General features: G+C 44.7%; 4 protein-coding genes across 4 annotated transcripts in view; 3 read left to right on the top strand and 1 right to left on the bottom strand.

The window, feature by feature from the left end:
* kif1c (kinesin family member 1C) overlaps nucleotides 1–43,063 on the top strand; it is a 73,241-nt gene extending 30,178 nt beyond the window's left edge. The window contains exons 2-22 of the mRNA XM_062983778.1: nucleotides 2,256–2,386; nucleotides 10,531–10,607; nucleotides 11,890–12,069; nucleotides 13,980–14,045; nucleotides 14,336–14,514; nucleotides 17,479–17,590; nucleotides 17,831–17,908; nucleotides 18,699–18,764; nucleotides 19,529–19,607; nucleotides 20,897–20,975; nucleotides 22,205–22,350; nucleotides 22,737–22,912; nucleotides 23,950–24,029; nucleotides 24,475–24,550; nucleotides 29,142–29,221; nucleotides 30,956–31,050; nucleotides 33,456–33,539; nucleotides 35,021–35,201; nucleotides 35,289–35,361; nucleotides 37,495–38,160; nucleotides 39,668–43,063. Coding sequence (XP_062839848.1) covers nucleotides 2,281–2,386; nucleotides 10,531–10,607; nucleotides 11,890–12,069; nucleotides 13,980–14,045; nucleotides 14,336–14,514; nucleotides 17,479–17,590; nucleotides 17,831–17,908; nucleotides 18,699–18,764; nucleotides 19,529–19,607; nucleotides 20,897–20,975; nucleotides 22,205–22,350; nucleotides 22,737–22,912; nucleotides 23,950–24,029; nucleotides 24,475–24,550; nucleotides 29,142–29,221; nucleotides 30,956–31,050; nucleotides 33,456–33,539; nucleotides 35,021–35,201; nucleotides 35,289–35,361; nucleotides 37,495–38,160; nucleotides 39,668–40,504 — 3,516 coding nt within the window. The 5' untranslated portion in view covers nucleotides 2,256–2,280 and the 3' untranslated portion in view covers nucleotides 40,505–43,063. The remainder of the gene's footprint in view (nucleotides 1–2,255; nucleotides 2,387–10,530; nucleotides 10,608–11,889; nucleotides 12,070–13,979; nucleotides 14,046–14,335; nucleotides 14,515–17,478; nucleotides 17,591–17,830; nucleotides 17,909–18,698; nucleotides 18,765–19,528; nucleotides 19,608–20,896; nucleotides 20,976–22,204; nucleotides 22,351–22,736; nucleotides 22,913–23,949; nucleotides 24,030–24,474; nucleotides 24,551–29,141; nucleotides 29,222–30,955; nucleotides 31,051–33,455; nucleotides 33,540–35,020; nucleotides 35,202–35,288; nucleotides 35,362–37,494; nucleotides 38,161–39,667) is intronic.
* A 13,987-nt stretch (nucleotides 43,064–57,050) lies between these two features.
* Nucleotides 57,051–103,582, top strand: pcolce (procollagen C-endopeptidase enhancer). Its single transcript, XM_062957334.1, has 9 exons — nucleotides 57,051–57,208; nucleotides 60,156–60,264; nucleotides 62,633–62,894; nucleotides 85,018–85,142; nucleotides 85,220–85,356; nucleotides 88,314–88,597; nucleotides 90,971–91,042; nucleotides 91,991–92,155; nucleotides 103,330–103,582. Exons 1-9 carry the CDS (start codon nucleotides 57,123–57,125, stop codon nucleotides 103,491–103,493), a joined length of 1,404 nt encoding a protein of 467 aa, XP_062813404.1. The 5' UTR covers nucleotides 57,051–57,122; the 3' UTR covers nucleotides 103,494–103,582.
* Nucleotides 103,583–116,442: 12,860 nt separating this feature from the next.
* LOC134292420 (membrane progesterone receptor epsilon-like) lies at nucleotides 116,443–130,404 on the top strand. The gene is made up of 2 exons (XM_062957338.1): nucleotides 116,443–117,138; nucleotides 118,517–130,404. Exon 2 carries the CDS (start codon nucleotides 118,869–118,871, stop codon nucleotides 119,967–119,969), a length of 1,101 nt encoding a protein of 366 aa, XP_062813408.1. The 5' UTR covers nucleotides 116,443–117,138; nucleotides 118,517–118,868; the 3' UTR covers nucleotides 119,970–130,404.
* Nucleotides 125,939–139,340, bottom strand: fbxo24 (F-box protein 24). The gene is made up of 10 exons (XM_062957333.1): nucleotides 139,103–139,340; nucleotides 136,122–136,220; nucleotides 135,835–136,021; nucleotides 134,212–134,450; nucleotides 132,778–133,063; nucleotides 131,869–132,027; nucleotides 131,606–131,727; nucleotides 131,254–131,385; nucleotides 129,814–129,984; nucleotides 125,939–126,428 (listed from the first exon to the last, which is right to left on the bottom strand). The coding sequence occupies exons 1-10, from the start codon at nucleotides 139,199–139,201 to the stop codon at nucleotides 126,099–126,101; spliced, it is 1,824 nt and encodes a 607-aa protein (XP_062813403.1). The 5' UTR covers nucleotides 139,202–139,340; the 3' UTR covers nucleotides 125,939–126,098.
* Between the last annotated feature and the right edge of the window lie 4,839 nt (nucleotides 139,341–144,179).

Raw genomic sequence — 144,179 nt, 5'->3', positions numbered from 1 at the left:
GAAGGTTTGTATATCTGTGGAAGTTCCTGGGTGGGTTGGAAAAACCCTTGTCTGTTGGAAGCCAGTGTGAATATTGTAATTAATCACCTTGAATAGCATTAAATAGCCTTCCAAGCTTCACATTCTGGCCTGGGGGAATCCTTTTTTCAGAGTCGTTAGCTGCCCCTGATTGACTCATGTCTGGAATTCTTCTGTTTTCAGAGTGTTGCTCAGTATTTACTGTTCTGATTTTGGAGGGTTTTTTTTAATACTGGTAGCCAGATTTTGTTCATTTTCATGAACAAAGGATTCCCCCAGGCCAGGATGTGAAACTTGGAGGGCTATTTAATGCTAATCAAGGTGATTAATTACAACATTCACACTGGCCTCCAATGGACAAGAGTTCTCTCCCCACCTAGAATCTTCCACAGATATATAAACCTTCCTTGTTTAGTTTCTTCATATACCTCACAACCTCTGAGGATGCCTGCCATAGATGTGGGTGAAATGTCAGGAGAGAATGCTTCAGGAACATGGTCATTCAGCCTGAAAAAAAACACAACAATCCTGAATACCTTCTGTTTTGCCAGGCTGGAATGCCATTGCACATCTGCCTTGGATGCCACCCAACTCTTACGCCTTGTTTGAGGTTCCAGTTGTCAAAGCAGAACAGATCATTACTGCAGGAATATTTATTATCTCTAGCAGAGCAGAGTGCATGTAGCCCAAGCTGTATATGTGGTCATGGTAAGAAACAGAAGAGGAAATAGCCTGGACAAGTGGTTCTCAACCTGGGGTCCCCAGATGTTTCTGGCCTTCAACTCCCAGACATCCTAACAGCTGGTAAACTGGCTGGGATTTCTGGGAGTTGTAGGTCAAAAACATCTGGGGACCCCAGGTTGAAAACTACTGCCCTGGAGGCTTCGGAAAGGTTTAGAAAAAGGTAAAATGTTATTGTTGCAGGTGGTAGGTCTTGGATAAAAGATTGGATAGACAGAAGAAAGGGATCTGTCTTTGGTAGAAGAGTCCCCAAGGCTGGTTCTTGTGTTAGTTGTCTTGTGTCAGAGAGAAGCCCCGTGGTGCTCCCTCCTCAAAAAAGGATAATAAAGCATTTTGGGAAGAAGGAGGGGGAATGGAGGCAGAAACCAAAGCACCTTGACTTACTGGGATCTAGGAAACAGAAGTGGAGCAAAGGCAGGAGGCCTTGTCTCTCATTGCTCTCCAGATACTCAAGTGCCCATGCTCCTTCCCTTCCAACAACATCCACATCCAGTCATTGCCATGTGTTTCGCAGTCTGCTCTTTGGGAGCAGTGTCTCTCTGCCTGCAAATACAGTGAAACCTTGACTTACAAGTGAACCAACATACGGGCTTATGCGCTGTTGCTCGGTTGATTTTTTTTCTTTGACATGTGAACCGAGATTTTACCACCTGCCACTTTAAGCAGGGCTTTAAGGGAGCAGCCAGGAAAGCTCCTTGATCTTATCCTTATTGCTGTTCTTTCTGCAAAAAAAATAAATAAATCCCAAGGCTTTAGGAAAGACTAGGAAAGCTGTGGGGCCAGGAGTCTATCATCAGTAAACTTGGATTCGCACTAAAATAGGCAAGTTACACAGATACCTCTTGTTCTAATTGATCATTGCAGAATAATTTTACTAAAATTTCCCACTCATAGCAAGAAAAGGAAATTATGTTATTGGCTTATAACCTTCCAGTCCTGCCCCCTCCTCCAATCCCGAGAGAGCTTCCCTTCCGTTGTGGTGTGGTTTTTGCGGGGTGGAACGGATTAATAGCATTTCAGTTCATTTCAATGGGGAAACTTGATTTGACATAAGAGCAGTTTGAGTTATGAGCTCAGTCACAAAATGAATTAAACTTGTAAGTCAAGGTATCACTGTATTTGTGCCATGCTGAGGAGTGTGGGGTTTCAGGCTGTGTGTGTTTCCTGGTGAGAATGCCAGGCCTTCCCTGAGGCACATGGGATCCCTGCATGGGTTCTGGAGACGTGGTCAGTATACTCATCCCTGCTTTGGGTTTCTCACAAGAAAAATGAGATATCAGGGTGACTAATGGCATATTTTGAGAAGGAAGAAAAAGACATTCAGCATCTGCAGTTTACCGTATGTTTTCATTACAGGGAGTGGGCTGGACTGCTTTTCAGTGGGGTTCCGTCTAGAAGCCTCATGGCCAGAAGCGGGGTGACTTGCTTCCCAGGGGTCAAAGGGGGCTACCCGCATATCACACATCATTGATTCTCCCTTTTCTTCCTCCTTCCAGGTGAGCCGAAGCAGGAGCCCCCAAAATGGCCGGCGCCTCCGTCAAAGTGGCAGTGCGGGTGCGCCCCTTCAACGCCCGCGAGATCAGCCGGGAGGCCAAGTGCGTCATTCAGATGCAGGGAAAAACCACCTGTAAGTTCTTGTCTCTGTTCCTTCTGTGCCTCTGTCCTTTGAAGCCGAACTACACCCTTGGGATCCAGTTTATTTTCCAGGGTCCTTTGCAGGGGCATAATGACAACGTTAGCAGGAAAGTGTGATCTAGAAAGCCAGTGCCTTCTGCAATCAATCCGGAGTACGCTTTGGGGGACAGCCAACAAGAGACACGTTCTCCATGAGATCTTCAGCCGAGAAGCAGCAGGGGCTCAGGGCTCTCATTCAGCTGATACCAAATGAATTCCCCCATCCTTTTCTACCAGGGATGGGATGCAGTTGAGACTCAAAAACTATGTTCCAGGTGACATGATCCATCCTGCTGGAACATCCCTCCCCAACAACCCCCATCATCTTGCTGGGTTTAAAATGGCATCGTTGTTGTTGTTATGTTTATTTATACCCCACTTTTTCTCTCCACAAGGAGACTCAAAATGGCTTAGATTAGAAGCATTTCAGTACAATTAAAATCTACAAATATATAAACATTAAAACAGAATTAAATATACTGTATATACTTGAAGTAGATAAGCCGAGTTTTTCAGCCCTTTTTTTTTAGCTGAAAAAGCCTCCCTCAGCTTATAATGGGGTCAAGGTCAAGACCGGACAACAGAAGTTGGAGGCAATTTCTTGCAATTTAGGATATATTTCTCTCTTACCCTCCCTTATCAGTGTATTTTCCAAAGCCTCCCTCGCTCTTAACCAACAGAATGTTTTGAAAAGGGAAAGACGCCCTTGCAAGTCAGGATGAAGAAAAATATATATCCATTAATCTTATAAAACATTTTTCCCTGAAATATTTGTTAAACTCTCCTACAGATATATAGGCATTAACACCCTGCATGCATTTGCAATCTCTATGCACTTCTATCTATCTATCTATCCATCTATCTATATACATTAATTTTATATATGAATTTTCCCCTCATATGTTTGCAGGTCTTTGCAAATCCTACATACATATAGATCCATGTACCTGTAAATCTGTATCCACATATATACATTATTTAACCTATTGATGCCTCGATTAATGTAATTTTATTGGTATCTATTTTTATTTTGAAATTTACCAGTAGCTGCTTCATTTCCCTCCCTCGGCTTATACTCGGGTCAATAAGTTATCCCAGTTTTTTGTGGTAAAATTAGATGCCTCAGCTTATATTCAGGTCGGCTTATACTCGAGTATATATGGCAATTAGTATTTTAAAAAATCAGTTAAAATCCATAAAAAAACATATTCAAAACTAATAACCACAGCTGCTCCTGATTTAATCTTAAAATGCAGCAGGTGGATGCGATTTGCAGCAGAAAGCCTTGGTGCAATTTGGCCAATGTCCCTTTGCCCTCACATCCACTTTCCTCATAGCCTCGGGGACTCATTTTGAGAGAAACAAAACAGTAACATAAAAATACAGCAGTCTTTCAAAACCAGAGCAAGACTCCTGGCTACTTTGAGATTTTTCCTCCACACTTTTTGGTATTTTTAGCAAGAGACTGGTTCCCTGGACCCACAAGAGCCACAACAATGCCACCAACTTTCATTTGGAAAGCCTTGCTTTGAAGGAGAGTGGGCTTCTGGAGGGGCTTTTGTCCCTGGCCGGAAAGCCAGGCTCCGTTTGTCCCTCTCTCTCCTTCCATCCCGGTGGCGTCAGGATTAATTCAACTTAGATGAGCCCCAAAAGATGTTTTCCCAGCCTGTTTGGATAAGCCTTGGCGGCCCCCCGCTAGCCAGCCGGACCCCTCCCTCCCAGGCATTCTTTCCTCTGCCATGTTTACCTGCCGCTTTCCTCTCAAAAGCAGCCAGGAGAACCGTCAGCCAGTCCCACCACAGGGTCTTTGGGATGAGTTTTGTTAAAGCTTTAGCATGACTTTTGTTTGTAGGCTCCTGTCCTTGCCTGAGAAAACCTTCTGGAATGCATAGATCCCCAATAGGTCAACTTGAAGGGACAGAAACCCCACACCGGAGCTGACTTTGGTCCCTTTTGCCAAAACACTGCAAGGTAGACCTTCCAGAGAATGGGGAAGACTGCCTTTTTAGGATTTTAAACAGAGGCTGGATGGCCATCTGTCGGAGCCATCTTAAAGTCCCCTTTGGGTAGAAAAAGCAGGGTGTAGTAGTTGTAGTAGTAGTAGTAGTGGTAGTAGTAGTAGTAATAAATAATAATAATAATAATAATAATAATAATAATAATAGTTGTTATTTGAAACACAACAAGATGAGTCCACAGCAGACACTCTGCTGGCTGTTGTATTGGATCACACGTCGGACATTTCCCAAGTGTCTAGGACTGTGTGATGTATTGGCGAATAATGTGTGCCGATCCCAGTAAGGTGGCCTTCTGCAGTTGGCAGGTGGGGATTTTGTCAGCGCCGATTGTGTTCAAGTGCAGGCCAAGGTCTTTAGGTACTGCACCCAGTGTGCCCATCACCACTGAGACCACCATGACTGGCTTGTGCCAGAATCTTTGCAATTCGATCTTTAAATCCTCATATCATGTCAGCTTTTCCAGTTGTTTCTCCTCAATCCTGCTGTCAACTGGGATTGCTACATCGACAATCCATACTTTGTTTTTGTTTTGTAATTATTATTATTATTATTATTATTGTGTTTTTCCTTCATGGCAGAAGGGTTTTGCACTAGCTGGCCCATGCAGTCTCTATTATTATTATTATTATTATTATTATTATTCCACGATTCTAACTCTCCCTAGAAGCCAAAATGGCTAAACCGAGGCTGTTGTACTTTGGGCTTACCAGGAAGGATATCACTCATTGGAAAAGGCAGTGTTTCTTTGTTAGAGATGGATGTCAATTGGAAAAGGCCGGGGCTGTGGCGCAGGCTGGTGAGCAGCCAGCTGCAGCCAGCTGCAACAAATCACTCTGACCAAGACGTCATGAGTTTGAGGCCAGCTTGGAGCCTGCGTTTGTCTTTGTCTTTGTTCTATGTTAAGGCATTGAATGTTTGCCCTATATGTATATAATGAATCCCCTTCGGGGTGAGAAGGGCAGAATATAAATACTGCAAATAAATAAATAAATAAAAGAGAAAGACTAAATCGACTCCATCTAGGAAGCCACCGCCATTGAGAAAGGGATCTCTTGGAAGTCCCTCCTTCAGGGACTTTTACTAGTTGAAGGTGACTTGGCAGCACATGAAGGAAGCCAGTGTTTGCAGGAGTTGAGCTGGACTGTGACGGCCAAGGGGTCTGTTTGGGGTCTCCTTGGAGAGGGTGGCCGTAGGTCAGAGCCAACCTGATAGCTAGCACATGGCGACAAGCAGGGAAAGAGGAGGACAACCTTGGGTGCAAAAGCCATGGCCACCCACAGCCCATAAGACACTGTGGATGACCGGAGAGCCTTGGAGATCTCTCCTTCGCTGAGTTGCCCTGAGTCAAAATCAGCATGACGACAACAGATCAACTGGCATGGACAGCTGCAAATACAAGGTCTTTTTCACTGAGTCTTTCCAAATGTCTGTCATCAGAAGTGTTTTTGCTTTTGATCTGGGCTCAGTGTCTTCTCTTTGGGGTTGAGCTTCTTAGCGGCAAGAGATGGAGATGTGTCAAGGAAGGAGCAAAGCTTTGTGGAACTGGATGTCTCCCAGAAGAATGGGAGAAATGCTGCAGAAGAGCCCAGTCCTGTTGGTTGGGAATGATGTGGGCTGTGGTCCTACAACACTTTGGGGAAGGCTCTTCTACTGGAATGGGCAGATAGTTTGGTTGACTCCTTTAGAGCTGGCATGGGCCAACTTGGGCCCTCCCTCCAGGCGTTTTGGACTTCAACTCCCACAATTCCTAACAGCCTATCGGCTGTTAGGAATTGTGGGAGTTGAAGTCCAAAACGCCTGGAGGGAGGGCCCAAGTTGGCCCATGCCTGCTTCAGAGAGAAGTCCTTCCTGGACAGGATTTCCAGCCTCCTGGCATTTTTTTCTGCAGAAACTTGAATGGCATTTTTTTTCTGCAGAAACTTGGCTTTCGTTGGCTCAGGCCCAAAATCCCTCTAGCACAACACAGACACACTCAAAAAGAATTCCTTCTCTGCAATTTGAACAAAAATTGCAGGACCCGGTCCATGTAGAGCGGGCTCCACCCTGCAGCCTGGTTTCAAACTCCTGGGAATTCCCAAGAGAAAGCAATGCTTCCCTTGAAAAAATGCTCTAGGAAATTATGGGGTGATGCAGGACTGCAAGGCTCTTTGCACAACCCTCCTTCGCTGTTGTCATTTAGCTGTCTCCCAAATCAGTTCAACCTTATTTGGGGGAAGAATGAAATTTACATATGCCACAGACTTAAAAGAAAACTGTTTAAAAATGATTCACAGATGGGATTTAACCACGAAAAAGTTGAGTGTAATGTATCAACAATCTAATGATAAATGCTGGAAATGCAAAATCAAGGAGGGAACATTTTTTCACTGTTGGTGGACATGCAAAAAGGCAAAAGAATTCTGGAATATGATCTATAGTAAAGGTAAAGGTAAAGGTTTTCCCCTGACGTTAAGTCCAGTCGTGTCCAACTCTGGGGGTTGGTGCTCATCTCCATTTCTTTTCATTTGTTTTAATCATTTTAGTTTATTGTATGTCAGTGTAACAGCATCAATTGCCACTTGTAAGCCGCCCTGAGTCCCCTCGGGTGAGAAGGGCGGGGTATAAATAATTGAAATAAATAAATAATAAATAAATTTCTAAGCCGAAGAGCCGGCGTTGTCCGTAGACACCTCCAAAGTCATGTGGCCGGCATGACTGCATGGAACGCCGTTACCTTCCCGCCAGAGCGGTACCTATTGACCTATTCACATTTGCATGTTTTCGAACTGCTAGGTTGGCAGGAGCTGGGGCTAACAGCTGGCGTTCATTCCGCTCCCGGGATTTGAACCTGGGACCTTTTGATCTATAACGAATGTCAAAAAATACTAGGAATGAATTATCCAATTAAACCGGAAATTTATTTACTGGGTATCTTGGACAAAGAAATCTTCAAGGATATTAACAAAGTAAAGATAATTGTTTTCTTATCAACGGCAGTGAGAATGGTTTATGCAAAGAGGTGGAAGTCGGATAATTGTCCTGAGAAAGAGGACTGGCTAAACAAAGCATGGACCAACTAACGTTTTTATTGAAAAAGAACAAAGGCAAAGGGGTAAGAAAAACCGATTGGTCAACATTTGAAGAGTATATAAATGTGAACTACAATCCTTAAGGGAATAGAACAAGATCAAAGACAAAAGGGAGAGAACATTTAGGATAAACTTGTTGAAGAAAAACGAACAGATAAAAAAGTTGAACGGAAACCCAACAAACTTGTTTTTCTTTTTTTCTTTTTTCTCATTTTTTTCTCTTTTCTTTCTCTTTTCTACTGTTTTTCCAAACTTTCCTATAAAGTATGTTTCCACTCTTTCGCTGTATAAGTAGTATGAAACTCTTGGTAATAAATTAAAAAAAAAACAAACCTTATTTGGGGGAAGGAGAGGGAACCTTATTTGTGGTGGAGGCCCCTTCTTTGGAGGCTTTTAAGCAGAGGCTGGATGGCCATCTGTAAGGGATGCTTTGAATGAGATCTTCCTGCTTCTTGGAGGGGGTTGGACTGGATGGCCCATGAGGTCTCTTCCAACTCTACGATTCTATGATTCTAAGGGGGCATTTTTAAGGCCAGGTGCCCTCCCTGCTCTTCCCTTCTCTCTCAATTCCAGGACGAGAGCCCGGTCTTCCCACTGCCTCTCCCCCAGAGCGCTGGGTGCCCTAACTTGATCTCGGTGTCCCGGCCTTGCTCCTTTTTGTTGTGTGTATCTGTGTTTTGAAGCCGTCAGCTGTTGGTCCCTGTCTAAATTTAGCCCCGGAGCAGCTGAGAGGCCGTCGTAGGGGGTGCAGCAGCAAAGGAAGGAAAGGCTGCTGGGGAGGGGGCTCTGTGTGTTTGCAAAGAGACGAGCAGGAAGGCAGCCCACTCCCTGAGTCCCACAGGCCTGCTCTCTCCTTCCTCCCTTCCCTTTCCTCCCCAACGTTGCCTTGGGCCCGGCTGGAGGGGTTCCTTCTCGCCTCCCACCTTATTCCTGCCCAGTTGCAGGGGGCAAGGAGGAGGAGGAGGAGGAGGAGGAGGAGGAGGAGGAGGGCGGCTTCAAAGCCACAGCTATTTGAGTTATGCGTGGAATGCTTTCCTGACAGCCAGAGTGAAGTAATGACGGCCTATGCCTCCTGCCTCCCCGCCTTGCTTCCTTCCTTCTAGGAGGCCACAAAGTTCCTCGAAGTTTTCTTCTCTTTGAATCTGCTGCTGCTCAGTCGTGCAGTCGTCTAAACGACTTCATGACCTCATGGACCAGTCCAGGCCAGAGCTCCCTGTCGGCCGTCACCAGCCCCAGTTTCTTCAAGGTCGAGCCAGTCCCTTCAAGGATACCATCCATCCATCTCGCCCTTGGTCGGCCTCTCTTCCTTTTTCCTTCCATTTTCCCCAGCATCGTGATCTTCTCCAAGCTTTCCTGTCTCCTCATGATGTGACCAAAATACTTCAACTTTGCCTCTAGTATCCTTCCCTCCAGGGAGCAGCCATTGGGCATTATTTCCTGGAGGATGGATTGGGTGGATCTTCTTGCCAAGGTCCAAGGCACGCTCAGGATTTTCCTCCAGCACCAAAGTTCAAAAGCCTCTCTCTTCCTTTGCTCAGCCTTCCTTATGGTCCAGCTCTCGCATCCATAGGTCACTATGGGGAATACCATTGCTTTCACTATGCGGACCTTCGTTGCCAGTGTGATGTTTCTGCTCTTCACTATTTTGTCAAGGTTGGCCATTGCTCTCCTCCCAAGAAGGAAACGTCTTCTGATTTCCTGGCTGCAGTCTGCATCTGCAGTGATCTTCGCGCCTAGAAATATAAAGTGTGTCACTGCCTCCACGTTTTCTCCCTCTATTTGCCAGTTGTCAATCGGTCTGGTTGCCATGATCTTGGTTTTCTTGACGTTCAACTGCAACCCAGCTTTTGCCCTTTCTTCTTCCTTTCCCCTTGGTGAGAAGGCTCCTCAGCTCCTCCTCGCTTTCGGCCATCAGAGTGGTATCATCTGCATACCTAAGGTTGTTAATGTTTCTTCCAGCAATTTTAACTCCGGCCTTGGATTCCTCAAGCCCCGCATGTCGCATAGACTCCTAAAGTTGGAAGAGACCCCCTCCTGACAGATGGCCATCCAGCCTCTGCTGAAAAACCTTCAGGAAGGGAGACCAGTGGACTCAAGGCAGCATGTTTCCTTTTCAACGACTGAAAGAGATGGGACTCGCTATTTCTCCAGCCCCTTTTCTGTGCATTGTCGAAGGCTTTCACGGCCGGAATCACTGGGGTGTTGTGTGGTTTCCGGGCTGTATGGCTGTGTTCTGGCAGCATTTTCTCCTGATGCTTCGCCTGCAAAACGAAAATGATGAGAACATTCTCCTAGAACACATTGGAAACCACAGAAACCAGTGCAGGTGGTCCCTGTGGTGATCGGCACACTGTGTGCCATGCCAAAAGACCTCAGCCGGCATTTGGAAACAATAGACATTGACAAAATTACGATCTACCAACTGCAAAAGGCCACCCTGCTGGGATCTGCGCGCATCATTCGGAAATACATCACACAGTCCTAGACACTTGGGAAGTGTTCGACTTGTGATTTTGTGAAACGAAATCCAGCATATCTATCTTGTTTGCTGTGTCATAATAAAATAATAATTTTATTCTTATACTCCATCTCCCCACAGGGACTCGGGGTGGCTTACAAATACAAAACAAACATACATACAATAACCTCAAATACCGAAAACGCGCAAAGAAAAATTACAATCATTAATAAGATAAAGTTAAAATGCAGCAATAAAACATAAGGATGGGCTGGTCCAAAGTGCAGTAAGTGAGACTTGTAAACATGGAGGAAGTTGAAAGTGCTATAAGATCATGGGGGAGAACCCAACAATGTGAATTGAACCCTGAGGCTATATCAAGAAATTAACCATGCGGATGCAACCGATCAGAGATAACCGTTAGTACGAGAATTTAACATTCAAGTGGGCGGCACTTATTCAAAAGCCTGTGTGAAGAGCCAAGTTTTCAATATCAATGTCAATACCGCACCAGGAATAGTAACTGTTTTGCCCCCTTTCTCTCCTTGCACAGGCATCGCCAACCCCAAGCAGGCCAAAGACACCCTCAAGAGCTTCACTTTCGACTATTCCTACTGGTCTCACACCTCGGTGAGTTTTTGGCCCTGTGGAGGTTCAGGGAGGTTTATAATGGGTTAACATGGGCCCTAAACTGAGCCTGGAGGATCTGGTGGGGAGGTCATTGTCCCAGCCTGTTTTTGGCTTCTCTGGCCATTTGAGCTCCTTCGCAGGTGCCTCCACAGTGCCGTTTCGGGTGACCAGAAGCAATATCATGTCATTCCTGGTCAACCTTTGAGCTTTTGGAAGAGCAGCAGGGAAACCTCTAGAACGGCATTTGCAGGCATCCCCTTTGTTGAGGCTCCTGCAAACCCCTCGCTAATATCTCTATTCCAATCACACACTAGAGATGAGGAGATTTAAATTCAAGAGCTTTAATTTGCAAAGCAAAGCCACCACGTGACCAGCAAAGAAGTGCCACACAGTTGAGATGTGTAGTTTGGTTTTGTTGTCAGAATTTTCTGAGCATGTGCAAAGTTCAGTCCTCTTGTTCTCTCAGCAAAAGGTGGCCTGCAATTTGGGAATGAGGGTCACATGACATCCCTGCCACATAAAATACAAGTGAAACATACACAGTGGAGCTGGAGCTGGAGAGATTAGGCCCGGGCTGTGGCGCAGGCGGGAGAGCAAGCCAGCTGCAATTAACTGCAATGAATCACTCTGACCAGGAGGTCATGAGTTCGAGGCCCGCTCGGAGCCTATATTTGTCTTGTCTGTTCAGTGTTAAAAGGCATTGAATGTTTGCCTATATGTGTAATGTGATCCGCCCTGTGTCCCCTTCGGGGTGAGAAGGGCGGAATATAAATGCTGTAAATAAATAAATAAATAAATAAATAAATAAATAAATAAATAATACAATGAAGGGCCCGCAGTTGTGCAAACAGGAACTGGATGTGAGCCTTGCTCCAGGGGCTGGCATTATAATAATTTTATTCTTGTATCCTGCCACCATCTCCCCGAAGGGACTCGGGGTGGCTTACACAGGGACAAGTCCAGCACAACAACATAACTTTACATAAAAAACAGTGATTTAAGACAGTAGTTAATACAGTACAGCAATAAAAATATGCACATTTCATAAACATTTCTTTAAAAACTGAGCATAGGATGACCACCAAAAGCACAGGGGTGCACAGCAGTGTGTGTATCGCTCACAGTTTTCCAGGAAGGGTGCTTGCAAGCCTTCTTAAGCAAGGCTGAGATCTGATGTCTCTCTGACAGGGAATTCTGAATCCCCCAGGGGAAAAAAAAACAACGCAGAGGATGATGGCAATTCAGTTGGGGTTGAAAAGCACTGTCTTGCTTTCCCTTCCAGGAGGAGGACCCCAACTTTGCCTCCCAGAGGCAAGTCTACAAAGACATTGGCGAAGAGATGCTGCTCCACGCTTTCGAGGGCTACAACGTCTGCATCTTCGCCTATGGCCAGACCGGGGCCGGCAAGTCCTACACCATGATGGGCAAGCAGGAGGCAGACCAACAGGGCATCATCCCCCAGGTGGGGCGCAAAAGGGGGGCACAAATGGGGGCTTCTTGGGGAATTGTTGCTTCATCAGGGTGGAGTATCACCACATCTCCTAATGCTCAAAGGAGGCTCAGGATAGGGAAAAGGGAAGTGTTTCCACATGATGTGACAATTGATAACCCTAGATGACTAAAAATGTGGGTGCTTTGGGTTTCTTGTACCTACCTTGTGCTATGACCATCTCCTCATATGTTGCACTTTGTCTTGCCCTATTAGTTTGTTATAATCACAGGGTCTACCCCACCCCAAGTGTTCTCCCATTGACGGTAGCACTTACTCATCTACCTCATATTACAATTTTCACTCGTTGCACTTTGCCCAGTTCGTCCCCGCCCCCCCTCTACTTGGGGGCCAAATCCATGTTTTTACTATGATCATTATTTTATGTTTTTACTATGTTTAGAGTGTTAAATTTTAATGCCTGGGTTTGTGTTTCTCCCTTTGGGTATTATTTTATTATGACACAGCAAACAAGATAGATATGCTGGATTTCGTATCACAAAATCACAAGTCGAACACTTCCCAAGTGTCTAGGACTGTGTGATGTATTTTCGGATGATGCGCGCAGATCCCAGCAGGGTGGCCTTTTGCAGTTGGCAGATTGTAATTTTGTCAATGTCTATTGTTTCCAAATGCTAGCTAAGATCTTTTGGCACAGCACCCAATATGCCGATTACCACCGGGACCACCTGTACTGGTTTCTGCCAGAGTCTTACAAAAAACAAACATCTAAGAATTTTCACAAAATTTCACATTTGATGTACATGGATGACCTGAAGCTATATGGGAAAATGGAAACTGAAATCCAGTCTCTGACCAACACTGTCCGAATTTTTAGCAGTGGTATCAGCATGGAGTTTGGTTTGGACAAATGTTCGACAGTGGCATTGAAGAAGGGGAAAATTATTGAAAGTGAGGGCATAAATATGCCTAATGGCCAAACAATAAAGTGTCACCAACTAGAGGCCTATAAATATCTGGGCATATTACAGCTGGACAACATCAAGCATGAACATGTGAAAACTGTGGTCAGTAAAGAATACACACAAAGGGTCAGAAAAATTCTCAAAAGCAAGCTCAATGGAGGCAACACCATCAAGGCCATAAACACCTGGGCCATACCTGTCATAGCCGAGATTTGTTTTTTGTAAGATTGTTGACAGAGGGATCATGGCAATAATGAAAAGCAGAGGGGACAATGATTCTCCCTGGAAAATTCCTCTTCTGATGTTGACAAGTCCATAGCTTTCATTTCCAACAAACAGTTCAGTATAAAAATAAAGTATTATTATTATTATTCCCACTGCGGGCATTGGGCTTGTATGCTATAGAAAGAGAGTGCCAAGCTGGAGAGGCCTTGGTTCTGATCTTCTTTATTGATTTGTTTGGCATTGAATTTTGCCGGTTGTTGTAAGCTGCCCTGAATCCCCTTGGGTGAGAAGGGTGGGGTAGAAATGTTGTAAATAAATAAATAAAAATAAGGGAACAGTGCAGGCCAGAGGCTTCTGTTGCCCTGTCATTGTGGCTGGGCCTTGGGCTCATTTGGTTGAGTCCTGCATCTGGTTTTCAGAGGAGGAGGTTATTTTGGGGATTGCTTTTACAGTGCTTTATCCTTTACTTGGAACATGAAACCATTCCGTTCAGAATGGTAGTCCATGGATCGGTGCCGGTCCTTGAGCCATCAGCTGGTAGTCTGTAATGAGATTTTAGCAAAGATCGAAACAGCCGTGGCCAAGGGACACAGATATGGTGCTGGTCCAGGGCATCAGAGAGATGCTGATGTAAAGGCAGGGCATGAGAGCAAGGAGGAGAGGAGTGCCACCCCTTTGCCCTTTCATTTTCCCTCCTGACTGACCTGTTCTCTTCTGCTTTTCTCTGACCAGCTCTGCGAAGACCTCTTTGCCCGAGTGAACGAAAACAAGTCCCCCAACCTCTCCCACTCCGTGGAGGTAAGACCGCCATTCCCCATGGATGCATCCTATCCTAGGCATGGGCCAACTTTGGCCTTCTTCCAGGTGCTTTGGACTGCAACTCCCACCATTCCTAACAGCCTCAGGCCCCTTCCTTTTTCCCCTCCGCCGCTTAAGCGGCGGAGGGGAAAAAGGAAGGGGCCTGAGGCTGTTAGGAATGGTGGGAGTTGCAGTCCAAAACACCTGGAAGGATGACTCCCAGCTCCCTGTTCATGACAAGGAGGCATCCTTTCTGTCTGGCCTTACCTGCCTCCCAATCTCTCTCCCAGGTGAGCTACATGGAGATCTACTGTGAGCGCGTGCGTGACCTCCTGAACCCCAAGAGCCGGGGCAACCTGCGCGTGAGAGAGCACCCCATCATGGGTCCCTACGTGGAAGACCTCTCCAAACTGGCCGTCACTTCCTACGAAGACATCGCCGACCTCATGGACTGTGGCAACAAAGCCAGGTACGGCCCATACCAAGGGCACGCTTCTACCAAAGGACATAAATATGGTATACAAAATATATATAGTACTCACCAGCAAGGCATCTGGGAGTGAAAGGGAGGCAACATGCAACCGTTGAACTATGGAACTCACTGCCACAAGGTGCCGCGATGGTGGCACAGTCAGATGGCTCTGAAAAGGACTGGGGAGATGTATCAGGTTCATTAATGGCTATTGGTGTCGACACTGGCTTTGTTCCCGTCCTATACGGAAACAACAATTTGTACTAAACTGACCGGGCTGTGGCGCAGGCTGGTGAGCAGCCTGCTGCAGCCAGCTGCAACAAATCACTGACCAAGAGGTCATGAGTTCGAGGCCAGCTCGGAGCCTGCGTTTGTCTCTGTCTTTGTTGTTCTATGTTAAGGCATTGAATGTTTGCCTTATATGTGTAATGTGATCCGCCCTGAGTCCCCTTTGGGGTGAAAAGAAGGGCAGAATATAAATACAGTAGAATCTCACTTATCTAACACTCGCTTATCCAACGTTCTGGATTATCCAACACATTTTTGTAGTCAATGTTTTCAATACATCATGATATTTTGGTGCTAGATTCGTAAATAAAGTAATTACTACATAGCATTATTGCATACTGAACTACGTTTTCTGTCAAACACATGATGTTTTGGTGCTTAATTTGTAAAATCATAACCTAATTTGATGTGAAATAGGCTTTGCCTTAATCTCTCCTTATTATCCAACATATTCGTTTATCCAACGTTCTGCCGGCCCGTTTATGTTGGATAAGTGAGACTCTAATGTACTGCAAGTAAATAAATAAATAAATATACTCAAGTATAAGCCAACCCGAATATAAGCTGAGGCACCTAATTTTACCACTAAAACTGGGAAAACATTGATCCAAGTGTAAGCCGAGAGTGGTAAATTTCAGAAATAAAAACAGATGCAGTAGAGTTTCACTTATCCAAGCTAAACGGGCCAGCAGAAGCTTGGATAAGCGAATATCTTGGATAATAAAATGGGATTAAGGAAAAGCCTATTAAACATAAAATTAAATTATTATTATAACATAAATTAAGCACCAAAACATCATGTTTTACAACAAATTTGACAGAAAAAGTAGTTCAACACGCAGTAATGTTATGTTGTAATTACTGTATTTACGAATTTAGCACCAAAATATCACAATATATTGAAAACATTGACTACAAAAATGACTTGGATAATCCAGAAACTTGGATAAGCAAGGCTTGGATAAGTGAGACTGTACTGTACCAATAAAATTACATTAATTAATGCATCAGTAGGTCCAGTGTTTTTGAATATTTATATAAAACTGTAATTTAAGATAACAGTCCAACTCTGATTAAATCATTATTCTCATCTTCTTCAATGTAAACGTGCTTATGTATCCTTTTAATAATAGAGTAAAATAATAAATGTAATAATAATAATAAATACAGTAAAATAATAAATGGAGTAAAACAATCCATGTAATAACAATAATAATATCAGAGTTAAGTAATAAATATATTAATAATAATAAAACTAGAGTAAAATAAATGTAATAGTGACAATAACAATAGAGAAAAATAATAAATGTAATAATAATAGAGTAAAATAATACATGTCACAATACCAATAATCATAGAGAAAAATAATAAATGTACCATATATACTTGAGTATAAGCCGACCAGAATATAAACCAGCCAGGACTCTCACCCAAGTATAAGCCGAGGGGACTTTTTCATTCCTAAAAAAGAGCTGGAAAACTCGGCTTATGCTCGAGTATATAAGGTAATTGGAAACCAATTGATTCCTTCCATGTGTTCTTGGTGCACATGGTTTCCAATTGTTTCAGTCTTTGAGAATCCTTTTTACTTTGTGTTGTTTAACATGTTTTTAGCCTGTTCTGATTGTATTTCATGGTGGTTTTGGTTGATTTTGCTTATTTGCTGCCCTGAGATCCAGCCCTGGGTGCGGTGCCACAGAGACTGGGCCATAGAGAAGCCAGGGTCTATTTTGGGCATGTGTTCCACTGCTGTGGGGGGATTATTTATTTATTACTTATTTACAGTATTTATATTCCGCCCTTCTCATCCCAAAGGGGACTCAGGGCGGATCACATTATGTACATATAGGGCAAACATTCAATGCCCATAAACACATCAAACAGAGACAGACAGACACAGAGGCATATTAACCGTCTCCTGAGGAGATGTTCGATTCTGGCCACAGGGGGGAGCAGCTGCTTCATCATCCACTCTGACGGCACTTCCTCATTCCAACATTGTAAATTAGTTAAACTTGCCTCCCCACTTTTATAAGTGGTACCTTATTTCCTACTTGATAGATGCAACTATCTTTCGGGTTGCTAGGTCAGCAACGAGCAGGGGCTTTTTTTTTTTTTTTAATCGACAGGTGCTCACCTTGCCATGGGCTGGCCTCGAATTCATGACCTCATGATCAGAGTGATTTATTGCAGCAGGCTGCTCAACAGCCTGCGCCACAGCCCGGCAAAAAGAGTGGGGCGCTCATGTAGGTTCCATTTTTGGCTCTAGGATGGGGGGCTGAAGGAAGAGGGGCCCGGGCTGTGGCGCAGGCGGGAGAGCAAGCCAGCTGCAATTAACTGCAATGAATCACTCTGACCAGGAGGTCATGAGTTCGAGGCCTGCTCGGAGCCTATGTTTGTTTGTCTTTGTTCTATGTTAAAAGGCATTGAATGTTTGCCTATATGTGTAATGTGATCCGCCCTGAGTCCCCTTCGGGGTGAGAAGGGCGGAATATAAATGCTGTAAATAATAAATAATTAAACCAGGAGATTTTGGGTTCCTTGTGGCTTTGGTGGATCTGGAAAAGGAGAGAGAGCAAGAACCAAACTGAGCAGAGTTTGTGTCAGGAGAGCAGACCCCCTGCGCCTCCTTCTCTCCCGTTTTCTCATCCTCCTGCTTCCTCTTCTCTGCAGGACCGTCGCTGCCACCAACATGAATGAGACCAGCAGCCGCTCCCACGCCGTCTTCACCATTGTCTTCACACAGCGGCGCCACGACGAACTGACCGACCTGGACACTGAGAAGGTGAGAAGTGGACAGCCCCAAAGGTGGGCAGACACATGGCGCTCCTGGGCACGGAATGGATGGGCCGCCTCCTCCACACTCAGCATGTTGTTTCCCCCTCACTATCATGTCAGACCCCTCTACTCCGTGCCACTGGTCTTCTTTCGACCTTCTCTCAGGCACATTAACAAGGAGGAAGGGCCCTGCGGACCCCTCCCGGCACCCAAAAATTATTCTGTCCTGTCTCTCCTTCTGTCTCAGGTCAGCAAAATCAGCCTCGTGGACCTGGCGGGAAGCGAGCGGGCAGATTCCTCCGGAGCAAAGGGCATGAGGTTAAAGGTGAGAGACCCCTTCCTTTGTGGAAGTTAACACTTTACAAAAAGCTCTGCTTTTAATTTATTTATTTATTTACAGTATTTATATTCTACCCTTCTCACCCCGAAGGGGACTCAGGGCAGATTACAACAAACACATATATGGCAAACATTCAATGCCAAACAGACAAACAACATACAGTATAGACAGACACAGAGGCATTTAACATTTTTTTACAGCTTCACGATTTCGGCCACAGGGGGAGCTGTTGCTTCACCCTCCACTAGTGGCTGTACTTCCTCATTCCTTTCCTCGTGTTTTGCTGGCAGTTTTTATGATGTTGTAAATTAGTTAAATTAGCCTCCCGCATAAAGCGTACCTAAATTTCCCTACTTGACAGATGCAACTGTCTTTCGGGGCTGCATAGGTCAACAGCAAGCCGAGCTATTTAATGGTCGGGGGCTTAAACCGACCTGGGCTTCGAACTCATGACCTCTCGGTCAGTAGTGATTTATTGCAGCTGGTTACTAGCCAGCTGCGCCACAGCCCGGTCCTGTTTAAAGTTTTAAAGTTTAATGTTTAAAGTTTTACACACCTGTGACCATGATAATAAAATCCATTCATTTATTCATTCATTCACCCCCTCCTTTGGTCACTCAGATTTTGCCACGTTGAAGTATGGGGAAGGGGCAGGCAGGGGTCTGTACTGCCAAGACTTCTGTGGCTATCGCTATGAATGTTCCTTCTGTGTGTGTGTTTTACGCTAATTAGATCTCTTTCTCCCCTTCCTCTCTGATCCCAAAATTCTTTCCAGGAAGGAGCCAACATCAACAAGTCCCTGACCACGTTGGGCAAAGTGATCTCTGCCCTGGCCGAGATGGTGAGTGGGTGTTAGGGATTCCTCTTCTTCAGAAAAGGAAGGGGAGCAGGAAAGTGTTCATGAATCTGAGGGACAGTCTGAATCTGAGAAGATTTTACAAGTACCCACATTTCAGGAGAGGTGAAAGGAAACAGATCAGGGACGCAGTTCAGCTAGGATAACTGTCAGAAATGCAGCTGAGTATTTAGGAACTGCCCTAGCAGCTGTGAGGGGACTCAGGGCTATAAAGCAGAAGCAGGTGCAGCCAGTTCTTGCTGGTAACAAACTGACTCTAATGCCTAAGCCTTCGCTTCCCTTGTGCCTGCTTCAAGTCTGCATCTGGGAAACTGCTCCTAAGGATTTATTGCTGTTTCTTTGTCTGAAGTAAGACTGCTATTTGATTTGGGAATTTATCAGACTTATGAACTGTATTTGCCCTAAGACTTCCTTGCTTCCTTTTGCATTATTCCACTGAGTGTGCTGTTCTTTATGTTTTGCTGAAGTAAAGCAGTTTTCATTTACTTACCACAGTGTTTTAAGGCTGTTCTTGAAAGAGAAAACAGGACAGTGGGGCTCCTCAGGGCTTGTTTGCAGATTTGGGATCATGGATTGTGCTCCCGCCTCCCCAGTTTCATGTTTCTTGACACATTTGTGCAGTCCTGGGCAAACTTCAGCCCCCTCACCCCCCACAATTCCTAACACCCTGCACATCTGGAGGAGGGCTGAAGTTGGCCCATGCCAGCATTTGTGTGTGTCTTCCCTAATGCCTTGCCTCTCCTTCCCAGCAAAACAATAAGAAGAAGAAGTCTGAATTCATTCCCTACCGGGACTCGGTGCTCACCTGGCTCCTGAAAGAGAATTTGGGTGAGTCCAAAAGCAGGCTTTTTCCAGGGTTGAAAGGGAACCGGGAAGGAAGGGGCAAAGGGGGGAGGGGGGTTGGAAGTGGTGGGAGGGGGGTTTGAATAGATACGGAGTATGTCATCGAGGCAAAGGAAGCGCCGTGCCTGGATCAGGCTTCTTCTCTTCTGTGGGGAGCTTTTTGCATCAGCTGGTGTGTTACCCCATCCAGCCTACTACCCAGCCGGCACTGGCTGGGGATGATGAGAGATAATAATAATAATAATAATAATAATAATAATAATAATAATAATATTTTATTTATACCCCGCCACCATCTCCCCGTGGGGACTCGGGGCGGCTCACAATGTTACAAAAGTAACAGCACAAATACATTAACAATACACACAGTTTAAAACACAAGAAGATGATAAAACAAGTTAAAACTAAGATTTAAACAACAGTAATAATATCAATAGTAATAATATCAAACAACCACCAATGCGATTCAGTCAACTTCAAAGGTGGGGGGACTATAGCAGCAATATAAGATAAAATCATTAGATTAAAATATCCCAGTGAAAGGAACCTAATAACATTCAGAATAGAATTATAATTATAATGAGGCTGGTAAGATAAAGGTTTCTGCATCTTTTGACTTGAAAATACCCCTGCTTCCAAAGAAAGGCAGGGGCTGAAAAAGGTGGGGAGGGGGTGAGATTTACCATGATTTCCAGTAGCTTCCCACTCATTTCTCCTCCCATTTTCTTTTTTTGAGAAATTATTTAAGTATATATAAAGACATTTGCAGGCTGCCTTGAGCACCTCCTCCATAGGTGCTCAACCTCAAGGTGGCTTATAACAATAACACAAAATACAAGAAACAAAAATAAAACTGTAGAAGCAAACAAAAGATAGCACAATTCACAGACAAATAAAACCCACCGAAAACCTGGCAGAATATAATATTGTCTTCACTGCCCACATAAGAAAAAAAAAAACATTAGAAGGTATTAACTATGGTGAGCATGACAATTGCTGAAAGCACAGATGGTTACATTGCAAAACCTTAGGTGTAGTTATTCTGTTATGGATCCCTGCATAATTTCCATTGAAGGGAAAAATCTACCTTGCGAAGAGAATGAGAATTATGAAATTGAGAGCAAAAAAATATGGATGTTCAGAATGTTAATTTTTATGGTGGTGGATACCTGCTTCAACCTTTATATCTCACCAGAGAATTTACCTGTCTGCTTTTATCATGATAATAATGATAACAATCATTATGTCTTCCCCATTTTGTGCGTCTCTCCCAGGAGGCAATTCCCGCACGGCCATGATTGCAGCGCTCAGTCCAGCCGACATCAACTACGAGGAGACGCTGAGCACCCTCCGGTGAGGCATGCATAGTGTTATGGGGATGCATATATGTGTAAATGTGTATATGTGTGTGTATGTTGTGACTCAGCAACAGCATAGCCTGCAGAGCCAGAGTGAGGATGAAGGGGATTCTGGGTTTCAGATGCAAGAGTCAGATGATGGGATGCAGGATGAATTTCAGGATGGTGGCATGGGGATGGGAATTATACAGCCTGATTCAGAGGCTCAAGAAATGCAGCTTGTGGATGAACTCTTGAACCAGCCTGTCATAGATATCAGCCAGGATGACATTCCCATGGGAAATAATGAGCCGGAGATGTCTCAGGCCCCAGTTCAGGTGTGAGATAATGAGGTGGCTGGCCTTGAAGGAGCACCATCACTATCTAGAGCTGATCGCTTGCAATGGAAAGGAATGTCTCAGCCTCGCGGTAGTTTGAGATTGGCTGGAAAGCGGGAGGCCTCTGAAGGAAAGAGAAATGCATTTTTGGGTTGCTTTTAAAACTGTGTTGAGAGACAGATCTTTGTCAAAGCAAATTCTCGCTTCATCAGAGTGGATGCTTCATCAGAGTTCCTGCCTTGGAAATTCTCCTGTTCTTGGATCTTTGCAACCTGTGGACCTTTGTTTCTTTGGGAATTGGACTCTTGTTTTGCCTATGGATTATTTGATTTACTGACTCTTGTTTTGCCTATGAACTATTGGATTTTACTGACTCTTTTTACTACTATTTTGGGAACTATATATCTGCCTGCTTTGATATATATACAGTAGAGTCTCACTTATCCAACACTCACTTATCCAACGTTCTGGATTATCCAACACATTTTTGTAGTCAATGTTTTCAATACATCGTGATATTTTGGTGCTAAATTCGTAAATACAGTAATTACAACATAACCTTACTGTGTATTGAACTACTTTTTCTGTCAAATTTGTTGTACAACATGATGTTTTGGTGCTTAGTTTGTAAAATCATAACCTAACTTGATGTCTAATAGGCTTCTCCTTAATCTCTCCTTATTATCCAACATATTCGCTTATCCAATGTTCTGCCGGCCCGTTTACGTTGGATAAGTGAGACTCTACTGCATTTGCTTTTGCTCAATAAAATTACAAAAGACTATCTTCTGTGTGTGACTTGGTGTCAACAGCAAGGTGAACTATTCCGAGGTGCGACAGTGTATATACTGTGTGTGTATAGAGACAGGGACCCATACCTTGTGTTTCTCTCTTTGCTTCCCGGCAGCTATGCCGACCGCACCAAGCAGATCCGCTGCAACGCGGTCATCAACGAGGACCCCAACGCCCGCCTCATCCGGGAGCTCAAGGAGGAAGTGGCCCGGCTCCGGGACCTCCTCTCCGCACAGGGCCTCTCCACGGCTACCTTCCTGGGTACGATGCAAGGAGGGGGGAGTTCCCTGGCTGGGGAGGGTCTAGCGCAGGCATGGACCAACTTCAGCCCTCCGGGTGTTTTGCATTTCAACTCCCTACTGGCTGGGTTGTTGTATGTATTCTGGGCTGTATGGTCATGTTCCAGAAGTATTCTCTCCTGACGTTTCGCCCACCTCCTGACGTTTCGCCCACCTCTATGGCAGGCATCCTTAGAGGTTGTGAGGCATGGATAATTCCCTACTGGATGTTGGGAATTATGGGAAGTGGAGTCCAAAGCACCTGGAGGGAGGGCCAAAGTTGGCCCATGCCTGGTCTCGTGAATTCAGGGGGGCTTCTGTCGTGGGTGGGTTTCCCTGTGTTCCTGACCTCCCTCTGTGCGTTTCCAGGCCCCAAGGCGGATGACCCAGGAGGGGGGCCGGGGCTCCCCACCTCCCCCTTTGCCCCGAGTGAGGATTCCCCGCTTTCGCTGGAGCCCATGGCCCTCAATGGGGAGTCGGAGCAATACCTCCCCGACTCGGAGGAGCAGATCATCTGCACAGAGGAGGCCATGGAGCGCCTGCAGGTGAGGAGGAGGAGGACCACGGGGACTGTTTCTGGGCACAGACCCCACATTGTGAACAGGAGAGGCTCTGTAGGTTGAATATGTGTGTGAGTTGGAAGAGGGACATTTTGTAAGTGTTACTCCAGTCAAATATATATATGAGCTTTAGATAGCACAGGGAAGGGTGAACACCTCTGTGGCATTTCCTTTGCTGCCTGTGTCCCTGTTCAGAAGATTTCCCCTCCCTTTCTGTTCCTTTGATCATTGGATTTTGACAAATTTGGCTTGTTGTGGAAAAAAGGAGTGGTGATACAACTTCATTGGAGAACCCTTTTCCCCAGGATAATAACTTTTTCAGGAGCGAATTTCCCTTCAGTGAGGTAGATTCCTTTCACTTGGTTGTCTCACCTTATTTATTTATTATTATTATTTACAGTATTTATATTCTGCCCTTCTCACCCCGAAGGGGACTCAGGGCGAGTCACATTGTACACATACAAGGCAAACATTCAATGCCATATAAACATAGAATAGAGACAGAGACAGACGCAGAGGCAATTTAAACCTTCTCCAGCTTCCAGCTTCCCGAGGGTATGCTTGATTCCGGCCACAGGATGAGCAGCTGCTTCATCATCCACTGCGACGGCAACTTCCTCATTCCAATGGCGGCTGGGTGATTTTTATGGTGTCGTAAATTAGCCTCCCCACATATAAGTGGTACCTAAATTTCCTACTTGATAGATGCAACTATCTTTTGGATTGCTTAGGTCAACAACGAGCAGGGGCTATATTTTATTTTTTTAATTGTCAGGTGCTCACCCCATGGGCTGGCCTTGAACTCATGACCTCTTTGTCAGAGTGATTTATTGCAGCTGGCTGCTAACCAGGCTGCGCCACAGCCCGGTCCCTTCATTCTTAATTATGAGTTCTTTGTAAGTCAGACTGCATATATATACTTATATCTCAGTTCAACTCACCCTGAGTCCCATATATATATGTATGTGTGTATATATATGTATCAGTTCAGCTCACCCCAAGTCTCTTTCCTGTTCTTGCAGGAGACGGAGAAGATCATTGCCGAGCTGAATGAAACCTGGGAGGAGAAGCTGCGGAAAACAGAGGCCATCCGGACGGAGCGGTGAGTGATGAGGAGCGCCCTTGAAATCCTGTTTGTTCTTGTGCACCTTCAAACGGTTTCTGACTTCGGGCAACCCTCAGGCGAATCCATTGTGGGTTTTCTTGGCCGCAGTTCTTCAGAGGTTTGCCTTTGCCTCCCTCTGAGGCTGAGAGAGTGCTTTTTCCAGTGGGTTTCTATGGCTGAGCAAAGGGGATTCAAACCCTGGTCTCCAGAGTCGGAGTCCGGTGTTCAAACTGGATCTACAGAGCCAGCGAAAGAGGAAGTAGACGCAGAGATCTTGTTCAGGTGTCATTTGTGTCCTCCAAGCTGTCTTCCTTTGGAGCCCAGGACACGGTTCTTCAATTCCTTCATGTGCCTTTCCATAAAATATATATATGCGAGTTTTGGTCGGATCTATTTGTCCGAAGGTCCTATCCCTTGACGCTCGCTGTGTCCTTCTTCACAGGGAGGCTCTCCTGGCCGAGATGGGCGTCGCGCTTCGGGAGGACGGGGGCACCGTGGGGGTCTTTTCCCCAAAAAAAGTAAGTGGGTGCAGCTGTAACAGCCCCCAACGAAGACTTCTGCCATACACACTCTCACTCACCCAACTCTCACTCAGCATTCTGCTTAGAATATTGCTGGCCAGACCTTTGCACACATTGCAAGTATTGGGAGCCAGCCATTGTTTCCTGGTGTGGAAGGTGAACGAAACATGCCCAAATTGTGTGTGTTCTCAGTGGTGGCCACATGGGGGCACTGTGGAGCGCCTGCAATAGTTTAAAACAAAGTTTAGCTGAACACCTGATGAAAAATGAAAAATAATAAAATAAGCTATTCGGTTGTAACAGTGCTAAATTAAAAGAGCACTACTTTCTTTCAAGACTGGATTACATACCATTTAGAATGTAATAATAATAATAATAATGCATTATAGTGTATATTGTATATTATTATTTACTGTATCGTTTATTGCTCTATATTATGTTGTATTCATACTTGTTATATTGTATTGTCCTGGGCATGGCCCCATGTAAGCCGCCCCGAGTCCCCGCTTGGGGAGATGGTGGCGGGGTATAAATAAAGTTTTATTATTATTATTATTGACACAACGACGTTGTATGACACAGCAAACAAGATAGATATGCTGGATTTCGTTTCACAAAATCACAAGTCGAACACTTCCCAAGTGTCTAGGACTGTGTGATGTATTTTCGGATGATGCGTGCAGATCCCAGTAAGGTGGCCTTTTGCAGTTGGCAGATCGTAATTTTGTCAATGTCTATTGTCTCCAAATGCCGGCTGAGATCTTTTGGCACGGCACCCAGTGTGCCCATCACCACCGGGACCACCTGCACTGGTTTCTGCCAGAGTCTTTGAAGTTCAATCTTGAGGTCCTGATAGCGGCTGAGTTTTTCCTGTTGTTTTTCTTCAATGCGACTGTCACCTGGGATGGCAACATCAATGATCCAAACCTTGTTCTTTTCCACAACTGTGATGTCTGGTGTGTTGTGTTCCAGAACTTTGTCAGTCTGGATTCGGAAGTCCCACAGTATCTTTGCGTGTTCATTTTCCACAACCTTTGCAGGTTTGTGATCCCACCAGTTCTTAACTGCAGGGAGGTGATACTTGAGGCATAGGTTCCAATGAATCATTTGGGCCACATAGTTGTGCCTCTGTTTGTAGTCTGTCTTATTATTATTATTATTATTATTATTATTATTATTATTATTATATTCTGCCTTCTCCCCGAGGGGACTCAGAGCGAATTACAGCATCTAAACAGACACAGGCAAACATTCAGTGCCTTGTTACAATGACAAACAATGAGACACAAATACACAGACAAAGGCAAAGGCTTCTCTGAGCCAGAGCACCTCCCCCAGAGCCAGAGGGGCTGAGGGGCCTGTGTTGTCCGTAGACACCTCCTGGTTGTGTTGCAGGCATGACTGCGTGGAGTGGCCTTTTCCCGCCACAGCGGTATCTATTAATCTACTCATATTTGCATGCTTTCAAACTGCAGGGTTGGCAGAAGCTAGGGCTAACAGTGGGAGCTTTCCCCGTCCCGTGAATTCGAACTGCCGACCTTCAGGTCAGCAGTTCAGCAGCACAAGGGTTTAATCCAGGGGTCCCCAAACTTTTTTAACAGGGGGCCAGTTCACGGTCCCTCAGACCATTGGAGGGCCAAATTATAGTTTTTTAAAAAACTATGAACAAATTCCTATGCACACTGCACATATCTTATTTTGAAGTAAAAAAACAAAACAAAAAGGGAACAAATACAGATTCAATGTTAATCATCATCATCATTATCATCATAAAAATAATAGAGGGTTGGAAGAGACCCCTTGGGATATCTACTCCAACCTCCTTCTGCTTTTGTGCACCACACCATAATCAAAGCACCGCTGACAGATAGCCACCCAATGACAACAACAACAACAACAACAACAACAACACCATAATAAACATGGTTGGAAGAGACCCCTTGGGCCATATAGTCCAACCCCTTTCTCCCTTTGTGAACCAAAACATAAAGCACCCCTGACCAACAATGGCAATAATAATAATAATAATAATAATACTGTAATGTTCGGGGTTGGAAGAGTGCTAGCCTTCAAGAAAAATGAATCCATGACAGGGTTGCAAAGGAGGGAGTCTACGTGGCAAGATAAAACGGGAGGTCTCTACCTTTTGCCACAGGCATGCCTCCATTGTTGTTTTGACTCCTCCATCCCAGGTGGGGGAGGAGGCGGAAAAGGAGCATGCAAGGCGAGCAAGGAGGCAGGAAAAGCGTGCACCTTTCCCTCCTCCCTCGCCCCGTGCAGGCCTTCGTCAGAGGCGGCGGCGGGAAAGATGCCTGCAGGGCGAGGGAGGAAAGGCGCATGCCTTTTTCTCGCCCCGTGCATCCCTTCCTCGGCAGCGGGAAAGGTGTGTGTGGGACGAGGAAAAGGCATGAGCCTTTCTCTCTTCTCTCACCCCACGCGCACCTTTCACGCTGCTTTCCTCGGCGGCGGCGGCGGCAGCGGGAAAGCTGCCCGCGAGGTGAGGGAGGAAAGGCACATGCCTTTCCCTCGCCCAGTGCGGCTCTTTCTCAGTGGAGGCAGCGGGAAAGGTGCATGCAGGGCGAAGAAAAGGCGTGCACCTTTCTTTCCTCCCTCACCCCGCGCGCACCTTTCCCGTTGCCTCCCTCGGCGGCAGCAGCAGGAAAGCTGCCCGCGGGGCGAGGGCTGAAAGGTGCATGCTTTTTCCTCGCCTCGTGCGGCCCTTCCTTAGTGGTGGCAGCAGGAAAGCTGCCCATGGTGTGAGGGAGGAAAGCCGCACACCTTTTCCTCGCCTCATGAGGCCCTTCCTCGGCGGCAGCGGCCGGAAAAGTGCCCATGAGGAGAGGTTGACAAGAAACTTCTCCTCCTTCTCCACACCACACTTTCTTGGTAGAGGAGGGAGCCACCACCCCGGGGGCCGGATAAATGGCTCCGATGGGCCGCATGTGGCCCGCGGGCCTTAGTTTGGGGACCCCTGGTTTAATCCATTGCACCACTGCAAAGAAATAGATACTTTCATCTATTAAAACAGGATGTTGGGCCACAATGTATGTATGTATGTATATCTGTCTATCTAGCCATCCATCCTTGTATCTAGAATCATAGAATCATAGAATCATAGAATAGTAGAGTTGGAAGAGACCTCAAGGGCCATCTAGTCCAACCCCCCGCTAAGAAGCAGGAAATCGCATTCAAAGCACCCCCGACAGATGGCCATCCAGCCTCTGCTTAAAAGCCTCCAAAGAAGGAGCCTCCACCACGGCCTGGGGCAGAGAGTTCCACTGTCGAACAGCCCTCACAGTGAGGAAGTTCTTCCTGATGTTCAGGTGGAATCTCCTTTCCTGTAGTTTGAAGCCATTGTTCCGTGTCCTAGTCTGCAGGGCAGCAGAAAATAAGCTTGCTCCCTCCTCCCTATGACTTCCCCTCACATATTTGTACATGGCTATCATGTCTCCTCTCAGCCTTCTCTTCTGCAGGCTAAACATGCCCAGCTCTTTAAGCCGCTCCTCATAGGGCTTGTTCTCCAGACCCTTCATCATTTTAGTCGCCCTCCTCTGGACGCTTTCCAGCTTGTCAGCATCTCCCTTCATCTGCGGTGCCCAAAACTGGACACAGTATTCCAGGTGTGGTCTGACCAAGGCAGAATAGAGGGGGAGCATGACTTCCCTGGATCTAGACGTTATTCCCCTATTGATGCAGGCCAAAATCCCATTGGCTTTTTTAGCTGCCGCATCACATTGTAGGCTCATGTTTAACTTGTTGTCCACGAGGACTCCAAGATCTTTTTCGCACACACTGCTGTCAAGCCAGGCGTCCCCCATTCTGTATCTTTGATTTCCATTTTTTCTGCCGAAGTGAAGTATCTTGCATTTGTCCCTGTTGAACTTCATTTTGTTAGTTTCGGCCCATCTCTCTAGTCTGTCAAGATCGTTTTGAATTCTGCTCCTGTCTTCTGGAGTGTTAGCTATCCCTCCGAGTTTGGTGTCATCTGCAAACTAGATCTATGTATCTAGCCATCTAACTAAAGACATGGCTATGTGCTCAAGCGTTCAATGAATGAACTTTCGATCTTGACACGGTCGGTTTTTAAGATTCTGGATTAACAAGGTCTAGTGAATGAAAGGACATTACCTCGGTGCATGGTAATGTTTTATTATTGTATATTGGTTTTTATGATGTTTTAAATGTTTTTAGTTTTTAATGCCTTTTGTATTGTATTGCTGATGTGATGGCACTGTGTTGCCAATTTGTAAGCCGCCCTGAGTCCCCCAGGGGAGAAGGATGGGGTAGAAATACCGGAAATAAATAATAAATAAATAATAAAATCTGGGCCGGGGTGGGTGCAAGCAACCCTTCTGTACAACCAGCTAATTGCCAAATACTGGGATGGATGGATGGATGGATGGCTATATACATAGGTAGGTAGGTAGGTAGGTAGGTAGGTAATGGTCCAATTTCTTAAAATAAATCTTACTTCTTTAAATAAATAAATCTTACATCGAAGTGGTGTGTAATCCAGCCTGGCAGGAAAGTAGTGTGCAGAGTGAATGTCATCCAAGGACCAATGTCCACCACGCCTTGTGTTTTGCAGACCCCTCACTTGGTGAACCTGAACGAGGACCCCCTGATGTCCGAGTGCCTCCTTTACCACATCAAGGACGGCGTCACCCGGTAAGGCCTTCTGCGCTGAGGAGGAGGAGCCCATTGCGGAGAGAGAGCCTTTTATACCTGGGCTCTGCTGGCTCATGTCAGCCCAGTTACCATCATTGGCCATACAACTAACACACACAACTTTGTGAACTTTAGTTGGCTGTGTAGATTAATGTGGATGTTTGTGCAGATTTTAAGTCAGCCTATAGTTTTTGTTTGACTATGTTTGGTTCAATTTATTGATGTCAGGTTTAATGTGATGTGAGGTTTTAACGTTATTTTTATATGTGGTGTTTTTCTGGGATTCTATGTCTGTATTCATTAGTTTTGAATGTTTGCCGTCGTATGTTGGAATCTGTCCTGAGTCCCCCTCAGGAGATAGATAGTGCAAAATACAGTAGAGTCTCACTTATCCAAGCCTCGCTTATCCAAGCCTCTGGATTATCCAAGCCATTTTTGTAGTCAATGTTTTCAATATATTGTGATATTTTGGTGCTAAATTCGTAAATACAGTAATTACAACATAACATTACTGTGTATTGAACTACTTTTTCTGTCAAATTTGTTGTATAACACGATATTTTGGTGCTTAATTTGTAAAATCATAACCTAATTTGATGTTTAATAGGCTTTTCCTTAATCCCTCCTTATTATCCAAGATATTCGCTTATCCAAGCTTCTGCTGGCCTGCTTAGCTTGGATACGTGAGAGACTACTGTACAAATAAAGTATTATTATTGTGTTATCAAAGGCTTTCATGGCTGGAATCACAGGGTTGTTGTGTGTTTTCCGGCTGTCTGGCCATGCTCCAGAAGCATTCTCTCCTGACATTTCGCCCACATCAATGGCAGGAATCCTCAGAGGTTGAGAGGTCTATTGGAGAAACTAAGCAATGAAGATTTATATATCTGTGGAAGGTCCTGGGTGGGGGAAAGAACTCTTGTCCGTTGGAGGCCAGTGTAAAGGTTGTAATTAATCACCTTGATTAGCATTAATGGCCTTCTTCCTAGCAGGAAGAAGCCAAGACATGAAGCTTGCAAGGCCATTAATGCTAATTAAGGTGATTAATTACAACATTAACACTGGCCTCCAACAGACAAGAGTTCTTTCTTTCACCCTGCACCTTCCACAGATAAATAAACCCCACTTGCTTAGTTTTCGAACAGACCTCACAACCTCTGAGGATGCCTGCCATAGATGTGGGCGAAACACCAGGAGAGAATGCTGCTTCTTGAACATGGCCACACAGCCTAGAAAACACACAACAACGCCAAGTATTATTATTATTATTATTATTATTATTATTATTATTATTATTATTATTATTATTATTATTATTGACAGATAGACATGCTGGATTTCATATCACAAAATCCCAAGTCGAACACTTCCCAAGTGTCTAGGACTGTGTGATGTATTTTTGGATGATGCGTGCGGATCCCAGTAGGGTGGCCTTTTGCAGTTGGCAGATCGTGATTTTGTCAATGTCTATTGTTTCCAAATGCCGGCTGAGATTTTTTGGCACGGCACCCAGTGTGCCCATCACCACCAGGACCACCTGCACTGCTTTCTGCCAGAGTCTTTGAAGTTCAATCTTGATGATGATGATGATGGTGGTGGTGGTGATGATGATGATGATGATGATTATTATTATTATTTAGCATTGGGGGGGGGGGGGTCCCCTGAGCTGCTCCTACCATAATCCTCATCTCTTCCCTTTATTTGCCTGTCTGTCCCTCTTTTTTCCGGCTTAAGCGTTGGCCAGCAAAACGTGGACATCAAGCTGACGGGGCAGTTCATTAAGGAGCAGCACTGCCTCTTCCGCAGCGTCACAGGAGAGTCCGGGGAAGGTGAGTGTGGTGTCAACAGGCCTTCACTGGCTGCCAATCCTTTTCCGGTCCCAATTCCAGGTGCAGGTTATTACCTACAAAGCCTTGAACGGTTTGGGACCCCGCCTCCCTTCGTGACCGCATTTCCCCCTATGAACCCATGCGATCTCTTCGATCTTTGGAACTCCCTTCCCAGGGAGATCAGGCAAGCCCCCACCCTAGCAGCCTTTAAGAAAGATTTTAAAACCTGACTCTTCCAGTGTGCCTTCAATAACAGATCATAAGAACAACCCCCTCGTTACTGATCATTATTGGGCCTGAAGTGTTGGTTTTCGCCCTTTTACTTGGTCATTAGTTTCTCCTGCTTATCCCATCTCCGAATTTCTCCCATTATACTACGGCACTTTATTATCTATCTCATCAGATTTTTAATTATGCACTCCTCGCACCATTGCCCAGTCTTTAACCATTTTAAATCATTATATTGTTTTTATTCAGCGGTTTTATTTATTCTTCATGATTGTTTAGAATGGTGGCTTAACCTGTGCAGTTTCAATGTTTGATGATGCTTGCTTTTGTTTCTGAATGTACCGTATATACTCGAAGATAAGCCGAGTTTTTCCGGCCCTTTTTTTTAATCTGAAAAAGCCTCCCTCTGCTTATAATGGTGTCAAGGCCAAGGCCACAGAACCCGGAGGCCATTGCTTGCAATATATGAAATATTTCTCTCTTACCCTCCCTTATCAGTGTGTTTTCCAAAGCCTCCCTCGCTCTTAACCAAGGAAATGTTTTGAAAAGGGAAGGACACCCTTGCAAGTCAGAAGGAAGAAAAATATATATCCATTAATCTTATAAAAACATTTGTTAATCTCTCCTACAGATATATAGGCATTAATCCCCTGCATGCATTTGCAATCCCAATGTACTTATATATCTGTATGTATCTATATACATTAATTTTATATATGATTTTTCCCCTCATATGTTTTGCAGGCTTTTGCAAATCCTATATACATATAGAGCCATGTACCTGTATATCTGTATCCATATAGAGTCTCACTAATCCAAGCCTCGCTTATCCAAGCTTCTGGATTATTCAACGCATTTTTGTAGTCAATGTTTTCAAGTCAGAAGGAAGAAAAATATATATCCATTGATCTTATAAAAACATTTGTTAATCTCTCCTACAGATATATAGGCATTAATCCCCTGCATGCATTTGCAATCCCAATGTACTTATATATCTGTATGTATCTATATACATTAATTTTATATATGATTTTTCCCCTCATATGTTTTGCAGGCTTTTGCAAATCCTATATACATATAGAGCCATGTACCTGTATATCTGTATCCATATAGAGTCTCACTAATCCAAGCCTCGCTTATCCAAGCTTCTGGATTATTCAACGCATTTTTGTAGACAATGTTTTCAATATATCGTGATATTTTTGTGCTAAATTAGTAAATACAGTAATTACAACATAACATTACTGCGCATTGAACTACTTTTTCTGTCAAATTTGTTGTCTAACATGATGTTTTGGTGCTTAATTTGTAAAATCATAACCTAATTTGATGTTTAATAGGCTTTTCCTTAATCCCTTCTTATTATCCAAGATATTTGCTTATCCAAGCTTCTGCTGACCCGTTTAATTTGGATAAGTGAGACTCTACTGTACAAATAAAGTATTATTATTGTGTTATCAAAGGCTTTCATGGCTGGAATCACAGGGTTGTGATACAGCTACTGTATATACACTATTTAACCTACTGATGCCTCAATTAATGTAATTTTATTGTATCTATTTTTATTTTGAAATTTACCAGTAGCTGCTTCATTTCCCACCCTCGGCTTAGACTTGGGTCAATAAGTTATCTCAGATTTTTGTGGTAAAATTAGGTGCCTTGGCTTATATTCGGATTGGCTTATACTCTTGTTTTATTATGGAAATTTGGGCTTGGCCCCATGTTAGCCGCCCTGAGTCCCTGCGGGGGGAGATGGTGGCGGGATACAAAAATAAAGTCGTTACTATTATTATTATTTCACTCCAAGTATGGGTGGGCTTGGGCTGAGACCTTCCACTTGGGCTGTCCTCCATGACTGCAATTCTGCCTCTCTCTGTCACAATGACCTTTTGCTCTCCCTTCTCTTTCTGCTTCCGTGGAGCAGGGGGTCCCCGCTGTGGGGCTGCCGCGTGCCGACAGGTACTGAGTGGTCGGGGTCCCGTGAAAAATGTGGGGGAGGCTCTTATCTCCATGTCTCTGCCTCCCTGTTCCATTGCTTGCCTCCGTCCCTTTCCTTACCCGAGATCCAGACGCGAATGAAACTTCCGTTGCCCTCCTGGATGTCAGCTATCTTCTCCCATGATGGGGGGTCTTGAAAGAAAGGCTCTCCTGACTTCCTCCCTTCTCCCCTGTCACAGCCGTGGTCACGCTGGAGCCGTGCGAAGGGGCCGAGACCTACGTGAACGGGAAGCAAGTGATGGAGCCCCTGGTCCTGCGATCAGGTAGGCATGCCGTACAGGTGATAAAGCAGGCATGGGCAAACTTTGGCTCACCCTCCAGGTGTTTTGGACTGCAACTCCCACCATTCCTCACAGCCTCAGGCCCTTTCCTTTTGCCCCTCCGCCGCTTAAGCGGCAGAGGGGCAAAAGGAAGGGGCCTGAGGCTGTGAGGAATGGTGGGAGTTGCAGTCCAAAACACCTGCCCATGTTTTGGGCACCTTATCGGTTGTTGTTGTTATGTTTACCTCAGCTGAATAGCATGACAGATTGCAGTTATAAACGAGGAAGTTGGGAAAACTGGAACATGCAAGGCAGTAAAGACAGAGGATATCCATTGGCTTCATAGCATGATGATGATGGTGATGGTGGTGGTGGTGATGATGGTGGTGGTGGTGGTGGTGGTGGTGGTGATGGTGGTGGTGGTGGGGGTGATGATGATGGTGGTGGTGGTGGTGATGATGGTGGTGGTGTTGGTGGTGGTGATGGTGATGGTGGTGATGGTGATGGTGGTGGTGATGATGGTGGTGGTGGTGGTGGTGGTGATGGTGATGGTGGTGGTGGTGATGATGGTGGTGGTGGTGGTGATGGTGATGGTGGTGGTGGTGATGGTGGTGATGGTGGTGGTGGTGGTGGTGATGGTGGTGGTGGTGATGATGGTGGTGGTGGTGGTGATGGTGATGGTGATGGTGATGGTGATGATTTGGCTGTGATGACTGAACCACCTTAGTGTGAAAAAATATCTGTGCATTCGGGTTTGGACTAGCAAATCAAATATGAGTCTACCTAGAGGAGGTTGTTTTATGATGTTATGCATCTGCTGAGCAAAGTCCATAATATATTTTACTGTGTTCCATCCCAAATTTATCAGTTCCATTCCTGTGGAAAACTGCATTATCCCTGTAGTCTAAGGAAACACTGTTTGATTATAATAAGAGGTGTTCTGTGTATTGTGATTTTGCTTATGTTATTGCTATCAATTGATTGCTGCCTGTAACCTCAGTGTTTGATTGCATCTTTTTAAAATTCTTTATATGGGTTTAACTTTGTTTTGTTTTAACCTTTACTGTAAGCTTCAATCTCATATTGGGAGAAATGTGGAATACATAATTAAATTACATTATTAGATACATTTTTTATCCTGCATTACATTTGACATGGTCTGAACTAAGGTCTACGTACAAGGTTCTTGGAAGAATGGAATTGAGTAGCTATATATTTTAAGCTTGTATAATGTGTTTTTATTAATTACTGTTAATTGTTTTAGATGTGTTGTTGATTTTTATTGATTGTATTTGGGCATTGAATTTTGCCAGTTGTTGTAAGCCGCCTTGAGTCCCTTCAGGTGAGAAAGGCAAGATAAAAATATTGTAAATAAATAAATAAATGTTTATGTTTATTGAGCACGGATTTGAACCTTAGTCCTCCCGAGTTGAACCTTTGTCTTCCCTTGTGGCCCCTTATTCCCCCCTGTTTCCCCACCGAAGGTAACCGAATTGTGATGGGCAAGAACCACGTCTTCCGCTTCAACCACCCGGAGCAGGCGCGCATGGAGAGGGAGCGTGAGAGCCTCGCCGAGAGCCAGGCCGAGCCGGTCGACTGGAACTTCGCCCAGAAGGAGCTGCTGGAGAAGCAGGGCATCGACATCAAGCTGGAGATGGAGAAGAGGTGACATGGCCACGAAGCCTTTGGCTGTGCGGTGCTGTCTTGGTGCCCGGTTTGGCTGACCATGGGTGCCTTCTTCTCTTTCCCCAGGCTGCAGGACCTGGAGGCCCAATACCGTCGGGAGAAGGAGGAGGCGGACCTGCTTCTGGAGCAGCAGAGGCTGGTAGGGGCAGCTTCCATTCTTGTCTATTATGCCTCTCCCTGGTCCGTGTGCAGGAGAAGGGAGTCTTTCTTGGCGCATCTTGTCAGGGAATCGCAGACCCTGACTTGATGGATGAGCCAGGTCCCACCTCTGCTCACCCCGTCAGACCACTTTGCAAAGGGCAAAAGAAGCACTGACAAAACACGACACCTTTGTTGATTTATGTCTGCTGAAACTCAGCGGCTCTGAAGGCTTTATTTACAGTGCTAAACTCCAGAACTATCCGGACACATGTTGCATGTCCATCTCCCTCAAAGTCCATTCTCTCTGTGCACATGTGCACAGAAGCACCTCCTGTATTCCACAGTCTGTGATGCATTTTCCTGTCATGTAGCTCAAACAGAAGTCCTTGCCATTTGCCCTTCCAGCAATCAATCAGGGTTGGCTGCAATTAACTCCTTGACTGCTGGAATGCTTGGCGGAACGAAATACGTACATATCACAGCAACAATAGATTATGTGTTGTCGAAGGCTTTGGTGGCCGGGATCACAGGGTTGTTGTATGTCTTTCGGGCTGTATGACCATGTTCTAGAAGTATTCTCTCCTGACGTTTCGCCCACATCTATGGCAGGCATCCTCAGAGGTTGTGAGGTATGGAAACCTCCCAACAACCCAACAATAGATTACATTTCACTCCATATCAACAAAAACATTAACACATCTTGCACTCTTCAAGGAGGCAGGGGAGGTGGCGTTTTCGCCAGTTTCCTCTTTGACATCCTTTTCTGAGTCAGTGCTCGAAATGTATTGCTGAAGGCTTTCATGGTTGGAATCACTGGGTTGTTGTGTGGTTTCTGGGCTGCATAGCCGTGTTCTTGCAGCATTTTCTCCTGACGTTTCACCTGCATTGGTTGCTAGCATCTTCAGAGGATCTGATGGCGATAAAGCATGTGGAGTATAAATAATAGCAACAACAACAACAACAACTTTATTTTTGTATGCCACCTCCATCTCCCCCAACGGGGACTCGGAGCAGCTCACATGGAGACCAAGCCCAATCACATTTAAACATCATAAGGTCATCAGTTATACAGCAACATCATAATAAAAACAATTTAAACAGGTTGTAGTTTAAATAAACATAATTAAAACACAAAATAGTTTACAGTCATCACATGCCAGTAAAAAGTCCAATATAGCACATGAATGGGCAACAATCAAAACTGGTAAAAGTGTCTATATCAAATAGAACATACAAGAAAGGCACACAAAGGGGAAGATGATTCTGGAATGTATATACCTGTGGAATGTCCAGGGTGGATCCCACTCAACACTGATTTCAGTGTTTATGTATATTTATGGTTTATTTTATGCTCCGGCATTGAATATTTGCCGTATATATGTTATACTCTGCCCTGAGTCCCCTTCAGGGTGAGAAGAGCGGAATATAAATGTTTTAAATAAATAAATAATAAATAAACACTTGCAAATCAAGCTTGCTAATTGCAGCCTTCGCACTTGGTTAACAAGCAATGGTTCTTTCTCTCACCCTGGATATTTTTCCACAGGTATATTATATGCACCTCTTGCTTGACTACCATCAGATCCTCTGAAGATGTCAGCCACAGATGCAGGCACAACGTCAGGAGAAAATGCTGCTCGAACATGGCCATACGTTTCACCTGCATCTGTGGCAAGCATCCTCAGAAGTTCTGTTGTCAGTGAATCAAGTGGAGTGTATCTGTGGAATGTCCAGGGTGGGAGAAAGTAACCTTGTCTCCTCCTGGGCTTGTCTTGATTGCAAACCACCCCGTAGTTCTGCTGCAGAATTAAACTATTGTATTACTATCTCCTCGATTTCTAGTCTTGGAGTGGGAAGTAAACAGAACTAAAGATATTGGGCACTGTGCATCAGCAAAGGCTTCTCTTAACCTAGACTCTGTACTCGTAAGCAGTGCTCAGGGTGGCAGGGAGAGCTGCAAGCGATGGTATTACTCTAGCAATGGCAGCCTGGTTTAGGGCCTTTCTCTGATGGGTTTCCCTGGAGAGGCTTCCCTGAATATCGGGCTCTTCCCAAAGGCCTAGGATATTATTATTATTATTATTATTATTATTATTATTATTATTAATATTATTCCTCACTCCCTCCCCAGTATGCCGACTCGGACAGCGGCGACGACTCGGACAAGCGCTCGTGCGAGGAGAGCTGGCGGCTGATCTCGTCCCTGCGGGAGAAGCTCCCGGCCACCAAGGTGCAGACCATTGTCCGGCGGTGCGGGCTGCCCAGCTCGGGGAAGCGGCGGGAGCCTCTGCGTGTGTACCAGATCCCGCAGCGCCGGCGCCTGGCCAAGGACCTCCGCTGGCTGACGCTGGCCGACCTGAAGATGCAGGCGGTGAAGGAGATCTGCTACGAGGTGGCCCTCAACGACTTCCGCCACTCGCGCCAGGAGATCGAGGCCATGAGCATCGTCAAGATGAAGGAGCTCTGCCGCCTCTACGGGAAGCGCGACCCCAACGAGCGCGAGAGCTGGAGGGCCGTGGCCAGGGACGTCTGGGACACCGTCGGCGTCGGGGAGGCGGCGGACAGCGGCAGCATCAGCGGGAACAACAACAACAACAACGTAGGCGGAGGAGGAGGGACCCCGGGGGGGCGAGGCAGCGCCCCAGGAGCAGACGTGGACGACCTCCGGGCCCACATCGACAAGCTGACAGACATCCTGCAGGAGGTGAAGATCCAGAACAACATGAAGGACGAGGAGATCCGGTCCTTGCGGGACCGCGTGGTCAAGATGGAGAGGGTCATCCCCATCTCCGCCCAGGTGAGGAGGCCCAGAGCCCTGCTGCTGACCTCAGTTCTCTTTGGGAATTTCGTGAGCCTGAGCATATTCCGTTCTCACGCATGAGAAGGATCACACGCTGCTCACGTATTAAGGAGTCCATGTAATACCACTTTGGCATATAAATTGAAAACTTGTTTTTCTTACTTGAAACAAACACTGTGTTGGTCTTCCAGCCAAAATATACCATAGAAATATAGTGGAGGACCTATAGATCCCCCAAGAAGGGTTCTCTCCAGAGTGACTCAGAGACAGATGTTGACCATAGGGCCAGGGCAGGCATGGGCAAACTTCAGCCCTCCCCACAGGTGTCTTGGACTTCAACTCCCACAATTCCTAACAGTGTCAAGCTCCTTCCTTTCCCCCCTCAGCTGCTTAAGTAAATAATAATAATAATGAGCCCCTGATGGCGCAGTGGGTTAAACCGCTGAGCTGCTGAACATGCTGACCAAAAGGTTGGCGGTTCAAATCCAGGGAATCGGGTTGAGTTCCCGCTGTTATCCCCAGTTTCTGCCAACCTAGCAGTTCGAAAACAAGCAAATGTGAGTGGATCAATAGGTACCGCTCCGGCGGGAAGGTAACAGTGCTCCATGCAGTCATGCCAGTGGCCACATGACCTTGGAGGAATCTATGGACAAAACCGGCTCTTGGGCTTAGAAATGAAGATGAGCACCAACCCCCAGAGTGTGAGTAGATCAATAGATACTGCTCCGGCGGGAAGGTAACGGTGCTCCATGCAGTCATGCCAGTGGCCACATGACCTTGGGGGTATCTGTGGACAACGCCGGTTCTTCGGCTTAAAAATAGGGATGAGCACAAATCCCCAGAGTTGGAAAACCTTTCCCCGGGGGAAAACCTTTACCTTTTAATAATAATTTATAATAATAATAATTAATAATAATAATAGTGATATCCTAGGGCCTTGGGAAGAGCTAGATATTCAGAGACGAAACTCAGGCACTTGGACCTAATGTGCATGTATGCTGTGCTTTTATGTACATGTAAATAATAGGAGCCCCGGTGGCGAAGTGCGTTAAAGCGCTGAGCTGCTGAACTTGCAGACCGAAAGGTCGCAGATTCGAATGCGGGGAGTGGAGTGACCACCCATTGTTAGCCCCAGCTTCTGCCAACCTAGCAGTTCGAAAACATGCCAATGTGAGTAGATCAATAGGTGGGAAGGTAACACTGGTGCTCCATGCAGTCATGCCAGTGGCCACATGACCTTGGAAGTGTCTACGGACAACACCGGCTCTTTGGCTTAGAAATGGAGATGAGCCCCAACCCCCAGAGTCAGACATGACTGGACTTAACGTCAGGGGAAACCTTTACCTTAAATAATAGTAGCAATAATAATAATATCCAGGTGGGAGTGAGGGTGCTTGTGGAGAACCATCTCACTCTTTGGACCCCTGTCCCCTCCTCTCTCTCTCTCTCTCTCTCTCTCTCTCTCTCTCTCTCTGTCTGTCTGTCTGTCTGTCTGTCTTCTCAGGAGGATGAGGACCTGGAGAACGAGTGGGGCTCGCTGCTCTTTGCGGAGGAGGGCTTTGTCCCGGAGGAGGAGGAGGCGGAGGAGGGTGGCCTGCCGGACGGAGGGCGTCGGGCGGGGGGCCCGGACCCCCTGGGCCCCAAGGAGGCAGCCCCGGAGGGTGAGGCCCGCCGCTCCCCGCCGTCGCCCTCCTGCCTGGAGCGGGTGAGCCGCCTGATGGAGAAGGACCCCGCCTTCCGCCGCGGACGCCTCCGGTGGCTGCGCCAGGAGCAGGCCCGCCTCCAGAACCTGCAGCAGCAGCAGCTGGCCAAGGGCCTGCGCCAGAGGGCCCAGGGGGGCGGTGGCGGTGGCGGGGGCGGCGTGGTCCCCCACGGGAAGTTCATCCCCCCGCAGGACTGCAAGCTGCGCTTCCCCTTCAAGAGCAACCCGCAGCACCGCTACTCCTGGGGGCCCAACTCGGCCTTCATGGTGGGCCCCCCGGGGCAGGGGGAGGCGGCCCCCGAAGACAGCCCCCCACCCGCCAGCCCCCAGCACAAGCGCGGCCACGCAAGGGCTCCCCAGCGGCGCAACTCCCTGGAAGGCGGCGGGGGGCAGCACCCGCACCGGGGCCGCCGGGGCCACGGCCAGGAGCACTTCCAGCCCCGGAAGCACAACTACTACCCCCGGCAGCACCAGCCCTACCCTCAGCACCGGCCCCCGGCGGGGAACAACCACCACCACAACAACCACCACTACAGCGGCGGCTATGACGGAGGCAACGGCGGCACCCCTCCGCCCCCTCGCATGCGGCGCCAGCGGTCAGCCCCCAACCTGCAGCAGGAGCGGGAGAGCGCCGTCTGAGTCTGAGGCTGCTTCGGAACCTGGGCAGAGGGTCAGCGGCACAAGGAACACACCCCGTCTGGTCCCGTCCCCCCTTTGACTGTGGCCCCTGATTCCGGCGGATGGGCGGACGGACAGACTGCACTAGACGGAGGATGCGCTTTGTGGTGTGGTTTTGGGGGTGCTGCTGAGAGCCGGGGCTGCGGGGAGCAAGAGGGGGCTTTTCATTCTTTTATTTCTTTCTTTCTTTCTTTTTGTGGTGGGGAATCCAAAGAATTTTGTGGTGGGGGGTCGGTCTCCCCCTTTGTTTTCATGGGAGCTGAGTTGGGGAGGGGGGGTCTGTTCCAGGAAGGACTGAGACAGAGGAAGGAAGGGAAGAGATTTTTGGGGGCACCGGAGGGGATATGGGAAGGGGATGCAGAACAGAGGAGGACCAGCGGTGGGTTCAGAGCAAGTCTGGAGGGTTTGTGGCAGGAAAGAAGGGAGGGAGGAAGGAAGGAAGGAGTGGTGGATGGAGGAAGAGGGAGGGATGGGATAGAACCTTTTTTTTTAAAGAAGCAAATTGAGAATATACTGCAAGTCATTTCTGGTGTGAGAGAATTGGCCGTCTGCAAGGACGTTACCCAGGGGTCGCCCGGATGTGTTCCCATCCTGTGGGAGGCTTCTCTCATGCTCAGAGCTGAGCAGAGGAGATCCCAATGAATAGGGTGGGGGGGACATGCAGCAAAGACCTAGAGAGACCCCCCCCCCCCAATTTCTCCTTGCACTGCACTTGCACAGTCTTTGCTGTGGTGGAATGAGGAGCCTCAGAACGGTGGGAATCCGTTTGGTTTTAGTGCTGGGGATGGGGATGTTCCTTGCTGCTTCACCCCTTCCTTTCGGGCCTCTCTTTCTCCCCAAATGCCTCTCTCTTATTGTGGGAGCTGCGTTTTGACTGGGACTCCCGGCTGCTGCAAACCCCCTCCCCTTATTTAAGAGGGGAAGGGGCTAAGGGGTGCATAAACAATGGCCGGGTCTTTAAGGGGTTTTGGGCCACACTACAAAACGGTCCCGTCTGCACTGCGGGACTGGCGTGCCTTTGGGGGGTGATGCGTGTTATTTGGGAGGGTTCTTTTGCCATCTTTTGTTGAGGTGGGGGCCCATCTGCAGCCGCCAGCTTTTGTTCTTTTAGGGGAAGTAGGATTGCCACTGAGGGCCTGTCTACACTGACCATTTAATGCAGTTTCAAACCGATATGGAAGAAAGTGGTTTCTCTGTGGAGACAATTCCATAGGAAGGTTCCAAAGGCGAGGTGCAAACCACAGAGCACTGATGAGGCGCATGAAGGGCTTTCTTGTGCCTCCTTCTGTGGGAGTTTGAAGTGGACTTAAAACCGCATTAAATGGCTTCCTTTTTATGTTTAATCAAATCAGAAGCAAATTTGAGAATGTACTGCAAGTCGGAACCCCAGTGGCGAAGTGTGTTAAAGCGCTGAGCTGCTGAACTTGCAGACCAAAAGGTCCCAGGTTCAAATCCCGGGAGCGGAATGAGCACCCGCTGTTAGCCCCAGCTCCTGCCAACCTAGCAATTCGAAAACATGCCAATGTGAGTAGATCAATAGGTACCGCTCCGGTGGGAAGGTAACGGCGCTCCATGCAGTCATGCCAATGGCCACATGACCTTGGAGGTGTCTACGGACAATGCCGGCTCTTCGGCTTAGAAATGGAGATGAGCACCAACCCCCAGAGTGTGAGTAGATCAATAGGTACCTCTCCGGCGGGAAGGTAACGGCGCTCCATGCAGTCATGCCAATGGCCACATGACCTTGGAGGTGTCTACGGACAACGCCGGCTCTTCGGCTTAGAAATTGAGATGAGCACCAACCCCTAGAGTCGGTCACGACTGGACTTAACGTCAGGGGAAACCTTTACCTATTTTACTGCAAGTCACTTCCGGTGTGAGAGAATCGGCCGTCTACAGAGACGTTGCCCCGGGGGACACCCGGATGTGTTACCATCCTGTGGGAGGCTTCTCTCATGTCCCTGCATGGGAAGCTGGGGCTGACAGATGGGAGCTCACCCCCGTCTTGCTGGCCTTTAGATCTTTAGTCCAGCCGTTACAAGGGCTTGACCCATGGACGGTGTGGTTAAGCACTGGTTTTTGAGGCCATTGAAGGGTCCGAGGGTGGGTTTGTTTTGGGAGTCAGTCAGTGCTTCCAATCCCTTGTAAACACACACACACACACACACACACAGGACAGATGCTGCCACAGAGGCAGAGGGGCTTCTGCCCCTGAGCCACTTGCTCTTTCCTAAGAGACCCCCACTCACTCACTCATCCACTGGGGTTTTTTTTGGGGGGGGGAGGCTTGTCTGTTTTTTAAGGGGGGTCTCTTTGGATACAATTCTCTCCTTGTGCTTCTTGGGGGGGGGATCATGAGGCGGGGTGGGTGGGATGTGTGCCTTCCTGGTGTCCTTTTGCGCACCCCCCCCCCCTTGCAATGTGCTGCCCTCGGACATCCCGGCCAAAGGAAGGTCGGTCCTGCCTGGTCACCCCCATCCGGGTTCAATAAAGGCGGCAGCCCCACTGCCGGACACTGTCTATACTGCGGTGCCTCCTTGCTGTTGTGGTCATCTCTGAGCGGTTAGACTCAATTCAACCCTCTCTGGGGGAGATTCCACCAAAAATCAGCAGAGTAGCAAAAGCAAAGCTTTCAAATGCAGCAGTTACTTACACGGGGCGAGCAAAGAGAAGCCTTTGACCATTTAGGATGGCAATGGACTGCAGAGTCTCAGTAAAAGTTCCAAAAGCATTTATTCAGGAAAAAAGAACTCCATTGTAGATAGAAAGGCTTGGGAGCTGTCTAGTCTACTCTAGACTGGTTTCTAAGGAAAAATAAGAAAGGAAAAATAACAAACATCTAAATCAGTGATGGGCAACCTTTTGCACTTGGTGTGTCAAAATTCACCAAAAAAAAAAACCTAGCATGACTTGGGTGGTGTGTCACTTTGAGAGAAAAAAACCCATAATTTCACAATAAGTATAGTTTAAATAACAAAAATATATAATTGTAATATATAACTGTATTTAATAAATCAAAAACTATTTACTACCATTATTTCCATGTACAACAATCTATGGTACCTCTTGCAGTTTCCACACTGATTTCTCTCTGTTCTAGTTTCAATGTAGTCATGAATAATGAATAATATAATAATAATATAATAGTAATAATATGATACTACAATAATAATAGAATGATATTTTATATATATATATATATATATATGAGTGATGGAATCCTGGCGACCGACAAAACAACAAAACTAAACACCCCACAGCCTCGAAAATTGACAGCACAACTCCTCATCCATGCCTCTAGGTTGATACAACAAAAAGAAAAGAAAAATAAAGTCCTAATTAGAGGGAGAGGAATAATTGTTTTTATCCAATTGCTGCCAGTTAGAAGGCTAAGCTCCGCCCACTTGGTCTCCTAGCAACCTACTCAGCCCAGGGGACAGGCAAAGTTAGGCCTCACTTAGGCCTCTTCCACACTGCCTATAAAATACAGATTATCAGATTTTAATTGGATTATATGGCAGTGTAGACTCAAGGCCCTTCCACACAGCTATATAACCCATTTAGAATCTTATATTATCTGCTTTGAACTGGATTATCTTGACTCCACGCTGCCATATAATCCACTTCAGTGTGCATACTAAACATAAAGACAACCATACAACAGACATTCAATACCACCACTACCTCAACAATTTCTCAACAACACCACCAGACAACGCCACAGCAACGCGTGGCCGGGCACAGCTAGTAATAATATAATAGTAATAATATGATAATAGACTACAATAATAATAGAATGAATATATATATATATATATATATATATATATATATATATATATATATAAAAACCACTGGATGAAATCGCACCAAATTTGGCCCCAAAAGACATAGTCATCCAATCAATCTGCATGCGGCAGCATGTCAGCAAAAATGGCTAGGCGTGTCAGTGCTGACACGCGTGTCATAGGTTGGCCATCACTGATCTAAATAGTTACATCTTGCCAGGAGAGACGGCAAGATGCTTCTTGTTAGCGAGAAGAACAAAGGGAGAAGAGACTGAACCAAAATGGTTCCAACCTCATGGTCCAGTTTATTGGGGCCATAAAAGACATTCTGACCAATGAGAAGTTAGTGTCCCTGGAAATTCACATTTCTACTAATTTCAAAGTAAAGGATGTGACGTGAACAGGATAGAGTGAAACACAGTAAAGCCTATCTAGGCATGCTTTGGAACAGGAACAAGTCTCAATCTAATTCTATCATCTATCTGACTACATTTAGACTTGAGTAGTCCAGGGTGATTCCCAACACTTGCTTCCTTCTTTCTGAAGGGGAGGGGGCTCAATACGTCAGAGCGCGCAGTTTGGATAAACACACATGCAGCGGAAGATCAACGAAGAATCACTGGTACCAATAAAGAGGCTGAAGCCTGTTTGGCTATCTACAAAAGGTTTACTAACAAACGGAAAACTCTCAAGACGATATATATAGACAGAATGCAGAGAGCAGAGAGGAGAACAGATAACACAGGGAGCTATTTATAACCACCTCTGCTGTCTGATGCAATACACAGTTAACTCTTTACACACTCGCACAGTGGACAGCAGACAGTGCATGATGCAATCTCCAGCTCACATTGCAACACTATAACTCAATTACATTTAAACAACTCTATACAATCATTCCCACTTCAACACAACATGCCACTTCTCAGTCCCCCCGCCCCCCCTTATTGACTTTTCTTCGTTGCTTCCTCGGCAGGCAGAAAAGGGCGGCTTGTGTTGGGAGAGACCGGGCAGATCTGAGTGACGCAAGTCCCTGCTTCTCTTGGCCCAGGATGAGGCGCCCGCTTCATGCGCTGTGTTCCTTGGGCCCCGTCCTGCTGTGCCCCCCCCCCCAATTGGTCACTCTGCTGGACAAGAGGAGGCCAAGGACAAGCTCCACTCCGTTGCTTTCTTTATTATGCCTTGATGGGAAGCCGCTGCCCAGCGCTGCAGCATTGGGGAGGGGGCTCCACTGGACTACCTTTCGGGGCCCTGCTGACCCCTGCATCGCTGGCCAGGGCCACTGGCTCTTCTGGCCACTTGGCTGGTCACTCGTCCTTTATTCGGTGGGTCCAAAGGCCTGGTCTCAGCCCTGGAGGAAGGCCGTGGTCAGCAGGTGTTGCACCCCAGGGCAGCATGAGCACTGAAAACCAGACAGAGTCCAATAATCATATAATCTATATATATAAATGAGTGATGGCATCACGGTGACCAACAACAACAAAACTACAGGCCCCCCCAACCTCGAAATTTGACAACACAACTCATCATCCACACCTCTAGGTTGATACAACAAAAAGAAAAGAAAAATAAAGTCCTAATTAGAGGGAAAGGAATAACTGTTTTTATCCAATTGCTGCCAGTTAGGGGATTAATCTTTGCCCACTTGGTCTCCTAGCAACCGACTCAGCTCAGGCGACAGGCAGACTTAGGCCTCAGGCCTCTTCCACAAATTATCTAATTTGCACTGGATTATATGGCAGTGTAGACTCAAGGCCCTTCCACACAGCTATATAACCCATTTATAATCTTATATTATCTACTTTGAACTTACAATAAAATTAATTTAAAAAATACAAATAATGTCAAATAAAAATTCCACAACAATTTTTAATCAATACCACCACCACTTTGCCACAGCAATGCGTGGCTGGTCATAGCTAGTATCTTTATTAAAACAATTATAAATCCAGGAATGAATAGGTGGAAAGCTTGAACAGATAATAGTCCTTTATGAAAAGGTATGAATTAGTCCAGTGAATTGAAGGGGAATGTCCAATATTATTGTCCAAAGTCCAGAAACCGAAACACGCTCAAAACTGTTGGGAAGTTCTTGAGCGGGGAAAAACAAGGAAGCAAGACTGAATAACAAAGTCCAAAGACACTAGGAAGTCTTTGATATCAAGGCAGGAACGTGATGAAGCTGAGGCAAAACTTGGTTCAGGAACGAGGCAAGGAAGTAGATTTCATCCGGGTCTACTCGGGAGTCGCGGCTCGGCCAGAAACAGGAAACTCTGCTTGGAAGAAACAGGAGCTAGAGTTGGTGAACGTTTCTCATGAAATAGCAAAGTTGACACCGCGAAGTGTCCATGGTGCAAAACACTTTTATGGAACTTAGATTTGATCACAAACAAGGAAAGCCAAACTCCCTAAAGGTTCCCAAGGGAAAACCTATCCATTATCCCCTCGAGATGCCAAGCGGTTACTCCTGCGGAGTCCTTGTTTCTCAGATCTCTGGCGATGCAGAAACTCCCTTCTGTTGAAGGAAGGACACAATCTCTGGAGAACTAAGAACATCTGGTTCAGCCATGGGAATAATATTTTCACTTTCCCTCCCAATTAAGGAATCATCCGAGCTATCAACAGCCGGCAGCTGTAATTGGGAAGAGCTCTGTGGACTAGGTAAAAAGTCAGAATAAGCTTCATCCTGGTCATGGTTCATTTCTGGATCAGGTTCAGAAGCCAAAGGTGGCTGGAGTATGACAGCAGGAGAGCAAGGAAAAGGGGACCGTTATTTACAATATAGGCAGACCCCAAGTTGATTATTATTATTATTATTATTATATTTATTTATACCCCACTTTATCTCCCTAAAGGGGACTCAAAGTGGCTTAACATAAAAGCTTCAGCATACAATTTAAAATAGAGAAACACACAAACATTAAAATGGGATTAAACACAGCTAGTTAGTTACTATTGGACATAACCTATTGGAAAATAACTGCACCCAGTCTCGGCACAATATCCCTTTCGCAAAGGTGAATCTCCATGAATCTGTGGAGGCAGACCACCTTTGGAAAACCACAAGTCAAGAAATGCACGACCTTGTTAGAAGTCAATCCTTTAAACAAGTCATCTTCACAAGCATTCGTGTAATGGCACACAGGTTACTCAGCTGTTAAACTGAGGAACCATGTCTTTGAACTGCCAAAGACAAATACCACTACAAAAATATATTGGGTTAGCAGAGGATAGTGGTTTCATTGCAGTTGCCCAAAAGATATCCACTCCCTTGAAACCTCTTAGTTTAAAATATGCACTCAAGAGATTTTTTTAAAAAACAAAGTCTTCTTTGAAAAATAACATGTCTTGTTTACTGACAAACATCTTTCATTAATTCGCAATACAGGTACTTTTCTTATTGAAGTTCAGTTATAGATAGGATGTAGCTTCTCTGTGTTGAGTACACAGGGGGTCATTCTTCTCCGTGTTGTCTACACAGGGTGTCTTTCTTAATCGGTAGTCCACAGTCTTTAAGTATACTTTTACTCACTGAAGTCCGTAAGCATACTTCTATACTGAAGCCTCTAAACAGCAACATGCGTCCACCTCCACTGAGGTCTGGACACATACTGAATACAAAATGGAGTCTTGAGTCTGAACATGCTCAGTACAATCACATGTCTATAACCCCTCCCACACCAAAGAGGTACAGTTAATATGAATGGGATACTGGTAGGTTTTTAGAGGCTTTGCAATGAGCAGGGACTCCCTATGTGCTTTCCCTGAAAACATTCCTTTCATCTTGTTGACGGGAAGCTTCCCACCGGAGTAGAAATCATCTGTCAGACAGATGGCAAGCTATTTAAAGCCAAAACCAAGGTCACCACAACATCTGTTATAGAACTCCAATATGCCGATGATAACGTAGTCTGTGCGCATTCAGAAGAAGACCTACAAGCCACTGTAAACACCTTCGCAGAAGCATATGAGAAGCTCGGCCTCTCATTGAACATCGAGAAAACCGAAGTTCTCTTCCAACAGGCACCAGCTAATCTTTCTGCAATGCCAGGAATACAGCTTGATGGTGTAACATTAGAAAACATTGACCATTTCCACTCCCTTGGCAGCCATCTCTCCACAAAAGTCAGCATTGACACTGAAATACAACACCGCCTGAGCTCTGCAAGTGCAGCATTTTTCTGAATGAAGCAGAGAGTGTTTGAGGATCGGGACATCCGTGGGGAGACCAAGGGGCTTGTTTATACAGCTATTGTCCCCCCAACCCCGCTATATGTTGATAATTTCCAATCCCTTGGTAGCCACCTCTCCACAAAAGTCAATACTGATGCTGAAATACAATACCGACTGAGCTCTGCGAGAGCAGCATTCCTCCGAATGAAGCAGAGTGTGTTTGAGAATCAGGACATCCGTAGGGTCACCAAGGGGCTTGTTGATAAAGCTACTGTCCTCCCAACCCTATTTTATGCGTGTGAAATGTGGACTGGGTCAAGAATAGGTCTCCACAGCCACCTACATAACCTCTGCCAAGACACTACACTTGGAAGACCATCATCCTCAAACTACGAGGGATCCCTAAGTAAGTATTTCTTTGTGGAGAGAATAAGCAGGCCATAAATGAACATAACAACAACAACAACACACTTTGATTTGGAGCCCCATTCTCCAAGGAGCTGCAGGGGGACCTGCTTGGACCCCAAGGGTCTTGGAATGGCCACATCATGCACATTGAACCGCATTAAATGAGTCTTCACTGCCACATAACCCACATTGAGCTGTATGTATTATGAGTCTGCACCAGCTGCCTCCCCTCGGCCACGCCCCCTCCCCTACTATTGGTCCGGCGCTTCCCTCAAGGGGCGGAGTCTCTCGCCCCTTGCCACCTCATTGGCTTCCTTGATCTTCAAGGCCGCCAACGCCCCGCCCACTTCCTCCTCACAGCCAGGCCACACTGGTTGGCAGGGATTCCTTCCTATGTTACACACACAGAAACTCCCACGCCCACTGCGTGAAGCCACACCCACCTGAGAAAATGTTGGGATAATAATAAGTATTTGGGATGATTGGGTTCTGTTAGAGGTATCTTGGTGCTCGCTTTCTTGATTTGCATAGCTTTATCAACAAGCCCCTTGGCCTCCCCATGGATGTCCCGGTCATCAAACACACTCTGCTTCATTAGGAAAAATGCTGCACTCGCAGAGCTCAGCCGGTGTTTTATTTCAGCGTCAATATTGACTTTTGTGGAGAAGTGGCTGCTAAGGGAGAGGAAATGATCAACATATAGCGGGGTTGGGAGGACAGTAGCTTTATAATCAAGCCCCTTGGTCTCCCCACGGATGTCCCGATCCTCAAACACACTCTGCTTCATTAGGAAAAATGCTGCACTCGCAGAGCTCAGCCGGTGTTTTATTTCAGCGTCAATATTGACTTTTGTGGAGAGGGCTGCCAAGGGAGAGGAAATGATCAACATATAGCGAGGTTGGGAGGACAGTAGCTTTATCAACAAGTCCCTTGGCCTCCCCACGGATGTCCCAATCCTCAAACACACTCTGCTTCATTAGGAAAAATGCTGCACTCGCAGAGCTCAGCCGGTGTTTTATTTCAGCGTCAATATTGACTTTTGTGGAGAGGGCTGCCAAGGGAGAGGAAATGATCAACATATAGCGAGGTTGGGAGGACAGTAGCTTTATCAACAAGTCCCTTGGCCTCCCCACGGATGTCCCAATCCTCAAACACACTCTGCTTCATTAGGAAAAATGCTGCACTCGCAGAGCTCAGCCGGTGTTTTATTTCAGCGTCAATATTGACTTTTGTGGAGAGGGCTGCCAAGGGAGAGGAAATGATCAACATATAGCGAGGTTGGGAGGACAGTAGCTTTATCAACAAGTCCCTTGGCCTCCCCACGGATGTCCCGATCCTCAAACACACTCTGCTTCATTAGGAAAAATGCTGCACTCGCAGAGCTCAGCCGGTGTTTTATTTCAGCGTCAATATTGACTTTTGTGGAGAGGGCTGCCAAGGGAGAGGAAATGATCAACATATAGCGAGGTTGGGAGGACAGTAGCTTTATCAACAAGTCCCTTGGCCTCCCCACAGATGTCCCGATCCTCAAACACACACTGCTTCATTAGGAAAAATGCTGCACTCGCAGAGCTCAGCCGGTGTTTTATTTCAGCGTCAATATTGACTTTTGTGGAGAGGGCTGCCAAGGGAGAGGAAATGATCAACATATAGCGGGGTTGGGAGGACAGTAGCTTTATCAACAAGTCCCTTGGCCTCCCCACGGATGTCCCGATCCTCAAACACACTCTGCTTCATTAGGAAAAATGCTGCACTCGCAGAGCTCAGCCGGTGTTTTATTTCAGCGTCAATATTGACTTTTGTGGAGAGGGCTGCCAAGGGAGAGGAAATGATCAACATATAGCGGGGTTGGGAGGACAGTAGCTTTATCAACAAGTCCCTTGGCCTCCCCACGGATGTCCCGATCCTCAAACACACTCTGCTTCATTAGGAAAAATGCTGCACTCGCAGAGCTCAGCCGGTGTTTTATTTCAGCGTCAATATTGACTTTTGTGGAGAGGGCTGCCAAGGGAGAGGAAATGATCAACATATAGCGAGGTTGGGAGGACAGTAGCTTTATCAACAAGTCCCTTGGCCTCCCCACGGATGTCCCGATCCTCAAACACACTCTGCTTCATTAGGAAAAATGCTGCACTCGCAGAGCTCAGCCGGTGTTTTATTTCAGCGTCAATATTGACTTTTGTGGAGAGGGCTGCCAAGGGAGAGGAAATGATCAACATATAGCGAGGTTGGGAGGACAGTAGCTTTATCAACAAGTCCCTTGGCCTCCCCACAGATGTCCCGATCCTCAAACACACACTGCTTCATTAGGAAAAATGCTGCACTCGCAGAGCTCAGCCGGTGTTTTATTTCAGCGTCAATATTGACTTTTGTGGAGAGGGCTGCCAAGGGAGAGGAAATGATCAACATATAGCGGGGTTGGGAGGACAGTAGCTTTATCAACAAGTCCCTTGGCCTCCCCACGGATGTCCCGATCCTCAAACACACTCTGCTTCATTAGGAAAAATGCTGCACTCGCAGAGCTCAGCCGGTGTTTTATTTCAGCGTCAATATTGACTTTTGTGGAGAGGGCTGCCAAGGGAGAGGAAATGATCAACATATAGCGGGGTTGGGAGGACAGTAGCTTTATCAACAAGTCCCTTGGCCTCCCCACGGATGTCCCGATCCTCAAACACACTCTGCTTCATTAGGAAAAATGCTGCACTCGCAGAGCTCAGCCGGTGTTTTATTTCAGCGTCAATATTGACTTTTGTGGAGAGGGCTGCCAAGGGAGAGGAAATGATCAACATATAGCGAGGTTGGGAGGACAGTAGCTTTATCAACAAGTCCCTTGGCCTCCCCACAGATGTCCCGATCCTCAAACACACACTGCTTCATTAGGAAAAATGCTGCACTCGCAGAGCTCAGCCGGTGTTTTATTTCAGCGTCAATATTGACTTTTGTGGAGAGGGCTGCCAAGGGAGAGGAAATGATCAACATATAGCGGGGTTGGGAGGACAGTAGCTTTATCAACAAGTCCCTTGGCCTCCCCACGGATGTCCCGATCCTCAAACACACTCTGCTTCATTAGGAAAAATGCTGCACTCGCAGAGCTCAGCCGGTGTTTTATTTCAGCGTCAATATTGACTTTTGTGGAGAGGGCTGCCAAGGGAGAGGAAATGATCAACATATAGCGGGGTTGGGAGGACAGTAGCTTTATCAACAAGTCCCTTGGCCTCCCCACGGATGTCCCGATCCTCAAACACACTCTGCTTCATTAGGAAAAATGCTGCACTCGCAGAGCTCAGCCGGTGTTTTATTTCAGCGTCAATATTGACTTTTGTGGAGAGGGCTGCCAAGGGAGAGGAAATGATCAACATATAGCGAGGTTGGGAGGACAGTAGCTTTATCAACAAGTCCCTTGGCCTCCCCACGGATGTCCCGATCCTCAAACACACTCTGCTTCATTAGGAAAAATGCTGCACTCGCAGAGCTCAGCCGGTGTTTTATTTCAGCGTCAATATTGACTTTTGTGGAGAGGGCTGCCAAGGGAGAGGAAATGATCAACATATAGCGAGGTTGGGAGGACAGTAGCTTTATCAACAAGTCCCTTGGCCTCCCCACAGATGTCCCGATCCTCAAACACACACTGCTTCATTAGGAAAAATGCTGCACTCGCAGAGCTCAGCCGGTGTTTTATTTCAGCGTCAATATTGACTTTTGTGGAGAGGGCTGCCAAGGGAGAGGAAATGATCAACATATAGCGGGGTTGGGAGGACAGTAGCTTTATCAACAAGTCCCTTGGCCTCCCCACGGATGTCCCGATCCTCAAACACACTCTGCTTCATTAGGAAAAATGCTGCACTCGCAGAGCTCAGCCGGTGTTTTATTTCAGCGTCAATATTGACTTTTGTGGAGAGGGCTGCCAAGGGAGAGGAAATGATCAACATATAGCGGGGTTGGGAGGACAGTAGCTTTATCAACAAGTCCCTTGGCCTCCCCACGGATGTCCCGATCCTCAAACACACTCTGCTTCATTAGGAAAAATGCTGCACTCGCAGAGCTCAGCCGGTGTTTTATTTCAGCGTCAATATTGACTTTTGTGGAGAGGGCTGCCAAGGGAGAGGAAATGATCAACATATAGCGAGGTTGGGAGGACAGTAGCTTTATCAACAAGTCCCTTGGCCTCCCCACAGATGTCCCGATCCTCAAACACACACTGCTTCATTAGGAAAAATGCTGCACTCGCAGAGCTCAGCCGGTGTTTTATTTCAGCGTCAATATTGACTTTTGTGGAGAGGGCTGCCAAGGGAGAGGAAATGATCAACATATAGCGGGGTTGGGAGGACAGTAGCTTTATCAACAAGTCCCTTGGCCTCCCCACGGATGTCCCGATCCTCAAACACACTCTGCTTCATTAGGAAAAATGCTGCACTCGCAGAGCTCAGCCGGTGTTTTATTTCAGCGTCAATATTGACTTTTGTGGAGAGGGCTGCCAAGGGAGAGGAAATGATCAACATATAGCGAGGTTGGGAGGACAGTAGCTTTATCAACAAGTCCCTTGGTCTCCCCACGGATGTCCCGATCCTCAAACACACTCTGCTTCATTAGGAAAAATGCTGCACTCGCAGAGCTCAGCCGGTGTTTTATTTCAGCGTCAATATTGACTTTTGTGGAGAGGGCTGCCAAGGGAGAGGAAATGATCAACATATAGCGGGGTTGGGAGGACAGTAGCTTTATCAACAAGTCCCTTGGCCTCCCCACGGATGTCCCGATCCTCAAACACACTCTGCTTCATTAGGAAAAATGCTGCACTCGCAGAGCTCAGCCGGTGTTTTATTTCAGCGTCAATATTGACTTTTGTGGAGAGGGCTGCCAAGGGAGAGGAAATGATCAACATATAGCGAGGTTGGGAGGACAGTAGCTTTATCAACAAGTCCCTTGGCCTCCCCACAGATGTCCCGATCCTCAAACACACACTGCTTCATTAGGAAAAATGCTGCACTCGCAGAGCTCAGCCGGTGTTTTATTTCAGCGTCAATATTGACTTTTGTGGAGAGGGCTGCCAAGGGAGAGGAAATGATCAACATATAGCGGGGTTGGGAGGACAGTAGCTTTATCAACAAGTCCCTTGGCCTCCCCACGGATGTCCCGATCCTCAAACACACTCTGCTTCATTAGGAAAAATGCTGCACTCGCAGAGCTCAGCCGGTGTTTTATTTCAGCGTCAATATTGACTTTTGTGGAGAGGGCTGCCAAGGGAGAGGAAATGATCAACATATAGCGAGGTTGGGAGGACAGTAGCTTTATCAACAAGTCCCTTGGTCTCCCCACGGATGTCCCGATCCTCAAACACACTCTGCTTCATTAGGAAAAATGCTGCACTCGCAGAGCTCAGCCGGTGTTTTATTTCAGCGTCAATATTGACTTTTGTGGAGAGGGCTGCCAAGGGAGAGGAAATGATCAACATATAGCGAGGTTGGGAGGACAGTAGCTTTATCAACAAGTCCCTTGGTCTCCCCACGGATGTCCCGATCCTCAAACACACTCTGCTTCATTAGGAAAAATGCTGCACTCGCAGAGCTCAGCCGGTGTTTTATTTCAGCGTCAATATTGACTTTTGTGGAGAGGGCTGCCAAGGGAGAGGAAATGATCAACATATAGCGGGGTTGGGAGGACAGTAGCTTTATCAACAAGTCCCTTGGTCTCCCCACGGATGTCCCGATCCTCAAACACACTCTGCTTCATTAGGAAAAATGCTGCACTCGCAGAGCTCAGCCGGTGTTTTATTTCAGCGTCAATATTGACTTTTGTGGAGAGGGCTGCCAAGGGAGAGGAAATGATCAACATATAGCGGGGTTGGGAGGACAGTAGCTTTATCAACAAGTCCCTTGGCCTCCCCACGGATGTCCCGATCCTCAAACACACTCTGCTTCATTAGGAAAAATGCTGCACTCGCAGAGCTCAGCCGGTGTTTTATTTCAGCGTCAATATTGACTTTTGTGGAGAGGGCTGCCAAGGGAGAGGAAATGATCAACATATAGCGGGGTTGGGAGGACAGTAGCTTTATCAACAAGTCCCTTGGCCTCCCCACGGATGTCCCGATCCTCAAACACACTCTGCTTCATTAGGAAAAATGCTGCACTCGCAGAGCTCAGCCGGTGTTTTATTTCAGCGTCAATATTGACTTTTGTGGAGAGGGCTGCCAAGGGAGAGGAAATGATCAACATATAGCGGGGTTGGGAGGACAGTAGCTTTATCAACAAGTCCCTTGGTCTCCCCACGGATGTCCCGATCCTCAAACACACTCTGCTTCATTAGGAAAAATGCTGCACTCGCAGAGCTCAGCCGGTGTTTTATTTCAGCGTCAATATTGACTTTTGTGGAGAGGGCTGCCAAGGGAGAGGAAATGATCAACATATAGCGAGGTTGGGAGGACAGTAGCTTTATCAACAAGTCCCTTGGCCTCCCCACAGATGTCCCGATCCTCAAACACACACTGCTTCATTAGGAAAAATGCTGCACTCGCAGAGCTCAGCCGGTGTTTTATTTCAGCGTCAATATTGACTTTTGTGGAGAGGGCTGCCAAGGGAGAGGAAATGATCAACATATAGCGAGGTTGGGAGGACAGTAGCTTTATCAACAAGTCCCTTGGTCTCCCCACGGATGTCCCGATCCTCAAACACACTCTGTTTCATTAGGAAGAATTTTGCACTCGCAGAGCTCAGGCAGTGTTGTATTTCAGCGTCAATGTTGACTGTTGTGGAGAAGTCAACCAGAGAAGTTCAGCCATAGCAGAGCACTTGAGGAACCAACAGGGACACTGACACACAATACTATTTGAGAACACAGACATCCTGGACCACGCTCACAACCACCATGTCAGGTGATACAGAGAAACCAATCAAATCCACAAGAAGCAGGTGGGGAATGACATCAGAAAACCTCTGAAGATGCCATTAGCCACAGATGCAGGTGAAACGTCAGGAGAGAGTGCTGCGGGAACATATTGTCCACAGAGCCCGGAAAAAATCACAGCAACTCATATACATTCAGCTCAATGTGCATTGTGTGGTAGTCTAGACGCATATACATGCAGTTCAGTGTGCATCATTCCATAGATCAGGGGTCCCCAAACTAAGGCCCGGGGGCCGGATGCGGCCCTCCAAGGTCATTTACCTGGCCCCCGGCCTCAGTTTTATAATATAATATTTTTATATCAGTTTTAATAATATAACATATTGTATATACATATACTATTGATAATAATCTTATGTTATACAATATAATACTAATAGTAATACCATATAATAATAATATTAATTGTATGTTATATATTACATATTATATAATAGTATAGTGGTATAGTTCAATATAGTAATATATAATGCTAATATTGTGTTATGCTAATAATATAACATATTGTATATACATATACTATTGATAATAATCTTATGTTATACAATATAATACTAATAGTAATACCATATAATAATATTAATTATATGTTATATATTACATATTATATAATAGTATAGTGGTATAGTTCAATATGATGATATATAATGCTCATATTGTGTTATGCTAATAATATAATATATTGTATGTACATACAGCTGCTCTGAGTCCCCTTTGGGGTGAGAAGGGTGGGATATAAATGTAGTAAATAAATGTAGTAAATGAATAAATAAATAATTTTTGACTTAGGCTTGGCCAAAGTCTGACATGACTTGAAGGTACACAACAACAACAACAACAACAACAATCCTAATTAACTTGACTATCTCATTGGCCAGTAGCAGGCCCACACTCTCCATTGAAATCCTAATAGGTTTATGTTGGTTAAAATTGTTTTCATTTTTAAATATTGTATTGTTCTTTCGTTGTTGTTGTTGTTGTTGTTGCACTACAAATAAGACGTGCAATATGCATAGGAATTTGTTTTTGTAACACACTTATTAAAAACATTGTATTTAAAGCAGTGAGGCTGTCATAGTAGATTAGCAAAGTGCAATGTGCATCATTCCACAGATCTGTGTGTGTGCGTACTATACACACTCCACTTGCCTCATTTGCAACAGACCTCCCAAAACTCTGGAGACGGGGGCGTGGCCTCTGCTTGGCCCCGCCCACCCGGCTCTGGCCCCGCCCCCTCCTCCTCCTCCTCCTCCCAGTCTGCCTGCTTGTCTGCAAAGTCCAGTCTGCCCAGTCTGCCTCCACCCGGTGCCAGGATGGGACCCTTCCTCATCTACTTCCTTGGCCTCCTCTCCTTCGGCCTCGGGCAGGAGAAGCCCCCCACCCAGGGGAACCACACCAGGTCAGAGACCCCCACCCTAATCCCACCCTAATCCCACCAAGAATATAATAATTATAATATTATAATAATATTATATTATAATATAATAATATAGAGAGAGAGGAAGGGTCTCCAGTCAGGTGCCTGAGACCCCCTCCAAGAAGTCTCTCTTTCTAATAAGTCTCTCTCTTATTAGTTTTTCCTAATAAGGGGAGGGGGGGATAGGACTGCCTGTCAATCACCCTCCCCCCTCCAGACCTGGTCCCTATTGTGGGGGAGGGTCTTCTCTCCAACGCCCCCCACCCACCCACCCTGATGGACCCCCAATTTTTCCTAATATTTTCCTATGCCATAGAGAGAGGGGACATAGGACCGCCTGTCAATCATCCCCCCCAAAAAAAACCCTATTGTGGGGAAGAGTCCTCCCTCCAGAAAGCCCCCCACCCACCCATCCACCCTGATGGACCCCCAATTTTTCCTAATATTTTCCTAAGCCATAGAGAGAGGGGACATAGGACTGCCTGTCAATCATCGCCCCCAAAAACCCTATTGTGGGGAAGGGTCCTCCCTCCAGAAAGCCCCCCACCCACCCTCCCACCCTGATGGACCCCCCAATTTTTCCTAATATTTTCCTATATCATAGAGAGAGGGGACACAGGACTGCCTGTCAATCATCGCCCCCAAAAACCCTATTGTGGGGAAGGGTCCTCCCTCCAGAAAGCCCCCCACCCACCCACCCACCCTGATGGACCCCCAATTTTTCCTAATATTTTCCTATATCATAGAGAGAGGGGACACAGGACTGCCTGTCAATCATCGCCCCCAAAAACCCTATTGTGGGGAAGGGTCCTCCCTCCAGAAAGCCCCCCACCCACCCACCCACCCTGATGGACCCCCAATTTTTCCTAATATTTTCCTATATCATAGAGAGAGGGGACACAGGACTGCCTGTCAATCATCGCCCCCAAAAACCCTATTGTGGGGAAGGGTCCTCCCTCCAGAAAGCCCCCCACCCACCCACCCACCCTGATGGACCCCCAATTTTTCCTAATATTTTCCTATATCATAGAGAGAGGGGACACAGGACTGCCTGTCAATCATCCCCCCCAAAAACCCTATTGTGGGGAAGGGTCCTCCCTCCAGAAAGCCCCCCCCCCCACCCTCCCACCCTGATGGACCTGATGGACATTGGCCTGGCATCCAAGTGGGTCGGGGGTCTTTTTCCCTCTCTTTTTCTGCTTCTCTTTCTGTTCTTGGCAAGGCTTCCCGTCCACATCTGGAAGGACTTAAGGGCAGGCAGGGCTGCCAGGAACCGGGGAGGCCACGCCAAGCGGATTCCCAGAATTCCTGGGTCAAGAAAGAGGCCGGATAAGGGGGGGGGGTGTGTGTGTTGGGGGTCCTTTCAGGGGGAGCTTCAAAAAAAGACCCCCAACTCACCTTTGACCCCAGGTTCAACTTGGGCCCTCCTTCCAGGTGTCTTGGACTGCAACGCCCATCATTCCTCAACAGCCTCAGGCCCTTTCCTTTGGACTGAAGTCAAAAATCAGAAACTCCTCAAAACACAGCAGACAAAGAAAACCGCACTACAAACTAGAGCTGATGACCCAAAATGCAGACTGTGCAAGGAAGCTGACGAAACCTTAATATTATTATTTAATTATTATTATTAATTATTATTATTATTATTATTATTATTATTATTATTATACTGCTGAGGGTGGATGGACATCTGTCGGGAAGGCTTTGATGGTGTCTTCTTGCCTGGCAGAAGGAGGTTGTATTATATGGCCCTTGGGAGTCCTTTCTAACCCTACTTTATTATTATTATTATTATTATTATTATTATTATTATTATTGTATGACACAGCAAACAAGATAGATATGCTGGATTTCGTATCACCGAATCACAAGTCAAACACTTCCCAAGCGTTTAGGACTGTGTGGTGTATTATTATTATTATTATTATTATTATTATTATTATTATTATTATTATTATTATGACACAGCAAACAAGATAGATATGCTGGATTTCGTATCCCCGAATCACAAGTCGAACACTTCCCAAGCGTTTAGGACTGTGTGGTGTATTATTATTATTATTATTATTATTATTATTATTATTATTATTATGACACAGCAAACGAGATCTATATGCTGGATTTCGTATCACAGAATCACAAGTCGAACACTTCCCAAGCGTTTAGGACTGTGTGGTGTATTATTATTATTATTATTATTATTATTATTATTATTATTATTATTTTATTATGACACAGCAAACAAGAAAGATATGCTGGATTTCGTATCACAGAATCACAACTCGAACACTTCCCAAGTGTCTAGGACTGTGTGATTTATTATTATTATTATTATTATTATTATTTTTATTATTATTATTATTTTATTGTATGACACAGCAAACAAGATAGATATGCTGGATTTCGTATCACAAAATCACAAGTCGAACACTTCCCAAGCGTTTAGGACTGTGTAATGTATATTATATTATTATTATTATTATTATTATTATTATTATTATTATTATTATTATTGCTATGATGATGATTTATTTATCTATTTACAGTATTTATATTCCGCCCTTCTTTCTCACCCCAAAGGGGACTCACATTATATACATATAGGGCAAACCTTCAATGCCCATAAACACATCGAACCGAGATAGAGACAGACAGACGCAGAGGCAATTTAACCTTCTCCTGAGGGGATGTTCGATTCCGGCCACAGGGGAGCAGCTGCTTCATCAACCACTGCGACGGCACTTCCTCATTCCAACGGCGGATGGATGATTTTTATGGAGTCGTAAATTAGTTAAATTAGCCTCCCCACTTTATAAGTGGTACCTTAATTTCCTGCTTGATAGATGCAACTATCTTTCGGGTTGTTATTAATATTATTATTATATTATCATTACTGGATATTACTATGACTGTCTCTCTCCCGTTGCAGGCCGGTCTTCCTCTGCGGGGGGGAGCACACCGGAGACACCGGCTACATCGCCAGCCCGGGCTTCCCGGACCCCTACCCTCCCGGCCAGACCTGCACCTGGACCATCACCGTAAGTCCCCAAGTTGCCATCCCAGCCATAGTCATTACACTAGTTGTGATAGAATACTTGCTTTACCCTTTATGGTTTGCAATGGTCACTTAAAGCGGTTGTGACATATTGAGAAGCAAAGGCAGTAACTGCAAGTAACTAGTTCCTTCTAAGTTCCTTTTAAGTACAAAAAGGTACACATCTAAAGGAGTGCCCGTCTGTTGCATTCTTTCATCGCTTGTAACTTGGTCCCATCCATGTCATTAGGAAGCAAAGGCAGTAATTGGCAGTAACTAGTTACTTGTAATTAGTTCCTCCTAAGTTCCTTTTTAAAGTAGCGGAGGTACACAGCTAAAAGGAGTGCCATTCTGTTGAGTTCCTTCATGTCTTGTCACTTGATTCCATCCATGTTATTAGGAAGCAAAGGCAGTAATTGGCAGTAACGAGTTACTTGTAACTAGTTCCTCCTGAGTTCCTTTTTAAAGTAGCGGAGGTACACAGCTAAAAGGAGTGCCATTCTGTTGAGTTCCTTCATGTTTTGTCACTTGATTCCATCCATGTTATTAGGAAGCAAAGGCAGTAATTGGCAGTAACGAGTTACTTGTAACTAGTTCCTCCTGAGTTCCTTTTTAAAGTAGCGGAGGTACACAGCTAAAAGGAGTGCCATTCTGTTGAGTTCCTTCATGTCTTGTCACTTGATTCCATCCATGTTATTAGGAAGCAAAGGCAGTAATTGGCAGTAACGAGTTACTTGTAACTAGTTCCTCCTGAGTTCCTTTTTAAAGTAGCGGAGGTACACAGCTAAAGGAGTGCCATTCTGTTGAGTTCCTTCATGTCTTGTCACTTGATTCCATCCATGTTATTAGGAAGCAAAGGCAGTAATTGGCAGTAACTAGTTACTTGTAACTAGTTCCTCCTAAGTTCCTTTTTAAAGTAGCGGAGGTACACAGCTAAAAGGAGTGCCATTCTGTTGAGTTCCTTCATGTCTTGTCACTTGATTCCATCCATGTTATTAGGAAGCAAAGGCAGTAATTGGCAGTAACTAGTTACTTGTAACTAGTTCCTCCTGAGTTCCTTTTTAAAGTAGCGGAAGGTATACAGCTAAAAGGAGTGCCATTCTGTTGCGTTCCTTCATGTCTTGTCACTTGATTCCATCCATGTACAGTAGAGTCTCACTTATCCAACACTCGCTTATCCAACGTTCTGGATTATCCAACGCATTTTTGTAGTCAAGGTTTTCAATACATCATGATATTTTGGTGCTAAATTTGTAAATACAGTAGAGTCTCACTTATCCAACACTCGCTTATCCAGCGTTCTGGATTATCCAACACATTTTTGTAGTCGATGTTTTCAATAAATCGTGATATTTTGGTGCTAAATTCGTAAATACAGTAATTACTGCATAGCATTATTTCGTATTGAACTACTTTTTCTGTCAAATTTGTTGTATAACACGATGTTTTGGTGCTTAATTTGTAAAATCATAACCTAATTTGATGTTTAATAGGCTTTTCCTTAATCCCTCCTTATTATCCAACATATTTGCTTATCCACCGTTCTGTCGGCCCGTTTATGTTGGATAAGTGAGACTCTACTTTAATTATGAAGCAAAGGCAGTAACTGCTAGTAACTAGGTACTTATAACTAGTTCCTTTTTAAGTAACAAAAGGTCTGCAGATAAAGGAGCGCCATTCTGTTGCGTTCCTTCATGGCTTGTCACTTGATTCCAGTCATATAATAATAATAATGATTATATTATTGTTATTATATTTATTTATGCCCCGCTTTATCTCTCCTGCAGCAAAGGCAGTAATTAGTAACTAGTTCCTTCTAAGTTCCTTTTTTAAGTAGCAAATGGTTCTGTTGTATTCCTTCATGGCTTGTAACTTGATTACAACCATATAATTAGTAAGCAAAGGCAGTCACTACCAGTAACTAGTTACTTTTTTAAGTAGCAAAAGGTTCACAGCTAAAGGGGTGTCCTTCTGTTGCATTCCTTCATGGCTTGTAACTTGGTTATAACCATGTAATTAGAAAGCAAAGGCAGTCACTACCAGTAACTAGTTACTTTTTTAAGTAGCAAAAGGTTCACAGCTAAAGGGGTGTCCTTCTGTTGCATTCCTTCATGGCTTGTAACTTGGTTATAACCATGTAATTAGAAAGCAAAGGCAGTACTACAAGTAACTAGTTACTTGTAACTTGCACAAGTAATTAGTTACATGTAACTAGTTTCTTGCAACATGTTCCTTGCGAGTTCCCCTTTGCTCTCAGGTGCCGGAGGGCCAGGTTATTATAACTAGTACAAGTAATTAGTTATTTGTAACTAGAACAAACAGTTACTTGTAACTAGTTACTTGCGCCGCGTTCCTTTCCTCCCCGCCCGCAGGTGCCGGAGGGTCAGGTGGTGATGCTCTCCTTCCGCGTCTTCGACCTGGAGCCGGACCCCGTCTGCCGCTACGACTGGCTGGAGGTCTTCAACGGCCACTCTGCGGCCGAGGGCCAGCGCTTGGGCCGCTTCTGCGGGACCTTCCGCCCGGGCGCCGTGCTCTCCACCAGCAACCGCATGATGCTGCGCATGGCCTCCGACGAGAGCACCGGCGGGAGGGGCTTCCTGGTCTGGTTCAGCGGGGGGCTGCCCCACACCGACGGTAGGGACACCCCGACACACTCTTCCGGTGGGAAGGTGAAGTCCGGAACATCTGTCGGGAGGGCTTTGACTGTGCCTTCCTGGGGTCAGACTAGATAGCCTTTGCGGGTTCCCTTTCAACTCTGTGATGCTGTGATATGATCATCATCCCATGCCTGCTGTAGATGGCCATCTGTCGGGAGGGCTTTGACTGTGCCTTCCTGGGGTCAGGCTAGATAGCCTTTGCGGGTTCCCTTTCAACTCTGTGATATGATCATCATCCCATGCCTGCTGTAGATGGCCATCTGTCGGGAGGGCTTTGACTGTGCCTTCCTGGGGTCAGGCTAGATAGCCTTTGCGGGTTCCCTTTCAACTCTGTGATGCTGTGATATGATCATCATCCCATGCCTGCTGTAGATGGCCATCTGTCGGGAGGGCTTTGACTGTGCCTTCCTGGGGTCAGGCTAGATAGCCTTTGCGGGTTCCCTTTCAACTCTGTGATATGATCATCATCCCATGCCTGCTGTAGATGGCCATCTGTCGGGAGGGCTTTGACTGTGCCTTCCTGGGGTCAGGCTAGATAGCCTTTGCGGGTTCCCTTTCAACTCTGTGATGCTGTGATATGATCATCATCCCATGCCTGATGTAGATGGCCATCTGTTGGGAGGGCTTTGACTGTGCCTTCCTGGGGTCAGGCTAGATAGCCTTTGCGGGTTCCCTTTCAACTCTGTGATGCTATGATATGATCATCATCCCATGCCTGATGTAGATGGCCATCTGTTGGGAGGGCTTTGACTGTGCCTTCCTGGGGTCAGGCTAGATAGCCTTTGCGGGTTCCCTTTCAACTCTGTGATGCTGTGATATGATCATCATCCCATGCCTGATGTAGATGGCCATCTGTTGGGAGGGCTTTGACTGTGCCTTCCTGGGGTCAGTCTAGATAGCCTTTGCGGGTTCCCTTTCAACTCTGTGATGCTGTGATATGATCATCATCCTATGCCTGATGTAGATGGCCATCCGTTGGGAGGGCTTTGACTGTGTCTTCCTGGGGTCAGGCTAGATAGCCTTTGCAGGTTCCCTTTCAACTCTGTGATGCTGTGATATGATCATCATCCCATGCCTGATGTAGATGGCCATCCGTTGGGAGGGCTTTGACTGTGCCTTCCTGGGGTCAGTCTAGATAGCCTTTGCGGGTTCCCTTTCAACTCTGTGATGCTATGATATGATCATCATCCCATGCCTGATGTAGATGGCCATCCGTTGGGAGGGCTTTGACTGTGCCTTCCTGGGGTCAGTCTAGATAGCCTTTGCGGGTTCCCTTTCAACTCTGTGATGCTGTGATATGATCATCATCCCATGCCTGATGTAGATGGCCATCCGTTGGGAGGGCTTTGACTGTGCCTTCCTGGGGTCAGGCTAGATAGCCTTTGCGGGTTCCCTTTCAACTCTGTGATGCTATGATATGATCATCATCCCATGCCTGATGTAGATGGCCATCCGTTGGGAGGGCTTTGACTGTGCCTTCCTGGGGTCAGTCTAGATAGCCTTTGCGGGTTCCCTTTCAACTCTGTGATGCTGTGATATGATCATCATCCCATGCCTGATGTAGATGGCCATCCGTTGGGAGGGCTTTGACTGTGCCTTCCTGGGGTCAGTCTAGATAGCCTTTGCGGGTTCCCTTTCAACTCTGTGATGCTGTGATATGATCATCATCCCATGCCTGATGTAGATGGCCATCCGTTGGGAGGGCTTTGACTGTGCCTTCCTGGGGTCAGGCTAGATAGCCTTTGCGGGTTCCCTTTCAACTCTGTGATGCTATGATATGATCATCATCCCATGCCTGATGTAGATGGCCATCCGTTGGGAGGGCTTTGACTGTGCCTTCCTGGGGTCAGTCTAGATAGCCTTTGCGGGTTCCCTTTCAACTCTGTGATGCTGTGATATGATCATCATCCCATGCCTGATGTAGATGGCCATCCGTTGGGAGGGCTTTGACTGTGCCTTCCTGGGGTCAGTCTAGATAGCCTTTGCGGGTTCCCTTTCAACTCTGTGATGCTGTGATATGATCATCATCCCATGCCTGATGTAGATGGCCATCCGTTGGGAGGGCTTTGACTGTGCCTTCCTGGGGTCAGGCTAGATAGCCTTTGCGGGTTCCCTTTCAACTCTGTGATGCTATGATATGATCATCATCCCATGCCTGATGTAGATGGCCATCCGTTGGGAGGGCTTTGACTGTGCCTTCCTGGGGTCAGTCTAGATAGCCTTTGCGGGTTCCCTTTCAACTCTGTGATGCTGTGATATGATCATCATCCCATGCCTGATGTAGATGGCCATCCGTTGGGAGGGCTTTGACTGTGCCTTCCTGGGGTCAGGCTAGATAGCCTTTTCGGGTTCCCTTTCAACTCTGTGATGCTATGATATGGTCATCATCCCATGCCTGATGTAGATGGCCATCCGTTGGGAGGGCTTTGACTGTGTCTTCCTGGGGTCAGTCTAGATAGCCTTTGCGGGTTCCCTTTCAACTCTGTGATGCTATGATATGGTCATCATCCCATGCCTGATGTAGATGGCCATCCGTTGGGAGGGCTTTGACTGTGTCTTCCTGGGGTCAGTCTAGATAGCCTTTGCAGGTTCCCTTTCAACTCTGTGATGCTATGATATGGTCATCATCCCATGCCTGCTGTAGATGGCCATCTGTTGGGAGGGCTTTGACTGTGCCTTCCTGGGGTCAGGCTAGATAGCCTTTGCGGGTTCCCTTTCAACTCTGTGATGCTGTGATATGATCATCATCCCATGCCTGATGTAGATGGCCATCTGTTGGGAGGGCTTTGACTGTGTCTTCCTGGGGTCAGGCTAGATAGCCTTTGCAGGTTCCCTTTCAACTCTGTGATGCTGTGATATGATCATCATCCTATGCCTGATGTAGATGGCCATCCGTTGGGAGGGCTTTGACTGTGTCTTCCTGGGGTCAGTCTAGATAGCCTTTGCGGGTTCCCTTTCAACTCTGTGATGCTATGATATGATCATCATCCTATGCCTGATGTAGATGGCCATCCGTTGGGAGGGCTTTGACTGTGTCTTCCTGGGGTCAGGCTAGATAGCCTTTGCGGGTTCCCTTTCAACTCTGTGATGCTGTGATATGATCATCATCCTATGCCTGATGTAGATGGCCATCCGTTGGGAGGGCTTTGACTGTGCCTTCCTGGGGTCAGTCTAGATAGCCTTTGCGGGTTCCCTTTCAACTCTGTGATGCTGTGATATGATCATCATCCCATGCCTGATGTAGATGGCCATCTGTCGGGAGGGCTTTGACTGTGCCTTCCTGGGGTCAGGCTAGATAGCCTTTGCAGGTTCCCTTTCAACTCTGTGATGCTGTGATATGATCATCATCCTATGCCTGATGTAGATGGCCATCCGTTGGGAGGGCTTTGACTGTGCCTTCCTGGGGTCAGGCTAGATAGCCTTTGCGGGTTCCCTTTCAACTCTGTGATGCTATGATATGATCATCATCCTATGCCTGATGTAGATGGCCATCCGTTGGGAGGGCTTTGACTGTGCCTTCCTGGGGTCAGGCTAGATAGCCTTTGCGGGTTCCCTTTCAATTCTGTGACGCTGTGATATGATCATCATCCCATGCCTGATGTAGATGGCCATCCGTTGGGAGGGCTTTGACTGTGCCTTCCTGGGGTCAGTCTAGATAGCCTTTGCAGGTTCCCTTTCAACTCTGTGATGCTGTGATATGATCATCATCCTATGCCTGATGTAGATGGCCATCCGTTGGGAGGGCTTTGACTGTGCCTTCCTGGGGTCAGGCTAGATAGCCTTTGCGGGTTCCCTTTCAACTCTGTGATGCTGTGATATGATCATCATCCCATGCCTGATGTAGATGGCCATCTGTCGGGAGGGCTTTGACTGTGCCTTCCTGGGGTCAGGCTAGATAGCCTTTGCGGGTTCCCTTTCAACTCTGTGATGCTGTGATATGATCATCATCCCATGCCTGATGTAGATGGCCATCTGTCGGGAGGGCTTTGACTGTGCCTTCCTGGGGTCAGTCTAGATAGCCTTTGCGGGTTCCCTTTCAACTCTGTGATATGATCATCATCCCATGCCTGTTGTTGATGGCCATCCGTTGGGAGGGCTTTGACTGTGCCTTCCTGGGGTCAGGCTAGATAGCCTTTGCGGGTTCCCTTTCAACTCTGTGATGCTGTGATATGATCATCATCCCATGCCTGATGTAGATGGCCATCTGTCGGGAGGGCTTTGACTGTGCCTTCCTGGGGTCAGGCTAGATAGCCTTTGCGGGTTCCCTTTCAACTCTGTGATGCTGTGATATGATCATCATCCCATGCCTGATGTAGATGGCCATCTGTCGGGAGGGCTTTGACTGTGCCTTCCTGGGGTCAGTCTAGATAGCCTTTGCGGGTTCCCTTTCAACTCTGTGATATGATCATCATCCCATGCCTGTTGTTGATGGCCATCCGTTGGGAGGGCTTTGACTGTGCCTTCCTGGGGTCAGGCTAGATAGCCTTTGCAGGTTCCCTTTCAACTCTGTGATGCTGTGATATGATCATCATCCCATGCCTGATGTAGATGGCCATCCGTTGGGAGGGCTTTGACTGTGCCTTCCTGGGGTCAGTCTAGATAGCCTTTGCAGGTTCCCTTTCAACTCTGTGATATGATCATCATCCTATGCCTGATGTAGATGGCCATCCGTTGGGAGGGCTTTGACTGTGCCTTCCTGGGGTCAGGCTAGATAGCCTTTGCAGGTTCCCTTTCAACTCTGTGATGCTGTGATATGATCATCATCCCATGCCTGATGTAGATGGCCATCTGTCGGGAGGGCTTTGACTGTGCCTTCCTGGGGTCAGGCTAGATAGCCTTTGCGGGTTCCCTTTCAACTCTGTGATGCTGTGATATGATCATCATCCCATGCCTGATGTAGATGGCCATCCGTTGGGAGGGCTTTGACTGTGCCTTCCTGGGGTCAGTCTAGATAGCCTTTGCGGGTTCCCTTTCAACTCTGTGATATGATCATCATCCCATGCCTGTTGTTGATGGCCATCCGTTGGGAGGGCTTTGACTGTGCCTTCCTGGGGTCAGGCTAGATAGCCTTTGCAGGTTCCCTTTCAACTCTGTGATATGATCATCATCCCATGCCTGTTGTTGATGGCCATCCGTTGGGAGGGCTTTGACTGTGCCTTCCTGGGGTCAGGCTAGATAGCCTTTGCAGGTTCCCTTTCAACTCTGTGATGCTGTGATATGATCATCATCCCATGCCTGATGTAGATGGCCATCTGTCGGGAGGGCTTTGACTGTGCCTTCCTGGGGTCAGGCTAGATAGCCTTTGCGGGTTCCCTTTCAACTCTGTGATGCTGTGATATGATCATCATCCCATGCCTGATGTAGATGGCCATCCGTTGGGAGGGCTTTGACTGTGCCTTCCTGGGGTCAGGCTAGATAGCCTTTGCGGGTTCCCTTTCAACTCTGTGATGCTGTGATATGATCATCATCCCATGCCTGATGTAGATGGCCATCCGTTGGGAGGGCTTTGACTGTGTCTTCCTGGAGTCAGACTGATGTAGATGATAGGGGAGATAACACCCAAAGCGATCCTTTGAGAGGCCAAAAAGTCCGGTTTATTATTTTCAGCTGATGTGGAATTTCTTCCAAAAGCAAACCAGAGCCCCGATCAATAATAATAATAATAATAATAATAATAATAATAATAATAATAATAAAATTTATTTTTGTATACCACCTCCATCTCCCCAGCTGGGGACTCGGGGCGGCTCACACGGGGAACGAGCCCAATATAATCACATAAAATCATAAAATAACAATTTAAACATCAGACAACACAATTTAAAAACAATTTAAATAGGTCATAGTTAAAATCAACATACAGTAGAGTCTCACTTATCCAACATTCGCTTATCCAACGTTCTGGATTATCCAACGCATTTTTGTAGTCAATGTTTTCCATACATTGTGATATTTTGGTGCTAAATTCGTAAATACTGTAATTACTACGTAGCATTACTGCCTATTGAACTACTTTTTCTGTCAAATTTGTTGTATAACATGATGTTTTGCTGCTTAATTAGTAAAATCATAACCTAATTTGATGTTTAATAGGCTTCTCCTTAATCTCTCCTTATTATCCAACATATTCGCTTATCCAACATTCTGCCAGCCCGTTTATGTTGGATAAGTGAGACTCTACTGTAGTTGAAATTTTAAACAATGACCCAGGCATTAAAGGTCCAATATAGGATAACATCTGGGCGATAATCAAAACTGATTTAGGGAGTTCATTATCTAGCTGGTGCAGGATCATATAATGAAGTTCAATGTACTTAACCTGAATTATATGGACAGTATAGACTTATACAGTGCAGTCCAATGCGCTTTCACTGCATTATGTAGCTGGTATGGACTCATATAATGCAGTTCAATGTACTGTAACTGCATTATATAGCCATTATCAAGGCGTTGACATTGCCTTTTATACATTTTCAGACAAAGAACATGCTTCTACATACATCTCGTCATCAGTACGTCACTTCCCATGTCTACATACATGGGCATAAATGTGCACGTATCAGCATTTTCCTATCTAAGCACTCTTAAAGCCTGTAGCAAGTTACGGACACCAAGAGAGATCCATCAAGAGGCCACTCTTGACCTGTCAAAAGAGAGGTCCATTCTCCCTCTGGTGGAATGTCCATATAGATAACAGGGCCCCCTTCTCCTCCCTGTCCTGCCCGCTTGTGCATTTACACAGACCCCTTGCACATTCTTTGTGTCTGTGTCTGAGTGCCTGGTACAGAGACAGCATGATTTTTCTACATTTCAGTGCTCTTAATGTGCATACAATATATGAATAATAATAATAATAATAATAATAATAATAATAATAATAATAATAATAATAATAAACTTTATTTTTATATCCCGCCCCATCTCCCCGAAGGGACTCGGGGTGGCTCACAACAGGGACAAGCCCGAACAACAACAACATATTTAACATAAACTTAAAACATTCCAACAATACACAAAATGAAATAATGGACAAATACATTAAAATCCAAGCAGATAAAATCAGAGTAATTAAAAGCAACCCAGTGGGGAAAATCTGTATTTTCCAGTTCCTCATCAAAGCTAGATAGTAGAGCCTTTGCGGGTTCCCTTTCAACTCTGTGATATGATCATCATCCCATGCCTGCTGTAGATGGCCATCTGTCGGGAGGGCTTTGACTGTGCCTTCCTGGGGTCAGACTAGATAGTCTTTGGTGGGTTCCCTTTCAATTCTGTAACACAGTGATATGATCATCAACCCATGTCTGCTGTGATGCTGTGATGCTGTGATATGATTCGTATCCCATGCCTGCTGTCAATGGCCATCTGTCGGGAGGGCTTTGACTGTGCCTTCCTGGGGTCAGACTAGATAGCCTTTGGTGGGTTCCCTTTCAATTCTGTGATGCTACGATATGATCATCAACCCATGCCTGCTGTTGATGGCCATCTGTCGGGAGGGCTTTGACTGTGGCCATCTGTCAGGAGGGTTTTGACTGTGCCTTCCTGTGGTCAGACTAGATAGCCTTTGGTGGGTTCTCTTTCAACTCTGTGATGCTACAATATGTTAATTATGATTGAACTGAGGGTGCATCTAGATTGCAGAACTGATGCAACGAGGACTCCCTTGATTCTATAGCCACCAGCCCTGGCAGTTTAAACTGGGATCGAACCGCATCGATTTTGCAATGTAGATGCACCATCAGTCTTCCTTATTATTATGCAATGAATTCTGGCTCAGAGTGCAGTCTTTCTGCAAAAGGAAGAGGGAAAGAGCCACGTCTCCAGGCCCGGAGGAGCCGTGTTCCTCAAAGAACGGCAGCCAAGTGGGTCAGAAAGGAAGGAATTATTATTATTTTTGCAGAAGGAGGTTTTGCAATCTCTCCGTCTGCAAAAGCTTGGCTGGTTTCCCTTCCTAGAAGGCTCTGGAATTTCCCATCCGAGGCAGCGGAGAAAGGACTCTGTGCATCTGCACTGGAGAATTAACGCAGTTTGGTCCCATTTTCGCTCCGTGCTTTGCAATCCAGGGAATTGCAACCCAAGGCCTTGCAAAATTGCAACCGCTCCCAGGATTCCTTAAGGCAGGGGTCCCCAAACTAAGGCCCCTAAGCCATCTATCTGGCCCCCTCCTCCGCCGTCCCTGCCCCTCCCTCACCCGTTGCTCGCCTTCTAAAGCTTTGCTTGTTCATAATGGTATTTTAATTATTATTTAATTAATAATTTACTAAGGGGTGCTTTGCCAGTCCTTTTGGTGCACAAAGGCAAAAGAGGGTTGGACTAAATGGCACAAGGGGTCTTTTCCAATCCTCTTTATTATTACAGTAGAGTCTCACTTATCCAACACTCGCTTATCCAACGTTCTGGATTATCCAACACATTTTTGTAGTCAATGTTTTCAATACATCGTGATATTTTGGTGCTAAATTCATAAATACAGTAATTACAACATAGCATTACTGCGTATTGAACTACTTTTTCTGTCAAATTTGTTGTATAGCATGTTTTGGTGCTTAATTTGTAAAGTCATAACCCAATTTGATGTTTAATAAGCTTTTCCCTAATCCCTCCTTATTATCCAACATATTTGCTTATCCAACGTTCTGCCGGCCCATTTATGTTGGATAAGTGAGACTCTACTGTATCATCATCATCATTATTATTGTCACAAAGACACAGTATATCAGCAAACGATATATACACACACACACACACACACACATACACACACATGCTGGATTTCATATCACAAAATCACAAGTTGAACACTTCCCCAGCATTTAGGACTGTGTGATATATGATGATGGTGATGGTGATGATGATGATGATGATGATGATGATGATGATGATGATGAACAACATTGAGGCTGGGTGGCCATTTGTCAGGGGTGCTTTGCTTGTGCTTTTGGTGCACAAAGGCAGAAGGGGGTTGGACTCAATGGCCCAAGGGTTTCTTCCAACCCTCTTTATTATTATTATTATTATTATTATTATTATTATTATTAACATTGAGTCTGGGTGGCCATCTGTCAGGGGTGCTTTGCTTGTGCTTTTGGTGCACAGAGGCAGACAGGGGTTGGACTCAATGGCCCAAGGGGTCTCTTCCAACCCTCTTTACTATTATTATTATTATTATTATTATTATTATTATTATTAACATTGAGGCTGGGTGGCCATCTGTCAGGGGTGCTTTGCTTGTGCTTTTGGTGCACAAAGGCAGAAGGGGATTGGACTCAATGGCCCAAGGGGTCTCTTCCAACCCTCTTTACTATTATTATTATTATTATTATTATTATTATTATTATTATTAACATTGAGGCTGGGTGGCCATCTGTCAGGGGTGCTTTGCTTGTGCTTTTGGTGCACAAAGGCAGAAGGGGATTGGACTCAATGGCCCAAGGGGTCTCTTCCAACCCTCTTTACTATTATTATTATTATTATTATTATTATTATTATTATTATTATTATTAACATTGAGGCTGGGTGGCCATCTGTCAGGGGTGCTTTGCTTGTGCTTTTGGTGCACAAAGGCAGAAGGGGATTGGACTCAATGGCCCAAGGGGTCTCTTCCAACCCTCTTTACTATTATTATTATTATTATTATTATTATTATTATTAACATTGAGGCTGGGTGGCCATCTGTCAGGGGTGCTTTGCTTGTGCTTTTGGTGCACAAAGGCAGAAGGGGATTGGACTCAATGGCCCAAGGGGTCTCTTCCAACCCTCTTTACTATTATTATTATTATTATTATTATTATTATTAACATTGAGGCTGGGTGGCCATCTGTCAGGGGTGCTTTGCTTGTGCTTTTGGTGCACAAAGGCAGAAGGGGATTGGACTCAATGGCCCAAGGGGTCTCTTCCAACCCTCTTTACTATTATTATTATTATTATTATTATTATTATTATTATTATTATTATTAACATTGAGGCTGGGTGGCCATCTGTCAGGGGTGCTTTGCTTGTGCTTTTGGTGCACAAAGGCAGAAGGGGATTGGACTCAATGGCCCAAGGGGTCTCTTCCAACCCTCTTTACTATTATTATTATTATTATTATTATTATTATTATTATTAACATTGAGGCTGGGTGGCCATCTGTCAGGGGTGCTTTGCTTGTGCTTTTGGTGCACAAAGGCAGAAGGGGATTGGACTCAATGGCCCAAGGGGTCTCTTCCAACCCTCTTTACTATTATTATTATTATTATTATTATTATTATTATTATTATTAACATTGAGGCTGGGTGGCCATCTGTCAGGGGTGCTTTGCTTGTGCTTTTGGTGCACAAAGGCAGAAGGGGATTGGACTCAATGGCCCAAGGGGTCTCTTCCAACCCTCTTTACTATTATTATTATTATTATTATTATTATTATTATTATTATTATTAACATTGAGGCTGGGTGGCCATCTGTCAGGGGTGCTTTGCTTGTGCTTTTGGTGCACAAAGGCAGAAGGGGATTGGACTCAATGGCCCAAGGGGTCTCTTCCAACCCTCTTTACTATTATTATTATTATTATTATTATTATTATTATTATTATTAACATTGAGGCTGGGTGGCCATCTGTCAGGGGTGCTTTGCTTGTGCTTTTGGTGCACAAAGGCAGAAGGGGGTTGGACTAAATGGCCCAAGGGTTTCTTCCAACCCTCTTTATTATTATTATTATTATTATTATTATTATTATTATTATTATTATTAACATTGAGGCTGGGTGGCCATCTGTCAGGGGTGCTTTGCTTGTGCTTTTGGTGCACAAAGGCAGAAGGGGATTGGACTCAATGGCCCAAGGGGTCTCTTCCAACCCTCTTTATTATTATTATTATTATTATTATTATTATTGACATTGAGGCTGGGTGGCCATCTGTCAGGGGTGCTTTGCTTGTGCTTTTGGTGCACAAAGGCAGCAAGGGATTGGACTCAATGGCCCAAGGGGTCTCTTCCAACCCTCTTTATTATTATTATTATTATTATTATTATTATTGACATTGAGGCTGGGTGGCCATCTGTCAGGGGTGCTTTGCTTGTGCTTTTGGTGCACAAAGGCAGAAGGGGATTGGACTCAATGGCCCAAGGGGTCTCTTCCAACCCTCTTTATTATTATTATTATTATTATTATTATTATTGACATTGAGGCTGGGTGGCCATCTGTCAGGGGTGCTTTGCTTGTGCTTTTGGTGCACAAAGGCAGCAAGGGATTGGACTCAATGGCCCAAGGGGTCTCTTCCAACCCTCTTTATTATTATTATTATTATTATTATTATTATTGACATTGAGGCTGGGTGGCCATCTGTCAGGGGTGCTTTGCTTGTGCTTTTGGTGCACAAAGGCAGAAGGGGATTGGACTCAATGGCCCAAGGGGTCTCTTCCAACCCTCTTTATTATTATTATTATTATTATTATTATTATTATTGACATTGAGGCTGGGTGGCCATCTGTCAGGGGTGCTTTGCTTGTGCTTTTGGTGCACAAAGGCAGAAGGGGGTTGGACTAAATGGCCCAAGGGTCTCTTCCAACCCTCTTTATTATTATTATTATTATTATTATTATTATTATTAACATTGAGTCTGGGTGGCCATCTGTCAGGGGTGCTTTGCTTGTGCTTTTGGTGCACAAAGGCAGAAGGGGATTGGACTCAATGGCCCAAGGGGTCTCTTCCAACCCTCTTTACTATTATTATTATTATTATTATTATGATTATTATTATTATTATTATTAACATTGAGGCTGGGTGGCCATCTGTCAGGGGTGCTTTGCTTGTGCTTTTGGTGCACAAAGGTAAAAAGGAGTTGGACAAGAAGGCCCAAGGGGTCTCTTCCAACCCTCTTTATTATTTTTTATTATTATTATGATTATTATTAATATTGAGGCTGTATTTGTTCCCATTTTGTTTTGTTTTTTTTACTTCCAAATAAGATATGTGAAGTCTGCATAGGAATTTGTTTATAGTTTTTTTTCTCAACCCTAGTCCGGCCCTCCAACGGTCTGAGGGACCGTGAACTGGCCCCCTCTTTAAAAAGTGTGGGGACCCCTGCCTTAAGGAATGAGAGTTAAAAGGGGTGTCAAACTGCATTCATCCCACTGTATAGACGAGGCATGGCTTTTGTTTTTGCAAGGCTTCCTCTGTGTTTTCTCCCAAGTAAATGCTCCTGGAACACATTCGGAAACTGGACGCCTCCATCCCGGCCTCTCGTCTCCGCTTCCTCTGGAAACTCTCATTAGGAGGAATTCTGCGGTTCCCACAATTGATGCTTTTCTGCTTTGCAAGAGGCCAACGGAAGGGCTCTGCTCCCACGAAGGAAGAAGCCGTTTGCAAAACAAACAAGGGCTCCGGCCACACAACCCCGGGCTGCAGGTTCCTCCTCTCCGTCCTCCTTCCTTAGCAGTGATTCTGGATGGCCATCTGTCAGGAAAGGTTCATATTTCCCATGTGGCCAGAGAATGGGGTCAGGCTGGATAACCTTTGAGGGTCTCTCCCAACTCTAGGATGGCGTGATTCAGAGGCTGGGTGGGTGGGCTTCTGTCGAGAGAGCTTAGATTGTGTCGTACTGGTCAGACTGGATGGCCTTTGGAGGTCCCTCCCGGCTCTACGATTGACCAGTTGCCATTGGCTGCAAATGTATTTAGGCTTTCTCTTCACAAGGAGATTCAAAGTAGTAGTAGTAGTAGTTGTTGTTGTTGTTGTTGTTGTTAGTCATCCCAATAAACATTCAATCCAACACTTTGCTAGGCAGCAACGCACAATCCAAGCACTCCTGGCCATCTGTCGGGAAGGATAAAATGGTGCCTTCCTTCCTTGCAGAAAGGGGTCAGACTGGATGGCCTTTGGGGGTCCCTCCCGGCTCTACGATTGACCAGTTGCCATTGGCTGCAAATGTATTTAGGCTTTCTCTTCACAAGGAGATTCAAAGTAGTAGTAGTAGTAGTAGTTGTTAGTGATCCCAATAAACATTCAATCCAACACTTTGCTTGGCAGCAATGCACAATCCAAGCACTCCTGGCCATCTGTCGGGAAGGATCGGATGGTGCCTTCCTTCCTTGCACAAAGGGGCTGGACTGGATGGCCTTTGAAGGTCTCTGGGATTGTGTGGTTCAGAGGCTGGGTGGGCATCTGTCGAGAGAGCTTAGATTGTGTCGTACTGGTCAGACTGGGTGGCCTTTGGGGGTCCCTTCCAGCTCTACGATTGACCAGTTGCTGTTGGCTGCAAATGTATTTAGGCTTTCTCTCTGCAAGGAGATTCAAGATTGTGGTTGGTGTTGTTGTTACTGATCCCAATAAACATCCCATCTAATGCTTTGCTAGGCAGCAATGCACAATCCAAGCACTCCTGGCCATCTGTCGGGAAGGGTCAGATGGTGCCTTCCTTCCTTGCAGAAAGGGGTTGGACTGGGTAACCTTTGAGGGTCTCTCTCTACTCTAGGATGGCGTGATTCAGAGGCTGGATGGGTGGGCATCTGTCGAGAGAGCTTAGATTGTGTTGTTGTTGTTGTTGTTAGTCCCAATCCCAAGAAACATCCCTTCCAATGCTTTGCTAGGCAGCAACGCACAATCCAAGCACTCCTGGCCATCTGTCGGGAAGGATCGGATGGTGCCTTCCTTCCTTGCAGAAAGGGGTCAGACTGGATGGCCTTTGAGGGTCTCTCCCAACTCTAGGATGGCATAATTCAGAGGCTGGGCGGGCATCTGTCAAGAGAGCTCAGACTGTGTTGTTGTTATTGTTGTTGTTATTGTTGTCATTATTGTTAGGATTGACCCCAAGAAACATCTGATCCAAAGCTTTTCTAGGCAGCAACACACAATCCAAGCACTCCTGGGCATCTGTCGGGAAGGATCGGATGGTGCCTTCCATTCATGCAGAAAGGGGTCGGACTGGATGGCCTTTGGGGGTCCCTTCCAGCTCTACAATTGGCTGCAAATGCATTTAGGCTTTCTCTTCACAAGGAGATTCAAAGTAGTAGTAGTAGTTGTTGTTGTTATTGTTGTTGTTAGCACTGATCCCAATAAACATCCAATCCAACACTTTGCTTGGCAGCAATGCACAATCCAAGCACTCCTGGCCATCTGTCGGGAAGGATCGGATGGTGCCTTCCTTCCTTGCACAAAGGGGCTGGACTGGATTGCCTTTGAAGGTCTCTGGGATTGTGTGGTTCAGAGGCTGGGTGGGCATCTGTCGAGAGAGCTTAGATTGTGTCGTACTGGTCAGACTGGGTGGCCTTTGGGGGTCCCTTCCAGCTCTACGATTGACCAGTTGCTGTTGGCTGCAAATGTATTTAGGCTTTCTCTCTGCAAGGAGATTCAAGATTGTGGTTGGTGTTGTTGTTACTGATCCCAATAAACATCCCATCTAATGCTTTGCTAGGCAGCAATGCACAATCCAAGCACTCCTGGCCATCTGTCGGGAAGGGTCAGATGGTGCCTTCCTTCCTTGCAGAAAGGGGTTGGACTGGGTAACCTTTGAGGGTCTCTCTCTACTCTAGGATGGCGTGATTCAGAGGCTGGATGGGTGGGCATCTGTCGAGAGAGCTTAGATTGTGTTGTTGTTGTTGTTAGTCCCAATCCCAAGAAACATCCCTTCCAATGCTTTGCTAGGCAGCAACGCACAATCCAAGCACTCCTGGCCATCTGTCGGGAAGGATCGGATGGTGCCTTCCTTCCTTGCACAAAGGGGCTGGACTGGATTGCCTTTGAAGGTCTCTGGGATTGTGTGGTTCAGAGGCTGGGTGGGCATCTGTCGAGAGAGCTTAGATTGTGTCGTACTGGTCAGACTGGGTGGCCTTTGGGGGTCCCTTCCAGCTCTACGATTGACCAGTTGCTGTTGGCTGCAAATGTATTTAGGCTTTCTCTCTGCAAGGAGATTCAAGATTGTGGTTGGTGTTGTTGTTACTGATCCCAATAAACATCCCATCTAATGCTTTGCTAGGCAGCAATGCACAATCCAAGCACTCCTGGCCATCTGTCGGGAAGGATTGAATGGTGCCTTCCTTCCTTGCAGAAAGGGGTTGGACTGGGTAACCTTTGAGGGTCTCTCTCTACTCTAGGATGGCGTGATTCAGAGGCTGGATGGGTGGGCATCTGTCGAGAGAGCTTAGATTGTGTTGTTGTTGTTGTTAGTCCCAATCCCAAGAAACATCCCTTCCAATGCTTTGCTAGGCAGCAACGCACAATCCAAGCACTCCTGGCCATCTGTCGGGAAGGATCGGATGGTGCCTTCCTTCCTTGCAGAAAGGGGTCAGACTGGATGGCCTTTGGGGGTCTCTCCCAACTCTAGGATGGCATAATTCAGAGGCTGGGCGGGCATCTGTCAAGAGAGCTCAGACTGTGTTGTTGTTATTGTTGTTGTTATTGTTGTCATTATTGTTAGGATTGACCCCAAGAAACATCTGATCCAAAGCTTTTCTAGGCAGCAACACACAATCCAAGCACTCCTGGGCATCTGTCGGGAAGGATCGGATGGTGCCTTCCATTCATGCAGAAAGGGGTCGGACTGGATGGCCTTTGGGGGTCCCTTCCAGCTCTACAATTGGCTGCAAATGCATTTAGGCTTCCTCTTCACAAGGAGATTCAAAGTAGTAGTAGTAGTTGTTGTTGTTATTGTTGTTGTTAGCACTGATCCCAATAAACATCCAATCCAACACTTTGCTTGGCAGCAATGCACAATCCAAGCACTCCTGGCCATCTGTCGGGAAGGATCGGATGGTGCCTTCCTTCCTTGCACAAAGGGGCTGGACTGGATGGCCTTTGAAGGTCTCTGGGATTGTGTGGTTCAGAGGCTGGGTGGGCATCTGTCGAGAGAGCTTAGATTGTGTCGTACTGGTCAGACTGGGTGGCCTTTGGGGGTCCCTTCCAGCTCTACGATTGACCAGTTGCTGTTGGCTGCAAATGTATTTAGGCTTTCTCTCCCCAAGGAGATTCAAGATTGTGGTTGTTGTTGTTGTTACTGATCCCAATAAACATCCCCTCCAATGCTTTGCTAGGCAGCAATGCACAATCCAAGCACTCCTGGCCATCTGTCGGGAAGGATTGAATGGTGCCTTCCTTCCTTGCAGAAAGGGGTCAGACTGGATGGCCTTTGGAGGTCTCTTCCGGCTCTAGGATTGACCAGTTGCCGTTGGCTGCAAATGTATTTAGGCTTTCTCTCTACAAGGAGATTCAAAGTGGTGGTTGTTGTTGTTATTGTCATTACTGATCCCAATAAAAATTAATTCCAACCCTTTGCTAGGCAGCAACGCACAATCCAAGCACTCCTGGCCATCTGTCGGGAAGGATCGAATGGTGCCTTTCTTCCTTGCACAAAGGGTTTAGACTGGGTGGCCGTTGAGAGTTTCTCCCAACTCTAGGATTGCGTGATTCAGAGGCTGGGTGGGCATCTGTTGAGAGAGCTTGGATTGTGTTATTGTTATTGTTATGGTTAGCACTGATCCCAAGAAACATCTGATCCAACGCTTTGCTAGGCAGCAACGCACAATCCAAGCACTCCTGGCCATCTGTCGGGAAGGATCGGATGGTGCCTTCTGTTGAGAGAGGTTGGGTTGTGCTATTGTTGTTCTTGTTGTTGTCATTATTATTAGCAACGATCCCAAGAAACATCCAATCCAATGCAGCAATGCACAATCCAAGTACTCCTGGCCATCTGTTGGGAGGGATCGGATGGTGCCTTCGATGCAGAACAGACTGGATGGCCTTTGGGGGTCCCTTCCAAGTCTCTATATCTATACCCCACTTTCCTCTCTTTGAGGAAATTCAAAGTAACTCATAGGACTAATAACAATACCATTGGAAACCTACAACATATGGATGATAATAATAATAATAATAATAATAATAATAATAATAATAATAATAATAATAGTGTGGACTCAGATAACCCAGTTCAAAGCAGATCTTGTGAGATTTTCTGCCTTGATATTCTGGGTTATTTAAACTTTGAATATGGTAGTCCAGACTGTAGTTCTATATTGGACCTTTTAACGCCTTGGATGATTGTTTAATATTTTAATTACATCTGTTTTAAATCATGACTTGATTTGTTTTTAAATGTATTCTTTGATGTCTTAACTATTGATTTTATGATATTATATGATTGTACGATATGTGAGCCGCTCCGAGTCCCCATTGGGGAGATAGAGTCAGCATACAAAAATATTATTATTATTATTATTAATTTATTATGACACAGCAAACAAGATAGATATGCTGGATTTCATTTCACAAAATCACAACTCGAACTTCCCAAGTGTCTACGACTGTGTGATGTATTATTATTATTATTATTATTATTATTATTATTATTATTATTTTATTATGACACAACAAACAAGAAAGATATGCTGGATTTCATATCAGAAAATCACAAGTTGAACACTTCCCAAGTGTCTAGGACTGTGTGATGTATTATTATTATTATTATTATTATTATTATTATTATTTTATTATGACACAGCAAACAAGATAGATATGCTGGATTTCGTATCACAAAATCACAAGTCGAACACTTCCCAAGAGTCTAAGATTGTGTGATGTATTATTATTATTATTATGCTATTACTATCATCATCCTATAGAAGGGCTGAAGGCAGACTCTATTATTATTATTATTATTATTATTATTATGACACAGCAAACAAGATAGATATGCTGGATTTCATTTCACAAAATCACAACTCGAACTTCCCAAGTGTCTACGACTGTGTGATGTATTATTATTATTATTATTATTATTATTATTATTTTATTATGACACAACAAACAAGAAAGATATGCTGGATTTCATATCAGAAAATCACAAGTTGAACACTTCCCAAGTGTCTAGGACTGTGTGATTTATTATTATTATTATTATTATTATTATTATTATTATTATTATTAATTTATTATGACACAGCAAACAAGAAAGATATGCTGGATTTCATATCACAAAATCACAAGTTGAACACTTCCCAAGTGTCTAGGACTGTGTGATGTATTATTATTATTATTATTATTATTATTATTATTATTATTATTATTATTAATTTATTATGACACAGCAAACAAGAAAGATATGCTGGATTTCATATCACAAAATCACAAGTCGAACACTTCCCAAGTGTCTAGGACTGTGTGATGTATTATTATTATTATTATTATTATTATTATTATTATTATTATTATTAATTTATTATGACACAGCAAACAAGAAAGATATGCTGGATTTCATATCACAAAATCACAAGTTGAACACTTCCCAAGTGTCTAGGACTGTGTGATGTATTATTATTATTATTATTATTATTATTATTATTATTATTATTATTATTAATTTATTATGACACAGCAAACAAGAAAGATATGCTGGATTTCATATCACAAAATCACAAGTCGAACACTTCCCAAGCGTCTAGGACTGTGTGATGTATTATTATTATTATTATTATTATTATTATTATTATTATTATTATTTTATTATGACACAACAAACAAGAAAGATATGCTGGATTTCATATCAGAAAATCACAAGTTGAACACTTCCCAAGTGTCTAGGACTGTGTGATTTATTATTATTATTATTATTATTATTATTATTATTATTATTATTATTATTAATTTATTATGACACAGCAAACAAGAAAGATATGCTGGATTTCATATCACAAAATCACAAGTTGAACACTTCCCAAGTGTCTAGGACTGTGTGATGTATTATTATTATTATTATTATTATTATTATTATTATTATTATTATATTATGACACAACAAACAAGAAAGATATGCTGGATTTCATATCACAAAATCACAAGTTGAACACTTCCCAAGTGTCTAGGACTGTGTGATGTATTATTATTATTATTATTATTATTATTATTATTATTATTATTATTATTATTTTATTATGACACAACAAACAAGAAAGATATGCTGGATTTCATATCAGAAAATCACAAGTCGAACACTTCCCAAGTGTCTAGGACTGTGTGATGTATTATTATTATTATTATTATTATTATTATTATTATTATTATTATTATATTATGACACAGCAAACAAGATAGATATGCTGGATTTCATATCACAAAATCACAAGTTGAACACTTCCCAAGTGTCTAGGACTGTGTGATGTATTATTATTATTATTATTATTATTATTATTATTATTATTATTATGACACAACAAACAAGAAAGATATGCTGGATTTCATATCAGAAAATCACAAGTCGAACACTTCCCAAGTGTCTAGGACTGTGTGATGTATTATTATTATTATTATTATTATTATTATTATTATAATATTATGACACAGCAAACAAGATAGATATGCTGGATTTCATATCACAAAATCACAAGTTGAACACTTCCCAAGTGTCTAGGACTGTGTGATGTATTATTATTATTATTATTATTATTATTATTATTATTATTATTATTATTTTATTATGACACAACAAACAAGAAAGATATGCTGGATTTCATATCAGAAAATCACAAGTTGAACACTTCCCAAGTGTCTAGGACTGTGTGATGTATTATTATTATTATTATTATTATTATTATTATTATTATGACACAACAAACAAGAAAGATATGCTGGATTTCATATCAGAAAATCACAAGTCGAACACTTCCCAAGTGTCTAGGACTGTGTGATGTATTATTATTATTATTATTATTATTATTATTATTATTATTATTATTATATTATGACACAGCAAACAAGATAGATATGCTGGATTTCATATCAGAAAATCACAAGTCGAACACTTCCCAAGTGTCTAGGACTGTGTGATGTATTATTATTATTATTATTATTATTATTATTATTATTATTATATTATGACACAGCAAACAAGATAGATATGCTGGATTTCATATCACAAAATCACAAGTAGAACACTTCCCAAGTGTCTAGGACTGTGTGATGTATTATTATTATTATTATTATTATTATTATTATTATTATTATTATTATTGTATCACACAGCAAACAAGATAGACATGCTGGATTTCGTATCACAAAATCACAAGTCGAACACTTCCCAAGTGTCTAGGACTGTGTGATGTATTATTATTATTATTATTATTATTATTATTATTATTATTATTATTATTATGACACAGCAAACAAGATAGATATGCTGGATTTCATATCACAACATCACAAGTCAAACACTTCCCAAGTGTCTAGGACTGTGTGATGTATTATTATTATTATTATTATTATTATTATTATTATTATTATTATGACACAACAAACAAGAAAGATATGCTGGATTTCATATCACAAAATCACAACTCGAACACTTCCCAAGTGTCTACGACTGTGTGATGTATTATTATTATTATTATTATTATTATTATTATTATTATTATTATGACACAACAAACAAGATAGATATGCTGGATTTCATATCACAAAATCACAAGTCGAACACTTCCCAAGCGTCTAGGACTGTGTGATGTATTATTATTATTATTATTATTATTATTATTATTATTATTATTATTATTTTATTATGACACAACAAACAAGAAAGATATGCTGGATTTCATATCAGAAAATCACAAGTTGAACACTTCCCAAGTGTCTAGGACTGTGTGATTTATTATTATTATTATTATTATTATTATTATTATTATTAATTTATTATGACACAGCAAACAAGAAAGATATGCTGGATTTCATATCACAAAATCACAAGTCGAACACTTCCCAAGTGTCTAGGACTGTGTGATGTATTATTATTATTATTATTATTATTATTATTATTATTATTATTATTATATTATGACACAACAAACAAGAAAGATATGCTGGATTTCATATCACAAAATCACAAGTTGAACACTTCCCAAGTGTCTAGGACTGTGTGATGTATTATTATTATTATTATTATTATTATTATTATTATGACACAACAAACAAGATAGATATGCTGGATTTCATGTCACAAAATCACAAGTCGAACACTTCCCAAGTGTCTAGGACTGTGTGATGTATTATTATTATTATTATTATTATTATTATTATTATTATTATGACACAACAAACAAGAAAGACATGCTGGATTTCGTATCACAAAACCACAAGTCGAACACTTCCCAAGTGTCTAGGACTGTGTGATGTATTATTATTATTATTATTATTATTATTATGACACAGCAAACAAGATAGACATGCTGGATTTCGTATCACAAAACCACAAGTCGAACACTTCCCAAGTGTCTAGGACTGTGTGATGTATTATTATTATTATTATTATTATTATTATTATGACACAGCAAACAAGATAGACATGCTGGATTTCGTATCACAAAACCACAAGTCGAACACTTCCCAAGTGTCTAGGACTGTGTGATGTATTATTATTATTATTATTATTATTATTATTATTATTATTATTATTATTATTATGACACAACAAACAAGATAGATATGCTGGATTTCATATCACAAAATCACAAGTCGAACACTTCCCAAGAGTCTAAGATTGTGTGATGTATTATTATTATTATTATGCTATTACTATCATCATCCTATAGAAGGGCTGAAGGCAGACTCTATTATTATTATTATTATTATTATTATTATTATTATTATTATTATTATGACACAACAAACAAGAAAAACATGCTGGATTTCGTATCACAAAACCACAAGTCGAACACTTCCCAAGTGTCTAGGACTGTGTGATGTATTATTATTATTATTATTATTATTATTATTATTATTATTATTATTATTATGACACAGCAAACAAGATAGATATGCTGGATTTCGTTTCACAAAATCACAAGTCGAACACTTCCCAAGTGTCTAGGACTGTGTGATGTATTATTATTATTATTATTATTATTATTATTATTATTATTATGACACAACAAACAAGATAGACATGCTGGATTTCATATCACAAAACCACAAGTCGAACACTTCCCAAGTGTCTAGGACTGTGTGATGTATTATTATTATTATTATTATTATTATTATTATTATTATTATCTAAATGGAATTAAATGGGTTGGCTCTCCAGAAGGGTCCCCCAGAGGCCATCTAGTCCATCCCCGTGCATTTCCCCATGGGTTTCCCTTCTCCGTTGCAGAGAACCAGTTCTGTGGGGGGAAGCTGGAGAAGCCCCACGGCAGCCTCAAGACCCCCAACTGGCCCGAGCGGGACTACCCGGCTGGCATCAGCTGCTCCTGGCACATCGTGGCCCCGAGAGGCAAGGTAAGCACGCACTGACCATATGGGGTCACCCTCTTCCTCGGGATGGACACTTGACCCCGACCTGTGTCCACTCCCAGGTGATCGCCTTGACCTTCGGGAAGTTCGACGTGGAGCCGGACACCTACTGCCGCTACGACTACGTGGCCGTCTTCAACGGAGGAGACCGGGACGACTCGCAGCGCATCGGGAAGTTCTGCGGGGACGTTTCGCCCAGGTAGGGCACCCCAGAGGGCATCTAGTCCGGCCCCGATCTTTAATCGCACAGGTGTTGCTCGACTACAAGTCCCGGCCACCTTGCTCATCGCCTCTGCTGCAAATCGCACTCCAGCTGCTCTTACCCTGTTTCCCCTAAAATAAGACATCCCCAGAAAATAAGACCTAGTAGAGGTTTTGCTGAATTGCTAAATATAAGGCCTCCCCCGAAAGTAAGACCTAGCAAAGTTTTTGTTTGGAAGCATGCCCAACGAACACAACACCAGAACTTGCAGGATCGGTAAATGTACATACCAGTTGTACATGGAAATAATGGTAATAATATATTAAAATGTTATATCTATATATATAAAAGAGTGATGGCATCACGGCGACCCACAAAACAACAAAACTACAGGCCCCCCAACCTCGACATTTGACAACACAACCCATCATCCACGCCTCTAGGTTGATACAACAAAAAGAAAAGAAAAATAAAGTCCTAATTAGAGAGAGAGGAATAATTGCTTTTCTCCAATTGCTGCCAGTTAGAAGGCTAAGCTCCTCCAACTTGGTCTCCTAGCAACCCAATACAAAATAATAAAAAACACTAAAAAAATTAATACAATAAAATACTATAATAATAGAAAATAACTAAAAATAATACAAGAAAATAATAAAATATAATAAAAAGATAACTTACAATAAAATTTATAAAAAAATACAAATAACGTCAAATAAAAATTACACAATTTTTAACCAATACCACCACCACTTTGCCACAGCAACGCGTGGCCGGGCACAGCTAGTAAAATACTATAACAGAAAATAACTAAAAATAATACAAGAAAATAATAAAATATAATAAAAAGATAACATACAATAAAATTTATTAAAAAAATACAAATAACGTCAAATAAAAATTACACAATTTTTAACCAATACCACCACCACTTTGCCACAGCAATGCATGGCCGGGCACAGCTAGTTATTTATATTTATACAGTAGTAACAAGACATTCTTGACAGAAGTCATAGTTTGTCTGGTTTGGTTATGCTGGTTTGTGGTGACAACTACTGTACAGTATATAATAAATGTTCTTTTTTTTTTGTTCAACAATTAATGTGAATTCTTCTTCATGGAAAAATAAGACAGCCCCTGAAAATAAGACCTAGCACATCTTTGGGAGCAAAAATTAATATAAGACACTGTCTTATTTTCGGGGAAACACGGTAGGTTGTGTTTTAACGCGTGCAGTTCCCAAAGTACGCTGAGAAAAGAATGAAGACACAGCCCTCAGGTTGGGAGGGACCCCAAAAGGTCATCTAGTCCAGCCCCGGCGATGCCAGAATTCATATCCGAAGCATCCCTGTCCAGTTTAGATTTGCAAGGCTGGTGTGTTGCTCTGAGATCTAAGACATATATCGGAATGGTGGGAGTTGCAGTTCAAAACATAAAAAATATATAAAACAAAAATATATAAACGAAAAACTAGGGTTTTGTGTTTTTTCCCAGTGAACTTTGCAATCCAAAGCATATATATGTATGGGTTTTGGCGTGCATAGGGAAGGGTCAACATACCCTATGGCCATGTTCCAGAAGCATTTTCTCTTGACATTTTGCCCATACCTGTAGCAGCATCCTCAGGGGGTGTGAGGTTTCTTGGAAACAAGGCAAGTGGGGTTTGTCTGTCTATCTATCTATCTATCTATCTATCTATCTATCTATCTATCTATCTATCTATCTATCTCTGTGGAATGATGTCCAGGGTGGGATAAAGAATTCCCGTCTGTTTGATGCAGGTTTGAATGTTGTAATTTATCACCTTGATTAGCTCTGAATGGCCTTTCAACTTCAAAGCCTGGCTACTTCCTGCCTGGGGGAAATCCTTAGTTGGGAGGTGATTAGCTGGCCCTGATTGTTTCCTGCCTTGAATTCCTCAGTTTTCAGAGTGTTGCTCTTTATTTACTATTTAATATATAATAATTTACTATTTACTATTTAATATATAATAATTATAACATATTGTATATACAGTAGAGTCTCATCCAAGCCTCGCTTATCCAAGCCTCTGGATTATCCAAGCCATTTTTGTAGTCAATGTTTCCAATATATCGTGATATTTTGGTGCTAAATTCGTAAATGCAGTAATTACAACATAAAATTACTGCGCATTGAACTACTTTTTCTATTAAATTTGTTGTATAACATGATGTTTGGGTGCTTAATTTGTAAAATCATAACCTAGTTTGATGTTTAATAGGCTTTTCCTTAATCCCTCCTTATTATCCAACATATTCACTTATCCAACGTTCTGCCGGCCCGTTTACGTTGGATAAGCGAGACTCTACTGTACATATAATATTCATAATATTATATTGTAATAAGATATACTAATAATACAATACAATAATATTAATTATATACTATATTTTACATGTAATATTACTAATAATAATACAATATATTGATATAGTACAATATAGTAATTTCATGCCAGTATTGTGCTATGCTAATAATATAATATTGTATGTAAATTTAATTTGTAAGCCGCTCTGAGTCCCCTTCGGGGTGAGAAGGGCGGCATATAAATTTAGCGAATAAATAAATTAAATTAAATTAATATTTTGATCTTAAAGGGGTTTTTTAATCCTGGGAGCCAGATTTTGTTCATTTTCCTGGTTTCTGTTGTGGATTAAATGGCTTCTCTGTGCAGTCTGCGTTCCTGTGTTCTCCCACCCTGGACCTTCCACAGAGATAGATAAAACTTCTTTGCTTAGTCTTTCGAACAGACCTCACAACCTCTGAGGATGCCTGCCATAGATGTGGGAGAAACGTCAGGAGAGAATGCTTCTGGAACATGACCAGACAACTCAAAAAAACTCACAGCAACCCAGTGATTCTGGCCATGAAAGGCTCCAACAACACATGGAAATCGTTGCAATTGGAAGCTAAGCCGTGCTTTCTCTCCTCCGCAGCCCGGTCCACTCCGAGGGCCACGAGCTCCTGGTCCAGTTTGTCTCGGACCTCAGCGTCACGGCCGACGGCTTCTCGGCCTCCTACGAGGTCAAGGACCGCCGCGAAGTGGACCAGACGCGCCCGGCGCCCCGGCCGGAGGGGCCCGTCTTCCCAGGGTCCAAGCCGGGCAAGAAGCCCCTCGCCCCCAAGCCCCCCAAGCCCGCCCCCAAGCCCCCCAAGGCCGCGGGCCCCGGACCCAAGCCCAGCCCCAGGCCACGGCCCACCCCCACGGCCCCCGCCACAGGTAAGAGCAGCCAAGGGTCAGCGGTCAGTTTGGAATCACAGAAGCCCAGGGTTGGGAGGGACCCCCAAAGGCCATCCAGTCCAGACCCCTTCTGCCATTACGCAGGAAAAGCATAATCAAAGCCCTCACAACGGATGGCCATCCAGCCTCTGCTTAATAATAATAAGCATCAGCATCATCATCGTCATTATTATTGTTGTCTTGTTGTTGTTGTTGTTATTATTATTTTATTGTATGACACAGCAAACAAGATAGATATGCTGGATTTCGTTTCACAAAATCACAAGTCGAACACTTCCCAAGTGTCTAGGACTGTGTGATGTATTATTATTATTATTATTATTATTATTATTATTATTATTATTTTATTGTATGACACAGCAAACAAGATAGATATGCTGGATTTCGTTTCACAAAATCACAAGTCGAACTCTTCCCAAGTGTCTAGGACTGTGTGATGTATTATTATTATTATTATTATTATTATTATTATTATTATTTTATTGTATGACACAGCAAACAAGATAGATATGCTGGATTTCGTTTCACAAAATCACAAGTCGAACTCTTCCCAAGTGTCTAGGACTGTGTGATGTTTTTATTATTATTATTATTATTATTATTATTATTATTATTATTATTATTATTATTATTATTATTATTTTATTATGACACAGCAAACAAGATAGATATGCTGGGTTTCGTATCACAAAATCACAAGTCGAACACTTCCCAAGTGTCTAGGACTGTGTGATGTATTATTATTATTATTATTATTATTATTTTATTGTATGACACAGCAAACAAGGTAGACATACTGGATTTCGTATCACAAAATCGCAAGTCGAACACTTCCCAAGTGTCTAGGACTGTGTGATGTTTTATTATTATTATTATTATTATTATTATTATTATTATTATTATTATTTTATTGTATGACACAGCAAACAAGATAGACATACTGGATTTCGTATCACAAAATCACAAGTCGAACTCTTCCCAAGTGTCTAGGACTGTGTGATGTTTTTATTATTATTATTATTATTATTATTATTATTATTATTATTATTATTATTATTATTATTATTATTATTTTATTATGACACAGCAAACAAGATAGATATGCTGGGTTTCGTATCACAAAATCACAAGTCGAACACTTCCCAAGTGTCTAGGACTGTGTGATGTATTATTATTATTATTATTATTATTTTATTGTATGACACAGCAAACAAGGTAGACATACTGGATTTCGTATCACAAAATCGCAAGTCGAACACTTCCCAAGTGTCTAGGACTGTGTGATGTTTTATTATTATTATTATTATTATTATTATTATTATTATTATTTTATTGTATGACACAGCAAACAAGATAGACATACTGGATTTCGTATCACAAAATCACAAGTCGAACTCTTCCCAAGTGTCTAGGACTGTGTGATGTATTATTATTATTATTATTATTATTATTATTATTATTATTATTACAGTATTACTTTATTATGACACAGCAAACAAGATAGATATGCTGGATTTCATATCACAAGTCGAACACTTCCCAAGTGTCTAGGACTGTGTGATGTATTTTCGGATGATGCATGCAGATCCCAGTAGGGTGGCCTTTTGCAGTTGGCAGATCATAATTTTGTCAATGCCTATTGTTTCCAAATGCCGGCTGAGATTTATTATTATTATTATTATTATTATTATTATTATTATTATTATTATTATTATTGCCGCACTTATTCTCTCCACAAAGGAGACTCAAGGTGGGACATGAATAAATAGCTCCTGCTCTTGTGTTGAAAGCGGGCAAAGCTTTTGAAGGCCCTCCTTTCAGCAAAGAAGGGAACGACAACTAGAGCTTTTATTTTGGTTTTTCTGACCCCTTTCTTTGTTCCCCTTCCCTTCTTTCTTTCCTTCCTTCTTTCCTTCCCTAACCTTCTTTCCTTTCTGCTTTCCTTTTCTTCATTCCCTTCCTACTTCCTTTCCTTCCCTTCCCTTTCTTATTCTTTCCTTTCCTACCCTTCTTTCCGTCCTTCTCTTCTTTCCTTTCCTTTCTCCTTCCTTTCCTTCATTCCCTTCCTACTTTCCTTCTCTTTCTTTTCCTTCCTTTCCTTTCCTACCCTTATTTCCTTCCTTCACTTCTTTTCTTTCCTTCCTCCTTCCTCTCCTCTCCTTCCTTTCGTATCCTCACTTCCTTTCCTTTCCTTCATTCCCTTTCCTTCCTTTCCTTTCCTTTCCTACCCTTCTTTCTTTTCCTTCCTTCTTTCCTTCCTTCCTTCTTCTTTCCTTCCTTCTCTCCTTCCTACCCTTTCTTCCTTCCATCCATCCTTCTTTCCTTCCTTCCTTCCTTCCTTCCTTGTTCTAGATGAGGCTGAATGCCCACAGCGCTGCCGCCGGATGGGAACTCTCCAGAGCAACTTCTGCGACAGAGATTTCGGTAAAGCGTTTGGGATCCGCGCAGAATTGGGAGGGACACTCAGACTGGGAAACACTCAGGAGAGTGGACTCTCGGATTGGGAAACACTCAGGAGAGTGGACACTCGGATTGGGAAACACTCAGGAGAGTGGACACTTGGGTTGGGAAACACTCAGGAGAGTGGACACTCGGATTGGGAAACACTCAGGAGAGTGGACACTTGGGTTGGGAAACACTCGGGAGAGTGGACACTCAGATTGGGAAACACTCGGGAGAGTGGACACTCAGATTGGGTAACACTCGGGAGAGTGGACACTCAGGTTGGGAAACACTCGGGAGAGTGGACACTCAGATTGAGAAACACTCAGGAGAGTGGACAATCAGATTGGGAAACAGGAGAGTGGACACTCGGATCGGGAAACACTCAGGAGGATGGACACTCAGATTGGGAAACACTTGGGAGAGTGGACACTCAGATTGGGAAACACTCGGGAGAGTGGACACTCAGATTGGGAAACACTCGGGAGAGTGGACACTCAGATTGGGAAACACTCGGGAGAGTGGACACTCAGATTGGGAAACACTCGGGAGAGTGGACACTCATATTGGGAAACACTCGGGAGAATGGACACTCAGATTGGGAAACAGGAGAGTGGACACTCGGATTGGGAAACACTCAGGAGAATGGACACTCAGATTGGGAAACACTTGGGAGAGTGGACACACATATTGGGAAACACTCGGGAGAGTGGACACTCATATTGGGAAACACTCGGGAGAGTGGACACTCAAATTGGGAAACACTCAGGAGAGTGGACACTCAGATTGGGAAACACTCGGGAGAGTGGACACTCGGATTGGGAAACACTCAGGAGAATGGACACTCAGGGAGTCCCAAAAGGGGAAGACCCCAAGAGTGACCCTCGTTTTTGGCTTCTGCCTGATCTTCTCCTTCTTCGCTCCTTGCAGTGATCACGGGGACGGTGAAGACGGCGGTGCGAGGCCCCGGGAACCACGTCTCGGCCACGGTCACCCTCATGCAGACCTACAAGACCGGCGCCTTGGCCCTCCCTGCGCCCGGGGCCACCCTACGCCTGGAAGTGCCCTGCCGACAGTGCCCCATCCTCAAGAAAGGTGAGGAAGGGGCTGCATACATCTCGGGGTGAACATGAGCCAAGAGTGGGATGCAGCAGCTCAAAAGGCCAATGTGATTCTGGGCTGCATCTATAGCAAGCATGGGCCAACTTCGGCCTTCCTTCTAGGCGTGTTTTGGACTGCAACTCCCACCATTCCTCACAGCCTCAGGCCCTTTCCTTTTGCCCCTCAGCCGCTTAAGCGGCTGAGGGGCAAAAGGAAGGGGCCTGAGGCTGTGAGGAATGGTGGGAGTTGCAGTCCAAAACACTTGGACGGAAAGCCCAAGTTGGCCCTTGCCTCGATCTATCGGAACCTAGTGACACTTGGCTTGAAAACAGTCCCTCTGAAAGGAATCGAGCAGTCTTAGTGGAGCTGAGCATATCATGCAGCAGCTAAAAAGGCCAATGCGATTCTAAGGTGCAATCAGAGTGGCGACGACATCGAGAGAAGTCATCTAGTATCGGACTTGACAATAGCTTCCAACTTTAGGGTTCTATGGCATCATCATCATCATGGATGGTCATCTGTCGGGAGGGTTTGGATAGTGTCTTTTTTCCAACCCTAGGATTCTATGGTATTATTATTATTATTATTATTATTATTATTATTATTATCATTATTATTATTATTGACGGCATCATCATCATCATCAATATGGATGGTCATCCCAACCCTAGGATTCTATGGTATTATTATTATTATTATTATTATTATCATTATTATTATTATTGACGGCATCATCATCATCATCAATATGGATGGTCATCTGTTGGGAGGGTTTGGATAATGTCTTTTTTTCTAACTCTAGATTTCTGTATTATTATTATTATTATTACTATTATTATTATTATTATTATTATTGATGGCCATCTGTTTGGAAGGATCGGATTGTGTCTTCTTGCACAGCCAAAGAGGGTTGAACTGGATGGACCTTGGGGTCCCTTCCAACTTTAGGATTCTATGGTATCATCAGCAGCAGCATCACTGATAGCCATCTGTCGGGAGGGTTTGATTGGTGTCCTTTCCAACTCTAGGATTCTATAGTATTATTATTATCATCATCATTGATAGCCATCTGCCAAGAGGGTTTGGATGGTGTCCTCCTTTCCAACTCTAGGATTATATAGTATTATCATCATTATCATCATTGATGGCCATCTATCGGGAAGGTTTGGTTGGTGTCCTTTCCAACTCTAGGATTCTATTATATTATTATCATTATCATTATTGATGGCCATCTATCGGGAAGGTTTGGTTGGTGTCCTTTCCAACTCTAGGATTCTATAGTATTATTATTATCATCATCATTGATAGCCATCTGTCAAGAGGGTTTGGATGGTGTTCTCCTTTCCAACTCTAGGATTCTATAGTATTATTATCATCAGTATCATCATTGATGGCCATCTATCGGGAAGGTTTGGTTGGTGTCCTTTCCAACTCTAGGATTCTATAGTATTATTATCATAATCATCGATGGCCATCTGTCGGGAGGGTTCAGATGGTGTCCTCCTTTCCAACTCTAGGATTATATAGTATTACTATTATTATCATCATCATCATCATCATCGATGGCCATCTGTCAGGTGGGTTCAGATGGTGTCCTCCTTTCCAACTCTAGGATTATATAGTATTATCATCATCATCATCGATGGCCATCTGTCGGGAGGGTTCAGATGGTGTCCTCCTTTCCAACTCTAGGATTATATAGTATTATCATCATCATCATCGATGGCCATCTGTCGGGAGGGTTCAGATGGTGTCCTCCTTTCCAACTCTAGGATTATATAGTATTATCATCATCATCATCGATGGCCATCTGTCAGGAGGGTTCAGATGGTGTCCTCTTTTCCAACTCTAGGATTATATAGTATTATCATCATCATCATCGATGGCCATCTGTCGGGAGGGTTCAGATGGTGTCCTCCTTTCCAACTCTAGGATTATATAGTATTATCATCATCATCATCGATGGCCATCTGTCAGGAGGGTTCAGATGGTGTCCTCCTTTCCAACTCTAGGATTATATAGTATTACTATTATTATCATCATCATCATCATCATCGATGGCCATCTGTCAGGTGGGTTCAGATGGTGTCCTCCTTTCCAACTCTAGGATTATATAGTATTATCATCATCATCATCGATGGCCATCTGTCGGGAGGGTTCAGATGGTGTCCTCCTTTCCAACTCTAGGATTATATAGTATTATCATCATCATCATCGATGGCCATCTGTCAGGAGGGTTCAGATGGTGTCCTCTTTTCCAACTCTAGGATTATATAGTATTATCATCATCATCATCGATGGCCATCTGTCGGGAGGGTTCAGATGGTGTCCTCCTTTCCAACTCTAGGATTATATAGTATTATCATCATCATCATCGATGGCCATCTGTCAGGAGGGTTCAGATGGTGTCCTCCTTTCCAACTCTAGGATTATATAGTATTATCATCATCATCATCAATGGCCATCTGTCGGGAGGGTTCAGATGGTGTCCTCCTTTCCAACTCTAGGATTATATAGTATTATCATCATCATCATCGATGGCCATCTGTCAGGAGGGTTCAGATGGTGTCCTCCTTTCCAACTCTAGGATTATATAGTATTATCATCATCATCATCGATGGCCATCTGTCAGGAGGGTTCAGATGGTGTCCTCCTTTCCAACTCTAGGATTATATAGTATTATCATCATCATCATCAATGGCCATCTGTCGGGAGGGTTCAGATGGTGTCCTCCTTTCCAACTCTAGGATTATATAGTATTATCATCATCATCATCAATGGCCATCTGTCGGGAGGGTTCAGATGGTGTCCTCCTTTCCAACTCTAGGATTATATAGTATTATCATCATCATCATCGATGGCCATCTGTCGGGAGGGTTCAGATGGTGTCCTCCTTTCCAACTCTAGGATTATATAGTATTATCATCATCATCATCGATGGCCATCTGTCAGGAGGGTTCAGATGGTGTCCTCTTTTCCAACTCTAGGATTATATAGTATTATCATCATCATCATCGATGGCCATCTGTCAGGAGGGTTCAGATGGTGTCCTCCTTTCCAACTCTAGGATTATATAGTATTATCATCATCATCATCGATGGCCATCTGTCAGGAGGGTTCAGATGGTGTCCTCTTTTCCAACTCTAGGATTATATAGTATTATCATCATCATCATCGATGGCCATCTGTCAGGAGGGTTCAGATGGTGTCCTCCTTTCCAACTCTAGGATTATATAGTATTATCATCATCATCATCGATGGCCATCTGTCAGGAGGGTTCAGATGGTGTCCTCTTTTCCAACTCTAGGATTATATAGTATTATCATCATCATCATCGATGGCCATCTGTCAGGAGGGTTCAGATGGTGTCCTCCTTTCCAACTCTAGGATTATATAGTATTATCATCATCATCATCGATGGCCATCTGTCAGGAGGGTTCAGATGGTGTCCTCCTTTCCAACTCTAGGATTATATAGTATTATCATCATCATCATCGATGGCCATCTGTCAGGAGGGTTCAGATGGTGTCCTCCTTTCCAACTCTAGGATTATATAGTATTATCATCATCATCATCAATGGCCATCTGTCGGGAGGGTTCAGATGGTGTCCTCCTTTCCAACTCTAGGATTATATAGTATTATCATCATCATCATCGATGGCCATCTGTCGGGAGGGTTCAGATGGTGTCCTCCTTTCCAACTCTAGGATTATATAGTATTATCATCATCATCATCGATGGCCATCTGTCAGGAGGGTTCAGATGGTGTCCTCCTTTCCAACTCTAGGATTATATAGTATTATCATCATCATCATCGATGGCCATCTGTCAGGAGGGTTCAGATGGTGTCCTCCTTTCCAACTCTAGGATTATATAGTATTATCATCATCATCATCAATGGCCATCTGTCGGGAGGGTTCAGATGGTGTCCTCCTTTCCAACTCTAGGATTATATAGTATTATCATCATCATCATCGATGGCCATCTGTCAGGAGGGTTCAGATGGTGTCCTCCTTTCCAACTCTAGGATTATATAGTATTATCATCATCATCATCAATGGCCATCTGTCGGGAGGGTTCAGATGGTGTCCTCCTTTCCAACTCTAGGATTATATAGTATTATCATCATCATCATCGATGGCCATCTGTCGGGAGGGTTCAGATGGTGTCCTCCTTTCCAACTCTAGGATTATATAGTATTATCATCATCATCATCGATGGCCATCTGTCAGGAGGGTTCAGATGGTGTCCTCCTTTCCAACTCTAGGATTATATAGTATTATCATCATCATCATCAATGGCCATCTGTCGGGAGGGTTCAGATGGTGTCCTCCTTTCCAACTCTAGGATTATATAGTATTATCATCATCATCATCGATGGCCATCTGTCGGGAGGGTTCAGATGGTGTCCTCCTTTCCAACTCTAGGATTATATAGTATTATCATCATCATCATCGATGGCCATCTGTCAGGAGGGTTCAGATGGTGTCCTCCTTTCCAACTCTAGGATTATATAGTATTATCATCATCATCATCGATGGCCATCTGTCAGGAGGGTTCAGATGGTGTCCTCCTTTCCAACTCTAGGATTATATAGTATTATCATCATCATCATCAATGGCCATCTGTCGGGAGGGTTCAGATGGTGTCCTCCTTTCCAACTCTAGGATTATATAGTATTATCATCATCATCATCGATGGCCATCTGTCAGGAGGGTTCAGATGGTGTCCTCCTTTCCAACTCTAGGATTATATAGTATTATCATCATCATCATCGATGGCCATCTGTCAGGAGGGTTCAGATGGTGTCCTCCTTTCCAACTCTAGGATTATATAGTATTATCATCATCATCATCGATGGCCATCTGTCAGGAGGGTTCAGATGGTGTCCTCCTTTCCAACTCTAGGATTATATAGTATTATCATCATCATCATCAATGGCCATCTGTCGGGAGGGTTCAGATGGTGTCCTCCTTTCCAACTCTAGGATTATATAGTATTATCATCATCATCATCGATGGCCATCTGTCGGGAGGGTTCAGATGGTGTCCTCCTTTCCAACTCTAGGATTATATAGTATTATCATCATCATCATCGATGGCCATCTGTCAGGAGGGTTCAGATGGTGTCCTCCTTTCCAACTCTAGGATTATATAGTATTATCATCATCATCATCGATGGCCATCTGTCGGGAGGGTTCAGATGGTGTCCTCCTTTCCAACTCTAAGATTCTATAGTATTATTATTATCATTATCATCATTGATGGCCATCTATCGGGAAGGTTTGGTTGGTGTCCTTTCCAACTCTAGGATTCTATAGTATTATTATTATCATCATCACTGATGGCCATCTGTCGGGAAGGTTCAGATGGTGTTCACCTTTCCAACTCTAGGATTCTATTGTTGTTGTTGTTATTGTTATAGATGACCATCTGTCAGGAGGGTTTGGATAGTGTCCTTTCGAACTTAGGATTCTGTTATTGTTGTTATTGTTAGAGATGACCATCTGTCAGGAGGGTTTGGATAGTGTCCTCCTTTCGAACTCTAGGATTCTATTGTTGTTGTTATTGTTATAGATGACCATCTGTCTTCTCGCACGGCAGAACGGGGTTGGACTGGATGGCCCTTGAGGTCCCTTCCAACTCTTGGGTTCTGTGATGATGGTGACAGGCCATCTGTCAGGAGGGTTCAGATGGTGTCCTTTCGAACTCTAGGATTCCATGGTATTATTATTATCATCATTACTGATGGCTATCTGCTGGGAGGGTTCAGATGGTGTTCTCCTTTCCAACTCTAGGATTCTATTATTGTTGTTGTTATTGTTATTGTTATAGATGACCATCTGTCTTCTTGCACCACAGAACGGGGTTGGACTGGATGGCCCTTGGGGTCCCTTCCAACTCTTGGGTTCTGTGATGGTGGTGACAGGCCATCTGTCAGGAGGGTTTGGATAGTGTCCTCCTTTCCAACTCTAGGATTCTATTATTGTTGTTGTTATTGTTATTGTTATGGATGGCCATCTGTCTTCTCGCACGGCAGAACGGGGTTGGACTGGATGGCCCTTGGGGTCCCTTCCAACTCTTGGGTTCTGTGATGATGGTGACAGGCCATCTGTCAGGAGGGTTTGGATAGTGTCCTTTCGAACTTAGGATTCTGTTATTATTGTTATTGTTATAGATGACCATCTGTCTTCTCGCACGGCAGAACGGGGTTGGACTGGATGGCCCTTGGGGTCCCTTCCAACTCTTGGGTTCTGTGATGATGGTGACAGGCCATCTGTCAGGAGGGTTTGGATAGTGTCCTTTCGAACTTAGGATTCTGTTATTATTGTTATTGTTATAGATGACCATCTGTCTTCTCGCACGGCAGAACAGGGTTGGACTGGATGGCCCTTGGGGTCCCTTCCAACTCTTGGGTTCTGTGATGATGGTGACAGGCCATCTGTCAGGAGGGTTTGGATAGTGTCCTTTCGAACTTAGGATTCTGTTATTATTGTTATTGTTATAGATGACCATCTGTCTTCTTGCACCACAGAACGGGGTTGGACTGGATGGCCCTTGGGGTCCCTTCCAACTCTTGGGTTCTGTGATGATGGTGACAGGCCATCTGTCAGGAGGGTTTGGATAGTGTCCTTTCGAACTTAGGATTCTGTTATTATTGTTATTGTTATAGATGACCATCTGTCTTCTCGCACGGCAGAACGGGGTTGGACTGGATGGCCCTTGGGGTCCCTTCCAACTCTTGGGTTCTGTGATGATGGTGACAGGCCATCTGTCAGGAGGGTTTGGATAGTGTCCTTTCGAACTTAGGATTCTGTTATTATTGTTATTGTTATAGATGACCATCTGTCTTCTCGCACGGCAGAACAGGGTTGGACTGGATGGCCCTTGGGGTCCCTTCCAACTCTTGGGTTCTATGATGATGGTGACAGGCCATCTGTCAGGAGGGTTTGGATAGTGTCCTCCTTTCCAACTCTAGGATTCTATTATTGTTGTTGTTATTGTTATTGTTATGGATGGCCATCTGTCTTCTCGCACGGCAGAACGGGGTTGGACTGGATGGCCCTTGGGGTCCCTTCCAACTCTTGGGTTCTGTGATGATGGTGACAGGCCATCTGTCAGGAGGGTTTGGATAGTGTCCTTTCGAACTTAGGATTCTGTTATTATTGTTATTGTTATAGATGACCATCTGTCTTCTCGCACGGCAGAACAGGGTTGGACTGGATGGCCCTTGGGGTCCCTTCCAACTCTTGGGTTCTGTGATGGTGGTGACAGGCCATCTGTCAGGAGGGTTTGGATAGTGTCCTTTCGAACTTAGGATTCTGTTATTATTGTTATTGTTATAGATGACCATCTGTCTTCTCGCACGGCAGAACGGGGTTGGACTGGATGGCCCTTGGGGTCCCTTCCAACTCTTGGGTTCTGTGATGGTGGTGACAGGCCATCTGTCAGGAGGGTTTGGATAGTGTCCTCCTTTCCAACTCTAGGATTCTATTATTGTTGTTGTTATTGTTATTGTTATAGATGACCATCTGTCTTCTCGCACGGCAGAACGGGGTTGGACTGGATGGCCCTTGGGGTCCCTTCCAACTCTTGGGTTCTGTGATGATGGTGACAGGCCATCTGTCAGGAGGGTTTGGATAGTGTCCTTTCGAACTTAGGATTCTGTTATTATTGTTATTGTTATAGATGACCATCTGTCTTCTTGCACCACAGAACGGGGTTGGACTGGATGGCCCTTGGGGTCCCTTCCAACTCTTGGGTTCTGTGATGATGGTGACAGGCCATCTGTCAGGAGGGTTTGGATAGTGTCCTTTCGAACTTAGGATTCTGTTATTATTGTTATTGTTATAGATGACCATATGTCTTCTTGCACCACAGAACGGGGTTGGACTGGATGGCCCTTGGGGTCCCTTCCAACTCTTGGGTTCTGTGATGATGGTGACAGGCCATCTGTCAGGAGGGTTTGGATAGTGTCCTTTCGAACTTAGGATTCTGTTATTATTGTTATTGTTATAGATGACCATCTGTCTTCTCGCACGGCAGAACAGGGTTGGACTGGATGGCCCTTGGGGTCCCTTCCAACTCTTGGGTTCTGTGATGATGGTGACAGGCCATCTGTCAGGAGGGTTTGGATAGTGTCCTTTCGAACTTAGGATTCTGTTATTATTGTTATTGTTATAGATGACCATCTGTCTTCTTGCACCACAGAACGGGGTTGGACTGGATGGCCCTTGGGGTCCCTTCCAACTCTTGGGTTCTGTGATGATGGTGACAGGCCATCTGTCAGGAGGGTTTGGATAGTGTCCTTTCGAACTTAGGATTCTGTTATTATTGTTATTGTTATAGATGACCATCTGTCTTCTCGCACGGCAGAACGGGGTTGGACTGGATGGCCCTTGGGGTCCCTTCCAACTCTTGGGTTCTGTGATGATGGTGACAGGCCATCTGTCAGGAGGGTTTGGATAGTGTCCTTTCGAACTTAGGATTCTGTTATTATTGTTATTGTTATAGATGACCATCTGTCTTCTCGCACGGCAGAACAGGGTTGGACTGGATGGCCCTTGGGGTCCCTTCCAACTCTTGGGTTCTGTGATGATGGTGACAGGCCATCTGTCAGGAGGGTTTGGATAGTGTCCTTTCGAACTTAGGATTCTGTTATTATTGTTATTGTTATAGATGACCATCTGTCTTCTCGCACGGCAGAACGGGGTTGGACTGGATGGCCCTTGGGGTCCCTTCCAACTCTTGGGTTCTGTGATGATGGTGACAGGCCATCTGTCAGGAGGGTTTGGATAGTGTCCTTTCGAACTTAGGATTCTGTTATTATTGTTATTGTTATAGATGACCATCTGTCTTCTCGCACCACAGAACGGGGTTGGACTGGATGGCCCTTGGGGTCCCTTCCAACTCTTGGGTTCTGTGATGATGGTGACAGGCCATCTGTCAGGAGGGTTTGGATAGTGTCCTTTCGAACTTAGGATTCTGTTATTATTGTTATTGTTATAGATGACCATCTGTCTTCTCGCACGGCAGAACAGGGTTGGACTGGATGGCCCTTGGGGTCCCTTCCAACTCTTGGGTTCTGTGATGGTGGTGACAGGCCATCTGTCAGGAGGGTTTGGATAGTGTCCTTTCGAACTTAGGATTCTGTTATTATTGTTATTGTTATAGATGACCATCTGTCTTCTTGCACCACAGAACGGGGTTGGACTGGATGGCCCTTGGGGTCCCTTCCAACTCTTGGGTTCTGTGATGATGGTGACAGGCCATCTGTCAGGAGGGTTTGGATAGTGTCCTTTCGAACTTAGGATTCTGTTATTATTGTTATTGTTATAGATGACCATCTGTCTTCCCGCACGGCAGAACGGGGTTGGACTGGATGGCCCTTGGGGTCCCTTCCAACTCTTGGGTTCTGTGATGATGGTGACAGGCCATCTGTCAGGAGGGTTTGGATAGTGTCCTTTTGAACTTAGGATTCTGTTATTATTGTTATTGTTATAGATGACCATCTGTCTTCTTGCACCACAGAACGGGGTTGGACTGGATGGCCCTTGGGGTCCCTTCCAACTCTTGGGTTCTGTGATGATGGTGACAGGCCATCTGTCAGGAGGGTTTGGATAGTGTCCTTTCGAACTTAGGATTCTGTTATTATTGTTATTGTTATAGATGACCATCTGTCTTCTTGCACCACAGAACGGGGTTGGACTGGATGGCCCTTGGGGTCCCTTCCAACTCTTGGGTTCTGTGATGATGGTGACAGGCCATCTGTCAGGAGGGTTTGGATAGTGTCCTTTCGAACTTAGGATTCTGTTATTATTGTTATTGTTATAGATGACCATCTGTCTTCTTGCACCACAGAACGGGGTTGGACTGGATGGCCCTTGGGGTCCCTTCCAACTCTTGGGTTCTGTGATGATGGTGACAGGCCATCTGTCAGGAGGGTTTGGATAGTGTCCTTTCGAACTTAGGATTCTGTTATTATTGTTATTGTTATAGATGACCATCTGTCTTCTTGCACCACAGAACGGGGTTGGACTGGATGGCCCTTGGGGTCCCTTCCAACTCTTGGGTTCTGTGATGATGGTGACAGGCCATCTGTCAGGAGGGTTTGGATAGTGTCCTCCTTTCCAACTCTAGGATTCTATTATTGTTGTTGTTGTTATTGTTATAGATGACCATATGTCTTCTTGCACCACAGAACGGGGTTGGACTGGATGGCCCTTGGGGTCCCTTCCAACTCTTGGGTTCTGTGATGGTGGTGACAGGCCATCTGTCAGGAGGGTTTGGATAGTGTCCTTTCGAACTTAGGATTCTGTTATTATTGTTATTGTTATAGATGACCATCTGTCTTCTCGCACGGCAGAACAGGGTTGGACTGGATGGCCCTTGGGGTCCCTTCCAACTCTTGGGTTCTGTGATGGTGGTGACAGGCCATCTGTCAGGAGGGTTTGGATAGTGTCCTTTCGAACTTAGGATTCTGTTATTATTGTTATTGTTATAGATGACCATCTGTCTTCTCGCACGGCAGAACGGGGTTGGACTGGATGGCCCTTGGGGTCCCTTCCAACTCTTGGGTTCTGTGATGATGGTGACAGGCCATCTGTCAGGAGGGTTTGGATAGTGTCCTCCTTTCCAACTCTAGGATTCTATTATTGTTGTTGTTGTTATTGTTATAGATGACCATATGTCTTCTTGCACCACAGAACGGGGTTGGACTGGATGGCCCTTGGGGTCCCTTCCAACTCTTGGGTTCTGTGATGGTGGTGACAGGCCATCTGTCAGGAGGGTTTGGATAGTGTCCTTTCGAACTTAGGATTCTGTTATTATTGTTATTGTTATAGATGACCATCTGTCTTCTCGCACGGCAGAACAGGGTTGGACTGGATGGCCCTTGGGGTCCCTTCCAACTCTTGGGTTCTGTGATGGTGGTGACAGGCCATCTGTCAGGAGGGTTTGGATAGTGTCCTTTCGAACTTAGGATTCTGTTATTATTGTTATTGTTATAGATGACCATCTGTCTTCTCGCACGGCAGAACGGGGTTGGACTGGATGGCCCTTGGGGTCCCTTCCAACTCTTGGGTTCTGTGATGATGGTGACAGGCCATCTGTCAGGAGGGCTCGGATGGTGTCCCCTTTGGGGCCTGACGCTGGTCTTTTCCCTTGCAGGGTCCAGCTACGTCTTCATGGGGTCGGTGGGCGCGGACGGAGTGGGGCGCCTGCCCCCCAACAGCTTCGTGGTGCCCTTCCGGCCGCCCCAGCACCAGATCCTCACCAACTTCGCCAAGCGCCCCTGCGGAGCGGGACCGGCCGCCCGGAAGAAGAAGACCTGAGTGGACTCGGACCCTTGCTTATCCTCAAACTGACCCCAAATCCATGGGTCTGGCTCAGTATAACCAATAAAGGAGAGCTGCGGACTCGACCCATTTGGCATCTCTTTGAAGCAGGCATGGGCCAACTTCGGCCCTCCCTCCGGGTGTTTTGGACTCCAACTCCCACCATTCCTAACGGCCGGTAGGCCGTTAGGAATGGTGGGAGTTGGAGTCCAAAACACCCGGAGGGAGGGCCGAAGTTGGCCCATGCCTTTGGAACCGGACACTGCATTCCGTCCAGTTACGGGAACCAGTCCTGTGCGCCCCCTTGTGGCCTCACGAGGGGCTGCAGGAGGTCCGTGTCCTGGACTGACCCCAACCTGGGCCCACGGCCAGGCCGAACAGGTGGCCCCATCAACCCCCCTTGAAAGGAAAACCTAAAAATACCCGGCGTGGGGAGGGAACGAGTGGGACGAGTCTTTAATTCTGGCCCCATGGACGATGGGATGGGCCGTCCATCCGTCTGATCTGTTGCCTACCTATTGGTCTAACTCAGGGGTCCCCAAACTAAGGCCCTCCAAGGTCATTTACCTGGCCCCCTCCCTCCATTTTATAATATAATATTTTTATATCAGTTTTAATAATATAATATATTATATATACATATAAAATTGATAAAAATATTATAATGTTAAACAATATAATACTAATAATAATACCATATAACAGTATTAAATTTATATGTTATATATTACATATAATATTACAGTGTAGTGGTATAGTTCAATGTATCTATATATATAAAAGAGTGATGGCATCACGGCAATTCACAAAAATGTTATATCTATATATATAAAAGAGTGATGGCATCACGGCAATTCACAAAACAACAAAAGTACAGGCCCCCCAACATCAAAATTTGACAACACAACCCATCATCCACGCCTCAAGGTTGATACAACAAAAAGAAAAGAGAAATAAAGTCCTAATTAGAGGGAGAGGAATAATTGTTTTTATCCAATTGCTGCCAGTTAGAAGGCTAAGCTCCACCCACTTGGTCTCCTAGCAACCCACTCAGCCCAGTGTTAATAAAATAATGATAAAAAAATACAAATAATACAATAAAAAATTATAAAAAACACTAAAATAATTAATACAATAAAATACTATAAAAATGACTAAAAATAATACAACAAAATAATAAAATATAATAAATAAAAAAGATAAGTGACAATAAAATTAATTTAAAAAAATACAAATAACGTCAAATAAAAATTCCACAACAAGTTTTAACCGATACCACCACCACTTTGCCACAGCAACGCGTGGCCGGGCACAGCTAGTATACATATAATATTGATAAAAATATTATAATGTTAAACAATATAATACTAATAATAATACCATATAATAGTATTAAATTTATATGTTATATATTACATATAATATTACAGTGTAGTGGTATAGTTCAATGTATCTATATATATAAAAGAGTGATGGCATCACGGCAATTCACAAAACAACAAAAGTACAGGCCCCCCAACCTCGAAATTTGACAATACAACCCATCATCCACGGCTCTAGGTTGATACAACAAAAAGAAAAGAAAAATAAAGTCCTAATTAGAGGGAGAGGAATAATTGTTTTTATCCAATTGCTGCCAGTTAGAAGGCTAAGCTCCTCCAATTTGGTCTCCTAGCAACCCAATAAAAATAATAAAAACACTAAAAATTAATACAATAAAATACTATAATAACAGAAAATAACTAAAAATAATACAAGAAAATAAAAAAATATAATAAATAAAAATATAACTTACAATAAAATTAATAAAAAATTGCAAATAACGTCAAATAAAAGTTACACAACATTTTTAAACCAATACCACCACCACTTTGCCACAGCAACGCGTGGCCGGGCACAGCTAGTACCATATAATAGTATTAAATTTATATGTTATATATTACATATAATATTACAGTGTAGTGGTATAGTTCAATGTATAGTAATATATAATGCTAATATTGTGCTATGCTAATAATATAATATATTGTATGTACATACAGCTGCTCTTAGTTCCCTTCGGGGTGAGAAGGGTGGGATATAAATGTAGTAAATAAATGTAGTAAATAAATAAAGGAATAATTTTAGACTCAGGCTCGCCCAAAGTCTGAAATGACTTGAAGACACACAACAACAATCCTAATTAACCTGACTATCTCATTGGCCAGAAGCAGGCCCACACTTCCTATTGAAATCCTGATAGGTTTATGTTGGTTAAAATTATTTTCATTTTAAAATATTGTATTGGTCTTTCATTGTTATTGTTGCTGTTTTGCACTACAAATAAGACATGTGCAGTGTGCATAGGAATTTGTTCGTTTTTTTTTTTCAAATGATAATTCGGCCCCTCAACAGTCTGAAAGATTGTGGACCGGCCCTCTGCTTTAAAAGTTTGAGGACCCCTGGTCTAACTTGTCTATCAATCTATCTGTTATCAATCTAATCCAGGGGTCTTCAAACTTTTTAATCCGAGGGCCGGTCCACAATCCTTCAGACTGTGGAGGGGCCGGATTATCATTTGGAAAAAAAAATACAAACAAATTCCGATGCGCACTGCACATGTCTTATTTGTAGTGCAAAAACAACAACAAGAAGAATAATGAAAGAATAATACAATATTTAAAAATAAAAACAATTTTAACCCAACATACATTTATCAGCATTTCAATGGGAAGTGTGCTCCTGCTTCTGGCCAATGAGATAGTCAAGTTAATTAGGATTGTTGTTGTTGTTGTTGTGTGCCTTCAAGTCATTTCAGACTTTGGGCGAGCCTAAGTCTAAAATGTATTTATTTATTTACATCATTTATATTCCACCCTTCTCACCCCGAAGGGGACTCAGGGCGGATCACAATACACATATTAGCAAACATTCAATGCCTTTTTAACACAGGACAAAGACAAACAAACATAGCTCCGAGCGGGCCTCGAACTTATGACCTCCTGGTCAGTGACTCATTGCTCTCCCGTCTGCGCCACAGCATTTATTTATTATTTATTTATTTACTGCATTTATTTACTACATTTGTATCACAACCTTCTCACCCCAAAGGGGACTCAGAGTGGCTTACAAATTATATGTACATACAATATAGTATATTGTTAGCACAGCACAATATTAGCATTATATATTACTATATTGAACTATACCACTATACTGTAATATTATTAGTAATATTATATGTAATACAGAATATATAATTAATATTATTATATGGTATTATTATTAGTGTTATATTGTATTACATTATAATATTATTATCAATATTATATGTACATACAATATATTATATTATTAGCATAGCACAATATTAGCATTATATATTACTATATTGAACTATACCACTATACTGTAATATTATTAGTAATATTATATGTAACATAGAATATATAATTAATATTATTATATGGTATTATTATTAGTGTTATATTGTATTACATTATAATATTATTATCAATATTATATGTATGTACAATATATTATATTATAAAACTGAGGGCAGGGGCCAGGTAAATGACCTCGGAGGGCCTTAGTTTGGGGACCCCTGATCTAATCTGTCTATCATCTATCTACCTCCCTGCTTGGCTGAAGGTCTGTTTATCTTATCTGTCGTCAATATCTATGTATACTTTCACCCTCCCTATTCAACTTGTGCGCAGAACACATCATGCAACATGCAGGGCTTGAGGAATCCAAGGCCGGAGTTAGAATTGCTGGAAGAAACATTAACAACATCATATATGCAGATGATACCACTCTGATGGCCGAAAGCGACGAGGAGCCGAGGAGCCGTAGTGAAAGAAGAAAGAGCAAAAGCCGGGTTGCAGTTAAATTATCAAGAAAACCAAGATCATGGCAACGACACCTATTGATAACTGGCAAATAGAGGGAGAAAACGTGGAGGCAGCGACAGACTTTGTATTTCTAGGTGCGAAGATTCCTACAGCCAGGAAATCAGAAGACGTTTCCTTCTTGGGAGGAGAGCAATGGCCAACCTGGACAAAGGAGTGAAAAGGGGAGACATCACACTGGCAACAAAGGTCCGCATAGTCAAAGCCATGATCTTCCCCATAGTGACCTATGGATGCGAGAGCCGGACCATAAGGAAGGCTGAGCGAAGGAAGAGAGATGTTTTTGAAGGAAAACCCTGAGCGTGCCTTGGACCTTGGCGAGAAGATCCAACTAGTCCGTCCTCCAGGAAATAATGCCCAATGGCTGCTCACTGGAGAGAAGGATATTAGAGGCAAAGATGAAGTATTTTGGCCACATCATAGAATCATAGAATCGTAGAGTTGGAAGAGACCTCATGGGCCATCCAGTCCAACCCCATTTTGCCAAAAAGCAGGAAATCGCATTCAAAGCACCCCCGACAGATGGCCATCCAGCCTCTGCTTAAAAGCCTCCAAGGAAGGAGCCTCCACCACGGCCCCGGGGGAGAGAGTTCCGCTGCCGAACAGCCCTTCCCACAGTGAGGAAGTTCTTCCTGATGTTCAGGTGGAATCTCCTTTCCTGTAGTTTGAAGCCCTTGTTCCCTTGTGTCCTAGTCTGCAGGGCAGCAGAAAACAAGCTTCCTCCCTCCTCCCTATGACTTCCCTTCATGTATTTGTACATGGCTATCATGTCTCCTCTCAGCCTTCTCTTCTGCAGGCTAAACATGCCCAGCTCTTTAAGCCGCTCCTCATAGGGCTTGTTCTCCAGACCCTTCATCATTTTAGTCGCCCTCCTCTGGACGCTTTCCAGCTTAGAGTCAACATCTCCCTTCAACTGTGGTGCCCAAAATTGGACACAGTGTGATTCCAGGTGTGGTCTGACCAAGGCAGAATAGAATAAGGGGGAGCAGGACTTCCCTGGATCTAGACGCTATTCCCCTCTTGATGCAGGACAGAATCCCATTGGCTTTTTTAGCAGCCGCTTCACATTGCTGGCTCATGTTTAACTTGTTGTCCAAAAGGACTCCAAGGTCTTTTTCACACACACTGCTGTCTAGCCAGGCGTCCCCCATTCTGTATCTTTGATTTCCATTTTTTCTGCCGAAGTGAAGTATCTTGCATTTGTCCCTGTTGAACTTCATTTTGTGAGTTTCGGCCCATCTCTCTAGTCTGTCAAGATCGTTTTGGATTCTGCTCCTGTCTTCTGGAGTGTTGGCTATTCCTCCCAGTTTGGTGTCGTCTGCAAACTTGATGATCGTGCCTTCTAATCCTTCGTCTAAGTCGTTAATAAAGATGTTGAACAGAACCGGGCCCAGGACAGAACCCTGCGGCACTCCACTCGTGACTTCTTTCCATGATGAAGACGACGCATTGGTGAGCACCCTTTGGGTTCGTTCGCTTAGCCAATTGCAGATCCACCTAACCGTAGTTTTGTCTAGCCCACATTTTACTAGTTTGTTTGCCAGAAGGTCGTGGGGGACTTTGTCGAAGGCCTTACTGAAATCCAGGTACGCTACATCCACAGCATTCCCTGTATCGACCCAACTCGTAACTCTATCGAAAAAAGAGATCAGATTAGTCTGGCATGACTTGTTTTTGGTAAATCCGTGTTGACTATTAGCAATGACCGCATTTGCTTTTAAGTGTTCGCAGACCACTTCCTTAATGATCTTTTCCAGAATTTTGCCTGGCATCGATGTGAGGCTGACCGGACGGTAATTGTTTGGGTCGTTCTTTTTTCCCTTCTTGAAGATAGGGACCACATTCGCCCTCCTCCAATCTGCTGGGACTTCTCCCGTTCTCCAAGAACTCTCGAAGATGATTGCCAGTGGTTCTGAAATAACTTCCGCTAGTTCCTTCAGTACTCTTGGGTGTAGCTGATCTGGCCCTGGGGACTTGAATTCATTTAGAGAGCCCAAGTGTTCCTGGACAACTTGTTTCCCTATTTGGGGTTGGATTTCCCCCAATCCTTCGTCCATTCCGTGTTGCTGAGGTTGAAGATGGCTTTCTTTTTGTGAGAAGACCAAGGCAAAGAAGGCATTAAGTAGTTCTGCCTTTTCCCTGTCCCCTGTCGCCATCACCCCATCTTCTCCTCGCAGAGGCCCTATCGCCTCCTTTTTCTTCCTTTTTCTACCAACATAAGCAAAAAAGCCTTTTTTGTTGTTTTTTATGTCCCTGGCAAGCCTGAGCTCATTTTGCGCTTTAGCCTTGCGAACCTTTTCCCTACAGGAGTTGGCTATACATTTGAATACTTCTTTGGTGATCCCCCCCCCCCTTTCCACTTCTTGTGCATGTCACTTTTGAGTCTTAGCTCGGTTAGAAGTTCTTTGGACATCCATTCTGGCTTCTTCGCATGTGCCATATTTTTTTTCTTTGTTGGCACTGTTTGCATTTGCGCCTTGAGTATTTCACTTTTAAAAAATTCCCATCCATCGTTAATTCCCTTGTCTTTTAATATTGGCATCCATGGAATGCTGCTCAGTATTTCCTTCATTTTTTGGAAGTCAGCTCTCTTAAAGTCCAGAATGCGTGTTTGACTTGTCTTAGTTTCAGCTTTCCATTGTATCACAAACTGCAGGAGCACATGGTCACTTGCCCCTAAGGATCCGACCACTTCGACTGTATTGATCAGGTCTTCCACATTTGTTAAGATTAGATCAAGAGTTGCTGATCCCCTTGTTGTCTCCTCTACCTTCTGGACCATAAAATTGTCTGCAAGGCAAGTGAGGAATTTGTTGGACTTTGTGCTCTTGGCCGAGTTTGTTTTCCAGCAGATATCAGGATAGTTGAAATCGCCCATGACTACTATATCTTTTCTTTGTGCCTGTTTGGTCAGCTGTTGACAAAAGGCTTCATCAAGTTCTATATCCTGGTTCGGAGGTCTGTAGTAGACACCCACGACGAGATCTTTTTGAGTCCCGGTTCCCTTGATTCTTATCCAGATGTTTTCAAGCTGGTTTCCCAGATTACAGTTTTGCATTTCTTCTGCAACGTAACTGTTTTTGACATATAAAGCTACTCCCCCTCCTCTCCCCTTTGTTCTATTTCTGTGAAAGAGGTTATAGCCCTCAATGGCTACATTCCAGTGATGGGAGTCATCCCACCAGGTTTCAGTGATGCCTATGACATCATGAGGAGACAGGAAAGCTTGGAGAAGATCACGATGCTGGGGAAAATGGAAGGAAAAAGGAAGAGAGGCCGACCAAGGGTGAGATGGATGGACGATATCCTTAAAGGGACTGGGTTGACCTTGAAGGAACTGGGGGCGGAGACGGCCGACAGGGAGCTCTGGCCTGGACTGGTCCACGAGGTCACCAAGAGTCAGAGACGACTAAACGACTGAGCAGCAGCAGCACATCTATGTATCAAACCTATTCATTGATCTGATTTACCTACCAAACCGTCTACTGTATCATCTATCGATCTGTCTAATGTATCTATCTATTGTCTACCTATACATCAAATCTGTCCATTGGTCTATCCATCTAATTTATCTACAAGGGTTAACCAGAAAGTAGATTACGTTTTGGAATTAATGAACAAAGTATAGGAGAAAATATTTACCATATGCAGTTGAAAGCCACGCCCAAATACCACTTCTCAACATAGTCACCATTCAAATCTAGGCACTTATCGTAGCGATGAATGAGCTTGGCAACTCCTTCCCCACAAAACTCTGCCGCTTGCGTCCTCAATGCTGCGTTTGATGACGATGTGCAGCTGTGGGAAGGGGTGACCGGCTGGTTGAGGATGCAAGCGGCAGAGTTTTGTAGGGAAGGAGTTGCCAAGCACCTTCATCGCTAAGATAAGTGCCTAGATTTGAACTGCGACTATGTTGAGAAGTGGTATTTGGTATTCAAAAATTAAAATGGTTTCCTCATGGATTTTAAGTGGTTAAGCAAATCCCGCTGCCAAGTCTATGACAAGCAAAAATGAGAGTTGCTCCAGAACTGCAATCACTGTCTCAACCACCTTTGGATTATTCACACGGTCATTACCTACCTTAGTTTCTACCAATTTACATTGCAATAGCTGACATGGTGGAAGCGACCAAGTTGGTCCACTTGCAGCTGGCAGGCAAAGCCTAAGGCAGAGGGCGGGGCCGGGATTTCACCTGGATTGCAGGCGGAAACAGACGTCTCCCACTGGTTCATCTCATCCAAGCCTTGCCAAAGAAACATATTTAATCGTCTAGAGCTGATTCTCCCCACATGTCTTGCGGACCTTATTTTAGGTCTCGTGGCCCACAGGTTGGGAACCATTGATCTAATCCGAGCCCTTCCAAAGAAACCATGTAACAGGAGCAAAGAGAAGGAGCTGTGCCATTGTTAAAGCTTGGACTTATAGGAACAAGACTGTGTCTGATGACCAAGTGAAAGCTCAGTGAGTGCAAAATCCACAGACTCCTTGGCCAGGATACGTCTTTCCTGTGGATAAGAAGAGGCGTCTAAGATTTCAACCCAAATGGTTCAGCAGATTCCCCTGGTTGGCCTACTCATATCGTGGACAAGGTGAGCTCTGGAAGTACAAAGTGGGGTTTGGAGGAGAAGTTGGGGGCAAAGGTAGTTGTCAAAAGAATGGTGCTTCTTCCTCCTCCTCCTCCTCTTCTTCTTCTTCTTCATTCGTTTAGTCGTTTCCGACTCTTTGTGACCGCATGGACCATCCCAGGCCAGAGCTCCCTGTCGGCTGTCTCCACCCCCAATTCCTTCAAGGTCGAGCCAGTCACTTCATCCATCTTGCCCTTGGTCGGCCTCTCTTCCTTTTTCCTTCCATTTCCCCCACCATCATGATCTTCTCCAAGCTTTCTTGTCTCCTCATGATGTGGCCAAAATACTTCAACTTTGCCTCTAATATCCTTCCCTCCAGTGAGCAGCCACTGGGTGTTATTTCCTGGAGGATGGACTGGTTGAGTCTTCTCGCCAAGGTCCAAGACACTCTCAGGATTGAGCTCAAAAGCGTCTCTCTTCCTTCCTTCGCTCAGCCTTCCTTATGGTCCAGCTCTCGCATCCATAGGTCACTATGGGGAATACCATTGCTTTCACTATGCGGACCTTCGTTGCCAGTGTGATGTTTCTGCTCTTCACTATTTTGTCAAGGTTGGCCATTGCTCTCCTCCCAAGAAGGAAACGTCTTCTGATTTCCTGGCTGCAGTCTGCATCTGCAGTGATCTTTGCGCCTAGAAATATAAAGTCTGTCCCTGCCTCCACGTTTTCTCCCTCTATTTGCCAGTTGTCAATCGGACTGGTTGCCATGATCTTGGTTTTCTTGATGTTTAACTGCAGTGCGGCTTGGTTGCTAAAGCATTGGTGCAATGGAAAGATACAATAGAAGTCTTTAAGACAGGGGTCCCCAAACTAAGGCCCGGGGGCCGGATGCGGCCCTCCAAGGTAATTTACCTGGCCCCGTCCTCATTTATAATATAATATTTTTATATCAGTTTTAATAATACAGTAGAGTCTCACTTATCCAACATAAACGGGCCGGCAGAATGTTGGATAAGCGAATATGTTGGATAATAAGGAGGCATTAAGGAAAGGCCTATTAAATATCAAATTAGGTTATGATTTTACAAATGAAGCACCAAAACATCATGTTAGGCAACAAATTTGGCAGAAAAAGTAGTTCAATACGCAGTAATGCTATGTTGTAATTACTGTATTTATGAATTTGACACCAAAATATCACGATATATTGAAAACATTGACTACAAAAATGTGTTGGATAATCCAGAACGTTGGATAAGCGAGTGTTGGATAAGTGAGACTCTACTGTATAATATATTGTATATACATATAATATTGATAAGAATATTATCATTTTATACAATATAATGCTAACAATAATACCATATAATAATATTAATTATATGTTATATATTACATATAACATTACAGTATAGTGGTATAGTTCAATCTATATATATAAAAGAGTGATGGCATCATGGCAGCGGACAAAACAACAAAAGTAAACACCCCACAACCTTGAAAATTGACAGCACAACCCCTTATCCATGCCTCTAGGTTGATACAACAAAAAGAAAAGAAAAATAAAGTCCTAATTAGAGGGAGAGGAATAATTGTTTTTATCCAATTGCTGCCAGTTAGAAGGCTAAGCTCCACTCACTTGGTCTCCTAGCAACCCACTCAGCCCAGGGGACCCTTTACCTTAACTACCACCAATTCTTCAGTACTTTATTTCCCATACCACCATATTTCGCCACAGCAACGCGTGGCCGGGCACAGCTAGTATAGTATAATGCTAATATTGTGCTATGCTAATAATATAATATATTGTATGTACATACAGCTGCTCTTAGTTCCCTTCGGGGTGAGAAGGGTGGGATATAAATGTAGTAAATAAATGTAGTAAATGAATAAATAAATAATTTTGGACTTAGGCTCGCCCAAAGTCTGAAATGACTTGAAGACACACAACAACAACAACCCTAATTAACCTGACTATCTCATTGGCCAGAAGCAGGCCCACACTTCCAATTGAAATCCTGATAGGTTTATGTTGGTTAAAATTATTTTCATTTTTAAATATTGTATTGTTCTTTCATTGTTATGGTTGTTGTTTTGCACTACAAATAAGATATGTGCAGTGTGCATAGGAATTTGTTCGTTTTTCCCCCCAAATGATAATTTGGCCCCTCAACAGTCTGAAGGATTGTGGACCGGACCCCTGCTTTAAGAGATACCAAAAAACAGAGTCCCATCAGAACAACTTGTGCTTGTCTGGAAACTTCTTGCTAATTTACAGTGGGAAAACCCATTGATCGAACCGGTCATCGTGAGAAAGGAAATCAGAAGAACAGAAAGAAACTTCTGCCAAGGGTGGGAAGGATTGTCCTTTGTGGACGACCAGAGGGATCAAGGATTCTGGACCTGTCACCTGGGATGAAACTTTGCACCGTGGTGGTCATTGTTGTTGGGATCTCAGACAGATCAGGAGACACTGGCCTCAAAAGGGAAAAAAAAAAAAGTTTCAACTCCTCCCAAATATTTTTTTCTGGCGACGGGCCTGTAATAACAGACATGTGCAAAGTTCAGCCCTCCGGGTGTTTTGGACTGCAACTCCCACAATTCCTAACAGCCTATCGGCTGTTAGGAATTGTGGGAGTTGCAGTCCAAAACACCCGGAGGGCTGAACTTTGCCTATACCTGCTCTTTCTGTCTCTCTCTCTTTCTACTTTTCCCTGAGGCTGGGCAGGGGAGAGGGTCGGTCTAGATGCCCTCTGGGGTTCCCTCCAGTCCCAGCAAAAGAAAGGGGAAAAGGAGCAAAAGGGGACCCACTTGAGCCCCTCTTTTCTCTCTATCCCCAGATGGTGGGAGGGGGGGATTTCCATGGCAACCTCAAGCCGCCCCCCATAGTAAGCACCAGCAGCAAGGACAGCAGCATTCCCCATTCCCCCCCCCTCCTTTTTTGCTGTCACTCAAAGGCAGATCCGCAGCAGAGACCCAGGCAGAGCTAAGCTGCTTCCTCTTGCAAAGCAAGGCAAGGCCGGCCTTGTTCGCTCCTCCTCCTCTGCTGCACCTGTCCGGATCAGGACCCCGAGAAAGGGGGTCTGAAAGGGTGCAGACCCCTGAGAAGAGGAGAAGGAAGAAGAAGAAGAGAAGCACCAGGAGGAGGATTATTATGCTTTGCATCTCAATGGAGACACAAAGCGGCAATTGAGGAGGAGGAGGAGGAGGAGGAAGAGATGGATTGCTATCCTATTATGATGATCACCATCATCACCATCATCTCCTCAATGGAAACACAAAGAGGCTGCTGAAGAAGAGAAGGACGAGAAGGATTATTATTATTATATTACCATTATATTACTCTCCTCAATGGAATCACAAAGAGGCTGCTGAAGAAGAGAAGGACGAGAAGGATTATTATTATATTATCATTATATTACTCTCCTCAATGGAATCACAAAGAGGCTGCTGAAGAAGAGAAGGACTATCATTATATTACTCTCCTCAATAGAATCACAAAGAGGCTGCTGAAGAAGAGAAGGACGAGAAGGATTATTATTATTATATTATCATTATATTACTCTCCTCAATGGAATCACAAAGAGGCTGCTGAAGAAGAGAAGGACGAGAAGGATTATTATTATTATATTATCATTATATTACTCTCCTCAATGGAATCACAAAGAGGCTGCTGAGGAGGACAAAGACGAGAAGGATTATTATTATATTACTTTCATCATCATCATCATTAAGGAGACAAAAAGGGTCTACTGAGGAGGAGGAGGAGGAGGAGGAAAAGAAAGGCGAGAAGGATATTATTATTATTATTATTATTATTATTATTTACATCTGAACCGGCTGTTGAGGAAGAGGAGGAAGGGAAGGACGAGAAGGATTATTATTGTAATATTATCATTATATTACTTTCTTCATCATCATCATTAAGGAGACAAAAAGGGTCTACTGAGGAGGAGGAAAAGAAAGGCGAGAAGGATCTTATTATTATTATTATTATTATTATTATTATTATTATTTACATCTGAACCAGCTGTTGAGGAAGAGGAGGAAGGGAAGGACAAGAAGGATTATTATTGTAATATTATCATTATATTACTTTCATCATCATCATCATTAAGGAGACAAAAAGGGTCTACTGAGGAGGAGGAGGAGGAGGAGGAAAAGAAAGGCGAGAAGGATATTATTATTATTATTATTATTATTATTATTATTTACATCTGAACCGGCTGTTGAGGAGGAGGAAGAAGAGAAGGACGAGAAGGATTATTATTGTAATATTATCATTATATTACTTTCTTCATCATCATCATTAAGGAGACAAAAAGGGTCTACTGAGGAGGAGGAGGAGGAGGAGGAGGAGGAAAAGAAAGGCGAGAAGGATATTATTATTATTATTATTATTATTATTATTATTATTATTATTATTATTTACATCTGAACCAGCTGTTGAGGAAGAGGAGGAAGGGAAGGACAAGAAGGATTATTATTGTAATATTATCATTATATTACTTTCATCATCATCATCATTAAGGAGACAAAAAGGGTCTACTGAGGAGGAGGAGGAGGAGGAGGAAAAGAAAGGCGAGAAGGATATTATTATTATTATTATTATTATTATTTACATCTGAACCGGCTGTTGAGGAGGAGGAAGAAGAGAAGGACGAGAAGGATTATTATTGTAATATTATCATTATATTACTTTCTTCATCATCATCATTAAGGAGACAAAAAGGGTCTACTGAGGAGGAGGAAAAGAGAGGCGAGAAGGATCTTATTATTATTATTATTATTATTATTATTATTATTATTATTATTTACATCTGAACCGGCTGTTGAGGAGGAGGAAGAAGAGAAGGACGAGAAGGATTATTATTGTAATATTATCATTATATTACTTTCTTCATCATCATCATTAAGGAGACAAAAAGGGTCTACTGAGGAGGAGGAAAAGAAAGGCGAGAAGGATCTTATTATTATTATTATTATTATTATTATTATTATTTACATCTGAACCGGCTGTTGAGGAAGAGGAGGAAGAAGAGAAAGACGAGAAGGATTATATTCTCATTTACATCTCAATGGAAACTCACAGCAGCTATTGAGGAGGAGGAAGAGGAGGATTATTTCGTTATTATTATTATTTACATCTCAGTGGAGACACAGCAGCAATCCAGGAGGAAGAAGAGAAGGGTGAGAAGGATTATTATTGTTATTATTATTTACATCTTAATGGAGACACAAAGTGGCTATTGAGGAGAAGTATTGTAGCATATTGTTGTTATTATTTACATTTCAATGGGGACTCAAAGGGGCTATTGAGGAGGAGGAAGAGGAGGATGAGAAGGAGAAGAACTATTATATTATTATTATTATTATTATCATCATCATCCTCAATGGGGACACAAAGCAGCAACTGAGGAAGAGAAAGGAAGAGAAGGTCTATTATTATTATTATTATTATTATTATTATTATTATTATTATCTCAATAAAGACAAAGTGGCTATTGAGGAGAAGGGGGAAGAGAAGGATCAGAAGTATAATAATAATAATAATAATAATTGTTATTATTATTATTTACATCTCAAGGGAGAAGTAAGGGAGTGGGAAGTTAGGCAGAGAAGGGTGAGATTATTATTATTGTTGTTATTATTATTATTATTATTATTATTATTATTATTATTATTATTATTATTACCTCAATGGAGACTCAAAGTGGCTATTGAGGAGGAGGAGGAGGAAGAAAAGGAGGACAAGAAAGATTATTATATTATTATTATATTATTATTATTGTCATCATCCTCAAGGAGGACACAAAGCAACGATTGAGGAGGAGGAAGAAGAGAAGGACAAAAAGATAATAATATTAAAAATAATAATAATAATAACAACAACAACAACTGCAAAAGGCCACCCTACTGGGATCTGCGTGCATCATCCGAAAATACATCACAGTCCTAGATACTTGGGAAGTGTTCGATTTGTGAGTGTTCGATTTGTGATTTTGTGATACGAAATCCAGCATATCTATCTTGTTTGCTGTGCCATACAATAGTAGTAGTAGTAGTAGTAGTAGTAGTAGTAGTAATAATAATAACAACAACTACTACTACTACTGCAAAAGGCCACCCTACTGGGATCTGCGCGCATCATCTGAAAATACATCACACAGTCCTAGACACTTGGGAAGTGTTCGACTTGTGATTTTGTGATACGAAATCCACCATATCTATCTTGTTTGCTGTGTCATAATAATAATAATAATAATAATAATAATAATAATAATAACACATCACACAGTCCTAGACACTTGGGAAGTGTTCGACTTGTGGTTTTGTGATATGAAATCCAGCATATCTATCTTGTTTGCTGTGTCATAATAATAATAATAATAATAATAATAATAATAATAATAATAATAATACATCACACAGTCCTAGACACTTGGGAAGTGTTCGACTTGTGATTTTGTGATACGAAATCCACCATATCTATCTTGTTTGCTGTGTCATCATAATAATAATAATAATAATAATAATAATAATAATAATAATAATTCTTTATTTATAGGTCGCCCTATCTCTCCAAGGGAATGATCATCATCCTCATCATCATCTCGATGGGGACACAAAGCGGCTATTGAGGAGGAAGAGGAAGACCTCCAGTGGAGACCCCTTGAGCTGCCCACCTCCCTTGTCATGCTCCTGAGGCTCTGAGCCCCCTCCCCAATGCCAAGAGGAAGAGGAAGAGGAAGAGGAAGAGGAGGAAGGCCTTCAGCACCCTCACTCTGCTCTTGACCTCTGTGCCCCCAATGCCAGGAGGAGGAAGAGGAGGAGGAGGAAGGCCTTCAGGACCAGCATTCCTAAGGCTCTAGGTCAGGAGGAAGAGGACGAGGGGGGGTCTCTGTCACTGGGGGGTCCCGATGGGTGGTGGGGGGCAGAGGCCCTCCCCGCCCCCCTCCCCGCCCTCCCCCTCCCCCCTGCTGCTGCGCTGGAGCGAGGTGCCCCCCTCGGTGACGGAGAGCTTCATCCTGAGCGGCTACCGCTGCCCGGGCTACTCCTTGTCCCAGTGCCTGGCCTCCGCCTTCCGGCCCACCAACGAGACGGGCAACTTCTGGACCCACTTCCTGGCCGTCTTCGTCTTCGCCTTCCGCTTCGGGGAGCTCTTCTGGGGGGCCGAGGGGCCCGGGGCCGAGGGGGCGGCCGACCCCTTCTACTACCCGCTCTGGAGCTACTTCCTGGGGGTCTGCGGCCTGCTCCTGGCCAGCAGCCTGGCCCACCTGCTCAACTCCATGTCGCTGGTCATCCGCGAGGTCTGCTTCTACATTGACTACGGCACCATCAGCGCCTACACCGTGGGCTCCTCCTTGGCCTACTTCTACTACATCTATCCCCGTGGTGGAGGAGCAGCCGCAGAGACAGCCATCCCCGCCAACCTCTCCTTGGCCCCAGGGTCGGAGGAGCGGGGTCATGCCCCGGGGTCTCGCCCCTGGTTGGAGACCCTCTACGTGCCCAGCGCCTGCCTCATTGCGCTCTTCTGCACCTTGGCCTGCTGCTGCACACGGCGCCTCTGGCCGCGCCACCGCTACCTGATCCGCACCTTGGTCTTCCTGCTGCCCTTCCTGGTGGTCTCGCTGCCCGTCTTCCACAAGCTGTGGCATTCGGGGGCCGCCACGGGGCCCACTGGACACTTCTTCCTGCGCCACTGTGCCTGGCTGTTGGCCTCGGGGGTCTTCAACGTCAGCAAGCTCCCCGAGCGCCTCAGCCCCGGCCGGTTCGACATCTGGGGCCACAGCCACCAGTGGTTCCACTGCTGCACCTTCATGAGCATCCTGGACGAGCTGCACATGATCCGAGGGGAGATCCGGGAGGTGGGACGCGGTCACAACGGGGTGGGGACCCCCACCTTCCTCTCCACGTTCGGGGTCATGCTCCTTCTGCTGGCCCTCCTGGCCGCCCTCGTGACGTGGTTCGGGGTCCGAGAGAGCCACCGGCAGAAGGGGTCCGCTGGGAAGGAGGCCTAGGCTTGACGTGGGACCTGAAATATCTGAAAAGATATCACACTGAGAAATGGGCAAGGGTTGCATTCTGCTGCTCTGGAGACTGGGAAGAAGGCCTAGCCAGGAGGCAAGGCTTGATATCACACTGAGAAATGGGCAAGGGTTGCATTCTGTTGCTCTGGAGACTGGGAAGAAGGCCTGGCCAGAAGGCAAGGCTTGACGCCGGACCAGAAACATCTGAGAAATGGGCAAGGGTTGCATTCTGCTGCTCTGGAGACTGGGAAGAAGGCCTGGCCAGGAGGCAAGGCTTGATGCCAGACCAGAAACATCTGAGAAATGGGCAAGGGTTGTATTCTGCTACTCTGGAGACTGGGAAGAAGGCCTAGCCAGGAGGCAAGGCTTGACGCCAGACCAGAAACATCTGAAAAGATATCACACTGAGAAATGGGCAAGGGTTGCATTCTGTTGCTCTGGAGACTGGGAAGAAGGCCTAGCCAGGAGGCAAGGCTTGACGCCAGACCAGAAACATCTGAAAAGATATCACACTGAGAAATGGGCAAGGGTTGCATTCTGTTGCTCTGGAGACTGGGAAGAAGGCCTGGCTAGGAGGCAAGGCTTGACGCCAGACCAGAAACATCTGAAAAGATATCTCACTGAGAAATGGGCAAGGGTTGCATTCTGTTGCTCTGGAGACTGGGAAGAAGGCCTGGCTAGGAGGCAAGGCTTGACGCCAGACCAGAAACATCTGAAAAGATATCACACTGAGAAATGGGCAAGGGTTGCATTCTGCTGCTCTGGAGACTGGGAAGAAGGCCTGGCTAGGAGGCAAGGCTTGACGCCAGACCAGAAACATCTGAAAAGATATCACACTGAGAAATGGGCAAGGGTTGCATTCTGTTGCTCTGGAGACTGGGAAGAAGGCCTGGAAACTGAGACAACAAAGCCACGGACACAAAGAGACATTAGGAAGAACTTCCCACTGGTAAGAGCGGCTACGCCAATGGGTTGGTGTCTCCTTCCCTGGGTTAGACTGGATGTCCTCTAGGGTCTCTTCCCACCCTACGATCCCTCCAGACTGAGCCAGACTGCAGACTCTTCCCTCCTGCTGGCTGGGGATGATGGGATTGGCAACCAAAGATGGACATGGGACTGAATACAGGTGGGGCCCACTTCCACCTACCTATACAAGGCACCTGTGTTTGGATGTAACTTTGGGACATGGGGGCAAAGGGGGAATGGGAAACCACGCAGGCATGGGCCAACTTCGGCCCTCCTCCGGGTGTTTTGGACTTCAACTCTCGCCATTCCTAACAGCCGGTAGGCTGTTAGGAATGGCGAGAGTTGAAGTCCAAAACACCCGGAGGAGGGCCGAAGTTGGCCCATGCCTGAGGCGATGAATCTCCCAGCAGCCATGCAAATACACAGACTATATTTGAAAGGCAGAGATTGCAAAGGCCGTGGTGGTTTATTTTTTCCGAGAGGCAAATTTCAGGAATTTGAATGTGGAAAATGGCGAGGGAGGGAGGGAGGGAGGGGAGGTTTCCACGGTGGGACGATGGGGATGGTAATCAAACGGTTTTGCATCCAAGGGGGACCTTGACCACGGCTCCTTCCCACATTTGTTCAGAGATTTTACTCTCCCTCCCTCCCTCCCTTAGGAAGCCCCCTGACCCAATTCCCAGCGCTGCCCGGCTATCTGCATGAGCTGCTTGCATCTCAAACCGCTCCAAAATAGGCAAGGAGAGGGAGTAAAAATAGGTCGCATGGAAACACTGCCTCCTCCTTGGAGGTCACTTGGTTCTGGTATGGGGCCTTTCTTCCTGCCAATGTGGGCAGAGGGGCTGCTCCTGTCTCCAATCCCTGACACCCCCTCCTCCTTTCACTGCCCATTGCACCCCTGCGAGGGAGAGAGAGGAACCTGGTCAGCCTGCCAGGCCGGCTTTGCGGCTGACTGACCAGTCCACCTGCTTCCCTCCGGCCCTCTCACCTCTACCCCGGATTCTGCCTCTACCCCGCAGCCCCGTTTGCCCCTCTCTCAGCCATATACGGGGTCGGCCTTCAATAAGGCCGGCCAGATTGTGCTTCCCTGCTCTCATTGATTGATCGATCGATCAATGGATCCTCCCCAGAGGCACAAGGCTTTATCGGCCTCTCTGGCCTTCCTATCTGTTGGGAATCTATGAGCGGTTAGACTCAAATATTAACCCTCTTTCGGGGGTGATTCCTCAAAAATACAGCAGAGTCTCACTTATCCAAGCTAAACGGGCCGGCAGAAGCTTGGATAAGCGAATATCTTGGATAATAAGGAGGGATTAAGGAAAAAGCCTATTCAACATCAAATTAGGTTATGATTTTACAAATTAAGCATCAAAACATCATTTGACAGAAAAAGTAGTTCAATATGCAGTAATGTTATGTTGTAATTACTGTATTTACGAATTTAGCACCAAAATATCACGATATATTGAAAACATTGACTACAAAAATGGCTTGGATAATCCAGAGGCTTAGATAAGCAAGGCTTGGATAAGTGAGACTCTACTGTACAACAGAGTGGCAGAACCACGATTCATAAGCAGGAGAAAGTTATGTGAGGTGAGTTTGGGGAAGCCTTTGTTCCTGAGGATGGCAAAGGATTGCAAAGTCTCCTTGAAAGTTCAAAAGGCATTTATTGAGATAAAAAGAAATCCATTGTGGATAGAGCTAACTAGCTCTCTAAGGAAGGTAAGCAGGTAAAAATAACAAAGGTATCTAAATAGCTACATTTTGCCAGGAGAGTGGGCAAAATGTGTCCTTCTTAGAGTGAAGACAAAGGAAGAAAAGATATGGCTACTGACAGCATGGTCCGAGCCTTTTGGGGCAATAAACATTCCCATATAGATAGAGGAAGTTACCTCATCCCTGAAATTGCTAAAACAACAAGGTGAGGGGAGTGGATGTAAACGGGAAAGCAACAGAGGGAAATCAACAAAGGCCTATCTAGACATGCATGGAATATAGAGAGAGGTTTCCTTCATTCTAACCTATTCAGTATATAGCTAATAGATTTTTTTTTCGTGTCAGGAGCAACCTGAGTTGCTTCTGGTGTGAGAGAATTGGCTGTCTGCAAGGATGTTGCCCAAGGGATGCCCGGATGTTTTTGATATTTTACCATCCTGGTGGGAGGCTTCTTTCATGTCCCCGCATGGAGTTGGAGCTGAGAGAGGGAGCTCATCCGCGCTCTCCCCAGGTGGGATTCGAACCTGGCAGCCTTCAGGTCAGCAACCCAACCTTCAAGTCACAAGGCTTTTATCCCCTAGGCTAATAGATGAGACTTGTGTAGTCCAGGATGATATCCAACAATATCATATCAGTGCTCTTACCATTTCCAGCCATTTCTTGAATAGGATCAGAACCCAGCACTGGGAACGTTGCGGTGGAGTATTAAGTCCTGAACACCCACCAGTAGATTAATTAATGGCCCTAAATGTCAGATCCGGTCTGACTTTGGAGACTGGATAGACAGGGGGGCCACCAAGGCTCTATTTCCGGGGAAGGAACAGACAAAACCATTTCTGGCCCAAGTCAATCCTCTCAAACTTATACATCCACAAAGGCAATGCACACATTAATATCAACCTAGTAATTTGCAATCTCAAGACAAGGACCCCAGAGTTGCCATTCAACACTTTTAATACTTTAAGCCTTGATAGGAGACAGGGGCACTAAATCAGAGGGGAGGTGTTACATCACTGCTGTAGTTGTTGTTGTTCTGTATGAGGATCAGGAAACGCAGGTGGGCTGTGGGCCCTGTTCAGGTCAAGGCCAGAAGAAGACCCATCTGGGATGCACATAGAACAGGCACGGGCCAACTTCGGCCTTCCCTCCAGGCATTCTGGAATCCAACTCCTACCGGCTGTTAGGAATTGTGGGAGTTGAAGTCCAAAACACCGAGAGGGAGGGCCCAAGTTGGCCCATGCCTGACATAGAAGGTCATAGCTTGGTTTCCCAGGAGGACCTCCCTTGCAAGAGTCCCCAAGCTGGTTTGTTTAGCTAGAAGGACCAAGGCTCTGGCCTGGGATGAGGCACATGAGACCAGTTTGCAATCGTGCCTCAAGGCAAAGCTTTGGTTGCTGTTGTCAAAAGCAGAGCAGAGCCAGAAGGAACACCTGCCATTCATTCCCATCACGGGTGGTCCCACTAGTTGGGAATAAGAGAGGTTCTGTAGGTTTGTTATTAAGCTGAATATGTAAGTCAGGACAGGTACAGATTTTTAAAGTATAACTCTTGCCAAATATATTATATAGATATAGATCGATAGCTTTAGATGGCATAGGAAAGGATGAACACCCCTGTGGAGTTTCCTTTGGTGTCTGTGCCCCTGTCCAGAAGATTTTACCTCACTTTCTGTCCCTGTGAGAATTGGATTTTGGAAAATTTGGCTTGTTGTGGACATAAATCTTCATTGGAGACCCCTTTCCCCATTATAATAACTATTCCAGGAGTGGGTTTCCCTTCCTTCCGAGGGGAAGATTCCTCTCACTTCCTATGAGAGCTATAGGTAAAGGTAAAGGTTTCCCCTGACGTTAAGTCCAGTCATGTCTGACTCTGGGGGCTGGTGCTCATCTCCATTTCTAAGCCGAAGAACCAGCGTTGTCCGTAGACACCTCCAAGGTCATGTGGCCATGGGCATGACTGCATGGAGCGGCGTTACCTTCCCGCCGGAGCGGTGCCTATTGATCTACTCACATTGGCATGTTTTCGAACTGCTAGGTTGGCAGAAGCTGGAGCTAACAGCAGGCGCTCACTCTGCTCCCGGGATTTGAACCTGGGACCTTTTGGTCTGGTAGTTCAGCAGCTCAGTGCTTTAACACACTTCGCCATTGGGAGATATATCAATATCTCTCATATGTTGTTTGTAGCATATACTGCCTCAAAGGCATCCTCAGGGAAAGATTTCTCTTCCTTTGGTGCCTTCCCTACTCAGGCCAACCAAGAGTTGGAGGCTCTGAAGTCTAGCCATTCTCCTATTGGCATGACCAGCCCTCCCAATGTCTGTACAGAGAGGGGAAGGGTCTTATCTGGGTGCTGCCCATAGGCAATACACTAAGAGTGGGGCAGAGGAAGGCAGAAGAGGACCCATAGTCCGACTCTAGTGAATGCTAACCCTGTGTCCAGTTCTGGGCAAAGCAATTGGAAGAGGAGATGATGGACATGAGTGAAGGTGTCCAGAAAAGGGAGACCATGATGGTCCAAAGTCTAAGGCTCTATCAATCCCAATGAGGAGTGTCCTAGGGAACCGGGAAGGTTCAACTTGGAGGAGGAGACTGAGGAAAGATCTGAAAAAAGGTCCCATTGAGGGATGAAGGAGCAAGGCTTTGTTTTCCACTGCTTAATAGACTAGGACGCAATGGAGCCATGGCTTCAAATTGCAGGAAAAGCGATTCCAGGTAAATATTAGGAAGAAATTCCCCATTGTAAGAAGTGTTCAGTGGTGGAATATGAGTTTGGTGGTGGATTGGATGACCCATGGGGTCTGTTCCACTTCTATGACTCTAAGGCAGGCATGAGCAAACTTTAGCCCTCCTCCAGGTGTTTTGGACTGCAACTCCCACCATTCCTAACAGCCTCAGGCCCCTTCCTTTTGCCCCTCCGCCGCTTAAGCGGCGGAGGGGCAAAAGGAAAGGGCCTGAGGCTGTTAGGAATGGTGGGAGTTGCAGTCCAAAACAATCCAATCCATGCTGCTCCTTTGCTGAAGGACGAAAGATCCCCCAACTGTTATCTTTACCCCTGGACAGTTAATCATTCATTGACCCCAAGAGGATGCTAACGAAGGCGGGTGAGGGAAGTGACCGCTGGTTGGAAGTGCCAGGACCAGCGGTCACCCAATGGGCACCAATGTTTACCCGCCGTCCCCTTGCCACGACCTGAGCGCCCCGTGTCCCACGGAGACCCCGGCGGGGCCCTTTGGTCACTTACCCTCCTGCCGCAGAGGGAGGCCGTGCGCAGCAGCGGTCTGTGCGTGTGGTTTATTTACTCCCAATTGTTCAGGGCGAAGTCTTCTCTATTGGTTAATCACGATCCATGATGTGTGTGTGTACAGTATATGCAGGGGAAGTGGCGTGGGTTGTGGGTTGGGGGGGAATCAGGCAAAAGGGGGGCGAGTTCCGCAGGCTAGCTGGAGGCCGGTGTTTCCCGGAGCTCCGCCGCCCGCTGGATCATGTCCAGGGCCTCCCAGAAGAAGTCCTTCTGGAAGGTCATGAGGGGCATGCTGCCCACGGCCTCCTTCATCTTGGCCATGCGCCCTTCCAGCGTGGGGCACTTGTGTAGCTGGCTCAGGTACTCCTCGCACGAACGGACCGCCTGCGCCTCCGTGTCGCTGGGCGGTTGTCCGGCTTTGCTGGCCGGGAGCTCCCGGAAGGCGGGCGCCTCATCCACGTCGTGGCTGGACAGCATGTAGAGGCACTCGCGGGTGGAGCAGATGCGCCGGGCACAAGGCGGCACCTGCAAAGAGGACAGTGTTCAGGGACAATAACAGGCAGCCCAAAGGTGCCAAAATGCTACTGTATTACATTCAATCATAGAAATGGAAGAGACCCCAAGGGGCTTCCAACCCACCACCAAACTCAAAGGCAATCCCTCTTACTGTCGATAATAATAATAATAATAATAATAATAATAATAATAATAATAAGTAAAACAAGTACAGTAGAGTCTCACTTATCCAACACTCGCTTATCCAACATTCTGGATTATCCAACGCTTTTTTGTAGTCAATGTTTTCAATACATTGTGATATTTTGGTGCCAAGTTCGTAAATACAGTAATTTCTACATAGCATTACTGTGTATTGAACTACTTTTTCTGTCAAATTTGTTGTATAACATGATGTTTTGGTGCTTTATTTGTAAAAGCATAACCTAATTTGATGTTTAATAAGCTTTTCCTTAATCCCTCCTTATTATCCAACATATTCGCTTATCCAACGTTCTACCGGCCCGTTTATGTTGGATAAGTGAGACTCTACTGTAATAACAAGTAAAACAAGTAATAACAAGTAAAACAAGCAGTCAAAGAAGAAGAACATGCCCTGGCAGAATATGTAAAACAAAGTGAAGAACCTGCTTTGATTGAAGTCAAAAATCAGAAACTCCTCAAAGCACAGCAGACAAAAAACCAGTACAAGAAAACCGCACTACAAACTAGAGCTGACAGCTGGCACAACAAAACACTGCATGGAAAGTTCCTTGACAAAATTGAAGGAAAAGCTGATAAAGAGAAGACCTGGCTCTGGCTCACGAATGGGACCCTGAAGAAGGAGACAGAAGGCCTGATCCTTGCAGCCCAGGAGCAAGCCATCAGAACAAATGCAATCAAGGCCAAGATCGAAAAATCAGCTGATGACCCAAAGTGCAGACTGTGCAAGGAAACCGATGAAACCATTGATCATATCCTCAGCTGCTGTAAGAAAATTGCACAGACAGACTACAAACAGAGGCACAACTATGTGGCCCAAATGATTCATTGGAACCTATGCCTCAAGTATCACCTCCCTGCAGTTAAGAACTGGTGGGATCACAAACCTGCAAAGGTTGTGGAAAATGAACACGCAAAGATACTGTGGGTCTTCCGAATCCAGACTGACAAAGTTCTGGAACACAACACACCAGACATCACAGTCGTGGAAAAGAACAAGGTTTGGATCATTGATGTTGCCATCCCAGGTGACAGTCGCATTGAAGAAAAACAACAGGAAAAACTCAGCCGCTATCAGGACCTCAAGATTGAACTTCAAAGACTCTGGCAGAAACCAGTGCAGGTGGTCCCGGTGGTGATGGGCACACTGGGTGCCGTGCCAAAAGATCTCAGCCGGCATTTGGAAACAATAGACATTGACAAAATTACGATCTGCCAACTGCAAAAGGCCACCTTACTGGGATCTGCACGCATCATCCGAAAATACATCACACAGTCCTAGACACTTGGGAAGTGTTCGACTTGTGATTTTGTGAAACGAAATCCAGCATATCTATCTTGTTTGCTGTGTCATACAACGTCATTGTGTCAATAATAATAACTTTATTTTTATACCCCGCCTCTATCTCCCCAAAGGGGACTCAGGGCAGCTTACATGGGGCCAAGCCCAAATAAAAACAATAGCAATATAAAACACAACAATAAACAAAAAATGCACAATTATAAAAATTTAAACATTTAAAAATTTAAACATCAATTCCTCATCCTCAAGGAGAGACATAAAATGGGGAACAGACACTGCATGGAAACCAGGAAGCCACCAAAGGTCACAAGGAAAGAGGTCATAGCACAGGCATGGGCAAACTTCGGCCCTCCCTCCAGGTGTTTTGGACTTACTCATTTATTTATTTATTTCCAATATTTATATCCCGCCCTTCTCACCCGAAGGGACTCAGGGCAGCTTACAACACTGGCACAATTAGATGCCTATACAAAATCAATCCACAGTACATAAAATCAGTTAAAAACTATTAAATACAATATAAAATTACAGTATATAAATTTAAAAAATATGTATGCTCAGATCCATTCGTCCGGTAACCTCGTGCTTTATCCATGAGTCAGTCCATATCATCTTTAATAATAATAATAATAATAATAATAATAATAATAATAATAACAACAACTTTATTTTTTATACCCCGCCTCTATCTCCCCAAAGGGGACTCAGGGCGGCTTACATGGGGCCAAGCCCGAATAAAAACAATAGCAATATAAAACACAACAATAGACAAGAGACATGCACAATTATAAAAATTTAAACATTAGCCAATAAAAACAAATGACAAGAACTAATAAAAACATGGATTAAAACGGAGAGGTTGTAAAAGTAGAACTGGGTAAGGTGTACCATATAAATATTGTAAACACGAGGTGACTGATAAAGTGCTGCAAATTCTTGGAAGTGCAAATTGGGATGGCAATAGACCCTGTGTCTTTATCAAGTTGACATAGGTAAAAAGTGCAAACCAGTACAGGTTTATCGTTTATTCATTGAAAGCCTGGGCACATAACCATGTTTTTAGGGCTCTTCTAAAACCCAAAAGAGTTGGAACTTGTCTAATATTTCTGGGGAAGGTGTTCCACAGCCGAGGAGCCACCACCGAGAAGGCCCTGTCCCTCGTTCCCACCAGCCGCGCTTGCGAGGCAGGCAGGACTGAGAGCAGGGCCTCTGCAGATGATCTTAAGAATCTTGCTGGCTCATAGGAGGAGATACATTCGGACAAGTAGATTGGGCCAGAACCATTTAGGGCTTTATAGGTCAAAACCAGCACTTTGAATAGAGCTGGGTAGCATATTGGCAGCCAGTGGAGCTGGCTTAACAGGGGGGTAGTATGCTCCCAGTTATTAATCTGGCTGCCGCCTGTTCAACTCCAACGATTCCTAACAGCCTACCTGAACTGAGTGGTTTTCTACAGATAAACTGACACGTAATCACAGCATTTTGCAAAATGTTTTGCTTCAGGACTAGTTCAAAGGCTGGAGAGTTTGCTTAAGGCTGGACTTGCCCTCATAAGCACACCATCCACCCCACATTCTGTTGCCCTTTGAAAATGCCTGGAGTTACAAGAGGAGGAGGGCAACAGTCTGCTCGGTGGCCACATCTTTGTCCTGTGGCCATCAGGACCTGCCGCTGACCTCTAGTCGTTTCATGTCAGGAGGAACAAAGGGAAGCTAATAGTTGGGTGAGGAGGGGATGATAGGAGTGCGGATCCAGAGGATTCCCTGAAGGGAGGGGGATCCTGAGTCAAAGGCAGACCCCGTCCATGTCAGTGCCACACTCTCCATGCCAGCCCCGCGCGCCTTCCTGGCATGATAGAAGCCCCCCCCCCCCCCTCCGCCTTGGGCTCACCTTGATCTGCAGCCGGACGAAGGAGGCGCTGCCCTTGGGCCACCCGGGGAGGCGCCCCCCGGCCCCGCAGCCGCAGCCCAGAAGGTCCTTGCTGAAGTCCGCGCTTTGGCTCAGCACCAGCGTGTGGTTGAGGCCGCACCACAGGTCCACCGGGCACTTGAGGTAGTGCACCTGTGCGCAGGAAAAGGGGTGGTGATGGGTGCGTTACAGGGATCTCCCCAACACACTTTTCCAATGCAATTATTGGTTCATAGAAATAATGAACAAGGTTCAACGGAATAAAGGCAAAGGGGAACTCCACAAACATGGTGGCAAGGAGACTGGCTAACTGGCCTGGAGGAGGAGAGGTGGGTGAAAAATATATTTGATATTATTATACGACAGGTTGTGGAGGATACTGGGAATTACTGTGCATCTAGACCAGGGGTCCTCAAACTTTTTAAGCCGAGGGCCGGTCCACAATCCTTCAGACTGTTGAGGGGCCAGATTATCATTTGAAAAAAAACAAAAAACAAAAAAAACAAATTCCGATGCACACTGCACATGTCTTATTTGTAGTGCAAATTTAAAAATAAAAACAATTTTAACCAACATACATTTATCAGGATTTCAATGGGAAGTGTGGTCCTGCTTCTGGCCAATGAGATAGTCAAGTTAATTATGATTGTTGTTGTTGTTGTTGTTGTGTGCCTTCAAGTCATTTCAGACTTTGAGTGAGCCTAAGTCTAAAATTTATTTATTATTTACTGCATTTATTTACTACATTTGTATCACACCCTTCTCACCCCAAAGGGGACTCGAGTGGCTTACACATTATATGTACATACAATATATTATATTATTAGCATAGCACAATATTAGCATTATATATTACTATATTGAACTATACCACTATACTATAATATTATTAGTAATATTATATGTAATATAGAATATATAATTAATATTATTATATGATATTATTATTAGTGTTATATTGTATTACATTATATTATCATCAATATTATATGTATATACATTATATTATATTATAAAACTGAGGGCAGGGGCCAGGTAAATGACCTCGGAGGGCCGCATCCGGCCCCCGGGCCTTAGTTTGGGGACCCCTGATCTAGACAGTTGATTTAATGCAGTTTGATCTCACTTTTTACTGCCATGGCTCAATGCTATGCAATCATAAGGAGTTGTATGTTGGCGAAACACCAGCGCTCTTTGGCAGAGGAGGCTAAAAACCTTGTCAAACTACAGATTCCAGGATTCCATAGCATTGAGCCATGATAGTTAAAGCAGTGTCATACTGCATTAACTCTACTCTGTATATCCCCTCTAGGACAAGGCAGAAGTGGGTGAATGGGCTCGGCTCCTTTGCACCAGTTCCACCCATCGCCCTTGGCAGGTGCCAGGTGGGGAGGGAGGGGCAGGATGTGCGGTCATCCTCACCTGGGCTGGCTCTCCACGGTCTATCTTGTCCCCGGTGCCCAGCTGGCCGTAGCGGTTGTTGCCTTGCATGAAGATCCGGCCAAACTCATCCACCAGCCCCAGGTGGTTGTAGCCGAGGGCGCAGCGGAGCACCTGGCACAGAGGGAGAGGGGCAGAAAGATGAGGGGGCCTGAGCCATGTTGCAGGCAGGAAAAGAGGGCAAAGGAGAGCAGTGGGGAGGAAAGGGGGCAAGAGAAGAGGCCGAGGAGGTCCCCAGAAGTCTCTCCTGCCAACAGTCCTCTGTAAGATCAGTTTCTATGCTCCCCTGTCCCCTTGCTCCCTCTGCCTGCCCCCCTGCAGCCCCTTGCCTTACCTTGGCTGGGAGGGAGAGGGCCAGGGGCATCTGCTGATCCAAGGGGTCGAAGGCATGCAGGGTCCCAAAGAGGTCGCGGTAAACGCCGGGCGAGTGGACCTCAAAGTAGACGGTGCCCTCTTCTGCGGGGGGAAGATGTGAAGAGGGTCAGGCTAAGCCACACAGGAAGCAGGGGCCCTCCCATCCCACACAATGCAGGGTTCCTATAGCCAAGGCCTTGGCCAAGACCGTCCTCACCAGCAGCTGGGCATCCGAGGAGTTACCTGTCAAGTAGACAGCGCTGCTCTGGTTGGAGTACATGCTGCGGACGGCGATGTGGGGCAGGCACTTGGAGACCTTGCGCAGGGCCAGCTGCACCGTGTAGGAGCGCGGCTGATCCAGCTGCGTCTCGTTCACCACCAGGCTGTAGATCTTCCCTTCCTCTGCGGGAAGGGGTGCCAATGGGGCGCGTTAGGTGGCCTCATTTAGACAAAAACAAAGGCAGGCATGGACTGCTCCATGGGGGGGGGGGCAGAAACACCCAGTGGAGTTCAGAAGGATCCCCACTTACTCCCCTTTGAAGGGGCAGGGGGTTCCCTCTCTTTCTCCCATCCCAGAGTGAGTGAGCGCCTTGGAGTATCCTTTCAAGAGAAGGCTAAATCCACAGCACACAGCGGATGCAAAGGACCTTTACACTCAGCCTCCTTTCTGCCTATAGACTAGAATAGCTTTATTGTCATTGTGCATCGTATAATGAAATTAAATGCCACCCCCAATTCACATTATATCTGTACACATTACTTCACTTCACTTCACTTCATTTCTTAATTAGTCACTCTCCACCAGAGTGCTCCGAGCGACTTACAATTTAAAATATCATTCCACAATATAAAAACATTCAACATCAAAACATTCAACAGTGACTATTTGGCAAATTAGATCTGATTTACTTAAATGCACAACCAAACAGCCAAGTTTTGAGCACTTTTACAAAAGGTCGCAACTCCGACATTGCTCTAACATATGGAGGCAATGAGTTCCACAGAATTGGAGCATCGGTCGAAAAGGCTCTACGCCTTGTAGCTTCCAGGTGTACCTCCCTAGGGCCCTGTACGTATAGGAGCTTTTCCTGGGAGGATCGAGGTGACCACAGCCCCTAAAGCCACATCAGTGTGAAGAGGGCACCCGCTTACCTGTCAGGAGCAAGAGGGTCCTCTCCGTCTCCTGCCCCACCAGCACAATCTGCTTGAACCTCATGGAGAAGTGGAAGGTCATCTTGAAGACCCGCTGCCCGCTGGATTGCAGGTAGACCTCCACGCAGTCACAGAGGCGGCCCCGAGGAGCTGTGCCAGGGCCCTGGCTGCAGCCGGAGGGGGCCGAAGCTGAGGCCGAGGCTGAGGAGGGGACCGGCTGCTCCCGGGTGGCCAGCACGTACAGGTATTTGCGGTAGACCGTGTCACTCCGGGGGTCTGTGGCAAACTAAAAGGAGAGAGGCAAAAGCGTCTAGAAGGGGTACAATCTGGATAAACATAGAAGGCAGGAAAGTATTATGTCTGCAGAGGAGCAATCAAGGCATTCCTTGCCCACCAAACAGCCTGTAGCAGGTTTGGGCCAACTTTGGCCCTCTTCCAGATAAGGAGTTGAGGACCAAAACACCTGGAGGGCTAAAGTTGGCCTATGCCTGCTACAGACCCTAGGATTGCTGGGCCACACTTCTAGGCATGGGGAAAGTGTCTTCTTTTTTTTGGAAACGGTAGCTTTTGGAATAAAAAACCACCTTTTTGCCATGCTCTGGAAGTTTCCAGCCTACAGCATTTGAAGGAAAATGGAGCAAGTTCAGATCTTGGGTGCCTCTCTGATTTCAAATCACCTGTGGACTTACAATGACCCCATACGTTTTCTAGGGTTTTTCTTAGGCAGTATCTACACTGCCATATAATCCAGTTTACCATGAAGTAAAATCTGCACACTGAAACTGGATTGTATGGCAATGTACATCCGGCCTTAGACAAGGACTCCTCAGTGGTGGTTTTGCCAGTTCCTTCCACTGACATAATAGTGATGATGATGATGATGATGATGATGATGATGATGATAATAATAATAATTCCTGACTCTCCTTGTGGCATGAGGGGGTCAAAGCATAGTCACAACACATAAATATTGTAAAAATTCTATAAACATGCATATTATAATGTAGTCTATAAAAGATACATATGAAAAGTTTTTTTATATAAAATTATTAAATACATATTAAATACACTGGACAGAGATTAAAAAACAGGACACAAGTTTAAAATTCATGCTTAAAATTGGCTAGGTAGAGCCATAGAGCCTCCAGCCCCTGGGATTCACTAGCTGTTCCCCATCCAAGTCCTAAACAGGGCTGATCCTGCTTCAGTTCGCAAATCAGAGAGAATCAGGCCCCTTCTGGGCCTTTAGGCCAATGTGGTTTTGCCTTCAGGTGAGAGCACCTTGAGCAGGAGTGGGGGCTCTGTCTCCCTTGTTCAGCACTGCCCTCTGCCTCAAAACCAGGCCCATAGTGGCCTCAGTCCTCCCCTCCTTTCCATGTATGACATCTCAAGACATTCCTCTCCTCTGCCCGCACTGCATGATCCGTCACCTACGTCTTTGGCGCTGCGGCAGAGCACCATGTAGCGGCAGGCCCGGCGCCACTGGACGTGCCCCATGTTGGAGGAGACCAGGGCATTCTTGAGGAAGAAGAGGGTGCCGTTGTAGTCCAAGATGAAGACGTGGTCCTTGGTGGGCAGGAACTTCTGGTAGCCGTGGGAGAGCAGCGGGGCCACCGTCTTGCTAACGAAGTGCCGCCGGCCGCTGAACATCTGGAAGTACAAGCCCTTGGTGTCTGTGGGACAGACAGAGAGGCCCAAGGGCAGGGAGGGAGGTTGGGGTCTGTGCGGAGGGCCGAGGCTCAGGCACACATGCTCCCCTTCCTCAGATGGGGGGTGGGGATAGATGTTGGACTACAATTCCTATATTCCTCATAATTAGACACCATGACTAGAGCAGATGAAAATAAGGATGCAGGAGGCTTGGGCAAACTTTGGTCCTCCAGATGTTTTGGACTTCAATTCCTATAATTCCTCACAGCCGGCAGGCCAAGATTTGTCCATGCCTGAGATACTACTGTCCTGATTAGTCAAGAGAATGAGATTTGTATTTAGATACAAGGCTTGAGGATGTTATTTCATCTTCCCAAACTTCAGGGCCACAAGGACTGTTGGGTTGCAATTCCCATCATCCCCAAACTGCATGCCAGGTAGGCAAAAGTGATTGGAACTGTCATCCAATAATATCTGGAGACCCAAACTGGGTAAAAAACTAAAGAAAGCATTGACCACCATGTAAATAAAATATTGTAGGCCCTCTGTCTCCACGGATTCTCTGTCCATGGATTCAATGGCCCTTTTAATGCAGCCATAATAAATTTGAAAAGTGAGTTTAACAGTCCTGTTCAACAACAAACTCGTATTTTCTCAAGCCTAATGCACCATCAAATCTAATGCACACCTCAATTTTCAAAACTCTGAAACCAAAAGTAGTATTTGCTGCCGAATGTAATGTGCAGCGGCAAAAAATGTGCTCTTTGTAATTTGGCCCAAAAAGTGCATATTATTGTTGTTGACTGCTTGGAATTACTTGTTTAAAAACAAAAGTGTTAGAGCAACAAAGCTTCTAGCAACGGAAGGGAAAACCTTGGTGTGTATCTATGCTGGAGAATGATTTCATTTTAATTGCCTTGGTTCAATGCGATGGAGTCAGGGGTTTGTAGTTTTACAAGTCCTTGGGTCTTCTCTGTCAAAGAATTCTGATGCCTTACCAAACTATAAATCCCAGGCTCCAAGTAGCATTGAGCCATGGCCATTAAATCGGAGGTGACATCCCTTAAATAGGAGCTCCACGTGCTCCTGAAGCAGCTTCCCCTTTAGTTTCGGCCCAGCACTAAGATGATTGTATAATGCAAATCTAATGCGCATCCTAGTTTTGGTAAGGTCATTTACCCCAAAATGATGAGCATTAGAATAAACAGGGTAACATTCCTGAGCTCTGAAAGATGGCCATATACCGCCTTTCCCTTGCCTCAGCCCCACCGCCTCTCTTGCACACAGCCAGACTCTCCAAACGTGCAAACGTACAAGCACAAACAATTCCCTCGTGCATATGCCACCCCAACACCCCTCCGGTCATCTGCCCCATTATGTTACCCCCTGCCCCCACTGCATACTGACAGTTGAGGATGGCCGCTCTCTTCCAGGGCCGCCGGCCCCCCGAGGCCTCCTCCCGCAGCCGGGGCGAAAGGCGGAGGCAGAGGCGCTGCCAGACTCCCTCGCTGTCGCAGACTTCGTGGAAGTACCGGCAGGTCTGGCCCAGGGCCACCACGTCCCTCACCGGCAGGAAGGAGGTGATGTAGTAGAGCTGGAGAAGTGGGAGAGAGTGGTCAGGGGTCCAGCCAAGGTGGATGCAAGGGAGGCTTTGGCCCCAGAAGACATCACACAGCCCCAAGTAGGTCACTCACCAGCTCTGGGGGGAAGATCTGGATAGAGGTAGAGCTTCCTCGGGCCTTCTGGTCTTCAGGGGTCTCCACAGAGGAACTACGCCGCTTCTTCTTGGGTTGCTGAAGGCAAAGGAACAAGAGGTGGGTGGCAAACCACAGTTTAAAAGAGATATTGACAAGCTAGAAGGTGTCCAAAGGAGGGCAACTAAAATGATCAAAGGTCTGGAGACCATGAATCCCTCTGAGGAGCATCTTAAAGAGGTCAGTTTAGCCTGCAGAAGAGAAGGTTGAGAGGAGACGTGAGAGCTATGTATAAATATGTAAAAGGGTGTCATAAGGAAGAGGAAGCAGGCTTACTTTCTGCTTCCCTGGAGACTATGACCCAATGGAACCATGGGTTCAAATGACAGGAAAGGAGATTCCATTGAACATTAGGGAGAACTTGGTGACCATAAGTAGAGCTGTTCAGCAGTGGAACTCTCTGCCTTAGAGTCGAGTGGGAAGCTTCTTCCTTGGAAGCTGTTAAACAGAGGCTGGATGGCCATCTGTCGGGGGTTCTTTGACAGTGCTTTTTCCTGCACTACAGGGGGTTGGTCTCAATGGCCCATGTGGTCTCTTCTTATTCTAGGATTCTATTACAGTAGAGTCTCATTTATCCAATGTTCTGTATTATCCAGTGCATTCTGCCTTTTAGTAGTAAATGTTTTTGTAGTAAATGCTGCAATCTTTTGGTGCTAAATTCATAAATACAGTAATTACTACATAACATTACTGTGTATCGAACTGCTTTTTCTGTCAATTTGTTGTAAAATATGATGTTTTGGTGCTTAATTCGTAAAATCATAATGTAATTTTATGTTTAATAGGCTTTTTTCTTAATCCCTCCTTATTATCCAACATTTTCACTTCTCCAATGTTCTGCCGGCCCGTTTATGTTGGATAAGTGAGACTCTACTGTATTATAAGCACATGAGAAGCAGGGCCACTTTGCTGCCTGGCATTTACACCTGCAGAGGAGTCTTGGGCCTCCACAGCAGCAACACAAAGGGCAGAATTTCAGGAGGTTAAGCCTGGCCCCTTTGCCAGCAACATGAACGTGTAGTAGCAGAGAACTTGGACTTGCTGAGTGTCTGAAGAAGCTGAAACTAGAAAGGACGTAAAGAAGAAAAAAGAGATACATCTCAAGATGCCCAAGAGATACTTGTTTCATTAAGTAGAAAGGCTCAGTTATCTCTTAATAAAATAATCTTGAGCACTTTGAGATGTGTCTCTTCCTTATTTTGCTGAAAGTCTGGTCATAATGTCACGACCTCCCTTTGGATCTAGGCATTGCTGATGCCAAGGGCCCTCAGCTCTTGCACAGAACCACCATCTCCATGGTTCTTTAAGGGAAGCTATAACACAATGGTGGCAAAGTGTGTTAAAGCGCTGAGCTGCTGAACTTGCAGACCGAAAGGTCCCAGGTTCAAATCCCGGGAGCGGAATGAGCTCCCGCTGTTAGCCCCAGCTCCTGCCAACCTAGCAGTTCCAAAACATGCAAATGTGAGTAGATCAATAGGTACCGCTCCTGTGGGAAGGTAACGGCGCTCCATGCAGTCCTGCCAGTGGCCACATGACCTTGGAGGTGTCTACGGACAACGCTGGCTCTTCGGCTTAGAAATGGAGATGAGCACCAACCCCCAGAGTCGGACACAAATGGACTTAACGTCAGGGGAAAACCTTTACCTTTACCTATAATCAATTCAAGCCAAGGCTTTCAGAATCCTTTCTATTTGGTCTGCAGAGACATAGGAATGCAAGGTTGCTGCATGCCATTCCTTGGATGCCCAGCAGGAGGCAATAGGTCCCTTCTTTTTAAAAAGGTAAAAATACAAAAACTGGCCAGCATTTTTCTTTACCCTTGGGGAACAGGTTCTCCCCTTGCTTTGTGCAGATGCCTGATGTTGTTTTTTCCCATGCGACAGTTGTTTGCACAGTTAAGACAACATGGGGTGGATTCATCCTTGGCAGTGGCTTTGATGCGGTGACACATCGACCTAAAAAAAAGGGCCTAAGGCACAGTGGAATCCGACTTCCCAAATTGTGCTTCGACCTGATTATTTTTCTCCCAATATAAGGTGAATCGGATTCTGATTCGAGGCCAAACATTTCTAAGCCAGCCTAAAAGCTATTAGGAATTGTGGAGGGCTGAAGTCCAAAACACCTGGGGGACTGAAGTTGACCTAGCTCTAAGCTCCAATAAAAAGTATTGGAACAGTGGAACTCTCTGCCTGGGAATGTGGTGGAAGCTCCTTCCTTGGAGGCTTTTAAACAGAGTCCAGATGGTCATCTGTCAGGGGTTCTTTGATTGTGCTTTTCCTGCATGATGGAATGGGGTTGGACTAGATGCCCTTTGGGGGTTTCTTCCAATTTTACAATTCTACTGTGCTCAAGGAGCCCCGGTGGCAAAGTGCATTAAAGTGCTGAGCTGTTGAACTTGCAGACCGAAAGGTCCCAGGTTCAAATCCCAGGAGTGGAATGAGCGCCCACTGTTAGCTCCAGCTTCTGCCAAACTAGCAGTTCAAAAACATGCCAATGTGAGTAGATCAATAGGTACCGCTCCGGCGGGAAGGTAACGGTGCTCTATGCAGTCATGCCATTGGCCACATGACCTTAGAGGTGTCTATGGACAATGCCGGCTCTTCAGCTTAGAAATGGAGATGAGCACCACACCCCAGAGTCAGACATGACTGGACTTAATGTCAGGGGAAACCTTGACCTTTACCTACTGTGCTCAGGGTGGGAATGGCTTGCCCATTTGTCTTAGGTAACTTTGCAGATGCAATGAGGCAGTGGGAGGAAGGTCAGCCTGGTTCGGACTGCATCCTGTCCCAGAGAGGACGCTCCTCCTCCCCCTCTGGCCTCTTCACCTTCTGCTGGTCCTGCCTGCACCCCTTCCCAGCTGTCCCTTTCCCATAAACACCCCCACCAAGCCCTCTTCCTCCCGAGGGTCCCATGCTCACTCCGAGGGGCTCCTCGCCTCCGCCACCGCCGCTAGAGACGTGGGAGAAGCGCTGGGGCTTCCTCCTCCTGAGCTTCCGGGCCACGGGCCTCTCGCTCATCCTGCCTGCCCTCCCAGCCGTGGCCTGTGTGCCGGGTGCCGGCTCTCAGACCCACCCTGGCTGCTGGGACCAGCATGGCCAAGGCCCTCGAATGCCTCTGCCCACCAAGCCTATCGCCCAGGGGCACGGGGCACTCACTATGTGATAATGGCCGCCCCGATGGCTTCACAGAGGAGGAGGGGTTCCCCAGGTAACCCTGGGCACTGTGACATCAGCGCCTACCTGGGACCACCTTTGTGACCTGGGCACTCACCACACTCTGGTCCAAGGGTCTGCACAGGGAGCACCGAGCGGCAGCTAAAGAGGTCTGTGTGGTCCGGCCAGTTCTGCAAAATTTCTGATGGAAAGGCCAAGAGGAGAGAGACTGGGGCCCCATCTACACTGTCATATAACAGTCAGATTATCTGCTTTGAACGGGAGTATATGGCAGTGTAGATCCAGCCTGGGTCTCTCTCTCCTTGGACTTAGACATTATTGGTTGCAACTGTGATCTGCAAGACTTTTCTGCCTTGCATTGCAGGTGTCCTCCAACCCAGGAAGGCTATGGCTTCATCTACACCGCCATATGGTATGGCAGGGGTCCCCAAACTTTTTAAACAGGGGGCCAGTTCATGGTCCCTCAGCCCATTGGAGGGCCAGACTATAGTTTTTTTAAAAAAATATGAACAAATTCCCATGCACACTGCACATATCTTATTTTGAAGTAAAAAAACAAAATGGGAACAAATACAGCCTTAATGTTAGTAATAATATAATCATAATAAAAATAATAAAGAGGGTTGGAAGAGACCCCTTGGGCCATTTAGTCCAACCCCCTTTTACCTTTGTGCACTAAAAGCACAAGCAAAGCACCCCTGACAGATGGCCACCCAGCCTTAATGTTGTTAATAATAATAATAATAATAATAATAATAATAATAATAATAATAATAATAATAATAATATCACACAGTCCTAAATGCTTGGGAAGTGTTCGACTTGTGATTTTGTGATGCGAAATCCAGCATATATATCTCGTTTGCTGTGTTATACTGTGTCCTTCTGTCAACAATAATAATAATAATACAGTAGAGTCTCACTTATCCAACATAAGCGGGCCAGCAGAACGTTGGATAAGCGAATACGTTGGATAACAAGGAGAGATTAAGGAGAACCCTATTAAACATCAAATTAGGTTATGATTTTACAAATTAAGCACCGAAACATCATGTTATACAACAAATTTGACAGAAAAGTAGTTCAATAGGCAGCAATGCTACGTAGTAATTACTGTATTTACAAATTTAGCACCAAAATATCACGATGTATTGAAAACATTGACTACAAAAATGAGTTGGATAATCCAGAACGTTGGATAAGCGAATGTTGGATAAGTGAGACTCTACTGTAATAGTAAAGAGAGTTGGAAGAGACCCCTTGGGCAGAACCCCCCTCTGCCTTTGTGCACCAAAAGCACTAGGAAAGCACCCCATAATAATTAATAATTAATTAAAGAATAATTAAAATAGCATTATAAACAAGCAAAGCTTTGGAAGGAGTGCAACAGGCTGCATACGCCTTCCTCAGTGGAAGAGGAGAGACCCGCCGCTGTAGGGGCCGGATAAATGGCTTCAATGGGCTGCATGTGGCCCCCAGGCCTTAGTTTGGGGTCCCCTGTGGTATGGTTTAGGACATAGTCAGCGAATACTCATATAATGCACTTCAATGCAGTTAAGCCGCATTATATGAGTCATTAGAGGAGGGCCAAAATTGGCTATGCTTCTTCTGTAAGGCCCTTCCTACTGAAGCCATAGCATTCTGAGGCTTCTTTGTCTTCCCCGCCCCTTTTTCACACCAAGCTGAATCACTACTGGCAGAGTGAACCGTCAATCACGCTTCATTTCTTTTCCATCAGCCTTTTTCTATGCCTGATCCACACTGATCTTATAATGCCTCTTCAAATTGCATTATATGGCAGTGTAGATGGGGCTGAGAGACAGAAGGTGGATTCATCAGTACCAGTACTGCCTCCTTCCAGCATCCTATGTTTGTGCCTTCAAGTTGCCTCTTGACTTATGGCAACCCTTGGAAAATTCTTAGGCAACCAACACGCAAGAGTTTTCTTGCTCCTTCCTCTGAGATACGCTTACTGCTCCTGGTAATTTCTGAGCAGCCTCCCCTCCAAATACTAACTAGTCTTGACCCTTCTTAGCCTTGAAGATGATCATTTTGTGCTGACTTAGAAACTGTGAAGAGGAACTGGGGTAAAGTCAGATAAGCCAAGGTAAAACAAGGTGAGATCACTGCCTTCTGGGTTCATGAGAGAGTAGATGAGCTTTCCCGCTTTAGTTAGGAGCGGGGTTCTGATCCTACTTATTTAGAGGATTAAAGGGAAGCTTATTGGGGTCAGGAAGGACAGGCGCATCTGATGGAGGCTCCTGTGAACATCAGCAAAGGGCTCATGGTGGCAAAGTTGAAGAAAAATCTACCCAAGAATATAAGAAATACTTGGCCAGGAAGGCTAAAGCCTATCTTTAAAAATATTCAAAAGCTCCGGGTCTGTGGCCAGGCTTAGAGCTTTCATCACCCCAGGAACTGTTCCCTCACTTTGCCTCTCAATTGAGAGAGAAAAGCTGGATATAAATAAATATAAATAATCATGATCATCGTCATCACCTTCATATCCTGCCTCTTTGTTGGATTGGATTCCCTTCCAGAGAACGCAGGGATTCTAGATCCTGCCCCAGTTCTAACCCAGGAGTGTCCTCCATTCCCATTCCAGAGAATGCAAGTATCATGGTTTGGTACATTTGTTTTTTTGGGGTTAGACCAGACAAGGGCAAACTTGGGCCCTCCAGGTGTTTTGGACTTCAACTCCCACAATTCCTAACAGCCGGTAGGCTGTTAGGAATTGTGGGAGTTGAAGTCCAAAACACCTGGAGGGCCAAAGTTTGCCACTTCAGGCTCCATTTACCTGCTGATCTCCTGCTGTGATTCAAAGTGGTCCAACATGGATAGCCATTGTACTCCTTGCATCTGAGAGCTGGGCATCTATTGACCAGAATGTGACTGGAAACACTATTGGAATAAAATAAAAGGCATCATTTACTGCACACTTCACTTTAAAAATGCCATACAAAGGTCTTGCATCTGCTAGATCAGGGCTTTCCAAACTCTGTGTTGCAACACATTTGCGTATTGGCTGCCTTGTCAATGGTGGGGGTCTGCACTGCTAACTAATAAAGTTTGAACTGCATTATATGCTGCTCAGTGCAGACCAATTTAATGCAGTTTGAACTGCATCATATGAGCCATATCATACAGTTCAAACGGCATTGTTTGGCAGTATAGATCCGGCCTAAGCGTGCCGTGCAAATGTAACCAAAGGTGACAAAAATCTAGGAAACGTACGTTAGTATCTTACAAATCATATATTTTTTTAAAAAATAGAAAGGTTTTCACAAGATAAGTCATGTCCCCATACATTTAATTATTACGATTTATATATACTATATATATTCGAGTATAAGCCAACCCAAATATAAGCCGAGGCACCTAATTTTACCACAAAAACTGGGAAAACGTATTGACTCGAGTATAAGTTGAGGGTGGGAAATGCAGCAGGTACGGGTCAAATTCAAAAATAAAAATAGGTATTAATAAAATTGCATTATTTGAGGCATCAGTAGGTTAAATGTTTTTGAATATTTATATAAAATTGTAATTTAAGATAATAATAAGACTTTAACAAGATAAGCATGTCCAATTCTGAATACCTATATACTCAAGTATAAGCTGACCTGAATAGAAGCCGGCCAGGACCCTCACTCGAGTATAAGCCGAGGAGAGCTTTTTCAGCCCTAAAAAGGGGCTGAAAAACTAGGCTTATATTTGAGTATATACAGTATGTCGGTATCTCTCATAAGCTGTCTTGAGTCCCTTCCGGGGTTGAGAAAAGTGTAAGTAAGTTGTAAGTAAGTACGTAAATAAATAAATTAGGGGTTGGTTTAAACTTCGGTTTGCTAGTAAAATTGTGTCATGGAATGATGCTTGTCTAAAATGTGTGTCACCAACACAAAATGTTTGGAAAGCTGTGTGCTAGAGGATTGCAGATATCGACCCCTCTAAAATCTGTAATATATGAGAATTTTGGGTGTCTGACGTCATCTGTACGTCTCAAGGTACACAGATGGCACCCTATAGCTGGCAGAAAACAGAAGACTTGGAGTGATTACTTATGTCAGTTCTGGATAAAGTGGTAAAGCAGGATGACAGCTAACTATTGAGGAGACAAAAATAAGGCTCAGAGAAGGTTTACATAACTAGATGATGGAACATGTTTAAATTTCTATACCTTGGTTGAGTCATTCAATCGAAATGGAGGCTGACAGCAGGCAAGAAACCAGGCAAAGGCAGGGACTGGGAAGGGCGGCCACGAAGGAACGAAGCAAGGCCTGCAATTAGAAAGGTGCATCATTGGCTTGCAAAGCAGAAATCATTCTGGTTTTAGTATATAGGCACGAAAAGCTGGATATTAAAGAAATGCGACAGGAAAATAACTTGAAATATGGTGCTGAGGAGGACCTTCAAAAAGACAAAATAAAAAAGGGCAGTGTCTATTTTGTTGTTTGTGCCTCTGGTCAGGAGATTCCTTCCTTTTCTGTGCCTATGATCATTGGATTTTGAGACAAATTGGCTTGTTGCAGAGACAAGGATTGGAGATAAAGCTTCAGTGGGGATTCCTTTTATGATCATAATAACTCTTCCAGTAATTGATTTCCCTTACTTTTGATGGGAAAATTTCTCTCACTTCCTGTCTTAGGCCCATTCTTGAACTAGGAGTCGCCTGTAAGTCAGATGTTTTTCATAGAATTGTAGAGTTGGAAGAGACCTCACAGGCCATCCAGTCCAACCCTCTGCAAGAAGCAGGACTCAGGAAGGCCTGTATATACAGTATATAAAATAATAATTTAATACAAATATGATATAACATAATACA

The sequence above is a fragment of the Anolis carolinensis genome, chromosome 6, assembly GCF_035594765.1.
Source record: "Anolis carolinensis isolate JA03-04 chromosome 6, rAnoCar3.1.pri, whole genome shotgun sequence".
Taxonomy (NCBI): domain Eukaryota; kingdom Metazoa; phylum Chordata; class Lepidosauria; order Squamata; family Dactyloidae; genus Anolis; species Anolis carolinensis.
The sequence above is the reverse complement of the archived record's forward strand: the minus strand, read 5'-3'. Positions and strand labels throughout refer to the sequence as shown.

Coding starts and splice junctions, on each gene's coding strand:
- LOC134292420 (XM_062957338.1), top strand. CDS start 118,869: ATGGGTGGTGGGGGGCAGAGGCCCTCCCCGCCCCCCTCCCCGCCCTCC.
- pcolce (XM_062957334.1), top strand. CDS start 57,123: ATGGGACCCTTCCTCATCTACTTCCTTGGCCTCCTCTCCTTCGGCCTC. Junction 62,895..85,017: donor GGGGCTGCCCCACACCGACG/GTAGGGACACCC, acceptor TCTCCGTTGCAG/AGAACCAGTTCTGTGGGGGG. Junction 91,043..91,990: donor CTTCTGCGACAGAGATTTCG/GTAAAGCGTTTG, acceptor CGCTCCTTGCAG/TGATCACGGGGACGGTGAAG.
- fbxo24 (XM_062957333.1), bottom strand. CDS start 139,201: ATGAGCGAGAGGCCCGTGGCCCGGAAGCTCAGGAGGAGGAAGCCCCAG. Junction 131,386..131,605: donor CCCTCTCCCTCCCAGCCAAG/GTAAGGCAAGGG, acceptor CCTCTGTGCCAG/GTGCTCCGCTGCGCCCTCGG. Junction 126,429..129,813: donor TCGTCCGGCTGCAGATCAAG/GTGAGCCCAAGG, acceptor TCCTCTTTGCAG/GTGCCGCCTTGTGCCCGGCG.